Source organism: Mustela putorius, unplaced genomic scaffold, assembly GCF_011764305.1.
Source record: "Mustela putorius furo isolate JIRA1106 unplaced genomic scaffold, ASM1176430v1.1 tig00000224_pilon_pilon_pilon, whole genome shotgun sequence".
Classification (NCBI taxonomy): Eukaryota; Metazoa; Chordata; class Mammalia; order Carnivora; family Mustelidae; genus Mustela; species Mustela putorius.
The window spans coordinates 9,683,675-9,805,570 of record NW_025421321.1 but is presented as its reverse complement, the minus strand read 5'-3'; the positions used below and the strand labels follow the sequence as shown (position 1 = coordinate 9,805,570).

Below are 121,896 nucleotides of genomic sequence, written 5' to 3'. Positions count from 1 at the left end.
CGGTGGCCAAATCAATGACAGAAAAGGGAAAACAAAAGAGTGCCTTCCTTTCCTGGCCCTGTTCCCACCCAGCTGTGGGCCTCTCATATTTTCCGAAGGTTTAGGGAAAGAGGCGAAAGAACCAGCAGCGCCTTTGCTGCACGGAGAGAACTAAGGGGCTAGAAGCCGGGTGCCGAGAATGCGGCCGGAGTGCGCAGCCGCATGGCCCTGGCCCCGCCCCCGAGGTGCGCTCTCTTTTCCCCCGGCGCATGCCGCCTACGTCTCAGCGTCTTCTCCGCTTCCAAGCGCCAATACGCGACCCGGAAGCTGTACTTGTGACGCTTCTTTCCCTCTCCCACAATACCTCGCGCTCTTCCTTTCCATCCCGGGCCCGGCAGAGTAAGTATGGGTGATGCGTCCTGGCTTTAGGAATCTGGTTCCATCCTCGCTCGGGATTGTGCTGACCGGGACAGCGAGATTTCTCGTAGGCCGGCCCGGAACTCCGCGTTCCGGGGGTTCGGGAATCTGCGCTGTTGAGGGGCTCCGGTAGCCTGAGAGACTGGCCAGGCTTAGGGGAGCCGAGCCTGCAGGAGTTTCCGGGGCGGGAGCAGCTGAGGGGCGCGGGTGCTTTGGCCGGTGGGTGACCGGCTTGGCTTTTGCCCATACCTGGGGCTTCAGATGCCTGGCCGAACCCTCTGCACCTGGACGCGCCCCGAGGGTGGCAGCGTGAGGCCGGGCTCGGGAGGGAGGACTTGGCTTGTGCTGGTCCCGCTCTGCTCTGAACTTCCTTGTCGCTGGGTTTAGATGGCTCCCGCGAAGAAGGGTGGCGAGAAGAAGAAGGGCCGTTCTGCCATCAACGAGGTAGTGACCAGAGAATACACCATCAACATTCACAAGCGCATCCATGGAGTGTGAGTATCCCTGCAGTCGGGCCCGGTGCCTTGCAGGTCGGGGGACCCGAGCTCATGCGTCTGGTTGTCGCTCGGAGGTCTGTCTAGTTGTCGAAAAGCCAGATGGTGTTGAAATCGGTTATTTTTCCTTTGGAAACCCAAATCTGTATTCCATGGCCCCTGTTTAAGGTTTATAAGGTTTTAGTGTGTAATCCTCGGAGGGTAAAGGCTGGAAACACGAGATTGAATAATGGTTTCTGGGAGAGCCAGTTGAGGGGAAGTAGGTGATGGTAAAAACATTTCACTTGGTGATTTGTAAACTGAGTGAACCTGGCCGGGCTAAAGGGTAAAAGACGTGTAAAGGAAGGAAAGCAAGCTTGTGAAAATGTCTCTAGACCCAGTAAAGCTAACATATTAACTAAAAAGCTGTGTCCAGCCCAGAAAGTGAACAATTAAAGATTATTTTATATCTTAGATCCTGACCCCCACACAAATACGTTACTAGTACTGGTAGAGTGGTAATACTAGAAAAACAGAGTGTTGTTAGAGAATGTGTCAGTGGAGTTATAGGGCAATGTTTGTGCAAAGGACACATGGCTATTTTGGATTTGTGATGTACGAGAATATTGAGAATGATTTTGAGTGTTGTCATTTTGGTGTTTTTGTCTAGGGTTTGGTTTTCGGTCCTTAAGCTTAGTGAGTTGTCTCCCTTCTGCATATATGCTTACTGAATGAAGACCAAATCTTTTCTTGAATACTGTTTATTTTTTAAAGGTAGAATACTAATTTTTAAAACCTATATCCACAAGCAAGCCCATTTCCCCCCATAGCACATATGTATATTTCCTATTTGACTTCACTACATTCTTGTAAAGAAAGAGTAATCTTAAGCTAAAAAAGAATTACTTTGGTTCAGAATCTATAGCCCCAGTTTGCAAAAACTTTCTCAAGTAGTTCTGCCAAGGTTCTAACTGGATAGGATTCTCCAGTCTCAACTTGGACTTTTAAGTAATTTTTCCTTAATTCTAAAGTTCACAAAGTGTTTCCATAGATAAAAGACCCCAAAAGCAATACAGAATTGAAATGAGAAGGTGACTCGTCTAGATTCTCAGGCATTGAGGTAGTATTTTTACACTGATCTTTACATAAAAACAACATTGAAATAAGTTGGGAAGTTGTTTGGCTTTTAAGTCTCATCTGCTTTCTGTGCTGTAGTTCATTGGCAATCTTTCTCAAAGTTAAAATAAGACAACATACTAATGTGGAGCCTGTTAGTGCCTGAACACAAATTTTGGTTAGCATGTTAGCTATAGCAGTCCAGCCAAACAGCTGGTCAGGTTAAAAATAGAACTTCAGAATCAAGACCAAATTTTTTAATTGAACTGCCTGTAGACTTTCACATTGGAGCCCCTTATTTTTGTCGCTTGCCAAAAGTCCTGCTCTTAAGGACCGAGTGTCTAAAGTTAGAATTTCGATATTAAGCTCCTCACAGTAATAGAGGAAAATGTTAGTGAAATTCGTGGGCTAAATTACAGTCCACGCCTTTGGGGGGGCGGGGAATCTTTTTAACTGGTTAAAGTAAGACCCACACAAATTCTGGTCTCCTTAACAACCATTCTGTAAAATGGTAACATATGACTGACAATCTAGAAACCAGAAACCTGGAGTGAGGTTGAGATTGGTTTAACTTGGCCCCCTGAAAGTCATGTACCAGGGCTGAGGGGTGGTTCTAAGTAGATTTGCGAGTTGGTAATGAGCTTTGGGGAAGGCCTAAGTGTGTGCAGAAACAAGACAGGAACATCCCTGTGTTCTGGCTAATATTGTCTTCAAACTGTCCGTGGCTGGAAGCAAAGTCCCTAACTGGACATTTTTGTCCCCCAAACCTCTTCAGCTGGAGAATTTGGTAGTAATTGGCCCGGAGGAAAGTAATGAGACCTGGCCAATTGGTAACCCTGCTTCCCATCTCCTAATTTTGTATGCATATATCTCTGTTCAGTGAGAAGTACCGTACTCCACGGTATACCTACAGAATTCGCCTTCATCATTCCTCTTCCAGTCACATTCTTGCACACTGGAACATCAGGACCAGAATCAACAATAGAGAGGACCACCAGAGTACCACTAAGTCATTAGAAATAAGTTTCTTAGACAATTATCATATCTCCCTGATACGAGGAAGTTGAGAGGCAAAGTGGAGGGTTTGAGGGGTAGGGAAGGAAATAATGAAATAAGATGGAATCAGGAGGGAGACAAACCATAGAAGACTCTTAATCTCACAAAACAAACTGAGGGTTGCCGGGGGAGGGGGGGAGAGAGGGTAGTTGGGTTATGGACATTGGGGAAGATACATGCTATGGTGAGTGCTGTAACGCTGAACGTACAGTTTGCCAATAGTAAATACATATTCAGATAAGGGATATCATATCCCTTTTCTTTCACTGAATAGATCTTAAATAGCAGTGGACTTGAAAGGTGATGGGGAGGGACATTTGTTCTGTCTTTCTTTGAAACACTTGGAAGTCTGTCATGTTTTCTTCTGTGAGGTCTTTCTCAGAAAATGCAGGTAGTTCAGAAGTAAATGACCAAAGCCACGAATCTCTCTTTGTAGGATGCCAGCACTCCTGTGGCAAGTTTTTGTAAATGGCATCCAGTTCAAGAATCAAAGTGACTTCCCTTTCTGGTGTTCCATTCAAGGCCAGTCAGCCTCTGAATCCTCTGAGCAGGGAGATCCTGATACCTGCTGTAATGTAATTCCTGGGGGCGTGCAAATCAGTAGAGGCCCCGGGAAGGAATTTGAAGAGTCTGAGAGATTTTTGTTCTCTTTCCTTACTAGCCTGGAATTCCAAGCCATGCCTTCCAAGGCTTTTAGCTAAGGGAGATGATTTTAGTTTAGTCGAGGCAAACCAATACCTTTAAATTTTTCTTTGTTGTTTTCCTGAAGTAGACTCTTCACTAGTGATTGATGGGGTCACTTACGTTAATATTATGAATGCATGAGGGAGAATGTTTATTTAACAGATGGAATACAGAATATTTTAGTTTTTTCATTCACTCTAACTGGACTCCTGAGATAGTCACTGTTTGAGAATTAATAGTGGGAGCCACCGTAGAAAGATTGTGCATAAGGGGGGTTATTGGCAGCCCTGGATTTCTTTTGTGAACAGTGCCATTGCAGCAACTTCTTCAGTCTCATGGAAGGGTAGTGTTTTGATGTGGTTATTGGTGTTTTTAATAGCAAATGTTACACAGCAAAACAGTCTGTTGAGGCACCCAAGGGTGGAACAAAATTTCTTGCCCTATACTGGGCATTCTCTTATCTCAGGAAAAATTTTTTTTTTTTTTTTTTTGAAGATTTATTTATTTATTTGACAGACAGAGATCACAGGTAGGCAAAGAGACAGGCAGAGAGAGAGAGGAGGAAGCAGACTTCCGTCAAGCAGAGAGAGCCCTATGCAGGACTTGATCCCAGGACCCTGAGATCATGACCTGAGCTGAAGGCAGAGACTTGATCCACTGAGCTACCCAGGTGCCCTAGGAAAGCTAATTTTATGAGGGATTTAAATATGTGGTAGTACCCGCATTGGGCCTGGTACTTGACTGCATTTCCATGTGTGAGCCAAGGAACATTGTGTGCAGTGTCTCACCTGGGGTCCCTGAGGATGGCTTCTGGGCCAAAAATCCTGTGCCTTTGTGCATTAATGCTGCTAGGGAGTAACCACGTTTCCTTCCTTAGTATAGGGAACATATCAAGCACTTAATTGAGTATTAGGCACAGTCCTGGACTCTTTGCAGATTGATCAGGAAATTGAAGACCCTATCTTTCTAGTTTACTTAGTAGGAAATTTAGAAACGAAATGGTAAAAAGTGCCAGGCAGAACGTCAGTCACTGGGTGAAGTGGCGTGCTGTTTTAAAGTCCACACAGATGATGGGATGTTTGAAAAGTGTAGGTGTGAAACAAGTTTTTCAGGCACTTTGTGCTTTATTATAAAACCCCCAGGTGAAGACCTGAATCCTTTGGCCATTTCTTAGTCCTCCGTGATAGGTAACAATTGATAGTTTATTCTTTATTTTTCTGTGGAAATGTTCTATTCATTTTACTTCCAAAGAGTCCACAGTATTATGCTTTTCTTATTGCTCCTCTAGCTGCTGACTTTGTGGTTCTTCCTCATGTCCTCTTTTTAAAGATTTATTTACTTGAAAGAGAGCAAGCGGGGTGGGGGTAGGGGGAGTGCAAAGGGAGAAAGAATGATAAGCAGACTCCATCCTGAGCATGGAGCCCAGTGCGGGGCTCCATCTCATGACCTGAGCCAAAAGTAAGAATCGGATGCTTAACTGACTGTGCCACCCAGGTGCCCACCCTCACATCCTCTTGATCCTCTTTCCAACATTCTGTTAATGTTGATGAATCCTGGGACTCTTCCATCTATGCTTGGTAATAATAAGTAGTCTTAAGGCCTCAAACATAAAACTACTGTTCATTTGGGTATTTAGGCATCACACACCAAACTCCTAGCGTTCATCTTTATCCCTGACTTTCCCAACACTTGAGGCTTTCCCTGTGTTAGTCATTGTCAAGTGAGTGTGTCCTGTTGGCTCTCCCTTCCAGTTTTACCAATCGCACTGGTCCCACTACCGTTCTGTCTCACTTGAATTGTTAAGAGTTAGCAGCTCCCTGCTCCTGGTTCCCTCCTTCACCCTCAAACACCTGGTCCATTTTCAAACCCTCCCGGCTTCCCATCTTATTCAGATTCTAGAAGCCCAACTTCTTGCTCTGATTCCACAAGCTGGCTACTTACTTTGAAATCATACCAGGCATGTACCTGATTCAGGATAGCTGGTTTTATTTTTACTCTTTCCTTCTGCCTGAATGCTTTTCTCACAGATGCCTAAATGGCTGCTCTCATGATCTGCACATCTTGACTCCAGTATCATCTTGGCCATTTATTTAAACCTGCATTCCCTTTCCCTGATGCTCCCTCTCTCTCTTCCCCTGGTTTATTTTTCTCTGTAGTACTTGCTACTGTCTCATACATTCCATGTATCACCTACATGAGCTACCTGAATAATTGGATTTTGTCTGTTGGACCTACTGCTATTATTTCAGGCACCTTTTATTTCTAGATGGTCAAGTGTTTAAGTGAATGAACTGAGTTTGCTTGACAGGTTCTAGAAATAGCAAGGAGGTTGAGGGTAGAGCAAAGGGAATGGGAGGCTAAGAAGAGGTGGAGTGGGGTGGGAAGGCAGTCATCTTTCATAAACATGTGAAGTCACTGAAAGTTTTAGAGCAGATTTAACTCTAACATGCTCTGTGTGTTACTTACATTGGATTTCATAAAATTCACTCCACCTAACAAAAGTAGAGTACCTAGTATGTGCCAGGCCCCACATTGGGTTACAGAGATGAAAGGTTGACTTGGCCCCTTCTTTGACCTTCACAGTCTTAGGTGGTAGGACACCTTTTTAGACCGGGGTCTTTCCCCACATCCCAAGAAATAGCCATCACTTGTCCAAATGGTTGAAGCCTATAGTGAATTTGTTGCTTTTTCACATTGTTTAACTAAAAACATGAAATTCAAATTACTTTATGTACCCTCATGTAAAACAACAAGTACTTAAGAGTTGGAACAGACATGAATTAATGACGTGCTGACACATGCCAAGAGCTTCATTGCATTAACTCTTGTTGAGAGGAAATGTGTACAATGTTAGGCTCACCCCTATTCTTTAAGCCAAGACCAAGTTAATGATGAACCTTTGAATGAGTATTGAATGATGCTCAAAAACTTGCCATCTCTTAAGATGTAACAGTATTTTGAAGTGAAGACACTTTCATAGTATGTATGTTTTATGTTCAAGCATATCCAATCATTAGCATTTCTTAGGATCAACTACAGAGCTTCTTTCCCACATCACTAAAAGTGGATTGTGCATTTTCTATGTCCCTAGTATTAATACTGGCTGCTGGGCATTATACTGTGGTGTAAAAGGGATTATTCCTATTTAAGGTTTGGCTTAGATTTTGTTTTATGAAAATAGGACAGAGCATGTTACATATTTTATTTAATTCATTTTTTTACTTTGACTCTCAGGGGTTTCAAGAAGCGTGCCCCTCGGGCACTCAAAGAGATCCGGAAATTTGCCATGAAGGAGATGGGAACTCCAGATGTGCGCATTGACACAAGGCTCAACAAAGCTGTCTGGGCCAAAGGAATAAGGTGCTAAAGCTATATGTTACATAATTTTTTTTTATAAAACTTTTTTATAATTACACTAGCTTTTAACCAATTCTACAATCTGTGTAAGTTCAGTAATTAGCTAATGCCTATGGAAGTATTTCTTTAAAATGTGATGATGGCTTCAAAGGGTGGGGTAGCATCTGCAGGAAAGCCCTTTGACGTGGTATTGGAACGGAGACCCAGATGATGGCGGAGCCAGCAGTGTGAGTGTTGCGTAAGAACATTGCACAGAGAACAGACTTGGTGTGAGCTGGGAACATGTTGGTGAAAGTAGAGAAGGTAGAGTAGAATAACAGGTTGGTGAAAGTAGAATAAGATTTGAACAGTCAGTGAGGATAGAGTTAGGAGATAGACCATGTGGCATCTTGTAGGTCATGGCAAAGAGATTGGATTGATCTCTAGACAAAATGGGAAATCATTGGCACAGTGTTTTGTTTTGTTTTGTTTTGTTTTTTAACAGTAGGCAGTTTTGCCCACCCTCCCCTAGGGGGTGTTTTTGGTGTCATTTCTGGGGATTGCCACAGGTCAGGGGCTTTGCTATATATCCCAGCCCAGTTGTCAATAGTGTCAAGGTTGAGAAGTCCTGCTTACAAGCAGGGGTGTGGTTTTTGCTGTGGAGGATGATGTAAAGTGCTAGAGTAGACCTGGGTGATTTAGGAGGCTGGTGGAACTGTCTGCATCTGTGTAGTATTTCATCAGTAGGGTGAGAGGAGTCTGAGATTCAGCTTTACCGTGCTGGCATTGAGCATTCACACAGAGGAGTGTTTGATAAAGGAGTAGCCAACGAGGTCCCTTAAGATGATGGGGGAGGTGGGGAGTGGTGTCACAAAAGCCAAAAGGAGTCCTCTTAAGTTTTGGAACGCTTTGTGTCCTCAGACCAATATAAGAAGATAGGCCACAATAATGCCACTGTGGTTGAGTGAGAGGAGAGGCTTGTGTGTGTAAGGTAGCGTAACTGAGCAGTCTTTAGTCTTCTGTATTGAATGTAGCCTGCAGAGTGGTGTTTCTGCAAATCAGCACTGATCATAGACAAATCCCCTAACAAAAATGGGGGTACTGGTGGAAAGAGGAGAAAGACCTAGCATGTTTGGGCCCATGTTTCTTCATAGATTATCAGCGGTTGCTGTCTGCTGAGACAGGTGTACATCCTGAGATGGTAGCATTTAACATCCATCTGTGGCTCTGTATATTTTCCAGGGGACTGGACCTGTAGTGCTTGAGCAGATTCAGATTCAGGACAGAGCATTAGAAGCATGTTACAGACGGGGGGCTAGGAGCTGTCAATACTGTTGGCAGCTGTTTTCTTGATAGGAGACATTGACTTTAGTGGCACATTCATATTTTTATTAGGAACGTTCCGTACCGCATCCGTGTGCGGTTGTCCAGAAAACGTAACGAGGATGAAGATTCTCCAAACAAGCTCTACACACTGGTCACCTATGTACCTGTCACCACTTTCAAAAGTAAGTTTTACTCCATCCTGCAAAGCTGTTTGGATTAAAAAAGCCATCCTTACCCCTTTGAAAACCCAAATTATATATCCTAAATACTTAATTGTGCTTCTGTATGCCCAGCATCCTTTTAATAAGGAAATGGCTAACAGGCATAATCAATAAACCTTTGTGTCACAGCGAGGAGAAGTGGAGGAGGATACAAAACAGGTTGATATTTGGATTGTAAAAAGTTCCCAAAATACTAGCTGAAACATTTTTTGCAATGTTCAGGCATGAAGTGTGGTATGGAAGTTGACTGGCCGTCTCTTCTTTTGCAGATCTACAGACAGTTAATGTGGATGAAAACTAATCGCTGATTGTCAAATAAAGGTATAAAACTGCTTTCTGTTCTGATTTTCCTTTTATAGTCTACAGTTGACTCTTTAAGAGCTTAGAGATTAGAGGCGCGGATTCCCACATAGTCAACTACCCAAAATTTACCGGTAAAGTTAGAGAAAAAAAATATTAAATCATGAGAAAATATATTTACTCTACCCCCCCCCCAAAAATCCACATATAAGTGGACCCTCATGTAGTACAAGAGTCAACTGTAAGATCTCTGCAGTTCCCAATTACATAGGATCATTTGGAGAGCTTCTCCTAAATGGCATGCCTGTGCCCCTTCTCCCCAGCCCCTGGGGTTTCTGAGCATTTGGGTAGAGCCTAAGTAGGTTTTTGAAGGTGTTATGGAAGTGCCGCCTGGCCTGAGAAAACATTTTAGGTATCTGGGACATTGGAGGTATACTGTTAATGCTAGGGAACGTTTTTCTAGAGACTGGCATCTAGAACTCAATTAGCATTGGCCACTGTTCACATTCGAAATACTGAAGTGATGGAATTGATAGATTTAATGAAATAATATTTGGTAGTATATCCCTAAGCTGTTTGTATTAAGTATGCTTGTCTAAAGGTATAGAACAGTCTGATTTTTTGATGGGTAACCAGATTATGGCTTAGGTGTACAATTCATACTATATGTACAGCTTACCTTTTTGTAATGGCCCCTGAAGTGTTTTTAATCCCAATTTATATGGATCTGAATCACAGAGGGGGGAAAATCAGCTAAATTCAGCCTGAAAGCAAAGTGTCACAAGGATTAGATTTCTTTAGTGCTTATACCTCAATATACTGAATGCTGCTGGAGAGGTCCGTCCCTCTTTGAAGCCCCGGGGGTGAGGGTGGTACATAAGCATAGTGGGGGTTGAGGACCACCTACAGTGTATAGCACAGCTCAGGGAGAACAGACAAGGGAGTGGCAAGAGACCCTTCTAGACACAAGTATAAATTATAAGCAAGAACCAAGTCAATATAAAAATTTCTTTATTAAAAAACTTGGAGGCCAACATTGAAAGCATGGTGTTTGTACACATTTTTGGAAGGACAAAGTGAATACAACCAAATATATTAAAATGGTTTCAATTACCAGCATTGAAACAAAATTAGTGCAAAAAAGCCAAATACAATTGCACAGAGAGTGGCTCTTGGATCTTCAAAGTGAACTTGATATGTGACCTCTCCCATTATCCAAGTGAAAAATGAGAGCTTTTGTCTGGTTTAGTATACATCTGACTCTTCTATTCCATCTGAGAATGAAATCATACTAGCATCACAGCAGAAGTGCCCTGAAATCTCAGCAAATCTGATAAAAGTGAAATTTGCAAGTCACAGCATCAGGGGAATAAGGTATGGATACCCTATAGCTCTGGTAATATCCAACTAGTAATTCTCAAAAAATAAATAGAGATGCTTGAGTGTTGCATCAATTCCCCTGGCCACAGCTGTGACTGTCAGGTTGTTTATCCAGATACCCAACTTGTGTAAAATACACTCAGAATGATTTCGACTAAACTCTGGATTTTAGGGCTGACAACCCACAAAACTGTTCCGTGCTTTGGTATGGCAGACTCCCCTCCACAAACTGCTCTCTTGCTACAGGTTACCCAGCTTGAGTTCAGGTTGTGACTGGCGGCTCATTTCCAGAGTTTTGAGACTGTACTGATTGATCTTGGCATTTTCAAGTTTGGACTTAATATCCAGTGGCTTTTCAAAAAAGTTGACTAGTGACTGTTCAGTCAGAAGTGAAGCTAAAATATGTTCAAGGGACACAGTCCAGTCCCCTTCTGCCTCTTCAGGAAATGTCTGGGAGTCCTGGGTAGTTCTCCCCGGGCTGGCATCTGCAAAAACCGAGTCCTGCTCTGGAAAAAGAGCTGAAGCCTGCAGCTCCTCCCCACATTCCTGGGAGCAGCTTCCAGAGCTGCTACTTCGCTGCCCCACTTCCCCGATCTGCAGCAGCAGAGTGGTTACCGTGGCAATGGCTTGATATAAGTCATTTTCTTCTGGATCTTCATGAAACATACTGTACAGAGTCTTACAGAACTGGATAAATTCTCTCTGGAATTAAAAGTATATATAGCAGCATAACCAGGATGGAAGTAGAATGCATTTTTTTTTAGAACTCATACTAAATTCTTAGAGAAAACCACATCATACCATTAGAAGCAGATTATAAGGAAAGGTAGTTTAGCCCTTCTACTCGGAGAACAGACTACTAACAGTGACTCCGGGACTTTCACCACACACTCAGAAGTGGGCTCTTTGTCTATACAGCAACTATTCAGAAAGGTGTGCATCCTAGAGGACATGGGCACCCTTTAATCTTACAAATCAGTCTGTAGAGAGGGATCCAGAAGCTGTGGATATTTGTTTATAATGATCTTTAATCTTGGATTTACAATAGAAAAAAGTTGGAAATAGCTTAATACTGTGACTGACTAAATTAGAGCTTTTTCATCTGATAGGAATACGATGGGGTAACTAAAAACTGTAAAGTGAAATAATGAAAACAGTGGTGCCTGATGCATTTCCAAGTTGTATCCACACTGCTGCTCAATTGGAGAATTCCATATGTAATGCGATGGAAGACACTTCCAGTGGGATTTAGCTGTATATGCTGGGAATAGGGTCATGGTTGAGAACGGAGTTATAGGAGATCTCTCCATGATTTTGAAGTAAATGAAAGCAAGGTGTTAAGACAGCCTATTTTTTGTTTATAGCAAAAACTGGTATCACATATATCAAAATATTTGTACTGGTGGCTCTGGGGGATGAGATTAGATTTGACTTTTTTTTTCTTTTAATTGGGGCATAACTGACCAGCAGCTTTGAAATGTGACTATATCCAAGAGATAGCATGAAAATTTGAAACTTCCCAACACTTGAAAATTTCAGGAGGGTGTTAAGGCCACATGTACTGTGGTCAAAAAAGACCCAAGAAACACTGCATTGCTAAATTCCACTCTTGAAGGCTCACAGTACACATTAGCAGCAAACAGAATGAAATCCTTGAATAAAGGACCATTTCCAACTTGGATCCTACATTCCACAAACTTTGGGGGTAATCTTTTTCAAATAAAAACCTAGCATCAGGGGCACCTGGGTGGCTCAGTGGGTTAAAGCCTCTGCCTTTGGCTCAAGTCATGATCTCACAGTCCTGGGATACAACCCCACATCGTCAGGCTCGCTGTTCAGCAGGGAATCTTCCTCCTCTCTCTCTGCCTGCCTCTGTCTCTACCTGCCTCTCTGCCTACTTGTGATCTCTATCAAATAAATAAGTAAAATCTTTTAAAAAACAAAACAAAAACGTAGCACCATCAGGGCACTTAAATATAGTCTAGATACTGTTCAAAGGTTTCAAAGAGCTTTGCCAGTACTGTATATTATGGTACCAATGATTTTTAAGAAACTGAAGAGAGAATAGTAATCCCTTCTAAGGGAAGAATGCTGTGTCCTCAGTACCCTTCACCCCCAAAAGCTATCACCTCTAAGCAGTAAATCTTCATTGCAACCTAGGTGAATATAGGATGAGTAGGATATAAATACTTGAAAGATAGGATATGGCACAGCTGCCCTTTGTGAAGAGTTTAGAATATCTCGTGTATCTGAACGAATCACAATTCAAGTATTTCCCTTGTAATCACAACATTCAGCTCCTGGAAGTTGTACAAGATCGTTTGATTATTGCTTTAGAGGTTGAGGGGCCCAGCTTAACTTTATCAAGCTCGCCTCTGAACAAATCACTTGGCACAACAGTTATCTCTGCACCTAAGTCCATACCTGGCTCATTTTGGGCAACTCTTTCTCAGTTTTATCTTTTTCTTTGGCTAAATCCTTAATCATTTGCTTCAACTGTTTCTGGTAATCAGTTGCATCACCTGGAGACACAGGAAACACAATATATACTTTAGGCTAAAATTCAGTTAAAGCAAAAAAAGAACAACTTTAGAACTGGGTCGTATGGGAGGAATCCCACCAAATTTCATACACAAGCTGAAAATAGAGATTACATTGGTAACAATTTGTTTTACGACTGACCATGAATAGAGTGTGGTGGCTGGATGACTTCTCACTACAAGAGAATCCTTGAAACCCTAAGCAAGAGGAACAAACATGGTGGTAGGGTCAAGGGGCAGTCACCCAGTATACTATAACTTGAAAGGTTTCTAGCCTCTGAAAGCAATGGGCTGTTGACGAGGTTAAGTCTGCTTCTAAGAGCTGTGAAATTGTCAATGATTGCAATGTGTGCCTGCTGCAAGATAATGAAGAGAGGTACATACCATTTGACTTCCCAAAAACTAGGGGTCTTGACGTTGACAATAGAGGATTCTTTAATGGGGACTGGCTGTCTCGATCATTTTCAGTGAGTGCTTTAAAAAAAAAAAAAAGTTACATGGAACAAATTATTTCATCTTATTTAACCCAAACTCAGTAATTTAGTTTCTTATGTAAGAAAGGACCAAAGAAGGGCTAAGCCAGCAGCCTGTGGGTTGCAGAGACTGTGAACCCAGGCATACACCAAGCACTGTCTATACAAAGAGTAAAGAAAACATCTTATAGACCAGATAATGCCTTTTTTCCGGCTTTATGTAGGTACTGTTTTAATTAATGAAATACAGAATCATAGGACACTGCCAATAATGACCTGGATAAAGATAGTAAAATCCTTTCCTAAATCTTAAGATAAATGTATGTATATACATATAAATTCTAGAAATAAATGTACAACTAGATTCCTGGATGATGGGGTAATTTTCAATTTCATGGCATATTTTTCTACAGTGAGCACATACTGCATATTTAATAGTTTTCCAACAAAAATTGAAAAAGAATTACTGAATCCAAAGCATTGTATCGTTACAAGTTTTCTTGAAATATACAAAAACAGAGCATTATATTGCTGATAATATAAAATGGCATAGCCATTTTGAAAAAAAAGTATGGCAGTTTGTTAAAAAGTTAAGCGTAGTTATCATTTGACCCAGAATTCCACTCTAACATACTACCAAAGGGAAATGAAAACATACCCAACTCAGAAACTTGTACACAAATATTTATAGGAGCATTGTTCACAAGGGCCATGAAGTGGCAACAAACCCAAGTGTCCGACTGACTGATAGATTAGGGCATACCTATCAAATGGACTATCAAATGCAGTAATAAAAGGAATAAGCACTGGGACATGCTACAACATGGATGAGCCCTGGAGACTCGGGAGCATGACACAAAATGGCACACTGCATTATTTCATTTATAAGGAATATCCAAAAATAGGCAATTCTATAAAAAAGGAAAGCAGGGCAAAATGGGTGGATTGGGAGCAAAAGCCAAAGGGTATAGACCTTTTTAGGGTGATGAAAATGTCTAAAACTATGACGGTCATATAACTAAAGATAAAATCATTGAGTTGTGTATATTTTAAATGAATGTACTGTATGATGTGTGAATTATAGATCAAAAAGCTCTTATAAATAACAATAACAATTACAAAGTATTACGGACTCAGGATCTTCATATTTACTAATAAATCAGCTGTAATCCAACAAATATCCCCAAGATGGCACCAAAGCCTTGAGAAGCTGATCTTCATATTTGGGAGATAGGTTTCCTGCGTTCAGTGGGTAGGAGCTGTTTGTGGAATTTTGGGGTTTTTCTGTAACTGATATTAAGTCATTTTACCAACCTTGTATAAAACTTATACACATTGGCACATGTGAGCATCCACTCAAATTATAAGCCTTGTGTGGTCGTTGAGGCAGTCATGATGAAAACAGTTTTTTAGGTAATAACTGTTAGATGTCAAGAGGATACTGGGCCCCTCTGCCTCAGAAATATGAAATGTATACACAAGTCACTAACAAAATGCTCTAACAGAAGAACCAATACAACCAATTTTCTTGGGAGCATAGCGAGGAATGGTTATTTCAAGTGGAGAGCAAGTGTTGAGAAAGGCCAACCACAGAACAGCACACTTTTCAAGGAACCCTTGTGCACAGTTGGTGGGAAAGCAAATATCCAGCCACTGTGGAAAACAGTATGAAAGAATAAAAAATCTACCCTATGGTTCCAGTAACTGCACTACAGGCATTTACCCCTAAAATGCAAAAACATTAAATCAAAGGGTATATGCACCCCTATGTTTATTGCAGCATTTTTGGCTATTACAATAGCCAAACTATGGAAGCAGCCCAAATGTCCATCATCTGATGAATGGACAAAGATGATGTGGTACACACATACACGGAATATCTCTCAGCCATAAGAATGAGATCATGCCATCTAATTGTGCACAACAGCATAGGTGGAGCTAGAGAGTATATATAATGCTAAGCAAAGTCAGGCAGAGAAAGACAAATAGCATATGATTTCACTCAGATGTGAAATTTTAAGACACAAAACAAATGAACAAAGGGGTTGAAAAAGACCAAGAAAGAGACTCTTAACTATAGAAAACAAACTGGTGGTTACCAGAGGGGAGATAGGGGAATGGGTGAAGTAGGTGATGGGGATTAGGGGTACCCCCTGTCCTCATGGTGAGCACTGAGTAATGTACAGAATTGTTGAATCACTCTGTTGTACACCTGAAACTAATAAAACACTTTAGAAAGATAAATAAAAAGTTAGAATTCCATCTTTACCATCTTTGTGATTTTTCTATAAATCTAAAAGTTATCCCAAAATAAAACGCTTATTTAAAAATTGAGATGAAATAATTGAAATAAAATAATCCTGTTTAGCAATATTAGATACAGACAATGATCATGAAGAATGGCCGCGATGATAGTAGAGGAATAATTATGCATGTCTCCTATGTTAGTAGGAAAACACTTGTGAAAAATAAAGGCAAATTAAAAAACTAAACTCGGGGGCACCTGGGTGGCTCAGTGGGTTAAAGCCTCTGCCTTCAGCTCAGGTCATGATCCCAGGGTCCTGGGATCGAGCCCCACACATCGGGCTCTCTGTTCAGCGGGGAGGCTGATTCCTCCTCTCTATCTCTGCCTGCCTCTCTGCCTCCTTGTGATCTGTCAAATAAGTAAATAAAATCTTTAAAAAAATAAAAAACTAAACTCACTAACACTGGCATAAAAGGCAAAGAACTTCACTGATGCCAAACCATTTGTAATTGAGGAATAACAAGTCTGTGGGAAGGCAGAGGAAGAAAGCTGCTACAGAATGCTCCCGGGGCACACTGCAGTTGTCCAGTTGGTAATGGCTCAGTTTCAGGAAGTGGACCCAGAAAGCCACAAATGATGGTTATATGCATTTCCAACTTTTCCAGAAGTGTTGGTTGTAAAAACCACCAGGATCTCATGGCCCCCAAAACTTTCCTAGCCTCCTTCATTGGAAGTTCTGTCAGGGGCCCCATCCAACACCAGAACCATGGCCCTGGGGTCCAGAGACCATGCTGGCATTACTAACCCACCTCTGTGACTTCAAAAGATCCAAGGAATAAGGTTAAGGCCAAGTATGACATCTTAGGTTTCAAACTGTTTTCTTTGTTCCCGGTTACCTGCTGAAACTTGAGGGAAGTATGGACTTACATGCCAGAAGAATGAAATGGTCCTTCAAAAGAGGAGGCTTAAATAACCCATCTATTAAGGCAACCAGGGTCTGCTTCCTTACATACTCCACAAGCCAGCGGTTACCAAAGTGTGGTCCTCAGAACCAGGGAGCCGGAAACAGTAGAGTGGCGCCCAGGAATATGGGTTTTAACAAGCCCCCCCAGATGATTCTGATGCATGCTCAAGTTTGGCAACTGCTGTCATAGGCCATACAGCTCAGTAATGAAAATTTGTTATCAGCAACCCCAGATTAAAAACATCTGTTGACTCAAGTCTAAATGGAACTTTAAAAGAGAAGAACTTCAGAGTCACATACAAGGCTTACTTGTGTCAAAGCAGAACAGAACTTAGATTTTCTCCATAGAATTTCTTACCTGGAGGGATATGAAGTCTATATAACAGTTTGATTTTCTCATTCATTTCTCCATTATACATAACATCTTCAAAAAAAAAAAAAAAAGATGAGAGAAAATGAGGAGATGCAAATGGATAAAGTACATTTGTTGTGACACAACCTCACTGTGGGGAGAGAACTTAGTATGATCAGTACTTGTTCACTCAATACTTCGCTGTCCCTACTACCAGACATAGGGTGTTTGAAATGAAAACAAGAAAAGGTCACTCTTGAGGTGCAGGATAACCTCCTGAATTTTGTCTGGCCTCATACCTTCTGAAAGATTTTAATTTCATGGGCAGGAGTCAAGAACACAGCCCCTAACAAGCCACACCACACCCTGGGTGCCCGAGGAGAACAGGAGCAATGATCCTGTGTGTTGAGAGCTTGGGCCCTTCTCACCCTCCTTGTAAGTGTCATCATAAGAGGAGCCTGCAGAGTGGTTTCTAAAATCTCCAAATCATATCAGGCCAGTCCCAAATACATTTCACTGCGTGGGTCTGCCCGCTCCACAGTCCACCCTGTCTTGTGTTCACAGACTCCCGTCCCAGATTAACTCACTGCAGTGAAGACCCACAGGGTCCTACCGAGACAGCTCACAAATGCTTTGAATTCGATCAGGTGGTCCATGTTGTCATCCAGGAGCCTGAAAGTCCTCTCTGCGAGGATTTCCGTGTGGGCCCCACAGGTCCAGGGTGAGACAAGCTGAAACAAGTGTGCGAACTGCCGGGCATCTATGCGGTACTGCTCTGCGTAGGGCCTGCTGGGGTCGTGGCGTGGGGCCATGGGCCTGGGCTGCTCCCAGTAACAGCTCATCATGTGCTCTCTCTTCAGACAAGAGGGAGAGAGGGATCTGTGAGAGATGGGAGCACCTGTGGGGGGATGCACGCTTAAAAGCCAGGGTTAACTTGGCCTTCGCTCAGGACTCACTTGGCCTCGTAAATTATGTATTGAATAAGAACACTATAACACGAACAAATGAAAAAAGTGCTTACAATCTCATTACTCTAACCAGACAAGTAAAAGATGTCCCTTGTTACCTTGTTACCTTACACTTCATGCCCATAAGATATGTAATTTGACCTCTTTCTCTAAGGTCTTTTTTTTTTTATTATTGGAGCACATAATATCTAACAAAACTTAACCATTTTAACCATTTTTCAATGTTCAGCTGCCATAGTCTTAATTCTAGGAGACCTAATTTTTATTCTGTTTTCTCATCAAATCACATCTGAAAACAAAAAAGTGCTAGACAGATCTATAGAACATAAAAGAAACAAGTCACCCTCGTTGCCTGTGGAGAGGGGAAATAGGGGTGGGAACTCACATGTAGAACCAAGTCTCTTTTAAGATTTTACTATTTGAGAGAGAGCACCCACAAGCAGTGGGTAGTGTGGCAGGAGAGGGAGCAGCAGAGTCCCCGCAGTCCCAGATGTAGGACTCGATCACAGGACCCTGGGATCCTGACCAGGCTGACGGTAGACACTTAACCAACTGAGCCACCCAGGTGCCCCAGAACCAAGTTTTTTCACTGCATACTTTCTTATAAGTTTTTAATTTTGAGCAAGGTGAATATATTAACAATTCAAAAAACTGGAAGTAAAAAAAAAAAGTGATTCCAAGTCTTGGGAATATACTGACAACCAGAGCACTCAAAACTGATCCTTCCCTGAGGGTCCCCTCTTTAGGATGCATCTCTTACACCCATGGTAAATCACCTCTTGGGACATCTTGACTCACTGAGATAATTCCCAATGACTGCAGGCTTCTGCACAATTTTAGCGTCCTCCACCCATCACCGTGGCACGGGAACAAGTATAGAAGCTGTAATATGTGAACCCAGATCCTTGGATGAAAACCAAAATACCATTTATAGTTTTACTGTTGTATTTGTTGGCAGCCTAGTCCTTTGGGTTGCCTTCGCAGAATTGTGAAAAATACCACAAGAACTTTTCAGTGTGAAACGACAGTCCAGTGAATTTCCATTCCTAAAAATTCAAGACATACTGCAAAAGTCCATTGTATATCTGTGTATCCTGTGATACTAAAGCCCCACAGAATCCTGCCAAGAAAAGTTATAATAAATAAGCCTAGGACTTGTGCAACCAGTTTACACAGAACCCTACAGAAAAACAAACCAATTAAAAAAAAAAAAAGACCATGGATGTAAGCAGGTGATACCAAGAAGTACACAATTAGCTGTAGTCAACCCTACGAATGGATAAACAAATTAAAATTATAATAAAATGCAATTTTCTATAAGACTAGCAAAATTGCAAAAGATTCTTAATAAAAACTGGGTGTGTGTGGAATGTAGGACAGGAGCCCTCTTGGACATCATCAGTGTATTCCCATGGAAGTGAAATTTGAAAAATCAAACACAATTTAGCAATACAGCTAAATACAGTCTATGCACCCCTAGGACCCCATCCCACAGAAACTGCAGCACTGGTGTCCAGGGAAAGGCACAAAGATGCTCAGTCCAGCACAGTTTAACAAAGCAGCAAAAACCTGGAAACATAAATGTGTCTCAACAGATGAATGGTTAAGTAAATGATGGTTCAGCCCTACAATGAAACTATACAGCTATTTTTTCCATGTCATAGGTGGGAGGGAAGGTGTGTCTGAGAGAGAAAGTATAAAAGGAAAAAAAAAATCAGGAAACATATTCACCAATTTGTTAACAATAATTACCAGTACAAGGGTAAGACTGTAGGTACAGACAGGATGAGACCCTTTCATTTTTTGCTTAAAAGTTCTTCTTTTTTTTAAATGGTAAGAGTCAGTATACTTTTATTCTTTATTTTGTGATTTTTAATTAAAATTTGAAAATAAAAGTCTTCTTTTTCCCAAAGATTTTATTTATTTATTTGAAAGAGAGAGAGATCACAAATAAGCAGAGAGGCAGGCAGAAGTGGGGGAAGCAGGCCCTGCTGAGCACAGAGCCCGGTGTGGGGCTCGATCCCAGGTCCTGGGATCATGACCCGAGCTGAAGGCAGAGGCCTAACCCACTGAGCCACCCAAGTGCCCCTGAAAATAAAAGTCTTAACCAGAACATGTAAGCAAGTAAAATATTATTAAAGAGACCTAATGCTCTCTAAGGCCTGGTAATTCAATAACAGCAGGTTTATGGAAGACATAAGTAACTGTTTCAGGTCTTTGGTGTTTCCTGAAGTATTCTAGGACACTGAGTATGTATTACACTGTAAACATCTTACTTAGTTAAGATTAATGATGTTGTTTTCAATTTAAGAGAATAGAAGACAGACATCACAAATCCGAATTTACGTAATTTGAGACTGTTCAACACGGATGGACCATAAGGGCACTCCTGCTAAGTGAAAGAAATCAGACACGTACTCTATGATCTCACTTATATGTAGAATCTAAAGACAAAACAAAACCCCAAACTCAGAAAAAGAGATCAGAATTGTGGTTCCCCAAGGCCGGGGTGAGGTATGGGGGCACTGGAGGAGGTGGACAGAAGGTACAAACGTCTGGTTAGAGTAAACACTAGGGATGTGATGTACAACAGGACGAGTACAGTTAATGGCTATATGGTGTATTTGAGTTGCTAAGAGAATGGATCCTAAAGTTATCACAAGGGGAAAAAATTCTTTTTTTTTTTTAATGTCTAGAAGAGATGGAATCTAATTAAACTAATCGTACTCATCATTCAACAATATATTTAAGTCATACTATATGCTTTAAATTCACACAGTGCTGTATGTCAGTTATACACGTGAAACTGGAAGGAAAAAGTTATATTCGAGCATTAAAAAATTGCTTTAAATTATCAATAAAAATAGATTTCATTAAGTACCAAGCATATTGTTGATCTTGAAAATGAAAGAATGCGTAATGAACTTGGTCAGAGTTACTTGATCTTAACACAAAGTGATCATGCCTGTTCATTCCAGGCTTAGGGAAGGATACAATGAGGTTAAGGAACAGAATCCTTATTAATAACCTATCATGTATTTATAAAACAATGGAAGGATGTTGCTATGTGACCCCTTTCCCTGAAAAAATGAAATTCTAGTTGAAAAGACCAGAAGTAGTGGCACCTGCGTAGCTCAGTCAGTCAAACATCCAAATCTTGGTTTTGGCTCAGGTCATGATCTCAGGTCATGAGATAGAGCCCCTGGTTGGGCTCCATGCTCAGCATGGAATCTGCTTGAGATTCTTTCCACCTCTCTCCTCCCCTTTTGCTGCTCCCCCCACTTGTCTTTCTCTCTCTCTGTCTCTCAAATAAATAAAAATAAAATCTAAAAAAAAAAAAAAAAAAAAAGACAAGACCAGAAGTATATTTAAAACCCAACTAGAGGGGCACCTGGGTGGCTCAGTGGATTAAAGCTTCTGCCTTTAGCTCAGGTCATGATTCCAGAGTCATGGGATCAAGCCCCACATCAGGTTCTCTGCTCAGCAGGGAGCCTGCTCCCCCCTCTCTCTCTGTCTGCTTGCCTCTCTGCCTACTTGTGATCTCTGTCAAGGAAATAAATAAAATCTTTAAAAAACAAATACATGAAGTCAGACTATGAAAGCAAAGAAAATTCAGAGCTGACCAGGAGTATGGAGAGAGGATAGTCTGATGGGGCTCTTACATGGGACACATGCAGACTCTGGGCCTGGAAAGAAAGTACTGGAGTGAGTTACACAAATCTGTTTTACAATATATTGTATGTAACACAAATATACTATATATAACATAATACAATATATTGTATATAACACATATATTATATACCTTGGCATGTATAATGGAATCAGACACCATGATTATGAAACTGTTTTACTGGAATTTCCTTTGGAAGTGTATCTTAAAAATTATATTGTATCTAGATAGTTTCTAAGTTTTTCTTTGTAGTTAGTCCTACATAAGTGAAAGAGTTGTAAAGCTAACAACAAATAAAATTTCAATAAACACTTAACATATCATTCATAGGAAAGACAGAAATAGGAAAACAGTAGGCTCTATCTTCCTTACTCTTATTAAAGATGAGTATGGTTAGTACTTAATGAATTTTACTTTTATTAATTTAAAGCAATCGTCTAAATTATATAAATTCGGATCTGTGAAAGCTCTTATTCTCTCAAACTGAGAGCAGTTAGCCTTAAGTAGATGAAATACTTTTCATGCTGAACAACACATTTGTCTACCTGTCTTTATGTTCCTAGCATGCCCTGTTTTTCCTCCTTGAAAGTCAAGGAAAGAGGGGTGGGGACTTGGGACACTTTGACTTCTCATATTTTCTTCATGAAACAGAGGAAACTATGAAACTGAAAGACAGAGGCTGTTTACAGAAGACACAGTCCTGAGCAGTCGTCAGCACACATCCTGCTTATCAGGAACAAGGGGTGCCTGGACTCTACTAAGCCAAGGCCATTTCAGTGACTGCGGGGAAATGGGCCGTGACAGATGCACGCACAGTTCAGACAACCTCCAGTGCTCCACTTAGAAGTCCCTGAAGTGCTGCTTCTTACTCTGTCCATCAGTTTACACTCTGGGTTCAGAAGTGACAGTAGCTCAGAGTCCCCACCTGGAAGAGCCCTGGAAGCCAGACCCAGAACTTGCTTTCTCCAACTCTTCTGTCTCCCCATTCACTGCCAGGCTATCATGAGTGGAGCAGTGTGCCTGCCTGCCTTCCCTATTTTTATCCAGTATTTCAAGGAAGGAAACTTTCAGCAGGGCACCTGAAAATTTTCTTCATTGGGCAAGACCTGAGTGTTCACCTATATATCCAAATATTAGAAATATGGCTTATTTAGTATTACCAATATGATAGATTATAAGGTAATTTTAAAATGAGTAAGACTACATGGCAACATGGATAAGTGTTAATAATAGTATTAAGGGAAAATAGAAGATAAAGTGGCACCCGTAGCAGCCAAATATAAAAATTTATTTACATGTATTATGGGGGGGTATGAGTCACTACAAAGTATAGGAGGTGGGAATGTCAGTAATGTTCACTGTTCATCCACCAAGGCCTGGGAACTCTGCGTAGAACAGCATGGAACAGGTTACCAGCATCGAAGGAGGCCCTCTGCAGAGCACAGCTCCCGTGTAGGCCATAGGCAGGCGAGACCAAGATGGAGCTGGCAGGCGGGGTAAGCTCCAGCCTGTGCTGCCACTGCACAGACGCGGCAGACCCCTCCAGCAGCCGCGTACTCACCCACTCCCGCAGCCCTCCCCCTGCCGACCCCTGACCAGCTGACAACCCGTCACTCCTTCATCTTCCCAGAGTTTCCTACCTTGAATAAGTCGTAGAGTTCTTCCAGGTCTTCAGGAAGAATGGAGACTTCTGGGATAACAACTCGGAGCTTGAGGAAACAACCAACAACAGTGGGGTGAGTTCTCTGCCTGCACCCAGAACGATCAGAGGGAACAGGGGTCTCTTCTGCTCGTGGGGGACACCAGGTGTGTCCTGTCTACCAGAGCAGTCTGTTCCTTTCTGATGCCAAGATCACGTCATGGTAACTTTCTCAGGGTGTTTACCCTCAGCCTTTCCAATTCACACATCAGGGCCTCGGGACAAACGGGTAAGTTCTACACTGAGTTCTAAGGGAAGTCGAACTCTAACAAAGACGCAGCTTGGCCAGGATGTTCCTCCTGAAGAACAAGCATTGCAGGCCTCTGTGCGAGGCATTTTTCTATTTCGTACCTCATTTAGTCCCGGATGCTGAGTATTAATATCCTCTAGTATCCTCTTAGTATCGTTTGACAACTAGGGAAACTGAGGCTCATGGGGATTAAATTACTCACAGTCTGTCTGACTCTAATACCCCTGTTTCTACACCAGGTCACCCTAATTCAATGCAGGATTGGGGGAGTGGTATTCTTTTTTTTTTTTTTTAAGTTTATTTATTTTTGGTAATCTTTACACCCAACATGGGGTGTAAAGTTAGGTGTAAAAATCTTTACACCCTACATGGGGCTCAAATTTGGGACCCCAAGGATCGAGTCATATACCAACCAAGTGCCCCAAAAGCTTGGGCATTCTTAGGACCAACCACAACAGAGTCTGGGTTAGGGCCAACTGTCCTTCTGACAACCCGTGACTCACCACATTCTGCTTTGTGGTGTCTTCGTGGCCCTGGAGAACCCTGATCCTGTGCTTACATCGCAGGTGCTCAATCTGCTCCACAGACTGGTCTCCGAATTTCTGCAGAGAAACCAGGAGTTACACACTTACAGAACCCCTTTTTGTACAAAGAGGACAGCAGTATCCGCCAGGGAACCTCCCTCAAAATCCACCCCTAACCAGGTTTCCCAGAGGATGTGGGTGGGGCCAGGCCCTGTCACCTCGTAGGAGTCCCGGATCAGGTCAGCAATGTCAGTCCCAGGGTAGGGCTCCTGGTCGTCGGCGAAAAAGGCATGGTGGCTGCCGATGGGGGGTCCAGGACTGTCCTCGTTCTTAACATGATCTAGAAACCTGAGCACACAACCCACTACTGAAGTACAGTTTCCCCTCCCCTTGCACCACACCACGCACCTTCCTGGGGACCCGGGGGACATCATGTCAGAGCACTTTCAGACGCAGCTCATTCATCTCCAAACTCTGGGAGGAGGGCGAGATAGCAACTGCTGTGCTCCCTTAGAGAAAAGGAGACATGCCTATAGCCAGGCTTGTTGATCTGGGCCCATGGGTAGGTTTGCAGGGACCTGGGACTCTGCTGAAGTCCATACAAAGTTCCGTGCATATGTGCCATTGTAAGCTTCCATGTTCTGAACGGGAACCTCCCCTCAGCTCCAAGACACCCAAGTTCCGGTCCTTGGTCTCAGGGACTGTAACACACCAGCCCCTACACATCCAGGGTCTGGAATCTCCAGCTGGCTGCCTAAGACCATCATCTCCCAACGCCTGCCTGCCCCAGTCAAGGCCACCGTGAGTGCCTATCTCCTCAGAGACAAGTGAGAGTCCCTGCTCTCCTCCTGTACCCTCTCTTACTTGCTAGACAGGAGCCAGGAAAATGGCGCTCTTCACCACATGCAGGCAACAGTGCCACCTGACTGGCTGACTCTGGTGGGGGCGGTGGGGACTACTGCGTGACAAGTGGCAGAGTGGAAGCAAATATTCCACAGGGACAGCCCTGCTGGGCACCCCCTGCTGCCTCCACCTGGTCTATTTTGCAGAGCCCGCAATGGCCCTCCTTATTTCACCCCCTCCCCCACCCAGTGAGCGCACCTGCTGAGGACCATGAGGGCCTGGCCATCGTCCTTGCTGCTGCACAGGCCCTGGGCATTGGCTTCCAGCACTGCCAGCCCCAGCTGGAAAATGGCTTTGATCCCATCGTAGAAGAAGCAGTCCACAACGCTCACTGCGCTCTCCAGAGGCATAATGCTGAGGAACAGAGTCAGGAACCAGGAGAGAGAGATGGAGGCAAGGGCCGAGAGGTCGTTCATGTGCTCCGCCAGCTCAGGGAGGTGCTCCTTGATGAGCTCCTCAAAGACCGACTGGTCCACCTGGGCCCCTGGAAAAGGCAGGTCATGGAGACTTGGTTGGGGAAGGAGGCACACTTCCTAAAGTCAGCCTGAAACTGAAACTACTCTGAGATAAGCAGAATGAAACAGAATTTGAGCCCAGAAAAGGACTCGTACTGAACTGATTTTTGACACTAACTAGAGTAATTCAGTGGGGAGAGGATAGTATTTTCAAAAAATAATGCTCAATCAAGTGCATACCTGTGTGGGGGCAGAGGCGGGGGGACCTCAAATCCTACTTCACATCATACAAGAAAATATATTTGAAATGTGTCATAGACCTCAATATAAAAGCTAATAATATAAAGCTTAAGAAAAATACAGGGAAAAGGCAACATTTCTTAGAACACAAAAAGCACTAGCCACAGAAGAAAACTATAAATTGGACTTCAAGAGAATCAAAGACTGGTATTCTTCAAAAAACATTAATAAAAATCATAATGCAAACTTCACACTGAGAAAATATTTGTAATACATATACCTGACAAGGGTTTTGTGTTCAAAGTAACAACTCTTGCAACTTAGTGGTCAAAAACCTATTTTTCCTTTAAAAAGGCAAAATATGGGACCAGATACTTCAAAAGAAACAATAAACAAATGGCCACTAAGCACAGAAAATTGTGTTCAGTATCATTCATCAAAGAAATGCAAAGTTAAACCTGCATAATAGATTCCTTCTTCCCTGCTAGAAGAGCAAACTTAAAAGGCCAATTCTGAAAGCTAACAGGGATGTGAGCAACCAGAACTCACACACTGCTGATAGGGTTTCTACGGTCACAGTATATATCACTTTGAAAAACTGACAGTTACTTATAAAGCTAAAAATCCCTCTAACCTATGACCTAGCAATTCTACTCCTAGGTAAATACCAAGAAAATGGGCAATCTTGATTCACAGAGAGACTTACACTTGAATGTGTATTTCAACTTCACTTACAATAAAGCACTGGCAACAATTCAGACCTCTAACAGGTGACCAGATAAATGAATCACGGTCTGAGAGTACGGTGAAGTATGACTCAGCCAGAAGAAGGAGCAGAGTACTAATGCTCCAGCAACCTCGTGTTGTGAGCAGGAAAACAGACCCAGAAGAGTGCGTTCTCCATGATTACATTTAGATCGAGTTCAAGAACGGGTCCAACTAGCCCGTGGTGACAGACATCAGGAGCAAGAGTTGCCTGTGGCAGGGAAGGGGCAGAAGGGGACTTGGTGGGTTATGGAAATGCTCCAGGCTGTACTGCGGCGGTGCTCACATAGGGATACCCATTACCATGGAGGCTCTGCTGGTCACTGAGGAGTAGGCACTGCCCCCCAGCAGCACCATCAACCAATGGCGGCTTTGGCAGCCTGCCTACCCGTGACCCTGCCTACCCGTGGCTCCGATGACTCTGTGCTATTGTGTACAAGGTTAAGCTGCCTCCCCCAGCATCAAGTGGAAAGGGAAGGAAGCCCATCACTCAGGCACCTGGAGGGAGCCAGGGAAAACAGTCTAAGGCATCCCAAAAGGCCACCAAAGGTACCAAGTGGCACGTCCTTCCTAGAGAGCCCCCGCTTACTCCCAGGGGGTCCTCACATTCCCTCAGTTCTTGACTCCAGTCTTCGGGAGCATCTTCCTCCTGACCTGCCCCCACCTCCAGTCTTTTACCAAATTCTGTCTCAAACTGGTTCTTTCGTTTCTGTTCCCACTGCTGCTACCCAAATTTCAGGGCATCTCTAGAAAGGGTATCTGAGAGTTATCAGCAAGCTGAAGCAACGTTTCTATCACTTCGTCCACTAGGAGGTGCTAGACCACAGGGGAAATGCAGATTCCAATGGGCCACAGAAAAGGAAGACAGCAGGTGGGGTCGCAGGTCAGCCCAGAGCAGGGGGCCAACAAGGAGCCTTCTCACTTACTGTATACAAGTCGAGGGAGAGGGGCGTCCCAGGCTGCCCTTCAGGTCCAGCCTCAAGAGTCTCCACAAGGGAAAGGGGACATCTGTCTGTGTGAGCTCCTTGGGTAGGGTGGGCCAAACCACCCTCCCTTTCAGGTTGTTTCTTGAACCTCAACATTTTTCTTTTCAGGTAACTTACTCCACCCTTTCGGCAGAACGGTACAGAGATTACACCTGTCGGTTCTGCACATTCAAGAGCCAAACAGCGTTTGTACTGGGGATTTCTGGACAAGGACTGATGTGTCAACACCTCTTTGCCCCGGTTCTGGCCCTGATCCCCAAGCACAGAAGAGGAAGAGGAGGAGGAAGGAGACAGGTTACCAATGACCCGATGGTTGAAGTAGTCGGGCAGCATCCGCTCACACACGGCAACGAGCAACCAGAAGGCCTCCTCCTCCTTGGCATAGAGCAGCAAAACGGAGGTCAGGATGTTCATGGACTGCACAGGTTCACAGAGGAGGGGGTGGTTAGCATCACACCACGTTGTGCCACAGAAGACATGAAAAACCACACAAGCCCAAAGGGTCCACAGAAGTCAAGGCTGCCGATGAGACGCTCCATCTAGCCCAACCACACTGACACTTGTAAAGTGGAATGACTGAGTTTATCAATACGGTCCCCACAAGACACCCTAGGCTGAATGACCAGCCACCCTTCTGTCACTGTCCCCATCTAGGAATGCTGGGGCCAGCTGTGGTGCGGGCTTCAGGCTCAAGTCAAATCCAGCTATTCTGTGTGTATGTTCACATACACACACACACACACACACACACACAAAACATTCATGGGTTGATTTTGCTTTTCATGGGAAAGCAAAGTTTAAACTCTTCTATTTTCAGCTATCAGAAACTTCTCTAACCCCATCTAGTGCTGGGGTGGGGGCAGGGGTGTTTTATTTTACCAGGTTCTATTTTGTGCTTGTTTACCACATCCCTGAATACACTTTCCAAGTAAACTCAACAACTACTTAGAGGGCGGCTTATTTCCACTTGTGCTTCCTGAAGGAAAGGGATCGGCCACAAACATTTTTTGCTCCCCCAATAGCATGGAGATTTTAAAAATAATCCCTGTAACTTCTGCAGAGGTCTAGAAAGATAAAGCTCCAGAGAAGCGTTATCACTGCCGTCCTACAGTGGAGGCCTGGAGAGGCGGTGAAGACAAACTGTCCTGCCCTGGACAACTCATCATGTGCACTGCTCTTTTCAGGCACCAGGTAAAGTTTCTAATCTTAAGTCATCAACCTGTTTGACTATAAGGAGATGATGCCTGAGGCCTTACTTGATACATTCTTTAAGGAAAGCAAAAGCACAGAGCCTACACAGGACCGTCCTGGGTACCAGACAGCCAAGAACAACAGAACCCGAAGCCTGGGTAATCAACACAAGACACGGACTCAAAGATTTCTGCTCCTCCACTGCACACCCTACCTGGCAGTACCCAATTTTGGGGTTCCGGTGGGCATAGGCTGTCAAGACTCTCCTCAAAGCAGCAATTCCGGTTTCATTCTGGAAGGCGGGATGCTCTGGTAAGGAACGGTGCAGGTCCCGCTCTATCTCCTCAGTCACCAGGCAACATTTTCCCATGGACTCCTCCACCAGATTACCATAGTAACCCGGATGCGAGGCGAGATCGGTTACAGCATCTGATGATTTAAAAGGATTTTTTCAAGGGGGCAGGTTACCAGGACAGAGTCAAGCTGGGGAGGGGGCTTGTCCTGCTGGAAGACCTCAATAGGGTCTCATTACTTGAAGGACAGAAAATATCTTGAGACCACACACAAACCAAAAGGACTTTCATTCTGCCAAAAACGAGAAAAAAAAGAAAAAAAATGAAACAATATGGCTTTTCTAAGAATAACCTTATAGGGAGGGAAACAGCTCATACCAGAAACAGCTGTATTAATACGCTTTTCCCAAGTTGTATTCTCTAGTAATAGGAAGATTGGGTAGATGTGTGTATCTATACATACAGACATACACACAATTTTCATACATTAACTCAACATGAAATTACTGAGCACGTATGTGTGAAACACACAAGAAGGTGCACTTCTGTTTAGTAATCAATTTTCAAGGAGCCAACAAGCTGCAACAAGAAATTCAGGGGCTTTGCAACAACGTGGATGTTAACTAGAGGGTATTATGCTAAGCAAAATAAGTCAATCAGAAACAATTACCATATGATCTCTCTGATATGAGGAATTTGAGAGGCAGGGTGGGGGGTGGTGGAGGGGGTAGGAAGGGAAAAAATGAAACAAGATGGGACTGGGGAGGGAGACAACCATAAAAGACTCTTAATCTCAGGAAACAAACTGAGGGTTGCTGGGGGGTGGGGTGGGAAGGATAGGGTGGCTAGGTGACAGACATTAGGGAGAGTATGTGCTATGGTGAGTGTTGGGAATTGTGTAAACCTGATGATTCACAGACCTGTACCCCTGAAACAAATAATACATTATATGTTAATTTAAAAAAAAATTCAGAGGCTGAGCTCATGACAGGCAGGGCGACCCCGCCCAGTCCACCTACCACCAAGATCCTCCCAGGCCTCTGACAGGGAGAGGACTTCAGGGGTGAGGCGTCCACAGTGCATGAGGCTCCCATTCCCTCATCAGCCAGCACCCAAGCACCTGTGGTCCTGGCCAGTGGTCCTGCAGGGGCGCGGGTAGCAGGCGGGGTTCCAGGACAGAGGCTGGCCCCATGCAGGGAGGTCCCAGGAGAACAGGACAAGCAGAAGGGGCCCACTTCCACCATTAATCGCCAGTTTAGGTTTTTAAATTCTGATGGGGTTTAGTATACTGCCCTCCCCGACTCAACCTTCTGCGACCGTGATTCCCCATCACACCCCACAAACACTCACTACAACATTTCCCTGTACTCAACACTTAACACTAACAGCTGCCACTCAACCCATGACAGCCTAAATGCCACAGCAGTCTTTCCATCAACACTACCACTTGGAAGGAAAGACAGCTCTTGAGGAGCTAGGTTTGTTTTTTTTTATTGCAATGTGTGTGTATGTTCATTAAAGAGGCAGGCTTTATGCCCGTGGCATCAACAGGTATCACCTGTAGGTGGTTAAGCTGAATCGTGTGATTTTCTTTCATTCCTATTTTCCTTTCAACTCTGAAATTGTTTTCATTCAATATAAAAATAAAGAAGACATTTTTAATTTCAAAAAGGCCTGTCTTGATGAAGAAACCAGCCAAATGGACTCCGCAGGGGAAACAAGGTGAGCAGTGATAGACCTATCAATGAATCCCAAGTAAGCACATGCCAGCAATTGTGCTGGAAAGCAAAAAAAAAAAGCACCCTGGGCCAGAGAGGGGATGGGCTTTGCTCTTCAGGGGAGAGACTGAGAAGAGGGAAGGGAGATGAGTGGGATGAAGATCCGGGATGAAGCCACAGGAGGGAGGAACGTAAGAAGGTGCAGGGAGGGGGCACTTGGGTGGCTCAGTCGGTTAAGCATCTGACTCTTCATTTCAGCTCACGGCATGATCTCAAGGTCTTGGGATCAAGCCCCACATTGGGCTCTGCATTCAATGTGGAGTCTGCTTGTCCCTCTCCTTCCCCTTGCTTGTTCTCTCTTTCTCTCTCAAATAGATAAATAAAAACTTTTTTTAAAAATTTGAAAAATCAAAAAAAAAAAAAAAAAAAAAAAAAAAGAAGAAGAAGAAGAAGAAGGTGCAGGGAGAAGACAGGTACCCAGGCCTGGCCTCCAGGAGGCTCGTGCTGATCTGAGGACAGCAGTGTCACTGAGGAAGAGCAGACCTCCTCCCGGGGCCTCCGACTGCACCCTGACAATAGGGGCATTACCTTCCTGCCACACCACTGGACAACAGGGGCCTTCCCTTCCTGCCTACAAGGCCCCACCTCTCCTACTGAGCCAGACAAAACGGCCACCCGCAATGCAGAGACATTGCTCAGCACGTCTCGAGAGAAATCAGTCCCCATCTCTGCCCACTGGCTGGTGAGGGTCCTGAGGAGGGATTCCCAGACATCACCCAACAGCAGCAGAGGGAGAGTCTGAGGGCCTGAGGCCAGACAAGGTCATCGTGGCATGGCCCAGGCAATTCCTAGGAGGAGAAAGTAGGGCCAAAATCTCCACAATGGTGTCTCCTGGGGATGCCGTGTGTCTTCTATGGAGGAGGGACTGACAAAGTATGCTGGGAGATGTGTTTCAATGTCACTGCAAGTGAACAATGTACAGAGGGTTGGTTTGTTTAGTCTAATAATTATTTATTTCTTTGATAGAGAAATCACAAGTAAGCAGAGAGGCTGGCACAGATAGAGGGGGAAGCAGGCCCACTGCTGAGTAGAGAAGCCAATATGAGGCTTGATCCCAGGACTCTGAGATTATGACCTGAGCTGAAGGCAGAAGCTTTAACCCACTGAGCCACCCAGGCACCCTGTTTGTTTAGTCTAGTTCAGAACATATGTCCTAGAAAGACACTTCGCTTCTAGGAGGTCCTTTACAGTTCTCAAGACAATCTACAGACTCAAAAGTTATTTTTAAAGGAGAGGCAATCCCTTCAGCTAGACCTCACATTGGCCAAGGAAGACACTGCAGCCCAGAGGTCTCAGGCTAACACAGTAAGGGTGCCGAAGTTCTTGGCTGGGAACGTGGTAGGAAAAATCCAGAGACAGAGCTCCTGTCTGCACATACAGGCTATGCTGTTCAGATCTGGGCCTCTGCTCCAGAAATATCAGTTAGCCTCAACATACCAGAAACACTTACCTGAGAAAAGCAGCCAGAGTTTGCCACGTAATGACTCAGGGATCCCCATAGCTACAAGCTTCCGGATCTTCTCTGTGCGGAACATACACACGGTTCTACCGTATTCCACGAAGTGGTCGTTCCACAGGCTTATTTTTATCTGCTCCCTGGACTGGAGATGGAAATGCTGTTAATGTACAAAGAAGTCCCTCTGAGCCTTCCAGCACAGACCATCCACAACCCACCACAGAGGGAGGCTGCCACTGTTACCAGAGGGACCAAGAGTGACAGGCAACTGGTTTAGCAAATGTTTTGAAACACTTGCAGGCACAGAGGATGTAAAGATGACTAATGCAGAGAACCAGGCCTTCTGGAGCTCAGAGCCCAGCAGGAGCGCTTACACAAATAAAATGCCATTTCCTTGGCAAAGTGGATAGTAAGAGTAGGTTTGTCCAAGTACTCAAGTCTAGAGCAGCTGGGAGGGCAGGGTGGGAGTCGGGGACATTAGGGGAAGCTTCTCAGGATGTTGACACCAAGCCAGCTGTTGAAACATGGGTCAGCTCAGAGGGTGAACTAAATAAAGCAAGGGGGAAGTGCGGGGTGGGGGGATCATAACTTGCCCTGATCTCCAGGGCAGCCAGAGGAAAAACTGAAATCTGAAAAAAATCCCACTGTTCTCATTATCAGACACAAGATAGATACCATTACTCGAGGCAACTAAAAATCCTTTAAAATTATTATCCCTAGATGACAGGAGTCATTAGTACCTTTTAAGCAACTTGTTTAATATGCTTTTCATTGTCTGCATTCTCTAGTAAGGGGAGAAGCTTCCATATATATTCAATATTCTTACAGCTTTAGTCAGGAGTTCATTGAGCTGCTCTGTGTAAAGCATATCAGAAGGTTCTGGTTTGAATGAATAAAGCTAACAATTATATAGTAGCCCACTGGGCAACAAGACACAGTTTGGGGTACTAATGTCCACAGACACCCCCAGCACATGTGGTCCCAATGCAGCCTCCCTCCGGCCACGATGTCTTTTCACGGTACAATTTCTAGCCTCTTTACCCCACTGGGCATGACATTTCCCTCGGGTTCTCCCTACAAAGAGGACAAGGATAAGGAGATGTAACAGAAATATCTTTTGTCCAGTAGAACTACAGCATAACTACAGCATAGGAGACCTTTTGTTCCAGGAGAGAACCAAGCGATACTGTAAAAGAAGCCCATACAGACACCCCTGGGTAAGAGGAAAAATGCCTGTTCTGCACCTGCAAGATCCCACAAAGGACAGCACTGATGGCTCTCCAGGTCAAATGGCCAAGAGCTGTTCAAAGAGCCACTTAAGGGACAGGTAGGGAAAGCCATCGCCCTTGGTCCTCTGACCACAACCTCCGACCACATCCTCCATGCAACCGGATGTGCCCAGGCAACTGGCACAGGCTGAGCCCTTCCACTTGTCTGGGAGGGAGGGAGGGGTGCCAGCTACTGGGGCATCCAGCAACCGGCACCACACCTGCTCCCTCAAGGCCTGCAGGGCTGGGGTTGGCAGGTGCACAGCCCTCATCAGGTCGGACACCTGGGAACCCCCACTCGTGCCAGCTCCCCCGGGCCCTGCAAAGGCAGAGCCAGGTCACCCACCATTCTTGAGTCTGGGCTCTGGCTGCCCGCCTGCTGGAAGACAGAGATCAGGGCCTCGGGGTGGAGCCGTGGGCTCTTCTCTTTGTCACTTTCCTCGCTATTTTGAGAGGACACCATTTCAAGATCCCCAAACTTGTGGTCACTGCACATGCTTGTTGAATGAAATACAGGTGAAGTCTGCTGGAAAGAAGAAAAAAAAAAAGGAGGGAGCTAGAAGAAAGTCATTACTGTACTTATGGAAGAGTCTTTGTTTTGCCTTTGGAGGCATGAAGGTAACATATTTTTTTAATTAATTAATTATTTGAGAGAGAGACAGTGCATGTGAGCCAGCAGGGGAGGGGAAGAGGGAGAGAGAATCTAGAGCAGACTCCCCACTGAGTGTGGAGCCAGACAAGGGGCTCGATCCCCGGACCCTGAGATTGTGACCTGAGCTGAGATCAAGAGTCCAGCACTTAACTGACTGAGCCACCCAGGCACCCCAAAGGTAACATACTTAAACATGCCTATGCAGGTCTCAAGGGAAAGAGACTAACATTAGCCCAACAGAGTTGATCCTCAGGATAGAATATGGTCCACACTAAGCTTTCCTGGGAAGGCTGCTCACAGCATACACAGCATGGGGCCAAGAGGGGGCAGACAAGCACCATTTCTTGTATGCTTCCAGAACGGAGAATGACCACCTGCAGAAAACAGCTCTTGGGTACTGAGGGAATATCTCCTTTCCTCCCTGTCACTGTGTGGGTAAGAAGAGGTGAAGAAAGAGAGGGACGGGTGTGAAACAGCAGGAGAGGAGGTCCCAGTGGATCCACGTCTGTTTTCCAGCTGTCTGGCCTTAAGGACAATGTAACTTCTCTTTTAACAAGTTCCACCTGCCCCCAAATAACATCCCCCTCAGCCTCAGGGGTGGGGAGCACTGACCCCTCCAACCTGTGAGGAGGGTGCCCACTAACCTGCAGGTCGATAACCCATCAAACACTCTAACCTGGGAGGGGTGCCCTGTAAATCCCTCTAACTTGTGTGGATACCCCACGAACTGCTCTAATATAGGGAGGGTTGCCCATCAACTCCCCTAACCTCAAAAGGGGTGCCCTGCAGACCCCTCTAACCTGTGAACAGGGTACCCTGTTGGTCCTTCGAACCACTTGCTGCATGGGGCACCTTCTAACCTGTGCAGCACCCACTCAGGACCCTGCACGTACCAAAAGTGATACCCTGTCTGATACATAGGCCCAATCAGCCCTAACACAACGTTCACGTTCTCAAGTAGATCGTGGCCATGTGTACTCCTTTCCGAAACCACTGCCCTAGAAATGGTCAGAAAGACCTTCCCTGGATAGGATCCCGCTGTTTCTAAGCCTCATACCATGTCTTCATCTTGGGAGGTGTCGTAATGCACGGGGCGGTTGGCGTGCACCTGCTTCAGCCTCACCAGCAGGCCCTCCACCAAGCTCTCTCTGTCCTTCAGCTCGATGAACTGGAAAGCCATCTTGCTCCGGATGCTGATGATAATGGGATTAGGGAGCAGACTGGTATCCTCCATCTTCTCAATGCTCACCACCTATTGCAAAAGGTTACCCATGAAAGGTATGGCAACAGACAAAGGAGGGCAGGCATTTCGATTACCTATTTAGGTATCACCAGACAGAAAGCCAAACCAAACAACTGCCCTCAGGAATAGATGCAGAAAGTAAAAATTATCTAAGGCAGCACAGTCATGACAGCTGAAAGGGGAGTGTAACTCCAGTACCTGTTAACAGGTGAACGGAGAAACAAAAATGTGATCTATCAACACACTGAATATTATACAGCTTTAAAAAGGAGAGAAATTCTGACACATGCTACAGCATGGGCGAATCCGGAGGACATGATGCTCAGTGAAATAAGCCAGCCACACATGGGCTAATGTTATAGGATCCCACTTAGATGAGGGACCTCGAGTAATACCAGTCAGAGACAGAAAGTAGAGCAGTGGTTGCCCAGGGCTGGAGAGGAAGGATGTGGAGTGAGTGCCTAATGAGGACAGAGTTTCTGATGGCAAAGATGAAGTTCTGGTGATGGTGGGATGATACTGTGAATGTACCTAATGCCACTGAACCCTAACACCTAAAAGTGGGTCAAGTGGTAAATGTGATGCTATGTATAAGCTACAACAAGAAGACAAATAAATGTTTAAGACAACTCTTGGACTTCTTGCTTCACTCCTAAGTAAGAACATTTGGAAAATGAAAACATTTACAAAATGACATGGAAGGAGATCACATGGATAAAAAATTCTGCGTTTCCCCAAACAACTGTGCTCAGAATTTGGAGGTCCTGATGGAAACAGAGTGGTGGGTACATTCACCACAGATGTGCCCTGAAACCAAAGGACTGAGCTCTTCAGATCTGGAAGTAGCCTCAGGCTGCCCTGAATTTCCAGGAACAGACTGCAGACTGTTAAAGTACAAAGGGACCTGATCCATATTAAACGAAACATTTTTAAGTGTTTCACTCAAGTCCCAGGAGGGCATAAGAGCCAAGCAATCGGACGTTTTCAAGGTGATGTTTTTTGTCAGTTGCCTCTTCTCTTTCCCCTTTCTGTGAGTACAAGGGGTGGAATCCTACCTAAGAGCTGACAGAAAAGCTTTAACTGTGAGGCAGAGCCTTTCTCTGAACAGCGTCAACACTAATGCAGAGGTGAGGGCACGTGCTTCTCGCCAATCACTGCCAGGCAAATTTCAGGGTGTTGGAGGAATGACAGAAAAAGCAACAACCACATGGGGACTGGTCAAATGCAGGCCGTGCTTCCCTCCAGAGGCCCATCTGCAGTGGGCAAAACCCTGCTGGGTGAGCAGCCCTTCCCAGCCAGTCTCATGGCCACCACAGGCTCAAGGACAGAAGGCGGGCTCGGGAAGCGCCGGCCAGGGCTGCCCCTACCTCTCTGAGTGGGAGGATGACATTGCAGCAGCCATCCTCCTTGCTGGCGAAGCAGACGTAACGGTCGGAGGCAAACATCCGCCCCACGGTATGACAGCGGCTGAACGGTGTCCACAGAGAGCAGTCCACAACAGCGTGCAGCCTCTCCTGCCTCGGCAGCCTGAAGAACGCCCGGAAGAACTCATTCTGTGCTCTGGCTTCCAGGTCCCTGGCAGAGGAGGGAGAGAGAAGAAAAAGAGGCAGGGACGGTGAACGAACACACGGGTTTACAAAGGGAAACGCTGCGAAGCCAACTGGGGCTCCGGACATGGATGTGGATGAGACCCCACCAGGCCCCGCATGGGTCACAGCTCATGCCCCACTTTACAGCCAACCTTGAAAACGGGTCCTCAAGGCAGGAGGGGTTGCCTCTGCACAAAAGTAAAACACCAAACTCACAGTTCAAAACAGATACTCCCTTCCTGATTTGAGCAACACTGTGAGTCACCACAGTGATACTTAAACAAGTGTTTAAAAATCCAGTATCAAAAAGTCAGTAACACCAAGTGCTGGCAAGGACGTGGAAAAACAGAACCCTTCGTACCCCTTGGGCGGGAAGGCAAAATGGTGCAGCCGGTCCGGAAAACTTTCTGACTGTTTCTCCAAAAGATTCAACATGGACTTACCATACGACCCTGAAATTCCCCTCCTAGGCATAGACCCAAGCAAATCGAAAATGTACATCTGCTCCAAACCCTGGACACATCTGCTCAGAGAGGCAGAGTTGGCAACAGCCTAACGTCCATCAGCTGACAAACAATCAACAAAATGTGACAGAGCCATATAACAGAAGGTCACTCGGCCACACAGAGCAACGAAATACTGACACACACTACAACGTGGACGGACCTCGAAAACATTACACACACAAAAGACTACATATTGCCTGAGTCCCTTTAGATGAAATTTCCAGAACAGGCAAAACTCATCAAGAGAGAAAAGAGCAGGGCGCCTGGGTGGTTCAGTGGATTAGGCCTCTGCCTTCAGCTCAGGTCATGATCTCAGGGTCCTGCATCAAGCCCCGCATCGGGCTCTCTGCTCAGCGGGGAGCCTGCTTCCCCACCCCTCTCTCTCTCTCTGCCTCTCTGCCTACTTGTGATCTCTGTCTGTCAATAAATAAATAAAATCTTAAAAAAAGAAGAGAGAGAGAGAAAAGAGCTTAGTGATTCCAAAGAGGAAGGGATGGAGGAAGAAGTGGGGAGTGGCTGCTCATGAGTATGGGGTTCCTTCTTGGGGTGAAGAAGATGTTCTACAGCGAGTGTGGGGATGGCTCCACAACTCTTACTGGACTGAGAAACCACTGACTGGGAAGCCTTAACACGGTGAATTGTACAGTATCTGCTCCAAAAAGCAGTTCAGCTGAGATCTGTGCTTGACATATAGTAAGTGCCAAATAAACATTAGCTATTATTATCTTTAAAAAACAAATCCAAGCAGTGGCTGGCTGGCTCAGCCCATTAAGCATCTGACTCTTGGTTTTAGCTCAGGACATGATCTCAGGGTAATGAGATCAAGCCCCAAGTCAGGCTCTGCACAGGGCGTGGAGTCTACTTAAGATTCTCTCTCTCCCTCTCCCTCTGCCCCTCCCCCAGTTCTCTCTCTCTCAAAAATAAACAAAAAAATAAATTAATTAATAAAATAGATCCAAGTCAAAGTATCACTGGGGAGAACTCCATAAGTATGGACAGTGGACAATGGGGAAAAAAATCCTACCCCAGGGGACCCCCCCACCCCCTAGTCTTGGCTCTAATATCCAGTAAAGCAAGAAGGCAGCCAACTCACAATATCTGCAAATACTGATGAATTTATGTCCCACCCCAAAATTCTAGTAGAGGGGAAATTTCACTGTATAGAGATTAAAATTTTTCTTTGCCACATCAAATAAGAGTTCTTTAAATTCATCTGAGAGAATTTAAACTTAGCTTTCTTATCAGTTGGGTGACCTTAGGTAACAATTCTCTGTATCACATCTTGACATCTATAAAATGGAAACAAAATACGTAACCTTTCTGCTTCAAGGGATCCCCTAAAAACCTAAGAGGATGGCCACAATATTGAAAAAGCATATTAGAAATAGCATCTACAGTATGATTCCATTTATATAAATACTATAAAATTTGCAGAAAATGATGTGTAAAGACTTTGTATAAATGTTAATTGTTATTGACTCTGTGTAGTAGCATTTCCACTTTTCATTTTAATTCTGCTTAAATTTCCTACCTGATCATGTATTGTTAACTTTTTTTTGAGTAAAATATTGACATATTTTTATTGAATTTTCACCTTGTATGCTCATTAGAAAATAAGTATTTCAAAAACTCTTTGGTATAAAATACTTTTTTTTAAATTAAATTTATCTTCAGCGTAACAGTATTCATTATTTTTGCACCACACCCAGTGCTCCATGCAATCTGTGCCCTCTCTAATACCCACCCCCCTGGTTCCCCCAACCTCCCACCCCCGCCCCTTCAGACCCCTCAGATTGTTTTTCAGAGTCCATAGTCTCTCATGATTCACCTCCCCTTCCAATTTCCCTCAACTCCCTTCTCCTCTCTAATGCCCCATGTCCTCAAAAAAAATGAAGCTATTTTCTTTTAGGAAAAGATTAACTTTTAAAATGTTCCCTAGTGCAAGGTATTAAATGCCACAGCCTGAGTGATCTTTCAGACACATTCCCCCCCAGCCCACCAGGGCCAGGGCCAGGGCCAGAACTCACATCAAGAGGCCCCTCCTGGGCCAGGTCTCATTCCCAACCCTGTCCTCATTTTCACACCATCACACAACCATCTTCCCAAGAGACCCAACATGGAGATGGGAGAGTGCTTGGAATTTACTGTTTACTAATTTACTATCAAACCCTCACAAAGAGAGATTCATGCATGCCCAGAAGGTTTTCTGGGCACAGCAAGAAATTATACAAATTCTACAGATCAAGATGGTCCAGTTCCTGGGGGAAAGCTGCCGTCCCTTAACACGCAGCACCTGATACTCCATGGATGGCAATTCCAAAGGAGCCTGCACTTTGCCCCAGAGGAACTGGGAAAACATGGTAAAGCACCGTGAATGCTTTAGAAATTCACATACTATCGGGTGGAAGGCAAGACCCCTCAGTATCACCCCAGTTCTCTGAAAGCCGACCTACATTCAGCACATTTACTTTGGAAGATTTATATCTTTGTCCTCAAAGTATGCTAGCCATGCTGGTTTGGTGAAAGTGAAGCCAGTGCAAACTTCCTGTATGCACCTCACAGGTACAGGTCCAGCCACCACTAAATTCACCTGTTGTCTGCTCCTTCCTAGAAGCATGGTGGTGGGGGCTTTGAGGGGGGGTACTTTTGGTATTTTACCTTGCAGACAGCTCTTCAATTTAAGACTAAGGCATTCAGTTTTCTGATTTTTCTATTCAGTGCACCTGCTGCACCAGCCAACCGCTCAGTTCAATCCCCTTCCCCATGGCTTCTGAGCAGCCTGGGTATATGACACATCACCTCCACTCTGCTTTCTGGGCTGCTCTCTGTCACCATAGGAGTCTGTCTCTCACACATTCAGCAGCCACAGACCAGTGACCTCGCATTGTAAGAAAGAAAGGAGGGGGGCACCTGGGTGGCTCAGTCATTTTAGCTGTTGACTCTCAGTTTCAGCTCAGGCCATGATCTCAGGGTCCTGGGTTGAGCTCCTTGTCGGGGTCCACACTGAGCAGGGAGACTGCTTCAGGATTCTGTCTTCCCTCTGCCCGTCCCTCTGCATGCCTGCACCTTCTCAAATAAATATCTTAAAAAAAAAAAAAAAAAGAAAGAAGAAAGAAAAAAGAAAAAAAGAAAGCAGCAGGAAGGACTTTCCTAAATCCTCTTCCTTCCTTAGAAAGTCCTCTTCCAATTCCACCTCTAAATACACATTCTACGTATACATGTGGCATTGAACTTTCTGATAGATGGAGATGAAGATCCAGTAGCTGAAGACGAGTAGCTCAAGCCCTTTATGAAGATCAGAGTAAGACCACTTCATCCTTTTGGTCTGTTTCGAAGCAGGTGGTATTTTTGATGCTTAAAAATATCTGCTCCTCTTTCCGAAGAATACCAGAAACAAAGTCCACTGGTTAAAATTTGCCTTTGAGACCTTCCAATACCTACTAAATGTTCCCCCTCTTCCTCTGTAGAGATGCCCAACACACAAGAGTCATAACTGACCATTCAGGCCTGTAAGCCAGGGCAGAAGCACCCCTAAAAAGATGGAAACTAGCCCAGCAGACCCCACAGTATTTACCCCCAGTGTCCACCTTGCTGGTATGCACTGGCCAAAGCAATCCCTCCAAGAGAAAGCGACAGCTGAGACTAGAAGGGACGGTGCCACAGACCCTCCTGTCTGAACATATGCCCTTGCATGAGCCTATAGCCATGTGGGAAATATATGTGGGTTTATCAGAATACAGAGCAAGAACACCAAGTTTGCTCATGGAGCTACAATGAACATGACCATTCCTGCACAACAACAACACAGGCCCACACTCAAAACTCCACACTTCATTCACTAGAACTTAGACCCAAGAAATGAAAGGGTGGGTCCTTCTTTTGTTTCTCTGTGAACCTAGAATTCGATTTTTCTCCTCTTAGTTTTGGTACAAATGTACCAAAAACAGGTTCCCCTGTCTCTTTTCCCCATCAACCTGTTAGAACACTTTTGGGAAGACCTGTGTCAGGCCTCATGTGCCATGGTAACTCTCCCTCCCTCGTGTCATTCATCCCACAGACACAAACCCACACATAGTGGGTTTGTGTCTAGCAGCTCAAGGGAGCTCCAGACAGAATGCTTCCCCAAACTCAGGTTCTGTGGCAGCTGGGGCAGGGGCTCCCACGTTAGCTCCCAGTGTGAGGATGTCCCCGCTGTGCCCTTGACAGGAGACCTCAAGTACTATCCCTGGCCTTCTGGAATAACGTGGTCTTCTGTCAGCTGTTTGCCCCATAAAACATGTACAAAGATTTCTAGAGGCTCTTCGTGACACACCCACCCACAGACCCATGCCCAGCTCATTTGAAACTCTGGGCAAGAGCCAGCAATAAGGAAGCACGGCAGCACCACCACATACGCATACTTCTCCTCAAAGCCCAAGTCTGCACAGAAAACATGGCATCCCTCGAATATGTGTTGACTTGACACACCTTTCCCCTACTCTCCCCCAAGAGCACCAAGGAAAGAGAAGGACAACCTTGCCGTGATGTACCTTACATAGCCGCCTGGGTCTCCTGGGCTCGGAGGGGGCATGAGGGAAACCCAGGCCTCGGAAAACAGGGAAGAGGGTGCACATCGACTCAGCTAGGGCTTGCAGTGCCCCATGTCTTTGAAAGTACATCCTCGGAGCTCCAGCAGACCAAGACCTCGACAACACTGGCATCTAGAAGACTTTTTCATACTCAAGGCTCCTGCCTTTGCCCCCTGCCCTCCACCGTGCCCCAGAACAGCCTGGAGAAGTACAAAGCAGCTAGGGCTCTGCAGGGTGGGGACTCGCAGGCCTTCCCCAGTGAGGCAGGAGCTGTTCGGGGCTGCACAAGGAGCCCCTAAGAGATGTCGACGCCAAACCAGAATGACAAGGACAGAAAGCCCAATAAATTACACAGCTAGGATGGGCATTCTTAGTAGGGTGCAAGAACAGCAGGAAAGGGAGTAAATGTGGGCAGAAAAGGCCAAAGAAGTTCTGAAAAGTCAGACCAGGGAGCCAGGCAATCAGCCTGACAACAGGGGATGAGGGCTTATTACTGAAGACGTCAGCCCCCTCCCGACCCCTACACCCACCCCCTCACCCCAGGCATCCCCCGCTGACCTTTAGATACCAGAAAGATCTTCCACTGGGGTAAACAGCCTCCATTCACTGCACTGCAATAACTACGTTTTCCTCCAGCACTTTCCAATCAGTCAATATAGATTTTAATGGTGATATTAAATTTGATTTAGTGAAACACATCACCTTCCCAATCTCCCACCCCCCAAAAGCTGGCTACACCGCTTTCAACCAAATCACTCACAGCTTCATAAATGTTACTGTGTTGGTAAATTTCAGGACCGATCCATTTCTTTGCTCCCCACGCCAGGCCCCAAAGTCCCTTCCCCAGTCTCCGTTTTCCCGCCCTTCTGGATTCTGCTGCTATGCCCCAGAATCCCTGCTCCAGGCCGTCCTCTGCAAAGTGTGAGGGCTGGGCCAGAGGACTCCTGGGTCCAGCTGGCTCCAACCTGTCTGACGGGGTCCTGTTGTGCGATGCACCAGCCCATCCTCCCAGCTCCTGCTGGAGGCCCAGCTCCTCTGGGCACTTTCCCAAAGTCCCATGGGAGTGAGAGTGAGCAGCAATCGTGACTAATCCGCAATCAGATGGCTCACCACACTAGTGACCTCAAAGGCACCTTTCTAAAGCTGTTATCTGGGAAGGGAAGTGAAAATACATCAACAAAAGGGAGCCTGAGGAGCATTCCAGCACTTCTGATTGTGCCCTTTGCATCAAGAGACTATTTTCCTCAACTTGAAAACCTGGGCTCTCTTGGCAGGATGTCAAGTAGACTGAGTCATTACCTGTTTATGTCCACAGGCCTATGTCTCCATGACAGAAAGCTACACGTGAGACCCAGCGAGGAACTGGTAGGCAAGGACATGCCTTTCACTTTTGGAAGAAGTCTCTCAAAGTGCAGTGACCAGCAAAACATACTAGGAACGAGAATCTTGCCACCCATCTCAGGCCAATCCGAGGCACCTGCAGGGCCTTGTTTTGTCCTTTTCTCTCTCTTCCGCTCCCCGATCATTATTGGTATAGAAAGTAGAGGAGAGGGAGCCTCATATAATTCAACTGAATTCTGGAATGTACACGAAGAATGCTTCTACTGATGAATTTTCTTCCAAAATGAATGATTTTGGGTGCCTGAGTGGCTCAGTTGGTTAAGTGACTGCCTTTGGCTCAGGTCATGATCCCGGAGTCCTGAGATCAAGTCTCGCATCTGGCTCCCAGCTCCATGGGGAGTCTGCTTCTCCCTCTGACCTTCTCCCCTCTCATGCTCTCTCTCACTCTCTCTCTCTCAAATAAATAAAATAAAATCTTTAAAAAAATGAATGATTTTACCACAGGGTCTTAAATGTGACAAACCAGCCATCTGCCTCTTCTTACCCAGTTTCCACCCAAAACCACAATGCTGCATCTAGAAGTGGAGCCGTGAGGGACTATCAGGAGATCTATGAGGAAATCACCTGAAACCCTAGTGCCCACAGAGCTGACCAGAGTATGCAGGCCATCAGCCGGCCTCCTAGTGCTCAAACCCAGTGGAGAGGGGGGCGGCAGGGAGGCAGTTCACACACGTACACATCAATGCAAAACCTATAGAACAGATAGACACTTCACTGGGTGATTATAGAAGCCCTTTAACAACTCCTCCAACCGAGACTCGTTTCTTCATTTTTAACCAATCTTTGTAAGCTGGACTAAAAGGACTCTGACACCAAATGACTATAGAGATATTTGGAGATACATGAGAGAGAGCTGGGCTGTCTTCTTTGGACCTAAGACAGAGCCGGAGATGGTAATGGGAAACCCGAGGTCAGGAAGCCCAGGGAGCAGCTCAGGAAGGGGAGTCAGAAGACCCAAGGACAGCACCCCAAGGATCTCCTTTCATAAGGGAGTGACAAGCAGCAGCACTCTTTTCACAAAGGAAATGTCAGATGCTGAGGACACGAAACCAAGTGAAATCCATTAGAGTTTCACCAAAAAAGTTCACTTTTTGATTCCTGCCTTACTTGTGACAATACATGACCAATATATAACGCATGCACACAGCAGGGGCTCTAAATACGTCCTGAATACAGGCCAACTACAAACACACTGCCATTTAGAGACCACTGATTAAACACATGTTCTCCCAGATGTTCCAAAAAAATACCAAATGTGTGTAAGGAATTACAGGAAATGTTATAAGAGATTTAAAAATTCTTTTTAATGATGGGACACAGAATGACACAGAACTACCATGTGATCCCACAATTCCACTTCTGGGTATACGCCCAAAACATGTAAAAACAGGCATATGCTCACGGCAGCATCAACGTACAACAGCAAGGGTAGAAATGGCTTTGTGTCCATTGATGCATGAACAGAGAAAGAAAATGTGGCATATCCACACAATGGACTACTACCTAGCCTTAAAGAGGAAGGAAGTTCTGGCACCTGCTGCGACACGGATGAACCATAAGGACATGACACTAAGTGAAATATGCCAGCCACAAAAGACAAATACTGTATGATTCCACCTACATGAGGGACCTCGAGTAGTCAAACTCAGACAGAAAGTAGAGTGGCAGTTGTCGGAGGCTGGGGGAGGAGGGGAATAAGAGTTATTGCTTAATGTGGACAGAGTTTCAGTTTTGCAAGATGAACTGTCCCAGGACTGGATGGAGGGGAGGGTTGCACAATATGAATTTATCCATTTTCAACTGCATGGTTCAGTTCAGCGGTATTAAGGTAGCAAATATTATATTGTGTGTATTTTCCCACATTAAAACTTTTTTTCATGTCTAGTAGTACTAAATAGTAGTGGGATTCTCTAATGATATCAAATCTATCTAGCCACAATAGCACTTGTTAGATGACTTGTTTCTCTAAGGGTATCTTTGTATAAACTCTACAGTTACCTGGTCTAAACCACCAAGTCAGGAATCACAGTCAAGCTTAGCTGAACGCCACCATTTAAATTTTAGATAATGAAGCCGAACTTCTTTAAAATGACTAATAATTCAAGCAACTGCTCCAGATATCTCCACACATAGCATCAGTAGGGGCAAACCAATCATAAAGAATGTGAACTTAGAGTATTACTGAGGCACATTTCTAATGACTAACTGGTAGCAAAAATAAATTCATTGTCCTGAAAACCTTTTCTACAAAGCACTTTCAGGGATACCTGAGTGGCTCAGTCAGTTAAGTGCCTGTCTTTGGCTCAGGTCATGATCTCAGGGAATCTCTTAATGTTCGCTAATAAAGCACAGTGCTGAATGGAATTCTATCATGAAGCTATCCATATTATATTTACTTAGAAGTATTTTTTATAAAAATCAATTTCCAAATATCTGGAAAAAAAGCAGAATTGGATCCAGAAATCAAAGTCAACTGCCAAAAAAAAAAAAAAAAAGGAAGAAAGAAAGAAAGAAAAAAAGAAACAAACAGGGTGCCTGGATGGCTCTGTTAGCTGAGCACATGACTCTTGGTTTCAGCTCGGGTCATGTCAGGGTCATGGGATCTAGCCCCCATGCTGTGCTCACGCTCAGTGCAGAGTCTGCTAGAGATTCTCTTCCTCTCTGCCTCCCCCTACTCCCCCAGCTTGCTCACTCTCTCTAAAATAAATGAAATCTTAAAAGAAAAAAAAAAAAAACCTTCCTTATTAAAAAAATAATCAACTATTGCTGCCAATTACTATGTCACAATCATGATCAACACCACAGGAAAATCTGCAACGAGCCACAAGGGACATTTAAACCGGTACAACTAAGACTAACAAAGCACATGTAAATGAATGCGGTGGCGCACGGCCACAGTCCCGTGGGTGAGGAACCGAAAACGGAAGCGCCTTACCGCTTGGTGATCTGGCTCGGCTCCTGCAGGTCTGGGTCCAGGTCAAAGACCTCGTTATCCAGCAGCCTCCGGAGTGTCACGTCGGCCAGCTGCTCCATGATCTTGAACACCTCATCGAGGTTCAGGAACATGGAGAAGTCACGCTCCTTATTCTGCGTCGTGATTCGGATGGTGTCCGTCAGAAAGACGTTGGACGTTCTTTCCAACTTCTGGATATCGACCCATGGGACTACAAGTTTAACTAGAAGAGGGAAAAAAAGGCAAATGCGTAGGTTACCCTAACATGTGAGCCAAACTTGAGTGTACCAGCAAACAAGAGTCCAAGGATTTCCTTAAGCTGAAACGCAAAACCAGAGCAGGAAAGGGGAAGCACAAAACTGCTTGACAGCTGTGTGTTAGAACCCAACTCATGTTTCGTGATTTTTCTTAAAAAAGATTTAAGTAAAATTTTCCAAGTTGTTGGCTACTGCACACAAACAGGGGACAGTGTTCTGAAATACCAAGTTAACAACAGGAAAAGAAAACTTCAAGAATATTTAAACCTAAATATTTGCAAAATATCCAAAAACTTCTCCATTTACATAATTTCTCGTTTCAAAAGCAGCATTCATGGAGTAAGCTATGAAAAAAAGTGCAAAAGAGGATTATTCATGATCTCCTTTAGAGAAACAGACTTCACATTTAGACTGTGTCAAATGACAGTCTTAGAAGACACAGTACAATTTCTATGGAATTCTTTAAAGTAATACAGTACAAACAGTACATTTTATAAACAAGTGTTCTATTCTGGGAAATGTTTCCAATACAGTGATGGCAAGGCTAGCTAGAGCTTACTAATGCAAATAGAAAAAAGAGACACTGTAACAACTTAAAGTGATTTTAAATGTTATCAAATATTAGAAATCTTTTTTTTTTTTTTTTCAAAACTTAGCATCCTAACAAAATTTGGCTTAGTCACCATGAATGATAGGTGTCAGAAACTAATTCATTTTCTTTTTCAAATCAAGGAGAACTTCAAGTGTTTCTCTTTCTACTGTTTCTTTCCACTTCTCGCAATAACGTTTTCGGGGCTTCCATGACTTAGAAAGCCACACATCGACTTCAGGCTTGAGATGAAGCTTCTTCAGCTACTTCTAAGTGCTTTCACCTAAGTCTTTCATACAAATACATACAATCGATAACATCAACTTTCATTTCATGAAGCATCTACTTTGTGAAAAGCCCTGCACTTAAGGAGTTTGTTCAAACAGGGAAAGCAGACATGTAAAATAAGCAACCACTAACTTGACAGAATCTAAAGCAGAAACACAAATGTGGTGCAAATTGTAAGGGGACCAGGGAAAGTTCCTGGAGGTGATAAAATTCTGAACTGAACTTGAAGGGTGAAAGAGGCACAAGACTAGGGAAGGGAAAGACCAGCATGAATTTTGAGAAGCACTGCACAAAGTACAAGAATAAGGATGGTCAAGATCAGGTCAGAGCACAGACCAAGGGTGGGGAAAGGTCACACACATGTGGCGTTATGTACTGAAGGATCAGACCTGAAGCTGGCAGCGTGAGAAAGAGAGCGATGACCCTGGGCAGGAAGCTGTGTCAGCACAATTTCAGAGAAGCCCCTCCCACTGGTTCAACTTGAGATATAAACTTAAATGCAGAAGAAGAAAAAATGACATATATAAACATACATACGCATATACTTGTTTTATATACACACACAGCTGCCATCCTGCCTGGGTGCTTGAAACAGCATGTAGTTCCAAAAGAAGTTTCCGTGGGAATGACTTTTTAAAAATTCAATATACAACCAACACTCATGACTTTTCTTTCTTATCTTGGAATTCTATCACCTCGCATGGTAATGGTCAGTGCATCAAAGTGTGAAAAGTTCATCATTGCCTGAATCTCAAGTGGACCCAGGTGAAGAATTCCCTCCCATTCCAAGGAACAGCTGTACATCCTGCTTCTTTTCCAGGAGCAGTCGTGACCTTCGGGGCTGGGAACTTTTTAAATGCCCTCCTCCCCCAATCAAGCACATTTAAGAAGCAACAATATGTTCCATTCCTTTAGAAGCATTGGGCTGTCAGTTTTGACAATGCGTTTTCAGAGCAACGTCAAGTAAAAAACCTTCAGTAGCTCTACAAAGAGAGCTTCACTGAAATGTTTAAGGCAATGGAAAAAATGAACTCTCACAAAACCAAAGCCCGTTAGTGGTGGTTGCATATGGAAATAAAATTGTCTGCACACACCATTTGAAGTTAATCAAGTATTGCTCATTATCATCTCAACTACTCATTTAAAAATCCTTCATGCTCTAGCTCTTCCTCTCATCTCAGACCAGCACTGAGCTTCCCGAGGGTCCGCTTCCCCTGCAAACAGCAGCACGAGCCTCACTTACGTTCCTTGCCCAGGAAGAAGGAGTAGAAGCAGAGGTGATTGATGCTGAGGTAGAGCCAGCCTTGGCGGGGGACCCTGCCCTTCCAGCAGCAGCAGGAGTAATAGGTGACCAGCTTCTCTGCCTCTGGGAAGTTGAACCTGGCCTCGAACTTCACCAAGGCCTCTCGGAACTTCTCAGGCTCCTCTTCCTGCTCAGCAAGCCTGCTGCTCGTCTCCTCCGCAATCAGAGCCTGACACACAGAAAGGTAAGGGACCCCTCGTCAGGGAAAGGAACAAAGGGAGAGGCAGGCAGAGGCGGGAAGGGACAGCCAAGCATAGGCCCCTGAGGAGTCTACACTGCCACCAAAACACACACACACACACACACACACACACCACCACCACCACCACCACCACCACCACCACCACCAGGGGTGGAGGAAAGTGGCACGCCACTCCGTCTACCACCCAGAATCAGGACCACAGTTGGCGGACTGATGAGCTGGGGGTGGGGGGCAGAGAACCCAAGATAAGTCTCTCACTTGGCCACTAACCAGGCAAGAGGCTTTGGGCAAATCACCAACTTCTAGGCCTGAGTTTCCTAACAAGTTACTATTGTGTGATACCTCCCGGCACTCCCTACAGGGACAGGATAATTCAATTACTGGCTCAAAAGTGGATCTGATGCATCAGCCCTGAAGAACTATCCAAATTTGAGTTACAAGTTAGTCTGGTTTTTTTTTTTTTTAAGATCCTATTTATTGGGCATGTGGGTGGCTCAGGTCATGATCAAGGCTCAGGTCCTGAGATCAAGTCCCGCATTGGGCTCTCTGCTTGGCAGGGAGCCTGCTTCCTCCTCTCTCTCTCTCTGCCTACTTGTGATGTCTCTCTGTCACATAAATACATATAATCTTTAAAAAAAAAAAAAAAGAGAGGGAGGAAAAGAGAGAGAGAGAAAACAAGAGCACAAGATGGGAGCGAGGCCTAAGGAGTGTGGCAGAGAGAGAAGATTCCTTGCTAAGCAGGAAGCCTGACAATGTGGGGCTCGATCCCAGGACCCCAGGATTGTGACCTGAGCCAGAGGCAGATGCTTAACCAAGTGAGCCACCCAGGCACCCCAAAATAAGATTTACGAAATGAATCTGAAGTCTGGTAAAATTTCAAGTGCTTCTAATTTCTTTCATTATGTTTTTCTTCTTTTCCAAGTTTTATTTAACCAGACATCATTAAATAGAAAAATTATAAGAAAACAAATAACTTTAAAAGCATGTCTAACATATAAAGTTCCAGACCACGAGGCATGAAGGGGATTTTAGGAAGCAGAACGGGAGGCATGGGCTCCAGATACAGCCACGACAATGGTGACCATACAGACCTTTGACTTCCGTGGACTGCAGGGCCTAGTGACAAGCACAACTCTAAGCACAGGGGTTTCTTTAAAGCTTGACAGAGCGGCCAGCTGCTCAAGATACGAGTAGGAAAGCCCCAATTTTTGATTCCTTTGGATCTTCCCAGAGGAAAGGAAGAACCAACACCACACAGTGGCCCACAGATATAACCCCATCTCAGACCACAAGAACCCCTCCACCCTCAGCCCCTGCTCCAGGCGAGCAGCCTCCCTACAACTGTTGTCTTTCTTTCTTTCTTTTTCTTTCTTTCTTTCTTTTTATTTCTTTCTCTCTTTCTTTCTTTCTTCCTTTTTTTTTTAAAAGGCATTTCAGTTTTGATGTGCAGGAGATTGGAATATGACATCTCAAACTGTGCCACTATGGCATAAGGATTATTCTGAGCTGAAGGCAACTGAGAAACGGCAGACACCAAAAAGGCTCTCCGCCTTCCCCCACTACTTGCCTAAAACAAGGACACCAAGACCCATTTGTGAAGGTGCCTCTCTCTTCTGTGCCAGGAAGAGGAGGGTAACTCTAGACTCTGACCAGCACTGAGAGGAATGTGCACAGCCAACCTCACAAAAACAGCCCTTCTTCTCTTCCCTTCATTTCTCCCCATCTTTACCTTCCCACAGCTGGCTACCCCTGAAAGCCTGAACACCTCTCTCTTTGTCTTGTCCCTTCCCTATAAACATACTGTTCTTTGTTGAGGTGCTGCATAAGCCCCACATTCTAACCACTCCTCTGAGTTACTCATCACTGAGTTTTCCTCATGTGTACACACATCGCACACGGTGATCAACTGTTTTTCTCATCAGTTTGACTTTTGCCAGTTCAATCTCCAGGCCTTAGGAGGAGAACCTAGGAGGCTAGAGGAAAAGCTGCTTCCTCCTCTGCAGAAGCTTTCCTAAAGACACTACAGCAGAAATGAATTTCCTTCCTCCATATTAAAAGGAGAAACTCTAAATCAAAAAACCACCACAGCATACATTAGACAAAGGAGAAGGGAGGCACATGAGAAAAATAGCCATGGAAGAGGCATTTCTGTAGCTAAGCCCCAGTGGGATCTGACCTAGGGAACCAAGCTAGTCAGTCAGACCAGGCAGAGATGGTAACTGACAGACTGAACGAGTCCCCACCACAGCCTGGGTCTACCTGCCAACCCCTGAGGCTAGAGGGGACACCAAGAGGCCACCAGCCAACAAAGCCACACTGCCTGACTCAGGAGACCTTTGGTTCCTACCTGGGGACATCGGAGTCCCGGATACCCAAAGGAATATTTCCACTTTGTCCTTTTAAAACCGAGAATTCATTTTGACACCCTTTACTAAAAGCTGAGGCACTTTTAAGGCAAACGTTTGAGGAAAAAAATAAACAAAATCAATGGTCTGGGGGATTTTACTGAAAGGGAGGAAAACTAGGCTAATGTGTTAAAAGTGTTTAATGAAGGTAAAAATCGGAATGAGAAATAGTCTCTCTCTGCCTGACGGGGCATATAAAGCACCGGGTACCAATTATGTTGTTGAAATGACAGAGAAGATGGAACTCACAAGATATTCACAGATACCCTCCAAAATAGTCCTGTCTTGCCCTCTCAAAACCTAATTGATTTTAATTCCATTTAATTAACATAGCTGAAGAATAAACAGCCACTTTGGGGAAGAGGAAAGTGCCAGGTCCAACAAAATAGAATGAAAAGATGTCACAACTGCAAAAAGGTGGGAATAACGAGTTTAAGGAGTCAAGTAACATTTCTGCTCTGCAAAAACATAAATGTTGGCATTTTTTTCTCCCTGAGACAAGAGAGAACCTTCCCTTCCATAAAGGAAAACAAACACTTGGGCCTGAGAGCGTGGATTTTCCAGTTTCATGTGTATTTTGCCAGATTGACCATGAAGTTTGACAAGTGACCAGTCCAGCTCCTCTGACTGTGTATAAAGCCAAGATATTCAGTCATGGTGGAGAAAACTGTTCGAATCTGATAAAAAATGCTACAGTGTTCAAAATGTCATACAAAAGTTCTAAGATGGGGAATTGGGAAGAAGCATTTCAGTCAAACCACCTACCTTTACCTTCCCCTTGACAAAGCTGGCAATGTCATCCTTATTATCAAAGACAGACAAAGTATGCAGGAGATTCTGCTCCAGCCAGTCCCAATGCTGGTTTATTTCCTCTAATGTCGCACCTGGGTTAGAACATAAAAAGATACCGAAATTAAAAGTAATTCCTAGATCATGAACTCCTTTTCCAAATATTCTGAAACCTCTGTTTGTGATTAAAACATCCTGGCTTCTCACATCCTGGGCCATAGCAGACAAGGAAGACACCCTCCTTTGAAGCCACGGAGTCCTTCGCCACAGCACTGGGATTTGCAAACACCCATCCACTGCTACATGGGTAGGCCAAGAACTGCATGTGGACATCCTGTCGCCCTTGCTGAGGCCTGGACTTCCCACCACATCCACTCAAGTGACAGAAACATTCATAATTACGCAGCTGTTCCAAGGGAAACAAGCCCCCCAAAGTGGGCCAATTCCAAACAGTCTCACATAGTTTACCCTGTGAGGACAGGGATCCCTCAAGAGGGACCTCAACCCAGGGTCACAGAGGAGAGAGCCTTCTGAGAAAGCTCTACTGCTGGCCCAAGGGTGTGGCCACTCGCAACAGGCATCATTAAATACAACAGCAACAACCTAGGGAACTTCCAGGTTTACCAAGCTGTACTTCATATCATTTATAATAATATCCCTTAAGAACATATATGAGAGATTATATACTAAATGTTTGAAATGTACATTAAATCATATCTAGTAAGTTAATTTCCTTCCAAGGCAATTAAAAAGAAATCACCCCATTACTGAAGCATTAAGCAACACTGTTACCAAAAAGCTTAGTTATTTTAGTATTTCCCCTCGAGGAGACTCCTGCTACTCTCCATTAGACAATGGGCACCTTGGCACAGGGACTGTGCCAGCTCCTAGTGAAGGACCCAGCATATAGCAAGTGCTCAATAAAGTCCCCTGCCTTGAAGCAAGCCCGGGATGGACAGGAAAAGGGACGTGTGCATCAGGTGTGCATAGTACAGGAACAGATAAACGCCCAGCTAGGAGGACAAGATTTCCAAAATGGGAAGCAGGAGATAATCTAACCTCTAAGAGGTCAAGGGCTACCCAACACCAATGCAGAATAAGCTCGCCAATGTGAGAGTCACAGTGGTCAACAGAACGACATACCAAACACACAAAAGTCAGACATGCATTTTTTTTTAACAGCAAACTTTTTGTATGCTATTTGCAGATTTCCTCCCTGCAGAGCATAGATGCATGGAGGGATATTTTAAAAAGCCTAGGGATAAAAATGCCAGAGTTCTTAGAACTTACTGCAGACTTGTGCTTTTAGGATCAGTGAGTATGAGTATAAAGAACATCTGTGTGGGGACCGATTTTTCTGAACGGACAATTTAGGAAGGAGTCATCAGAGCAATCCAAGAGAATTCTTCATAAGGAAAAGCAAGAGAGAGATCTGGTCTCTCTTCCTCTTCTTATAAGGAAACCCATCATGGGGCCCCACCCTCATGACTTTCTGTAAACCTAATTATATCCCCAGGCCCTACCTCTAAATACTACCACACTAGGGGCTAAGGCTTCAAGATATGAACATGGGGGAGGAAGATACCATTTAGTCCACACCAATCTACGCAGCTGTCCATCAAGCCATCCCTCCCCCCAACTCTTGCTCTTTAAGGACCAACAGACTGGACATGCAGCCACGTGCAGTTTAGGAGAGCAAGCTGGGGGGCGGGGCATGGTCAGGATCATCTCACTCTCCTCCCCCTCCCACCCAGGAGGCCCTTGTGGTTGCTGGAAACGCCTGGCCCTTCAGAATCCCCATTCCTCTTACAAGGGGGAAAGATCCTTTCAAAACACAAGTCAAACCCAGTTCTGTCAGGCTTCACAGCAGGATTCTCATGAAGTTTCTAAGTGTCATCTACCTGAACTCGAGCCCCTCATAGTCTGCTTGGTGCCTTACACTCAGTGTTCAGGTCTGCCCACCTCTGGCTTAAGACTCTGCTGTTCAGTGTCTTCCAATGGCAACCATGTAGGTGTCAGTCACAAAAACACTTCCTATAATTGCGGGTGGGGGGGGAGTCAGCAATGGGGTCTTCCTAGCGGGGGGACAGCAGATCACACCATTGCAAGAGAGTCCTTGGGTCTTCACTAAAGCCAATAAACTTGCAAGGAGACTTAGGGATGCCTGGACCTCTGCCCTTTTCTTTAAGGTTTACTCTTTCTAGATGTTTGTAATTTATTATCTATCGTAATAAAACCAACTGGCCAGACTATTTAAGGCAAAGAATAAATGGGAAAAAAATTTGAGTATTTTTTTGAGTACGGGGTCATCAATCTTTGAGTATTTTTTTTTTAATTTATTTATTTGAGAGAGAGAAAGCATGTGAGCAGGGGATGGGGAGCAGCAGAGAGAGGGAGAGGGAGAACCAGAAGCAAACTTCCCGCTGAGCATAGAGCCTCCAGAGGGCTCAATCCCAAGACCCCACAACCAAGACCATGACCTGAGCCAGAATCAAGAGTTGAATGCTCAAGTGACTGAGCCACCCAAGCGTTCCTTGAGTATGTTTTCATGACCTCCTAATTCATTTAAAAAACAAAACAAAACAAAACAAACAACCTTGGCAGAATGAGGAAGAACAAGAGAAGGGAGAAGACTCACCTTTGTGACTTTTCTATTCCAAGGGCTAGCTCACTACTGTGTAAGGAAGACTTCTGAATGAGGAAATGGAGACTCAAACACTTCTCCAAGGTCATATGTATTGAAGGAAAGGCAAAAGCAGGGTATGAACTCATTCTCTACAACCCTGAAGTACCCTGGTGTCCTCCCATTAATAAGCGGCATTTCAATTTCAAAATAACATTTACATAATCCTTACATCCATTACTCCTATGGTTTGACACTAAAAAAAAAAAAAGTTATTTTGTGTTTGTACTTAGAGCAATTCCAATTTCCTGAGTGCATCTTTCTGGATGACATGAAACAGGTTTTCATCTATCCTATTAAGCTCAAAGGGACAGCACAGTTCATTCCAAGCAGGTCATCCTCAGCTGATAACCACAGACACCATGATAAACACTATGAACAAGCTCCAACACAGTCTATCACATGGAATGAAGACTTGAAACAAAGCCATCAAAATTTTAGGCTTCTATCCTTTAAAAGATTCTTCTACTTATGGGGAGGAGTTTATGTCAGGGAAAGGTAAATTCTAAAACAAAACCACGCCTACACCTTGAGAGAGAAAACAGGCACACAAATAAAAATCTGTCACTGGGCCACAGTTAGATTTCATCACAATCTATGCTGTTCCTGAATACAAGACATCGCTGTATGTCTCTCCCAGCCAAGACAATCAAGATGATGAAACTTTTCCAGCCTACTATCTTCCATTTCCTACAAAAGTTGCCAAATGGCAGGGAAATTTTCCAAACTATAATTTCCTCTGCAGGGAAGTCTTATGATAGGCTTCCAAAATACCGTAAATCAGTACAAACCAACTGCATGTCCTCGGCCCCAAAGGACTAAAAAGGAAAGCCACTCAACAGGTCTCACACACCAAAGTTCTAACCCTAAGCTGTAACCAAGTTTCCCAAATTACATGAAGTATCCCATCAGGAGACAGCTTTTTAACAAACAAAGTAGAAAAGAGAATACATGGCACTTTATAAGGCCAATCACTGACTTAAAAATTTGTTAGAGTGAAGCATACACACATAAATATTTTCTGTCTGTGGGTCATGCTCAAAAAATATCAGAAAGCCACCATATTACAGACGTACAAGTGGTGAGAAATGTAAAGAGAAAATAAGAACATGAGAACATGTCACCCATTGAAGCAGTGGAATGATAAAAAGGCTACAAATACCCAGCATAGCAATATTCTCAGTGTTTCTGCTGTGGCCTTCCAGAATGAGACAGAGGGCAGCTACTGCATATGCTAAAGCTCTAACCCCCGATATGACCATATTTGGAGACAGGGCCTTGAACAAGTAATTAAGGTTAAGCGAGGTCATAAAGGTGGCATCTGGATCTGAGAGGACTAGTGCCCTCTTAAGAGGAAATGGGCACCTGGGTGGCATAGTTGGTTAAGTATCTGACTCTTGGTTTTCTTGGCTTCAGCTCAGGTCATGGTCTCTGGGTGGTGAGATCAAGTCCCGAGCTGGGGACTGTGCTCAGCATGGAGTCTGCTTAGAGTTTCTTTCCCTCTCCCTCTCCCTCTGCTCCTACCCCCAGTGCATGCTCTAAAAAATAAACTGAAGAAGAGAAGAGGAGGAAGAGGAAGAGACACCAGGAAGGCCCCATGTGAGGATACAGGGAGAAGACAACCACCTGCGAGACAAGGAGAGGGGCTTAAGGAGAAACCACCCTTGCCGGCACCCGGATCGCACACTTCCAGCCTCCAGAACAGGGAGCATATCAGTGTTGACTTAAGCCACTCCAACTGTGGTATTTTTGTTATGGCAGCTCTAGAAGGCCAATAGAGCCGTAAAACCAAAATTTATAGGAACACTGTGGATTTTAACAGAAATCCAACTGGCAAAATTATACCCTGTTTTATTAAGGCAAAACAAGATTTCTATTGCTTCAGAAAAAGGCTTCTATTTCCTAAGAAAATCAAAGTTCAGAGGATCTTAAACATTACCCATACAAAAAGTCAAATCAGACTTGCAAATGCCTATGCAAAACTAAAACACAGTCCTAGAAACCCCAATTAACCACACAACTACCAGGAGTGGTAATTTCTAAATTACTAACTCTAAGGCAGAACAGGCAGAGGTAGTAGACACAGGCCGTTTTTTGAATTCTTGGCATGTGTCCAGGCATTTTGTTAGATAGGCCATACACTTGATATTGTTTATCTTAATAAAAATAGCACAAGGTAGGTGGTATTGTTTTCTGGGTATGAAAACTTAGGGCAGAGAAGAGCCAAGCCCCAGGCCAGTTCTCCTGGCTGCTAAGGCCTTACTCTATCCTAACTCACAGTGGAGATGGGAACCTGGGGAGCTGGGCAGGCAGCTCCCAAGAGCTAAGTCACTTTCAAGCTCACACACACAGCATGTACTTGCCAAGGTTTCCCCCAGAGGTATTTTTAGGAAATAAAACAGGCAGCTCGTTGTCTATACCTACAGCTTCTGCAAGAACACTGCCATAAATAACTTGATCCAAGCTTCAGTTTTCAAAAGCAACTTTTCTCTCTGCTTAAAAACTATTCAACTGAATTAAGGGCCTTCTCTAGCTAACCTAAATCCTAATTTACAATGAATGGACATTCCATGTGTGTAGTTAGGATCTGTTTCTTTGACAAAGCACATTTCTCCTACGTCCAAACACTCATGTCAACCACCAAATGCCTGGCCTGAAAGCCATACAGACCACAAAGGGACTCATTAAAAGCAACACTGCCAAAAAAAAAAAAAAAAGCAACACTGCCAAGGCAGTGTCATTTCTAAATTTCACACAACACTCATCCTAGACAGAATAACTCAGAAGCAAAGAATTTGAGCAAAAAGTCACAGATGAGCAGGCGAGAGGGCTGAACCAGAGCCTTTCATTTTCAGACACCATACACTCTTCACGTGGATACGCTAACATCAGACCCATGCCTAGAGCAGTATCCCCACACGAACCAATATCACATCATCACAACTGACCGTATTTTTAACCCACAGACATCTCACTATATTGTTTAAGAAATTAAATGTTATACCTTTTTTCCCTAATTTCCTTGGCATTTTCTGAATTCAAATTAAGATACTGAGTCCCTAAAAGTACTTGCCGTAAGTGAAAAAAATCAACCTTCCTGACACTGAAAGTAAAATGGATTTTCAATTTATAATTATAACAGTCATTAAAATGTCCTTGTCTTAGTGCTATTAGAAACTCTGCTCAGAATTAGAAACAAAGGTGTAGGAAAATTTGACTTAACCAAAAGGAAAAAAATAATCAATAGAAACAGAACCAGAAAGGACACAGATAAAATAATCAGCAGACAAGGACATAAAACAGCTATCATAAACATACTCCAAAGTGTTCAAAAAGTAGAGGAAAGCATGAGGATGGTGAGAGAACCAAACTGAAGATACAGAAAAAGATCCAAACCAAACTTGTAGGGATGGAGAAATAGTGTCTGAACTCAGAAATAGACGGGATGGGATTAAAACTAGGGAATCTGGACACAGTGATTAAAAACTAAAATGAAAAGCAGAAGACAAAGGATTAACAACAAGATAAATAACAGAACATCAGTGAGCCCTGGAAACAGCAAGCAGACTACTAATTGGAGTCCTGGGATAAAGGGGAGGGGTGCCGGGCAAGAAACAGAGAACAGAAAAAATATGCATATATTTGAAGAAATAGCTAAATTTTTTTCATGTTTGATGAACACTATAAACGCACAGGTCCAAGAATCTCAACAAACTCCAAGCAGAAAAAGCATCAAGAGAAATCACATCTAATCAAACTGCTGAAAGCCAGTGATGAAGGGAAAAGACGATAATTATAGAGCAACAAAGAATGAGAGATTTGTCAGAAGCAATGCAAGGCAGAAGACAAAGAACAGTTTTAAAAGTATTAATAGAAAAAGGCTAATTTACAAGTACTTGAAGAAAAGGAGTGAATTCCTGTATAACTTGGGAATAATAAAACCTTCCTAAGCATGCCTCAAAACCATCAAGTATAAAAGAAAGGCATTCTGAATCCCACTACATTAAAAAGCCTTTGCAAGGTAAGCACACTGAAAGCAAAGCCACTAAAGGGCATGATAAACTGGAAAAAGATTTTTTTAATTTCATTTCTCAGACAAAGGCCTAATATTCTTAATGCTTAGATAGTGTCTAAAAACGGAGGGGAAGAAAAGAATCGCCCAATTAAAATAAAGAAGCAAAGGGTAAGAACGAGGAGTTTCTGAAAACAGCCCTAAACATGAAAGATGCTTGACTTCCTCATAATACAAGGACAGCAAACAAGAACCATTGCAGAAACACCTATGACATTGGTGGAAATGCCCAAGTTTGACAACAGATCCAGTGACGAATCTGGGAAAGCAGGTACTTTCATCCACTGCTGATGTCAATTTTGTCCAACAGTACAAACCCAGTGGAGGAAGGGACATTTAGTGGTATCTAACAAAGGTTCATATTCATTTACGAGAGATGGGATTGCAGGATGGAAAGGGTAACCTACCCCAATGATTCTGCAGCATACGCACAAAATTATTTAACCACCAGGTTATTCACTGAGCCATGGCCAGGGATGAAGACGCCACAAACGTCCATCAGTAGAGAACAGGATGAATCAACTATGGTACTCAGTTCTATGTAATGAAAGACAAAACAAAACAAAGAAGATAATCTCAACTCTGATGCGGAATGATTTCTAGACTGTGGTCTACGTGAACTAAGGCAAGGCATAGAATAGAATATATGTGACCTTTATAAAAGGAGGGTGTGAGAGTGTAGAGGATATTTGTAAAAACAGAACAGTAGAAAGCTCAGCTAACAGCTCAGCTAAAGCTCAGCTGTGGCAGAGGGAAGGGACAGGGAGGGGATAGCAATCAAAGGCTTCTCTCCACAGACCTTGTCTATAGATTGTATAGGTCTGATTCAGGCATTACAAAAGAGTTTTCCTTTTTTTAAAAAAGTTAAATCAATAAGGGGGAAAAAAGTAATACTTGAGTAAATGGATAGACTTTTCAGGTTACAAAATGATTACACATAGAAAACAGCTATTTTAAACAATGTTGACTATACATCCATAGTTAAATATATTCTAAGGCTAAACAAAGCTGCCAAAACTTAAATTTCACTCGGTACTCTTATTATTAATATTGACAACATTTAGATATAATATGTATGTGGATGTGTGAGATAGTTAATTATGTGAATATTGTTAGAAACCAAGATTCAGTGTTCAAGAGAAAAACATAAAATCAAAGCTAAGTTATAACTATATAGTTTTACAGTTGAATTAGAAAGTTCATGTGTGACTCACTAAATTCTACCCCTGAAATGAATATTACACTATGGTTACTAGCTAGCATTTACACTAAAATCTTGAAGCATAACAAGAAAGTTAATATGAACTCGTGACTTACTTTTCTTTTTTGTGACACATACTCCTTAGCTCATACTTCCTGAGAAGCCTTACAAGCAGTGAAAACCCAGTAACAATGACTGTGCCCTTACACGCCATTCTCCACTAAAAGGAACCAGTGCTACTGGAGAAATGGTGGATGCAGACAGGAGGTAGGAAAGGCACAAAGTGAACGTTCCACATCTCACTGGCCAGAGAGCAGGGAAGCACTCAAAGGTGACTGGAAGCAGGACCAAGTGCCAGAAGCCAGAGGAAAGTGCTGAGGGGCAGAGGACAGCACAAGCCCAGTAACATAAAGGACCACAATTAACAGACACACAATATATCTATAACAACTGGCTCACCGTACAATACTTCCAACTTCCTATACTTGGAAAAACTTCATGATAAAATATTGGGAGCAGTACTTGAAATTTTAAGACAATGCTAAAAAGGGACAGGGAGGGAAGAAAGAAAAGAAAACAAAACAAAACAATTCACTTGTCACCACTGCCGATCACCAGGGCACCAACTCCTCACACTAACAAGAGGCAATGAAAGGATCAACATCAGCATTCCCCTCCTCCCTTTTCTAAACATTCCATGTCTCAAGGTCACCAAGTAGTCCCAGTTAAGTTCAAGTTCTCCTATACAGTCAAGCCCAAGCTCACAGCTATAAAACAACACATCAAATTGGGGTGGGAGAGTGGTGGGAAATCACAACCTTGTGATATGTAGAGGAAAAAGTTAATAGGGCAACAATAGGGCAGGGTTTAAAATGGGCCAAACCACTAGAGGAAAGGTTGATGGGGAAGAAGGCAATTAAAAACAGCCACCCACGGGACGCCTGGGTGGCTCAGTTGGTTAAGCTGCTGCCTTCGGCTCAGGTCATGATTCCAAGGTCCTGGGATCGAGTCCCACATCGGGCTCCTTGCTCGGCGGGGAGCCTGCTTCTCTCATCGCTGCCCCTGCCTGCCTCTCTGCCTGCTTGTGTGTACTCTCTCTCTCTATCTCTGGAAAATAAGTTAAATCTTAAAAAAAAAAAAAAAAAACCAGCCACCTGAACTCATTAACTAACCCAAGCATCACTAAGACTAGGACACCCAGGGGAACCGGGCCTGCTGAGAAGACATGGTATAAAAGACATGGACTGTCCCCATCAAGTATTTTTTTAAGAAAACATTAAACCTGAATTTAACTGACCATTTGTAAGTATCTTCCAGCTTGGGGGACAAACGAAGAACTAAGAAAGGAGCTGAGCCATACTTTGAGGAAAGAAACAGAAACATAATGCACAGGACATTCTATGTTAAAAAAAAAAAAAAAAAAAACTGGCCGAATTTCTTCACCAAGTCAATCACTTGGGGGGGGGGGGACACAAAGTTAGGTGGGAGAGGGGGAATGGAGGATTTCCTGACTAAAGGAGACAAAAGAGACATAGTCACCAAATGAGGTATGTGGCCCTTGTTGAATGTGGATTAGAACCACCCAGATCAGGCCCCTGGGTGGCTCAGTCCTTTAGTGTCTGCTTTAGGCTGGGGTCATGATCTCAGGGTCCTAGGATGGCATCCCACTTTAAGCTCCTTACTCAGCATGCAGCCTGCTTCTCCCTCTGCCTGCCACTCTCCTTGCTTCTCCTCTCTGGCTCTGACAGAGAAATACATAAAATCCTTAAAAAAATAAATAAATCAGTGGGTGAGAAGAAGGCACAGAGAGTAAGAGATAACGCAAAGTAAGCAAAACCATGATCCAAAGGCATCTGCTTCCTGATCCCAACACGTGGGCCTGGAAGACGCAATTACACTGTCCTCACTACTTTGGGGTAGGTCTGAAAATCTTCCTAACAAAAAACAGACTTTAAGAGCCCTTGTTAACAAAAAAGTCATCAACTTGGATAAACTGACCTCCACACCTAGGAAGAATACTCTGTAAAAGACTTCGGAAAAATTTACGAAAGCAGAGCAAGAAACGAGGGTGAAGGACTTCACGTTCCCTGAATTTTCCTTATTATTTTTTTGATCAGGAGGACTCCCAGTCCCAGGCAGCTCAGACGCGTCAGGTTCTAGCAGAGGTCCCAGAAGCCTGGGCAGCAGCAAGCCCTGAAGTGAGCCTCCTGGGCCACAGACAGCTTCAGTGGCCTGAAAGCCACATGAAGGGAGCAGGACAACAGACACAGGCTGGCAAGGCCTGCAGGAGAAGGGCTCCCAGCACCAGAGTGAGTCCAGAGCCTGCTGCTCTCACAGTCTGCCTTTGCTTTTGATCAGTAAGGAACCATGAATTAAAAGTCATTTGCCAAAGTCATCTTAGTTGGAAACCCATGCCTCAGTCAGTCTCCCCACATCAACTAAAACAGAAAAGATAAAACCAGACACCTGACAAGATCCCCTCCGGCTGGTTTCTTCTTTCCAACAGGTCGCGCTCTGTGCAGATGTTAGGCAACATGAAGGAAGCCAGAGAAACGTCAGATTCCCAGCTTCAAGCCTTTAGATTTTATCCAGGTCACACTTACTCCAAAGTAGGTCAAATAACAAATCAGGATTTAGGTAAGGAAAGACTTCATGTGGAAGAACTGTCTCAAGAGGGAGACATGCGGCCTGTTGCAACAGAGGGAGGGGACTTTGGCAACCTGGAGAACACAGACCCTGCGGCCTGCAAGTATCTAACCCGGTTCAAAAGTGTCTTTTAAACAGCACTTTGACCTTCAAATTTAAAAGTTACATGCAGGCGTTGCCTGCTTTTTAAAATAATTAGAAGCAACATCCCTAATGGATGAACATCTTCCGGGAGTTGAATTCTTTGAGCATAAGAAAAATGGTCTAAAACAGTAGGAGCCTGCTGACACATACTCGCTGATTGAAAAGAAGCATTAGCCACGGCATGCCTCAGCCATTTCCAAGTGAAAAATCCCACACAGAAAATGCCAGCTAGTGCTGTTCAAGGAAATCCCAAGCAACTAAAGACAAACCTGCCAACTCACATTGAGTGGTCTCAGAGCGTGCACCCAGAAACAATTCTAACTTTCCTCCCGCAGGGCTGCCTCCCAGTCTTTCCTTGAAGTGCACAGTGAGTTCTGTTCTGGAAAAAAGATCTGGCTGGCACTGGCACAAAGTTCACCAAGACACTAATCTGGAACATTTCCTCCCATAATAAAATTCTGTCTCCAAAGACAAAGCGAACAGTGGTGCAGAACAGGAGAAACTAAAAATGCCAGCCGTGGTCAAGGGCAGAGATAAGAAAGAAATCAAAGAACACTCTGAGAACATTCTAGAAGGACCTGTGCCTGAGCCACTAGTGAGGCACTCCTGACGCAAGATGTGGCCCTGGCAAGTTACAAAGCAACTTATGCCTTGCTTCCTCCCTCTCCAAAGTCAGTTAACTGTGCCTACCTATACATTGTTGAAGGGAACAAATGAGGAAAGTTTGGGCAAAAAGAAAGTAATTTTTAAGCTGGAAAGCCTAACTCCTGTGAGTCTCAATTTTTAAAAAATATACACTGCACATTTTCATTAGCAGAACTACTACAGTTTCCTATAATGACCTTGGAAATTTCAAAACCGTGTATTTTTTTCATTTTCCAAATTGAAAATACTAAGTTTTTTTTTTCAAACTACATATTTACCTCCTCCTGAGATGCAGGTATGCCTCTGCCCATCCAGGCAGGTATCTCCCTCAGATCTGCTTGAAATTCTCTGCACTCTGCTGGTCTAAAGTGGTATCATGGCATCGTCCTGCTCACCTATTTACTATCTCCTGGTTTTCCTGCTCTCCCTCATTTCACTCAAAACCATGGGACAAGACCTCGCTAAGAAGGTGAATATTTTGAAATTATCTTGTCACAAAAGTAGTAGGGCACTCTGGAGTTCAAATTCAGATCTGTGAAGACATGAGCATTATTAAAAGGTGGTCTGTACAAAGGTTTGACGAGTTTCTTGGAAAGTTCCTACTCTCCTGGCCATGTTCCATCCTATCACTAAGCAAGGCAATCAAGTCCTTTTTCAGTAACCAGAAAAGACAATGCACCCCATAGCTCAATTAATCAATGTTAGAAGGAGTCTAATTCTTACATCATCAGTTTAACTCCTGGAACAAGTGACACAAATAATCCAGAGTTTCCTGGGTTTCCTCTACTTCCCAGAAACAAGGCAAAGACAATAACTAATTCAGTGTTCAGGGTCATGGTAAAGAATACCATATGTCAGCAACACAGCAACAACACAGAGAGTCACCTACCAAGAGGAACATGCAACAACAGATCAGTAACTCATAGCCTGGGCTTTTCAACTGCGGAACAAAGCACAGGCTGAGACATCAGAAGAGAAACCCCAGCAAAGTCTCCTTGCTCCTCCTGGGCCCCCAAATGCCCCTCATGACTAGGTGTCAATGCCATCAGAAGCTGACCTACCCCAGGCTGGAGCCCGGGACTACTCCTCTCCTCACTCTGCTCTTCCCTCCTCTCCCGACCCAGACCAGGAACTGGCTCCTGGGATGTGACTCTCCAGATCCCAAACACCATGGCCTTGATTTCTCCTCTGTGCTGATCATTATATCCGATTTCAAAGGGAAAGTCCCCATGCAATAGGTTAACGCAGCCTTAAAAAGTCAGATCCATAGAGACAGGAAGCAGAATGGGGGCTGCCAGGAGCCGGGGAGGAAGGAATGGGGACATTGGGCGCAGAACTTCAGTTTGTGCAAGTGAAAAACCCCTGGAGTGGGTTGTGGTGATGGTTGCACAACAGTGTGAATGTACTTAATGCCACTGAACTATACACTTAAAAATGGGGAAGATGGCGAATTTTAGGTTATATATATTTTACCTCAATGAAAAATGGTTTAGGTTTTTTTTATTTGTTTTTTAAAGAAAGCAAGACCCCTGTTTTGCACGAGGGTCCTGGCCCCTCGTTACAGAGCTCCTGACCCAGGGCCTCGCCCAGCATGGAATATCCCTGCCCTGGCTTCTCAGAAAGTGTCCAGAGGTCTTATTGGCGATTGCATGCCCCACCTCCCATGCCTTATGGACAGGAGACTTAAGTGCTAAGCCCGTTACCTTCTTTGACTAGCAGACCACTTACTCATCCCCAAAGCAGGAGTCCATACTTGACTGCTCTGGCTTATTTGCAGGCCTACTATTTGTGAATACCATACTCTGTCCTGGATCCGGGAGGGTTAGCGGTGGGCAGGACCCTGAGAGAACTTTTTATCTTCATTAGAGGGCAGACTCAAAAGAAAAAAAAAATGTCAAGTGACAGCAGTGTAACTGCTGAAAAGGCTCCACCAGCAGAGTGGGGGAAGCAGTTGGAGGGGTGTGTAGGCAGGGGTGGGGTCTCTTGGAGGGGGCATCTGAGCGCCAACTGAAAAGTAGGGCACAGCCCTCCACACCCTTCTCTTACACAAGTCCTCACCACACTCACCATGCATCTTTTATACACTGAGAACAGTGAGGTTTATAAAGCTTTTAGATTCCTTCGTCCATGTAAGTCAAAAAATAATAGCAACTTATCCTTATCCCCTTCTGACCACAATCATCCACAGATCTGCTACTAAGTAATAGTACTCACCCAGGGGATTATCCTCCTAGCTCTTCCACCTCTGCTTAAAAACAAGCAGAGAAAAAAAAAGGGGGGAAGAAGAAAAAAAAATTCTTCTCAAAAGCTCTCCTATAGTCCCCGTGCAGTGCCGTGCAAAAATCAAATGAAGATATAAATCATTCTTGCATGCCACTCTTCCTGTTCCTGCCCACGTCCTGGTGCCGCCCAGGCCCTTCCTACAGTTCTTGTTTTTGCTTTATCAGAGACTTAAAACCCTGGGCAGGGATCCTTTCTCAATGCTCAAGACACAATAAAATATTAAATATGGTGAGTCAATATCACAGTGCGGGAGGCCCAAGTAACTCCCAGGAGAGGCCTAAGTATCTCCATCAGTACCACAAGCCCAGGATACAAATACCCTTCCTGTCCTCTCTTCCCCAACCCAAGAGAAGCAGCACTGGAAAGAACCACCGCTCACACAGAGGACTTCCGTGGCTAATACAGCAGAACATGAAGCATCCTAGACCTGCCACAGATCGGGTCCAAGGCAAACCTTCAGCCAAGCAGAAACTAAAGGAAGCAGATCCTGGCTCAAGAGAAAGAACATTCGAGGAATTCAACCTGCTCAGGACTGCCAGGGTGGGGCGGGGCAGGAGGCAAAGGGGGTCGGGAGAGTGTAAGCTGCTGCAACCTTTGTGCACGCAGCTTGGCGATACATGGACAGATGGCCTTAGAAAGTACATCCCCAGCTGCTGCAGAAATTCCTTACTACATGCTGGTGAAGGGTCTTGCCACCCCTACTTTCCTAATCCTCATTCCAGCTCTACCTGCCACTTGCAGGTTGCTCTCTGGATTCCCCAGGGCCCTGTGAAGCCAAGTGGAGGGAGACCATCCTTCACACGCTCACTCACAAACCCCCGACACCCAGCATGGCAGGCACCTAACATTTCACATGAATGGACTTTGGGAATTGAGAAGTATCCTGAAATATTTAAGTGTATGACTGTTCATTTAGGTTTTTAAAAATACTGAAAAATCAGAACTAATCAAGCATCTAATAAGGGACTGGAAGAGTAAATTAGACTACATCCATAAGGTTGAGGGCCATGCAGCCATAAATTCGCTGTGGTCTGAGATGCTCCATGAACCATGGTGGCTACTCTAGATGCTCCTCCTGCCCAAGCCACACAGATTCAGGAACTGAGCAGGGTCCCCCACTCTGCAGACTCCCCAGAAACCAAGGAGGAGACAAAACTCTTGATGTTCACATCAAAAGGCCCAAAGCCAGAGCAAGACCCACTGTCTGGCCTGGGGCAAAGTGACAGGAGAGAAATCAGAGAGAAACTGGAGAAAGGAACAGGGGCTTGCTGTCTCATACCCCATATCCAACCCAGCAGCATACCTGTCCTCTCCACTCTGTCCCCAAAATACTAACCCAACAGTCCTATGTTGGTGCAAATGCCACAGGGTCAGTCTTAGAGGACCATGTCCAAGCATGGGGTGCAGAGGAAGAGCACAGCAACCAAACCAACACCTGGCAGCAAAAAATGAGAAACAAAGGAGCACAAGGTGTTCCGAAGACAGGGACTGTGTCCTAGAAGGAAAATGGAAGCCTCAAGGAGGAAAGGGAAATTCTCATAAATGCTTCATGCGGTAAGACAGCAAGAATGTGAACTCAGGAAAATAAGAGTGCCAAGATGAGAAAACAAAAAAAAACAGAGAAAAGGGAGAGGAGACACCCAAGAAAATGAAGGAAACACAGCCAAATGAGGGACGCATGGGTGGCTCAGTCAGTTGAGGATCCGACTCTTGATTTCAGCTCAGGTCATGACCTCGGGGTCCTGAGATCAAGCCCCACATTAGGCTCCACGCTTAGCATGGAATCTGCTTGAGATGCTCTCTCTCCTTCTGCCCCTGCTCACATGCTCTCTCCCTCTCTAAATAAATTAATTAAGTTAAAACATAGCTGAATGAGTAAGTTAAAGCAATTAAGTATGGGATACATGGCTGAAAACAGAACTATTCACTCGGAAAAGGACTACGAATAGCATGCAGGATGCTAGTTGAAGAGACAGATAAAAACAAGAATGAAGGGGCACCTGAGTGGCTCAGTGGGTTAAGCCTCTGCCTTCAGCTCAGGTCATGATCTCAGGGTCCTTGGATCGAGCCCCGCATCAGGCTTTCTGCTCGGCAGGGACCCTGCTTCCTCCTCTCTCTGCCTGCCTCTCTGCCTACTTGTGATCTGTCAAATAAATAAATAAGATCTTTAAAGAAAAAAAAAAACAAGAATGAAAAGACAAGTTATCCAACAGAAAGAATCTGAGGTAGGGATTCCAATAAACGGAACATTAAACACATTTAAAAAAAAAATACACATAGAGAACAAGAAAATTTCCTGAAGTGATTAAAGAAATCAATCTGTATACTGAAAGAGCACACTGAATTCCAGAAAAATTTAACACAATGTGCTCAAAGCAGTAACAGATCACAACCAAGTTACTAAACTACTTAACCTCAAAGATACAAATAGTTATAGGCACGAAGAGCACATCACTCATAAGAGGTTAAAAAGGAAGAGAGAGAGAAAATAAAAAAAAAAAGACCAGCCTGAGATTTCTCCCATTGCCTTGTTAAATACAGGAAGACCCTAGAGGCTACTATGCTCTAGAAGGCCAGAGACTATCACACCCAGCCAAGGTGTTACTCAAGTCCAAAAGCAAGGGACACATCCTTGTAAACGTGAGACATTACTGGGAGAAGAAAACAGGAATCTAGGCAATCAAGACATTAGCCAAAATTGGGTGCCTGTGTGGCTCAGTTGGTTGGGCATCGACCCATACGACTCTTGATCTCAGCTCAGGTCTTGATCTCAGGGTTTTAAGTTCCATGTTGGGCTCCACATTGGGCATGGAGTCTACTTAAAGAGAGAGAGAGAGAGAGGCCAAAATTAAAGATTCCATATTAGGAAAACCATACCTGAGTAAAAGCATTAGATCCATTTAAATAGAGGACAGAGCCAAAGAATGATGGATAGCATGGAGACAGACAGAATGGAAAGTACAACATTAAGTTAATAACACATTTTTAAATGAGAAACTGGAGAGGAAGGGGGGAGAATAAGAATGCTGGCATCCTTGTCCTCTCAACTGGGGAGTGAAAGCAAATGGTCAGAACTGCGACACTGCTTTAAAAAGCCACAATCTTAACCCTGTGATGCTTTCACAAATCTCTTCCCTTAACCTCCCATGAACCTTTTAGAAAATAAGCTCTTGTGTTAAGGAAACATTTATTTTTGAACTTTAACATTTCTCTGGTTTTACTTCAGCTTCTGGTATACTGAGATCAAGTAAAAATGTAATACTTTTGTTACAAAATAGCACTGCCAATTATTAGCACTGTAATTATTTTATTACAAAATAGCAGGCTGCATTTTTACAAAGCTACTTCTGTCTTCAAAACAATCATCATCCCTGCCCTAAAAGCAGTATAAAGTGTGCAATGAGGTGAACCCAGGGTGACCAGAGGTTAACTGTGGGTGACTAGGATGTGGGGTGAGACACATTCTCTTCTTTGTACTTGTCAAGTGTTGATGGATCATATTGAATGTGTGCTGTTTTTATGATTTTATACAAATACAGAAGGATTCATTTTAACTAGAACAAAACACAACAGACTGGGGGAAAAATACCAAGATGTTAGCAGTGCTTAGAATTGGATGGTGGATATGCTAAAAATTTTCTTCTCTGTCTTTATATTTTTCCAGGAAAAAAAAATTGATGTTAAAGAATGTGCAATAATGGAAATATATGGTACCTAGTAAAGTGTTAAGAGAAAAAACACAATTAGAAGTCCCTATGTATATTAGCCCATGTACACAGAAGAATGATCAGCACTGGTAGAGGGGTCTGGAAGATTTCCTTGTCCTCCTCTCTTACCAGCTTAGCTTCTGGAAGGTGAACATTTATGACTTGAGTAGTTAAAAAAATGCGTCTTATTTTTGTTTTTGAATAGAAGGGGGTCCTCAGATGCAACGATTCCCAGCCCCCGAGACGCTGGTGTAGCAGGTAGACCATTAGATCGTGTAGGAGGACTGAAACCCCAGATGAAGAGGGTGAGGGGATTTTGAAATTCCCATGGGGCACAGCAGTCCAGTGATGCAGCATAAATGTGGGAGAAGAAGTGTGAAGACTGCCCTGAGTCAGACACAGCCCTCAGATGCTTCCCCTGTCCCATTACCATAGGTGCACACACCCAGGAAGACATTTGTTAGGTCAGAAACAAAATTAAGGAGAAAAGGGCTCCGTTCATACTCAAGGAGATCGAGCACCCGGGAATAACACACCACGCAGAAGCCTGGCATGCCCAAGTTAAGGTGCCCAAGCATGTAGTCTTTATGTGCTTTTGATGGCTGGAAAAAAAAAAAAAAAAAAAAAAAAAAAAAAAGAGCTCATAAAAGCAGATGAGTTACTAAAAGGAGTTACCTTCAAGCTTCACCAACATGCAGATACTCAGCATGCTTAGACCATAAGGTTTGGAATATTCCAACCGGAACAAAACTCACCAGTGGCTATGGCCCAGTAAACGTCTGATCCACTCAGTAACTCACCACATGCTATGGGAGAATAAACCTGGGACCCAGGCACCTGAAGCAGAATTCGAAATGGAGCGACCCGTGCATTGGAGTCCAGCACTGCATCCAGAGCACCTACCAGGCGACCTTCAAAAGAAAAAAGAAAGGGCACCTCTGAGCACGGGGACCAACTAGCTGCCTACTTCCTGCAAACAGTTCAGTTGGCATCTAGACTCGACACCGGAAGGCAGCAGGCTTGGGTCAAGTTCTTCAATTCAGCTCTTGAGGAACCCGAGCTCCATGAGGCCCAAGGCTCGGGCTGCCTAGTACCAGTCACCCAATATCTGAAACAGGGCCTGACATTAACAGGCCCTCAGTACAGATTTGCATAATCCAATGACCAGAGGGAACAAGGGGCCCTAGACAAGTCATCTAACCTGCCTGCTTTCCTCAGCATCTCCATTACAGAGGCAACATGTCTCGGTATGGAAGAGCTGGGATCTGTAGTCAGAATGCCTGACTCAAGTCCCAGCTCTCCAGTTTTCAAGTTGTGTGACCTTGGGCAAGTTACTTAACCTCTCCGTGCCTTGGTCTCCTTTGTAAAAGGGAATAATCACAGTATACCTACCTCTAGGGTAATTGTGAGGAATTAATACATGAACATTTAAAAGGTCTTAGACTATTTATTGCCTGGGTGTAAGAAGTACCATTATTATTATATCATCATCTCAAAGGTAGATGAATAATCCTTGCCTACTCCAGAAGGGGGCTGTGAGAAGCAAATAATAAACTGAGTCCTTCACAGACCATAAAGCATACAAGGTAAAGGTTTATCATTCTGCTGTAATGAATATCATCAAGAATCCACAGCAAACACAGAAACACACACCCCCACACACCAGGTGGCAGACAATTTTATATTGTCCCACTGCTGTTAGGAGTGTTTGCCAAGCTTCTGCACTGTAAAGTTACTCCTTTTTCCCTTTGTAATTAACAAGTATTCTGTGAAGTACTTTGAAACCATGTTCCTCATTACATTTTCAACTCATTTGTTTCTATCAGTATGGTTTCGTGTTTTTCTACTTTATCCCGTCTAGTATTACGATTATTTTGACATTCGCACGGTCTCTGACTTGGCCAGGGGAAGCCCCTTCAAGCTGGTTTCTGTGTCCTTTGGACATGTCCCCATTACTCCTTCTACTCTCTGGCATGGTCAAATAATCCCAGTTCATCCTGTTTTTTTTTTCCTGCTCTAGCCCTGGAAGCAGTCATTTCTCCAAGAAGCCCTGCTTCATTCAGTGAAGAATAGTATTTAAAAGCCAAGATCTGGGAGCCACGTACATTTACTGCTCTGAGTGTGTATGCTCCCAGAACCCTCAGTGGACAGAGATGCATGGATATGCATATATGTATGGGGATATGTGTGTTTACATATGTATACACAAGTACACGTTAACAATTTTATTCTGATTTTATACTTAAAAACAGAGTTCACGCCAGTACCTCCAATGGCGATTGCATACCACGTTATTCCAGTTTCTTTCCACATTTGCAACTCTCTTCTCTAACACTGGGGAACCCGGCTTCCATTATTCTTAATGTATTTACTTATCTGAACCATCCTCCTGTTGCTCCAACCTCCCCTTTCTGACAGATGCCCTCTTCACCCTATTGAGGCTCTGACTGTCCACCCACCCCATCCATACAATCCCCTTGGCCTGTCCTAATTAATGGCTTGAGGGAAAGAAGGAAAGGTACATGAGTTTTTTATAGCAATTATTCCTTACGCTGCTCAGAATTTTTGCCCCCTTACTGGTTTGCACTTGACTTACAGATAATTGAGAGGGGCTGAAAGCTGTCAGGTGGATTAAGGGGCTGTTACTTTAACTCAGAACCAGCACAGCTGCTTAGGGAAGCTCTGTGATTAAAAGCAGGGGGTGGCGGGCGGGGGTATACAGTTAAAGATGCATTCATACACACTGATAGAACATGTTTGTCTGTCAAAGCCTGGAGGGGGGCGTGAGTGATAGGGAAGTGGAGGGACACTAGAAAGGTGCTAAAAACCCCACCCATCCCACATGCAGACTGAGCACTTCCCAGTTTCAGAGATCAGTTGTAAAATCCGCATCTAGTTTGCTAATAAGACAAACCTGAGCAACAAAAGAAGGAAGTGAGAAGGGTGGGAAATAACAGCATGAACACAGCACCAAAGCAATCTTCTTGATCTGAAAGAGTGATTTTTTTCTCTTCAAGACCCAGGAGTTTTTGCAGTGATCAGGATGTCTTATACCAACACAACCAACTTGGTACCGTACCGAACTTCAGGGATGGGAAGGTGGGGAGGACAGCAATGAAGCATAAAAGAGACATCTAGTTTCAGCTCTACCCCGTCAAGAATTTGAAGTCCTCACTCCCGTCATAACAACAAGAAGTGAGCGAACTAGCAATCAGAGGCCTTTCTGGGACCCATCAGAGAACTAAGGTCACAGGTCAAAATCATAGCCCAGAAATCTGGAGAGAAGGGACAGTCCAAAGTCACAGCCAAGATCTGCTCACCTGAAGCAGAAGCTGCTGGGGCCATAAGTGGTAGGAACACTTCAGGGGTGGTTCTGACAAATTGCTGGAGGCTGAATATGGACTAGCAGGACGGTCAGAAACTCCTGATGGCCACGGCCGTAGGGGGCCCCAAACCCACAGAGTTTTACCACTAGGTCCTCATTATGAAGAGCCAGGAAAAACCCCCACATGCGCGCCCAGGGAACCAAGAGTCCTCACAGTGCAGTGATCTCAGAGCATTTTCCATAACACAGGCCTGCTCTCCACGGGAAAGACTTTTCCAGAACCTCACCCCAGCTGGGCAAAGGGTGTTTCTCTGACTCCAACCTGCTCCAGTCTTCCAGTCTCATCTAAGTGGAGGGTGGGGGAGGGAGGCATCCAAGAAACACTAGTAAGGACACATCCCAGGAACACAGACCCACTGAAAGACCGAGATTCTCTAAGATTTACAGGGCACTTCTCTTCCCTGTACTTTACCACCTTATCAATAGACTCCGGCCTGATAGCTGGGAAGAGCTGAAAGACAGAGTCCATGTGAGGAGTTTGGGTTTTTCGGGGTTTTTTTTTAAGTAAGCTCTATGCCCAATGTGAGGCTTGAACTCATGACTCTGAGATCAAGAGTCCTACATTCTGAGGACTCCCGGTGGTTCAGCCAGTTAAGTGTAGACTCCTAGTTTCCATTGAGGTCATGATCTTGGGGTCATGAGATGGAGCGCCCCCTTAAGCTCCACGCTCAGTGTGGAGTCCGCTGAAGAGGTTCTCTCTCTCCCCGCTGGAACACATACATGCACTCTCTCCTGCCCCCCGCCAATAAATTAATTAAATCTTTTTAAAAAAGTCACATGCTCTACTGAGAGAGCTAGCCAGGCACCCTGCAGTTTATTCTTAAAGAAGCCCAAAGACAGAGAGACTAAAGCAAGGACACCTCAGGAATCAGAGAACTTCAGGCACCTGTTGCTGCCACCACCACCCCCCGGCCCCCGCCCAAACACAGCCCAAGTCCAGATCAGTAGTCAAAAAAACTCACACTAAAGCACCATTTCTTCAGTTCTTAGCAATCCACACATCCTGTCCAGAAACAACTACAAAGCATGCCCAGACACCAGAAAACACTGTCTGAAGAGACGAAGCCAACACAAGTGAACAAGCCTCAAGCACGATGCAGAAGAGATGCCTGGCTGGTACTCCCAGAACCAGCCAAGTCATTAAAAACACGCCTGAGAAACGGTCACAGCCAAGATGACAGCTACAAGGGAAATGGTATCTTGAGAGGGACCCTGGAGCAGAAGAAGGCTGGAGAAACCTGAATAGAACACGGACTTCGGTGAGCCATCGCTGTGCTGGTTTTCTACAGCTGCTCCAACAATAACACAAGAGCTTGAAACAGAACAAATTTATTACCTCACTGTTCTGTAGGTCGGAGGTGTGATAGATCTCACTGAGCTAGAAACATGGTGTCAAAAGGTACATTCCTTTCTGGAGGATCGAGGTAAGAATCGCTTTGCTTCCCTTTTCCAGCTCCAAGTGGCCCCTTCCTCCATCTTCAAAGCCGCCAACACCAGGATGAGTTCCTCTTCCAGTTTTAAAAACACTTATGATCATATTGAGCCGACCACCTGGATAATTCAAGCTCATCTCCCTATATTAAGATCTGCTGATTAGTAACCCAACTAATTCCACCTACACCCTTAATTCCCCTTTGCCATGGAGCCTAACACAGGCTTGAATCCATTCTGCCTACCACGATAACCCATCAATATCAGTTCATTCATTATATCAAATACACCTCACTAATACGTCAATAACAGGAGAAACTGGGTGTGGGGTATAAGAGAACTCCCTAGACTACCTTCACAATGTTTCTGTAAATCTTAAAACTGTTCTAAAAAACAGAGTTTAGTGGGGCGCCTGGATGGCCCAGTCAGTTAAGCATCTGCCTTCGGCTCAGGTCATGATCTCAGGGTCCTAGGATCGAGCCCCACTTTAGACTCCCTGCTCAGAGGATAGTCTCCTCCTTCTCCCTCTGTGCATGTGTGCTCTCTCTCTCTCGCTCAAATAAATAAACCAACCATTTTTAAAATAGTTTAGTTTAAAAAAAAAAAAAAAAGCAACAAGGAGAGTCAGGCCAGTCAGCAACCCCCTGCAGACAAAGGCTCTCCACATCTGTGCAAACTGCCCCTTCAGGAACTGCAGGAACAGACGGGCTCTGAATCTGAGGTCACCTAGAGCACCCAGGGAGGGAGGAGCCAACCACAGCCCAAGCACAAGAGAAGTAGCAGACAGGGGCCAAGATGGCAGAGAAGACGCACAAGCAGGAGGCAGGTCAGTGAGAGCTCTCAGCAGGAAAACCAAAATGAGAAATGAAAAAGCAGGAAGAAAAAAGTACCTTTAAATTTCTGCTGAATGGTGAAGGAGAAAGGTTAGTATGGCAAAGAAATCATTCAAAATCAGGAGAAAATAGGGTAAGATGTCCATAAATTTCAAATGGGACAGAAAGAAAAAAAATATATATATATATATACACACACCCATAAAGCAAATATATGGCAAAATGTTTACACATAGCTCCTACACATAGCTCCTAGTGTACACAGCCCTACTACTTGTCCATGTGAAGCTAACTCACATGGATGCCTTTGAGGCAATATAGATTCACCAACCTCAGGCTCATTAAAAAGAACAACTACTGAAGTTGTACATAATGTCCACTTTCTCTTAATACTTTAGCCACCTTTGGAGTGAGGGATGGAGCCGCTAAGGCTCTGAGCCATAGGAACCCCTGGCCCTGGCCAGCTCCAGCCCCAAAGCAGACCTCCTCTCCCCATCTAGGGCTGTGTAAGACAGAGTAACAGTGATTTTCTACGAACCCACACTTGGAACTCCATTCAGACTAACTTGGCTCTCCCAAGCCCCGACTGGTGAAGTCTTCACTCTGTCTCTGCGGATGAATCCCCCCCAAATGCAGGGCAGCCCCCATGGAGCACTCTGGTCTGTCTTCTGCGGCAGCTCCATATGGTTTGTCTGGCTCTGGAGGAAAACCCTCCTGGAGGCTTGCAAGTGCAACTCTCCTATTTTTAGGCTATTAGAATAACAACTCTGGCTGAGATAGATGTCGAGTGACAAGTTTCATAATTAGGGCCCAAAAGGGGCCTATGAATAATTTGCTTCTAAGTGATAATGCTGCGGTCGTTCATTCTGGCTGCACCTCGTGCACCACCAAACTTGGGTGGTACCAAGTTTAAGACGAAAGGGCAGCTACTGACATGGGACACACAGCAACACTTGGAGAAGCCTGCCCACTGCCTGCTGATCTGTACAATCTCTGTGCTGGGCCTGGGCCTTAACCACAGGCGGCAGGGACAAAGTGCCCTGCTCCTACCAGCAAGAGCACCCTTGCATAGTAAAACTCATTTAAAACACAGCAACACCCAAGCCTCCATGGAAAGCATCTTAAGGAAAGTCAAAAAACAGAAAACGGTCTATTTTTGCCCCCTGTACTGAAAAAAAGCAGGTCCTCCTAATGGTGCTGGGCTTGGAACAGACCTCAGCCCCACGACAAAAGAATTCTTTTACTCCAGGAAAGAGCTTCTCCTCATGACACAGAAGCCATCGATGTGACAGCACCACCACCGCCTGTGGCTCAGCACCATAATCCAGGTGGGAAACTAATCTGGCTTCACGTTCAGTTTGGCTGCTATCGCTGCTTTGGAGACTTAGAGAAAAAAGCAAAGAAAGACTCAGAATAAAGGGAAAAACTTTTATTTGTGAAAAGTAATAAATAACCTAAAAGATCCCATGAAATTCTCTCTACTATCTTCAAAAAAAGAAGATAAATGTTGGGGATATTTGCATTCTCAACAAGAGAGCTCTACCTAAGTAAAATTCATAATCCAAATTACTAGACTCCGAGTGTTTGTTTTTCTTTTTACAAAGCGTTTTATATAATTCAATATACCTCTTACTGTGTGTTCTGTATGATTCCCGCTATTTTCAGAATTTGGTTGACCGGTGGGCCAACCCACAGGGTGAGTCATGCGGGAAGCTCTAGCATCAGACCCCGGATGAGCTTGTCTTTGTAACTAAGTGGCTAACGCAGCAGCCATGTGCCCATCCCAGCGACCGGGTGAGCCGGTCAAATCCACATGAGTCTGGGAAAGGTCAGGTCCAGAGAGGAGAGCGTCAAGGGCACCACGAGGGAGGGATTCTGGCCCTGGCTCTCGAGAACAGAATGGGCAGCCACCAAGCCCCACCTGTATATTGCATCCCAGATACACAATGACCCTTTGCCTTCTCAGGAAAACAAGAGAGGATGGCGGTATGGTGGCAACCTCTCATCAGCCAGAAGGAATTACAATGCAGACTGACTTTCCTGTTCATGCTGGACTCAAGGGAGAGAGAATTCTTTTTGCCTTCATGCAAGGACTGTGAAACTTCTTCACTGGGAACAGAGTTTCAGTTTTTCAAGATGAAAAGAGCTCTGGAGACAGACAGTGGCCACAGTTACATAACAATGTGAGCTGTACACTTAATACCACTGGACTGTCACTTAAAACACAGTTGAGGGACACCTGGGTGGCTCAGTCAGTTAAGCATCTGACTCTGGATTTCAGCTCAGGTCATGATCTCAGGGTTGTGAGATCGAGCTCTACACAGAGTCTACTTAAGATTCTGTTTCCCTCTGCCCCTCCCCCCATTTTCTCTCTCTCACTCTCTCAAATAAATAAAAATCTTAAAAAAAAAAAAAGACAGTTGAGATGACTAGTGTTTTGTGTATTTTACCACAGTTTTTTTTTTTTTTTTAAGCTTGATAATTCCAATGGTCAAATGTCCACAGCTGGGCTCCTAAAATAAATACAGAAACAACTTATCCTAACTCCATTCCCCAAGTGATGAATCATAAATGCATTTGAACATAAATGTGCTATGGGTCGACACTCCTGAACCCTGACAAGTTCTTCTAGTGGCTCCATAAATAATCCTTGGATGGGGACCAAGCTGCCTGCTTTGGCTCAGACCAAACATAAGGATCCTGTCATAGTGAACCTCCGAGAGGGGTGACGTAATGCTCAAAGTGCATGACAACAGGAATCCTGCACAAAACACCATCATGACAGCCAGTTCCAAACACAGGGACTGCCCTGCCTTAACGGACACATGTTGCTATGGATATAATGAACACTATCTTGAAAATTCCCCAGCATTTCCATCCACTTGACCCACATTTATCTGGTCTTCCGGCATGATGGTTATGTAAAGCAATTAGGATCAAATTCTTATGGTTCAGGAATGATTCAAGGCTATAAAATGAAAGGTAAGAGGCAAAAAAATAATAATCAACAAAGAGGTGGACATTAAGACCTGATACCATCTCCAAATGAAATGCTGGCCGCCAGGAGCATCTGGGAAGAAAATGAAAGGTCAGAGGCAAAAAACAAAAAACAAAACAAAAAACAAACAAGAATCAACAAAGAGGTTGACTTTAAGACCTGATACCATCTCCAAAGGAAATGTTGGCCACCAGAGGCATCTGGGAAGAATGAATGCCTGCTCTACCTCTATACTTCCAAGCCCACCACAATTCAGGGTCGCCCAGATCTCTTCCCTCGACATTGACATGTCATTTTTGGCCCTTCCCAAAGGCTGTAGAACCATCCTGAAGGTTCTAGCCCAATGCTAACCTGCCCTTCCCATTCTGTTCAGCTCTTTTCAGATAACTGTCACCTTTTCTTTTTGACATACAAAAAGGTAAACATAATTAATATATGAGTTTGAAGATAAGTACACACCCATGAAACCATCACCACAGTCTATGCCATAAACATGTCCATCATCTCCAAAAGCTTCCTCCCACCGTCTTATTAATATATAACATTGTGATAAGAACATTTAACACAAGATCTACCCTCTTAGCAAACATTTAAGTATAAAAGATTGTTAACGACAGGCATTATGCTGTAAAGTGGATCCCTAGGACAGGCTTATCTTGTATAACTGAAACTTAGTACCACCTGACTCATTCCTCCCCATTCTCTGCTTCCCCCAGCCCCTGGCAACCACCATTCCATTCTCTGCTTCCACAGGTCTCACTATTTGAGATTCGTCATGACATAAGGGTATTATGTAGCATTTATCCTTCTGTGACTGGCTTATTTTGCTTAACGTAAGTCCTCGAGGTTTACCCACATTGTTGAAAATGCCAGGATTTCCTTCCCTTTTAAGGTACTGACACTCATTTTAATCCTGTACCTTCCTCACTTAGAGTTCAGGAACTTCCAACATGAAGACTAGAACCATCCCCTAATTCATGAAGCCTAGAAAAACAAGCCAAAAAATCATGTTATACTGACCCTGAGCCAATCAAACGTAACAGCAGCAGCTACACTCCCTTGCCAGTTTCTGCTACTTCAAAACAATCAAAATCCTTTGGCAAAACATCTCTGAACTCTCAATTTTGTTGAGAAACTGTCTGTTTAGGTCAAGTCTTTAAATGGGCTGGTGTACTCTGGTACCTATGGACTTCTACAGCAGACTTCCTGTTTGAGAAGTAATAATTTATCACCTTTGACAATGCGGGTTTAATAAGCCCAGCAGGCATTATTACCTATACTCCCAAAATCACATTAAGAGAACCAGTTGTAAAGAATATCTTTTCCAGGGGAACCTGGGTAGCTCAGTTAAGCATCTGCCTTCAGCTCAGGTCATGTTACCAGAGTACACCAGGCTGTTTAAAGACTTGACCTAAACAGACAGTTTCTCAACAAAATTGAGAGTTCAGAGATGTTTTGCCAAAGGATTTTGATTGTTTTGAAGTAGCAGAAACTGGCAAGGAAGTGTAGCTGCTGCTGTTACGTTTGATTGGCTCAGGGTCAGTATAACATGATTTTTTGGCTTGTTTTTCTAGGCTTCATGGATTAGGGGATGGTCCTAGTCTTCATGTTGGAAGTTCCTGAACTCTAAGTGAGGAAGGTACAGGATTAAAATGAGTGTCAGTACCTTAAAAGGGAAGGAAATCCTGGCATTTTCAACAATGTGGGTAAACCTCGAGGACTTACGTTAAGCAAAATAAGCCAGTCACAGAAGGATAAATGCTACATAATACCCTTATGTCGTGACGAATCTCAAATAGTGAGACCTGTGGAAGCAGAGAATGGAATAGTGGTTTCTTCTATTTCTCCCTTCGCTCATTCTCTCTCTCCCTCTCTCTAATAAATAAATAAAATCTTTAAAAAAGTATCTTTTCCAAAAATCTTCCCTAAAATAATGAAGTTTTGGGCGCCTGGGTGGCTCAGTGGTTAAGCCGCTGCCTTCGGCTCAGGTCATGATCTCGGGGTCCTGGGATCGAGTCCCGCATCGGGCTCTCTGCTCAGCAGGGAGCCTGCTTCCTCCTCTCTCTCTCTGCCTGCCTCTCTGCCTACTTGTGATTTCTCTCTGTCAAATAAATAAATAAAATCTTTAAAAAAAAAAATAAATAAATAAATAAAATAAAAAAATTTAATAAATAAATAAATAAATAGAATAATGAAGTTTAGTCTCAATGTCCCTTTCTAAAGCAATCTGGGTTTTTTTTTTCCTTTATTACCAAAAAAAACACACATTTTGAACTATATAAAACCACTATAAAACCATTTTGAACTATATAAAACCACAAAAAAGAATATTTGTCTCCCATCTTGCTACCTGACAATAACCCTTGACATACGCCCTTTTGGCCTTATTTCTAATTAGTCACAGATAAAGACTATTCAGTTCCCACACTGGGCATATTAAAGATATTGAAAACAAGGCTGAGCATGAAGTCCAAAAATTTGTCCCCTTCCTGCTCAGAAACAGTTAGAGGAAGGTTGTCAAACTTGTTCGACAAGACTCGTAAGTGGTGCACAGACCAGTTTCCCAGCCAAATTTCATTAAACGCAGCCTGCTGCCCGATAGCACCTTCTGCTGTTACAGTCACAATTCCGCCCCCACCTCCCCAACCACACTGATGTTTAATGGCCCTGTACATACTTAAAGGCAGGAAATGGACCTTAGAGGCGTTCAAGGATTGCAGAAAAATAAATAAGGGAGGGCAACAGTACCTCCTTTGCAAAATGGAAATCAATATGAGAGTCAAAAGGGTCACTGAAGCAAGACATTTCCATAGACTCAAGTTCAAAATGAAAGATAGTACTTTGCTGGATTCCAGATCCTGGAATGGAAAGAGCTCTCTGGGGAGCCTTAAAACTGCAAACAAGTCTTAAAAGGGATGAGTCTGCCTGTTTCATCAGGCTTACCAGGCTACATGCATTTCACTACAGCAACTCAGAGGCAATTAAGACACTTTTAGTGAGCACCTACTAGGTGCCAGGCACACTGTAATTTGATTAACCCTTCCCCAAAAGTAAAGTCTTATCGTTGTTTCTAAACTGTAGCCAGTGAGGCCATTCATCTTGAGAGTATGCAGGTGTACCAAAAGAGGTCAAGTGTAGCACACCACAATTTGACACAATTGTTTACAATACCCTTTACTACCTTGCCATAAAGCCCATACTTCTGACTTTGGTTTCAACGTTTCTGTCCTTGATAACAAGTCTTTTTAGGCATCAAGCTATACCTAAATTGCTATTACTCAATGTTAGATGTTTATAACCTACACAAGTTTCTTTTTTTTTTTTTAAGGATTTTATTTATTTATTTGTAAGAGATCACAAGTAGGCAGAGAGGCAGGCAGAGAGCCTGATGCGGGGCTTGATCCCAGGACTCTGGGATCATGACATGAGCTGAAGGCAGAGGCTCACCCACTGAGCCACCCAGGTGTCCCCCTACACAAGTTTCTTATTTTTTTTTTAAAGACTTTATTTATTTGACAGAGAGAGAGATCACAAGTAAGCAGAGAGGCAGGCAAAGAGAGAGAAGCAGGCTCCCCGCTGAGCAGAGAGCCCAATGTGGGACTCTATCCCAGGCCCCTGAGATCATGACCTGAGCAGAAGGCAGAGGCTTAACCCACTGAGCCACCCAGGCACCCCACAAGTTTCTTACTTTAAATGCACATACCAGAGGGGAAAGGCAAGGGATCGTTTATCAGTCCCGACACCGGCCATCCCTGGCTCCTGGTGTGACTTTAATAAGTATTTGCTTAATAAATCCTCTGAGTAAAATAAAATCAAAGAACACGGCTCTTTAAGTTCACTTGAAGAAATTATTTTTTCATATGCTGCAAGTAACTGGAGTTTTGTTTGCTGTGGATTCTGATCCTGAAATTCGATTACTCAGAGTCTGCCATCTGTCACCCTTTCAGAGACTTGCAACAAATCGACAATTGCACGGTTCTGTTACAGAACTCCACTAATCTTGTCTTACACCAGGCAGGAGGTAAATGTTTCAGTAACTAAATTTATCTCAGGGATGAAGCAGATTTTCTTATTTTGTTTTGCTGTTAGAAGAAAGCACACAGCATGGGAGTCTCAGCCTGTCCTAAATACTACTCTGAAATGCTGAGTCCCCTCCCCCTTTCTAGAGGATCAGACACATGGTAATTTAACCATTAATTCAGGAAAGACAGAAAAGGACAACAAGGCAAGCTAGAGAAGAAGGAGAACATTCTATCTTCCCCAAGAACAGGTGTTCTAATCCCATGGAAATAAGGAAGTGGACTTACTCCTATGGCCGATGGTCTGTTTTCCCCATCCGGTGACACTACTGTAGAACCGGTTTGTAACAGGCCACCAGTCCACACATCTCACAGAATCTGTTGCCATCTTCAGGTCCTAAGAAAGCCTTGGTACAGGGCTTAGGCATGTGCGGGTCATGATAAGGTCCAAGGCAGAATTGGGGAAGAAAGGGACAGAAGATAAAATGACAGCTTGCCTCTGTCTATACAGCCATCACACACCATGGGAACAGTGGCCACCTAGCTCTTTAGAAAACACTTCTTTCTGAATCCAAGATGCCCATCTACCAATGCCCATGGGCCGAAAGCTGATGGGGAAAAGCAAACATGGAGCCAGTAAGTAGGGAAAAAAATCAAATAAAATTAAAATTTAATAAGATCAAAAGAAGAAGCCCTAGCAGCTGTAATTTACTTTCTCAGAATCATGGATGGCTCTTTATTACAGGCGTTTTCTATGGGGAATTCTGATCTTGAAATCTGACTGTTCAACGCCTTTCTCACTTAGGAAAAGCTGCTGCAGCCTTCAAGACTCTGAATCCCTGCAACACACCAATGAAGGGTTGGCCAAATGCTCTGACATTTATTCTGTAGACATCCACCCCACGGTAATGGTGGAACCGGGATATCTCTGGCCCCAGTGCTTCTGTTCAGAGCACTTTTGCACTTGAGAGGCTGGCCGCCAGGAGAAACCAGGTGAAGTCCTTATCATATAAGGCTGAGGGAATAGGAGGATCCCAAGAGACCAGCTAACTTTCAGCAGGATGTTGGTTAGCCAAGACCTAAAAGGCTTCTCTTTATATCATTTAAGAGGATTTTAAGTTGTTAGAGCGGTGAGAGTAGGAGTAAAAATAAATACAAGAAAAATCCCCATTCAATCCCACCAGATCAACAAATCAAACTAACTTCATGTTTCTGTCCTGGCAAATGGGTGGTATTTATTTCACTGAGAAAGGTGAAGTGGGTCACAAAGTAATATCTTAGTACTCAGCTGGTCTCCCAGAGCTGAGTAATGTCTCCAACACCCTGAGAAGACCCAGAAGACTCATGGACTCCATTCCAAAGGAAGCGCCAAAGAACCCTCAGTTGATCTAAACTAGGGAAGTCATATATCTAGGAGTCACAAAGTCCTGGGTTCAAATCTCGCCTCTGTACCTCATTAGCTGTGTGGCTTAGATAAATGTCCTCACCTCCACTACTCTCTCTTTCCTCCTATGTCTGGTGAGGTCTGCAAGGATCTTGAAACATGTTCAGAGTCCCTGGGCCACATACCTGGTACATACTGAGTTGTGCCCTCCCCCCAAAAAATGCCGAAATCCTAACCCCCAGGTCCTCACGATATGACCTGACTTGGAAATCAGGTATCTGCAGATGTCATTAGTTAAAATGAGGTCATACTGGGATAATCTAACTAGTGTCCACATGAGAAGACAGCCATGTGAAGACAGACACTCAGGGAGAATTCCATGTGCCACTGAAGGCAGAAATTGAAGCTGTACAGCTGCAAGGACTCTCAAAGACTTCCAGCTATCACCAGAAGCAAGGAAGAGGCAAGAAGGGATTCAACTACAGGTGTCAGGGAGCATGGCTTGCTAACTTCCTGATTTGGAACTGACAGACCCCAGAACTATTGTTTCCTTGTTTTATGCAATAAGTTTGTGGTTCTTTGTTACGACAGCCCTAGAAATCTAATGCATGGCTCCACTCAGGGAGAGCTAATGGTCTACGTACATGCACACAAAGAGGGAGAGAGCTTCCAACATATAAGATACAACTGTCTTTCTGGACCCAAAGTGGATTGCATAACCAAGCCCTATTTATTAATTGTTAACATTATTTTACCTATTTCCCTGGCTTGTCAATAATCTAAGTATAGGAAAAGACAAATTCAGGGAAGAGGCACCCATTCATTCGAAGTCAACGGCAGTTGCTTAGAGGAAAAAACATTTCTTAAGCCTTTAGAAGAGTGAACACCTTGGAGTTTGCCTGTATGGGGAGGTAGGGGAGAGAGCCCCCTGCACAGAAGCTGGAGAATGTGCTCCTGATAACTTCCTCATGATCAACATGAACAAAATGCTTATTTAAAGAAGTTCCTGAAATAGCCAAAGTTACAGTTAATTTGGTTCCCATTGGTCACAGAGTCATGCTTAGATGAGGACTGGGCCTGCTTCGGTGTGGTGGGGCAGAGGGGTTTCATAGCTCCTGGCAGATGGCCAGGCCCCCTCGCCCCGCCCAGAGACTCCAGTCCTATGAGCCTGGTTGGGGCCTGGCCTTGGCATTTCTAAGTGCCCTTAGGAGGTCTCATATGCAGAGGGGTGGAGGGCTGCTGGCCATGCATCTTCCAGCAGGTGGTCCAAACCTTTTCTACTCCACAGAAAACTGCGGGACCCTCTCACATGAAGACCCCTCCAGCCAATTGGCCTGAAGGAACAGGGAGGCAAGGAAGGTGGGTACAAACCACGCTACTCATATATTCCTTCACACCAGTCCCTAGTCCCTACCTTCCTACAGACTGAGGAGCCCACATGTCCTTTCCACCCATTGGGTCCCATCTCCATCTGCCATGTTGCTCCCTTCCAGCTGACCTCAGAAGAGACACAAGCCCCCCCATTCATATTCCTGACTCCTTCCCTACTGGACCCAGTTGCATTAATGACCCCTTTGAATCTCTGAAACAGGCATTCCCAGGGTACCTGGGGCTCAGTCAGTTAAGCAACCAACTCTTGGTTTCAACTCAGGTCATGATCTCAGCATCATGAGCTCAGGCTCCGTGTCAGGTTCCACACTCAGCATGGAGTCGGCTTGAGATACTCTCCCCCCTTCTGCCCCTCCCTCACTTGCTCTCTTAAATAATATATAAAAATCAATCAATCAGTCATGTGTTCCCTCCAATCTTTGGCTTCTGTGCACAGTAGCCTGGGGAGCTTCCAAAATACCGAAGCCTGGGCTAGGCCCCGGAGTCTGATGCAATTGGTCTGGGGTACTGCCTAGGCACTAGCACTCTTCATAGGCTCCTCTGTGATTCAGCTATGCAGGCTGACTGAGAACCATTACCCCAGGATCTTTCTCCAAATTCCATAGGGCTCATGACCCTGCTATTTTGCCCTTGAGCTGGTGGTTCTGTTCACTACTCTCCCCTTGAAAGTTGCAGAAAAGCGAAACACACTTGCCAACCCCTTTATTCTTTTTTCTATTCCATTTAGCCTCCACACAGACAATTCTTCTGCAGGGTCCCTGAAAGGACAACAACCATGTTTTGACACACCACTCATCCCATTCAAGCCTTGTTTTCTTATCTATAAAATGAGGTAATAATCCCCCTCACTGGTCATGGTGTAAGGACCAGATAAAACAAGACAATGTATTTGAAAATGTCTCTCTCCACAAAGCAGGCAAAATAACCCAAGTAAGCAAAGGACTGGTGTGGAATCCTGGTCTCCTGTCCTCCTGGCTGTTCCTGGCCTCCCTTGTGCCTTTGTTCGGGAGCTTGTCCCCACAGTTCAGGGAGAGTCCCTCATGCCTGCAATAGCCAACACTAAGGGGAGGGAAGGGCAAGAGGCATCAAAAAGCCAGCTCCTCAGACCAGACAGGGCTGACATGAAAACCCACACATGCTGAGGGCCACCTTGACCCTTCTCAACCACTGTTCCTAATGCAAACCATCTCTCATACACCCTCAGGAATAGGCCTTCCTGGGCTCTGATCTGCATCTGTCCACTTGTCCTGCACATCTCAACATCAGCTGTGGGTAACTCCACGGGTTCTCAATCCTGATTGAGCAATGGAACCACCTGGAGAGAGTTCAAATCCTAACCCAGAAATGTAAGAGGTATGTGGTGTGGCCTGAGGTGGGGGTAACTAAAAACTCTCCAGGATCCTGAATCACTGGTTCTGGTCTATTATTTGCACAATAAGCAGGTCCCTTCATTATCTGATGAAGCTGCTAAAGAGACTAGAAAGTGAAGGTAAGAATAAACCAATCCACAATAGCCAAGACATGGAAAAAACCCAAGTGACCATCAACAGATGAATAGATAAAAGACACGGAATAACACACACACACACAGAGGAATATTATTCAGCCAAGAGAAAGAAGGAAATCCTACCATTTGTAACATGGATGAAACCTGAGGGCATTTTGCTAACAGAGAGAAGGCACAGAAAGAAAAACACTATATGATATCACTTACATATAGAATCTTAAGGAATGAACCCATAAAAACAGAGTAAATTGGTGGTTATCACAGGCTGGAAGGTGGGGAAACTGTGGAGCTGTTTAAGGATACACACGTGCAACTAACAATTTCTGAAGAGCTAATGCACAGCATAGTGATTAGAGTCGACAATACTGTATTATAAACTCCAAAGTTGCTAAGAGACTAGATCTTAAGAGTTCCCACCACAAAAAAGAAATAATAATTATGTGACAGGATAGAGGAGTTAGCTAACACTCAGTGGTAATCATATTGCAATCTACAAACGTATCATTTCAGCACACTGAACACCTTCTACAGTGTTATATATCAATTATACCTCAATTAAAAAAAAAAAACATAAACCAATCCACCTGTAGGATGAAACCACCTGTCACTCTCCTTAGTAAAATAACTAAATGCCAAAGCACAGAAGGCCCATGCAAGAAATGCCAATCTCAGCAGAAACACTGGATAAGAAACAAAGTCCCAGGAAAGCTCTAGACAGACTCAAGGACACAGTGGACAGCTGATGTATGTGTGACCCCAATACAAGCCTGCCCTCTACCAGGGTATAGGCTAAGGGCATAAGGCCTTTGGAAATAAGGCATTCAGAGAGGATGTGCACATACGCCCACAATCATATACACGGAAGAACATCTAAACGAGGTAGTTATGTCTTACAGCTCAGAAGCTGATACCTATTATAATTTAAATATTTTATTTATTTATTTCAGAGAGAGAGGGAGCAAATGTATGTGCTTGAGCAGGGGGGAGGGACAGAGGAGAGGGAGAGAAAATCTCAAGCAGACTCCACACAGCGCGGAGCCCCACACAGGGCTCAACCTTCATGACCCTGAGCCGAAATCAAGAGTCAGAAGCTCAATTGACTTTGCCACCTAGGTGGCCCCCGATCCCTATTATTACAGAGAAATGCTAGCAATCCATTAAAGGGCTTTTCGTTTTTTTTAACTTCTTAGCCTTTCTGAAATTTAGCAGCCCAGAAATACTGAACTTAGAAGTCACACGACAATACTGACCAGCCTCAACTAACAGAGTCTATGACAGAGCAAACCTCCATCTCTCCTGACGGAAAACAGCAAAGCATCTCAAATCACCAAGGGGCTCTTTGGAGAGGAAAAACAAATAAAGTCAGAGAAAAACACTTCCAAAGAGTGTTACTGAAAAAGTACAAAGCAATACCACGGTCTATCCTTCATAACATTGTTATCAGCCATGCCTAGGTGTACACAAGCCATTTCAGTCCCCCCACCCTCCTTCCCCACCCCCACACTGTGGATATTGTTCCTACCGTCATCAGCTAACACCTATCGCACAGACAGCACATGCCAGGGACTGCAACAAGCTCTTCCCACGCCTCACATCTGTTTAAGACTCTATGCTGGGGTGCCTGGGTGGCTCGGTGAAGCACGGGCTCTTGATTTTGGCTCAGGTCACGATCTCAGGGTGGTGAGATCAAGCCCCACATGGAGCCAGCTTAAGACTCTCCCTGTCTCTCTGCCTTTCCCCTTCCCAATACATGTGTGCACACGCTCTCTCTCTAAAAATATAAACAGGGGCACCTGGGTGGCTCAGTGGGGTAAACCTCTGCCTTTGGCTCAGGTCATAATCTCAGAGTCCTGGATTCCAGCCCTGCATTGGGCTCTCTGCTCAGCAGGGAGTCGGCTTCCTCCTCTCTCTCTGCCAGCCCACTTGTGATCTCTCTCTGTGTGTCAAATAAATAAATAAATCTTTAAAAAAATTAAAAATATAAAAATATAAAAAAATAAAACATTAAGAAAAAAACGACTATGCTAAAGGTGAGCATGGTCTTACCCCTTGAGGCTCAGAGGGATTATGTCGCTGGTACAAGGTCACACAGCAAAGTAACTGGGGGAGGAGTCAGGACTCACATACAGGGAAGTTGTCCCCAAACTAGCATCTCTTACCTCCAACACTTAGACTAACAGCCTGTGCTTTTTTTTTTTTTTAAGATTTTATTTATTCATTTGTAAGGGAGACCATGCACTCTTAAGTGGGGGAGGGGTGGGAGAAGCAGACAACCTGCTGAGTGGGGAGCCCAATGATGGGGCTCAATTCCCGGACCCCAAGATCATGACCAGAGCCGAAGTCAGATGCTTAACCGACTGAGCCACCCAGGCATCACTAACGGCCTGTGCTTCTGAGCAGACCAACTCAGCAGGGAGAACAGAATGGCAACACAGGCCTGTGGCACTAGCAGGCTACTTGCTAAATGAGGAATCCTTGGAAGTCGGGCAGGCATAGCCCTGGGGCAGTTACTTCACTGGTGGGAAAAGGTGGTTTCCTCGGGAAACATCTACATACCTATACCCCATGCCATCACAGAGACCCCTGAACTTAGGAAGAGCCCCTAGGGAGCCAACACCTACACTCCCAGGTCCTTAGGGAGAGAAGGGTCTGAAAGGAGTCCCTACCTGGCACTTACTGCCAACATGTCCCCTACACTGTGGAGCCAACAGAAGCCAGGCTAAATTTCTGCAATTACTGGACTCTTTCATTCAACCAAGCAAAATATAGGCTGTCTGTTCAGGAGTGAAACCCATATCCCACAAGAAAAGCTAGGGAGAAAATATGGAGTAAGTAAGTATGAATACTGTCCTGGCATGGCATAATGTCTCTGGCAGGACTACTCACAGAATCCAGTCACTGGTAGCAATGTGAGCTCTCCATGGCATCCAGGACTGTCACCACCAAGGACATGATAAACATGAATGATTACAAGACAATGATTACAAGACAATCACATCGTAAAGGATGGGGAAAACAATCCTAGTGACAGGTAGGATGTGTGCTAAGGACCACCCAACTAGAACAGGGGCCCAATTCATCAATACCTACGTGTTTTTTAAGCACCCACCCTTGGGAAGAATCCACACAGACCTCCTAACCATCCCCTGTGAGAGGGCCATGAGGTGGAAGAAAAGAGTGTTATTTATTCACTAATCAAGCGACCTGAGCAAGGCATTGTTTTCACAGCTTGGCACAGTGTAGTATTGAGTGTCAGTAAAAGTTAAAACATGAGCAGTGACACAGGCCACCTCTCCAGTCTTCAGTTCCTCATCCCAAACACGAGGGTCCCATTCACAGACAGCCCTGAACTAAGGAACCAAGAATGAACACATGCCTCAAAATGACGAGGCTGGTGCGAACCCACGGCAGTTACGTCCCGCAGACAGCCTGGAGGGAATGGCGTGTCAGGGGCAAGCGCAGGAAGTAGGTGTCAGTGCACAACTCTGGAAGGAGGCTGACTAAATCCATACAAATACAGAAAATATGTTGTGACACATTTTCTAGTGCTATTATTCTGTGAAGTAAAAAACGAGATACAGGGCGCCTGGGTGGCTCAGTCAGTTAAGCATCTGCCTTCGGCTCAGGACATGGTCCCAGGGTCCTGGGATCAAGACCCCGCATAAGGCTTCCTGCTCAGCCGGGAGCCTGAGTCTCCCTTCCCCAACCACACCACTTGTGTTCTCTCTCTCTCTCCCAAAATAAATAAAGTCTTTAAAAAAAAAAAAAAGATACAAGACTGCATATCCCTATGAGTGTAATTATATGAACAAAATTCATGGATAAAGCTAGAAAATCAATTCAAAAAAGTTAACTGGGATTTTGGGTTTTTCTTTTTTTTCCCTATTTATTTTCCAATTTTCTACAATTAGCATTTATTTATGAGATCGTGGGAGAAAGCATCACTACAAAATATTTTTAATGTTTTCTTTTTTAATTTAAAGAATGAAATTAAGACCAGAAATCTTTCTTATACTATATTGACTAAGTTTTGTTAAGTCTACGCACACACGCTCTCTAAAAATAAAATAAAACATTAAGAAAAATGACTCCCTGTGTAGAGGTGGACATGGTCTTACCCCGAGGCTCAGAGAGATTAGAGGATAGCCGGCTCTTGTGATTGCACATTACATAAAACTGTACATGGAGCCAAGATGCACTTCCAGACTAGTCAGGAGCCCAACTGTTAAAGGCTTTATTTATTTGTTTAAAGATTTCATTCATTTGCCAGAGAGAGTGAAAGAGCACAAGCAGGGGAAGCAGCAGGGAAAAGTAGAAAGAGAAGCAGACTCCACACTGAGTGGGGACCCCAATTTAAGACTCCATCCCAGGACCTTGGGATCATGACCTGAGCTGAAGGCTGAAACTGAACTGACTGAGCCACCCAGGAATCCCTGTTAAAGATCTTAAAATAACTTTTTTAGGGGCGCCTGGATGGCTCAGTCAGTCAACCCTCTGCCTTCAGTTCAGGTCATGATCCCACGGTCCTAGGATGGAGCCCTGCATCGGGCTCCCTGCTCAGCAGAGAGTCTGCATCTCCCTGTCCCTGCTCTCTCTCTTTAATAAATAAATCTTTAAAAAATAAAATAACTTTTTAAAACAAAACAGTATGCCCAAATTTGGAAGCTCGGCCCAGCAGTGTTCTCACCAGCGCACAGCTCACATCACCACACTGCAAGCCCTTCACGGTGGTGCCAAATGTTGGTCAGAGTGTAAAATGTGTTTTGCCACAGCCAGAAATATAGACTTGCACTGTGGTGTGTGTTGGACAAAATATCAGGCCCAGCAGCAGTGTAATGTGGGTATGTGAGCTACAGCAAATGAAAAGTGAGAGGCACAGCAGAATGTCAAGGCAGCACCTATGTTCACCGGAACACTGAAGGTCAAGGCCTTGAAAACACATGAAAAAGAGCAGGAGACTCAGAGATTGACAGATGCACAAAGGGCACACCAGCCGGCGTGACAGCCAAGAGATGGTGTGACACCACAGCGCTGATCGGCTGGAACTGTTGCTAAGAAGCTGAGCTACAATTCAGCGGGATTCAAAGTAGGCACGATTCTGAGCCACACTGGGACCCACTGCTCTAGATGCAGGAAGCATCTCAAGCATGCTCCAAAACCAGTGCACAAGACCGGGGGAAAGGTACATACCTTGTTCTCAAACTTGTCCCTTCACAAGCTATGAAAGCTTTGTGTTTGTGAGTTGTTTTGTTTTGTTTTTTCCCCAACGCTGTCATTCTAACCATTTCTCCTAAAAGAGACCATTCTGCCCTTCCTGTCTGGAGTTACAGTGTCACTGCTACAAGTCTACCTTATAAATGAGAGGAGGACTCATTACTTTAATAGACAATTAGTGGTGAAGTGTTCATGGACTCCTCCGCAGGCCTGAGAACACATTTCTCCCACAGCCACTGGCCACATCTCCACACAGCACCTTACAAACATACAGTCAGAGGCTGCCAGAAACAGCAAGAGAGAAGAGGCAGAGGATTCCCTCTAAAGTAATCTCCAGCAATAGAATAACTCAAATCTTTTTCCCTTTCTTTACATACATTTAAGAAAGCACTTTCATCATTATATAATATTAAGTGCAGGTGGGTCCAAGAAAAGTTTGTTTGATATTCCAAGGCTCTATGAGAAATGCTTTCAAATTCCCTAAAAAATAGCTATAGGGGCCCAAAAGGGTTGTCTGCAGGCTAACCAAGATTTAAAAACTACCACATTCCCATCCCCCAAATCCAGAAGTCTCATGCTAACACACAACTCTTCTAATTTAAGGGAAAACGTCATGATAATTTAATATACATTCAGTTGGCTCAAGGGGAAAGAACAGATTTGGCAAGGGTTTTAAGTAAACTCTCAGCTGACAGAAGGTGAGCAAGGGTTAGTCCCCAAGAGAATTCACTAAAAGCAAGACTGAATTTGAGGATGTGGTCTTTTTTTTTTTTTTTTTTTTTGGTACACAGCCCAGGTCTACCAGCTGCCAGCAGTAGTTGCAGATTATTACTTAGGAAGCTGGGGGAAAAAAAAAAAGGAAAAGAAAATCCTACAATCAGAAAGTCACGAAAGGCAAAAGGCCAAGCAGGCAAAATTCTTCTTCAAAGCGCTTAGAGACATGGCAGGACTTCCCCCACAGCAGAACAGGACAAGTACTCCCCTAAATGGGCTTGGGAGCAGAGATTCAGAGCCCACACGTCGCCAACTGAGCCAAGCTCTTTAGTACACAAACCATCTCACAGATATACAATACAGATCACCAAGGAATGCATTCATGACATTTGTGCGTGAATTAATTTCCTCTGAGCAAATGATATTTTTATGCTTGTTTAAAAAACAAGTGGTCTCCCATGACAGATGCATTCACCATCCAAACAATCGAGCGGCCTTCCGGTCACTTCTCTGTCCAACAGCCAACAAGCGTAGTCGGCAACCCAGCACCTCCGGAGCCCACGGGCGCCCGGGGCCAGGGTTCAGATTCTGAAAACAGACTCCCACATTCCTGAACCTGCTATTCACAGCCACTCCCTCTCAAGAGGAGACAAAATGAGCAGTTAAAAAAAAATTGTAGGAAATATCCCATTTTCCATGTCTTACGTATCCAGATCTGAGTAACAGCATTTTTACGTATTTATGAATCTCCTGCTAAGTCGGAAACCTGAGAAAATAGATTAAAAAAAAAATTATTCGCAGAAGTTTTATTTTCACATAGCAAGGCAGATTCTAATCTATTAGAATTTCATTTATTTTTAAATTCCTTATTTCTGTTTCAAAAACGTCCTGCCTTTACTTCCAGTAATCCTCTGAAAAAAAGCAACCAAAACCACAAGCCCCCAAGATCAGAAATAAATCATGTCAGGCAATGTTTCCTATCTTTTTACACCTAATAATTGTGTGAACTAGCTTGCAGAATCGGTACAGCAACTTTTATGGTATAACACTGATATGGAGCTCAGAGGCTTAGGGATATCTAAAGGCATTGTTTAGAAACTGTCACCTAAATTTTTTTTTTCCTTAGGGCAACTGGGTGGCTCAAGCAGTTCAGCATCTGCCTTTGGCTCAGGCCATGATCCCAGAGTCCCAGGATATAGTCCTGCATCCGGCTCCCTTCTCAGCAGGGAGAATGCTTTTTCCTCTCCCTACCACTCTCCTACTTGTGTTCCTGCTCACTCGCTCTCTCTGTCAAATAAATATATAAAATTTTTATTTTATTTTTTTTAAAGATTTTATTTATTTTATTTGACAGAGAGAGAGATCACAAGTAGGCAGAGAGGCAGGCAGAGACAGAGGGGGAAGCAGGCTCCCTGCTGAGCAGAGAGCCCGATGCGGGGCTCGATCCCAGGACCCTGAGATCATGACCTGAGCCAAAGGCAGCGGCTTAATCCACTGAGCCACCCAGGCACCCCATATATAAAATTTTTTAAATTTTCCTTTTAGTAAAATAAAAACTGTCACCTTCCCCTAATACCAAAGTTAGGCAGAGTAACCAAAATACATATGTTAAATTCAGAGATATCCCAAAACCTCATTTGAGTTTGCAACTCTTCCTTCATCCATCAGACATTTTAATTGTTGGCATTAATTAATTACAGTAGTTCATTAATTAGAACTAAAAATTAATTAGAACTAGAAATTTGAACCCCCTCCTCTTCCCCTTTAGACTCTATTAGGTTATAATGTCTTGAATGTAAGAATTGTCTACCACAAGCATCTCTGCTGTACACATACAGACTTTCCATGACTACTTGTTGAGTGTTACTGACTTATCAGCTTTATAGAAAGAAAAAGCACCAGGGCTCTGTTATCAATAGTCTGACAAATCAGATGGATATACTAACCTCAGTTTGCCAAATGAGACAAGTGGCCTAGACAAATCTTCACATACAGATTAAATGAGATAAAGTAGATGAAAACACTATAAAAAGTACAATACAATATGCAAAAATGTTGCATTATTATTGCAGAGTAATAAGCAGTAACTTTTTTTAAAAAATAGGAAGTCTGGAAGAAAAAGGCATTACAACTTGCCTGTTCTTTCCTGGAGAAAATGAAGACTGACAACTGTAAGTAATAAAGACAAAGTCAGTTGTAGACAATGACCAAGTCTTGAGGCAGGCAGGGCAAGAGAGATTTCCTATTTAATTCTCTGGAGACAGCTTCAATATTTCTTGAGCAGCTTCACTATTTCTCCTCCTCCCCTTTGCTTCCTCTCCCCTCTAAGATTAGAAGGACTCTCCCTATTCATTGATTAGATGTGACTAACCCCAGAGACACAGGAACTTGAGGGTTTATTCCTCAGAGGTACTTGGAATTCTGGGCAAGAGCCAGAGACTTGGCACCCAAGCTGAGAATAGTAAGTCTTAGACCCAACCTGCCCCTAAATAAGCAGATCTTGAAATGCCAGAAATTCTCATCTCACTTCACACACCACAGAAGGGATATGTCCACCAGCTATGGATGAGGCTTAACTATGAAGAAAAGAAAGAACTCTGCAGTCAGAAGAAGACTCAGCAGGAGATGGGGAGTAGGGGTGTCAAATGGGTGACGGGGGCCAAAACGCACAACCTCCAGTTATAAAATAAGTAAGTCCTAGGGATGTACTGTACAGCATGATACCTATAGTGTATGATTACTATATTGTAGTGGCATTTGGGTGGCTCAATCAGTTAAGTGTCTGACTTTTGATTTCAGCTCAGGTCATGACCTCAGGATCGTGAGATCAAGCCCTGTGTCAGGGTATGCACTAAAGGTGGAGTCTGCTTAAGATTCTCTCTCTCCCTCTGTCCTTTCCTGCTCACACACTCTATCAAAAAAAAAAAAAAAAAAAAGAAAGTTGGGGCGCCTGGGTGGCTCAGTGGGTTAAGCCACTGCCTTCGGCTCAGGTCGTGATCTCAGGGTCCTGGGATCGCATCCTGCATGGGGCTCTCTGCTCAGTGGGGAGCCTGCTTCCTCCTCTCTCTCTCTGCTTGCCTCTCCGCCTACTTGTAATCTCTCTCTGTCAAATAAATAAATAAAATCTTTAAAAAAAAAAAAGAAAGAAAAAAGAAAAGAAAAATTGTACAAATAATAATACTGTACTATACTATACATTTGAAAGTTGAAAAGAGTAAATTGTAAAAGTTCTGTCACAAGAAAAATGAATTTGTAACTATGTACAGTGATGGATGTTAACTAGACTTATTGTGGTGATCATTTCACGATATATACATAAATTAAGCCATTAGGTTGTATACCTGAAACTAGTATCATATGTCAATTCTATCTCAATTTTAAAGATGATGACAACGACTAAACACAAACAGAATGCTTTGAAGTCACTGACCTTTTAGAGCCACAAGGAACTACAGAGATAAGAGGGACCAACCTGCTCAATGGACAAGTGAGGAATCTGAGCCTCAAGGAGGTTGGGTAGATGTCTCAGGGGTCACACACCATTGGGAATTAACTGCATATGAGAGACTACATAGTCTGGCTCCTGAATCCTACTCCAGGCTCTTCCCCCTGATGCTGTTTCATCCTTCAAAAGTGAGGACAACCATACACCCTCACCTACAACTCCCAATTATTCCAGGATAACAAGGGAGGATAAACTAATATCAGCTAAGCACTGTGACTACCAAGCAACATCCTAGTACTGTAGGTCCTTTTTTGTTGTTTGTTTTTGCTAATTACTATCATAATTACAAAAATTATATTAGTAGTATTAGCTTCCTTTTACAGAAGAGCAAACTAAGGTCCACAGTCATACAAGTAAGAAAAAGATCTCTCTCCTTTTCTACCTCCTAATAGTCCTATCCTTCCCCAACAACACTTAAAGAAAATTTGATAAAAATGCAATTGATAAGGAGCACCTGGGTGGCTCAGTGGGTTAAGCCTCTGCCTTCCACTCAGGTCATGACCTCAAGGTCCTGGGATGGAGCCCCACATCATGCTCTCTGCTTGGCAGGGAGCCTGCTTCCCCCTCTCTGCCTGCCTGCCTCTGCCTACTTGTGATCTCTCTCTCTCTGTCAAATAAATAAATAAAATCTTTAAAAAAAAATGTAATTGATAATATGGTAGAAAAATCTACCAAAACTAAATTCACCTTAAGCATTCCACTCCATATTTTAACTCTGAAAAACAAACATATGAAATCCAAAATTCAGGTTTACAACAGTAAACCTGAAAATGCCCAACTCTAATTTTAGTTCTTGGTTTTTGTTTTTGTTTTTATGAATTGCAATGTACCTCTAAACAAACTTCAGTTCTCTTCAATTCTCCACGCAACCCTAATGGGAAGAGAAAAAGGTCACAACCCTAATGGAAAGAGTTAGGCTGAGAGTATTCAGGAAGCTGGGGACCCAGGACCAGGGCCACAGCCCCATGTGGCCCCAGCAAACTGAGTACAGTCCTAGCCATCAGTCAAGTCCACAGAGGCCAGAAGAAACTGAGAATCAAGAGTCTCCTCGAAAATTAAATATAGAATTCCTGCACGATCCCACAATGCCACTTCCAGGTATAGATCCAAAAGAACTGAAGGCAGAGACTTGAATAGATATTTGCACATCTGTGTTCGTAGCCGCATTATTCACAATAGAAAAAAGGCAGAAGCAATTCAGCGTCTATGAATCAATGACTGGTCAAGCCAAATGCAATATATACATACAATGGGATTTTATTCAGCCTTCAAAGAGTAGGAAGTTCTGACACAGGATACAACACAGATGAACCCCAATGCTTAGATAAGCCAGGCACGAAAAGACAAATACTGGGGGTGCCTGGGTGGCTCAGTGGGTTAAGGCCTCTGCCTTCGGCTCAGGTCATGATCCCAGGATCAAGTCCCACATTAGGGCTCTCTGCTCAGCAGGGAGCCTGCTTCCTCCTCTCTCTCTGCCTGCCTCTCTGCCTACTTGTGATCTTTGTCAAATAAATAAATAAGTAATCTTAAAAAAAAAAAAAAGACAAATACTGTATGATTCCACTTCTATGCAGGACCTAGAGTAGTGAGACTCATGGAGACAGAAAGTAGAATTGGGGTTGTCAGGAGGAGGGGAGAGTGGGGAGGTTGTGAGACAGAGTTCCCATTTGGGAAGATGAGAAAGTTCTGGAGATGGATGGTGGTGATGGTTATATAATGATGTAGATGTACTTAATGCCACTTAACTACACACTTAAAAATGGTTTAAATTAAGTTAAGCAACCAACTCTTGATTTCCTTCAGTTCAGGTCATGATCTCAGGATCCTAAGACAGAGCCCTGCGTTGGACTCCACGCTCAACAGAGGGGCGACTTATCCTCTCCCTCTGCCCCTCCCACTGCACTTACGTGCATGAGCTTGCTTGATCCCTCTCAAATAAATAAATGAATAAAATCTTCTTTTAAAAAGAGTTAAAATGGGAGGCATCTGGGTGGCTCAGTTGGTTGGGCTTCCAACTCTGGATTTCTGCTGAGGTCATGAGATCAAACCCAAGGTTAGCCTCTGCCCTCAGCAGGGAGTTTGCTTGAGAGTCTCTCTCTCTCTCCCCCTCTCCCAACTCCCCCACACATGTGTGCATGTGTGTACGGGTGTACTCATGTGCTCTCTCTCTCTCTAAAAAATAATGGGTAAATCTCTTTTTTAAATACTTAAAATAGTAAATTTTATGCTCTGCATTTTTAGAAATTTGCTACTTAATGTCTTTTAAAAACAAAACAAAACAGGGGTCTCAACAGACACCAGCCCAGCACAAGATGAGGGGTAGCAGGTCTGGGGGAACTAAACTTGGCTGCAGGATGAAGCCATAGGAATGCCTGTTTCAGAAGTCCCTTCACCTTTCTGTAAAGGGCTAAACTCAATCAAGTGAGAACAGAGTAAGAACATCACTGCCTCAGATCAGTCAGGCCCATCTGTAAAAAACGGAATATGGCTGGTGGCCTCCAGAACCCCAGCTCCAACATTCACCCTGCTGTCACCCTCAGGGCATGACAACTGGAAGTCCCAGCAGTGGCACAGAGGTCATCCCCATGACTGGGAGACTTGAACCCACAGCTGCTGAGGTTATTTTTAAATAGAAAAATGAGCCCACTTCATTCCAGTCACCTACGGAGGGCTGCTGAGTGGCTTCACAAAAAGGGAAAGGGAGCAGGGGCGCCCAGAAGCACCAGAGGAGCTGAAGATGCCAACACTTCCAGAGCACAGGCAGGCTGAGCCTAGGGACAATGTCCATACCCCAAGACAGAGCCCGGAAAGGCCCTGAGCCAGGCTGCACTGCCTTAGCCCCTGATGAAGAAAAGGCATCAGAAGGACTTCAGGGGGCCAGAAGCTACTTCAATTCATCTGGCGCTGCCACAGGGCTCAAAGACAATGTCCCTAAGGCCAGCAAGAACCCAAAATACAGGGGTCAGGAGCCCTAACTCACTTGATTCAACAGTTCAGTTTTTAAGGACAAGGACTACAAAAACCAACCTCTTCTAGTGTGGTAAAGGCAACACAGAATATTTTAATGAAGGAAGTTTAAAATGAGGCTGACATATTTAAGGGGACTTCAGGGCACACTTGAGAATTTGAGTCTGAGGTTAATTACTAGAGAAGTAATTACTAGAATAGAGAGACTAGAGTCACTCTAGATTAATTATTGTAGTGGAGTTAAGTTCCCTGAGGGCCGGACTTTGTTTTGTTCACTGCCTGGAAAAGAGGTGGGCACACGGAAGCACACAGTAAATACTTGCTGAATCCATTTGTTTTCCTAGCTTTTCCTTCTTTTAAAATTCAACTGCTTGTTGACCACAATAAAGGTCTAACCAAACACTGTAATATATAACACATGATATATGAAAGTCACTTACAATTTGGGGCAGGTGGTGAATATCTATACACACCATCTGCCCTGCTGCACGTGGCATCTGGGCCCACAAGAAACCTCAACTCTTTAAAAAGCAGGTTACATGGGGCATCTGGGTAGCTCAGTTGGTTAGGCGTCTTGACTCTTGATTTTGGCTCAGGTCATGATCTTGGCATCATGGGATCAAACCCTACCTTCAGCTCCTCACTAAACTTGGAGCCTGCTTAAAGTTCGCTCCCTCCTTCTTTCTGTCCCTCCACCCTGACCCTGCCACACCCCCACTCTGTACTCTCTGTATGGGGGGGCAGGTTACAACAATGTTTGTTCCAATAAGAAAAGCAGAGGGTGCGTAGTTCAGATTCACAATGAATCTAATTTTTCCAGCAGAAATTTCCCGAAGGGTTATTTTTTGTAAGTTACAGTTATATTTTATATTTTGGTATTATAGGCTAAAAATACCTCTATCAAGGTGGACAACTGTTTCAAGTTCACATTTAAAGTTATTTATCTTTTTATTTGGAAATAATTTCAAGTTCGTAGAATAGCTTTGGGAATTAAAACAGGACAAAGAACACTCAAACACCTTTTGCTATGAAACAGATCTGTCTACTGTTAACAGCATATTCCACTTGCTGTATTTGTTCTCTTTCTCTTGATACATGATATAATATGATATAATTAAGCACAGACATTTTTTCTGAATTGTTTGAAGGGAGACCTATTCCTATGAATAAGGAGAGGTATCCTCTTATACAACAATAGCATCATTATCAACCTCACGAAGTATAACACACATGGTACTTTTATCTACCATTTGTATTCCAGTTTCATCATTGACCCAACAACAGCATGTTGATAGCATCTTTCTCCTTCCTGTTCAGGACCCATTTTAGAGTTCGGCATTACACTCAACCATGTCTCTAATTTCCTTTAATCCTCAGCCTTTACTGCCTTTTACCACTGATATTCTGAAGACAAAGGTCCCCATCCCCCTTTGTTTTTGACAGTTTTGATCAACCAAGTTATTCTTAGTTTAATTTTTAAAAAGCTTACATCTGAAATATTCATATTTATAGATTTTTCAATTTATAGATTTCTCCACACATTTTTAATCATTTGCTCTGTACTTAAAATGTACATCTCTCTGAAACTATGATGGGAAAACTGTCCAATGTATAAAATTCTGATTCTAAATACAACTTTTCAGGAATGTGTATGTCAATATTATTCATACAGCAGATTAAAACATGTGTTTTCAAAGCTTCTGCGATTATGATCTCTTTTGGTGTGAGTATATCTGCCATTCAAGTCTCTCTCTTAGAGTCTCCCTGCCTCTCCCCCTTCTCTCTTTTTTTTCCCTCGTTTCCCCACACCCCCTCCCTCCCACACACACAGAGAGACCTTCTAATGATCCTTCTGGTATAAATGTATGCTCACCTGTGGAGATTCTGGTCGTGAACCTTACCAAGATTTCAAGTACCATCAACACATTTCTGGTTTTGCCTATAGTTAGGGTTTCTGCAAACCTTAATTCAAAGAAAGTAAGTGTACTATGATATGCTTCTAAATTAACTTTTCGCTATGAAATATAGAATACTCAAATCCGGCTCTCCAGGTCATATAGGAAGTTAAAAATCACACAAGAAAAGCAGCTTTTGCAGTGGGAGACAAATCCTATTGAAGAGAACTTTCCAATTCCTAAAGAGGCTCTCCAAACCTCTCTCCTCAAACCTGAATGTTTTATTTGGATAAATGAGGACAAGCAAAGGACTGCAAGACGAAACAACATCCACTTTACACAGACCTTTTCACTGCGAGTATCAGAGCAACAGACATCAGACCTGTAGATCCAGTAAATGCCACCATCAACCTCACCTAATAGCAATTCCCAAGTCATTGCGCCCAAGTGTAGTGTCATCACTCTTAGCCTCAGCTGGCCATGAAGCTAGCTCAGGGACTTCACTTCAACCAGCAAGCAGCCACAAGCAGACACACATTTCATGTTAACTCATCTACTTCAACATCATGCACCAGCCAAAGGCCAAACAACTGCTATATGGACCGCCTCTCAATCCAGGAGCAGGGGCCCTGATGTGAGCTCCCTGGGGGCTAGAGGCCCCGGCTCCACAGAGGCCCCCACTTTCCAGGAACTCCTAGTCACATGAACACAAGAAGAGGGCCCTGCTGATTTTAAGGGTTATTTTTCAAGCAATTTTTGTCCTTCATCTTGATTTTGGAACCTAATCCCCACCTTAAGAGGCAGGTCCATTATACTGAGATTAAACACTATCCACTTTGAAACCTGAATGAGGGGCCACATTCTCCTTTATCTCAAAAACATACGGGAAACTATAGGCTAAAACAAAAACACACACAAATGCGCATGCATGCACACACAGTTTTGAGACTGGTTTTACTAAAACCTAATCTCTCCAGCCAAATTCTTGCCGTGATTGAATCCTTGATAGATGGAAGATTGTGACCTATACATTCCTAAAGAAATGTTAATGCCTGGCTTACATTTTACATGTCATTGCAATAGCAATATAACAGAAACTCAAAATCTAACTTTAGCTCACTATGCTCCCAGCATAGGTGTTAATAACCAAATCTCTCTACCTGAGGTTGAACTTAGTTTCTTTTAAAATTGTGTCTGTCATGCAAATACTGCTTCGCAAGGTTCCTTCCAAACCTTCATCACTAGACCAATCCCGTTTTTTTAAAGAGAGAGAGAGCACAAGCCCAGGGGTGGGGGTGGTGGGGGTACGGAGGGACACAGAGAGAGAAGTAGACCCCGAACTTGACCCACAGCTCAATCCCAGGACCCTGACATCATGACCTGAGCCAAAAGGCAAATGCTTAACCACTGAATCACCCAGGTGCCCCTAGAACAATCCATTTTAAGAATGCTAACACATTAAAAAAAAAAAAGAATGCTAACACATTTTCTTATTAAAACATCCCTATATCCCAAACATTGGGCCATGTATTTACTTAAAACATTGTTGAATGGACTCAATAATTCAGGATAGTCAAACTTCCTGGTCAATCTTTATAATTTACTGAAATGATATTTAATCTGTATTTTCCTTCTAGAAATAAATTCTATCATTGAATGCTAATAACATTATTGACAACAAAAGACTATTTACATAGTCAAAACCCCAGACAAGATGGTTCAAGGGGCATCTCACACACAGGCACCTCAACATGGCACCAAATGCCAAGCAAGTAACAACCAATTTTTAAGTTGCCATGGTTTCCTCAAAGAATTTCTTTTGGCAATTGATACAACCACTGTCCAGTCTGAGCCAACATCCCTGGGATCCATTTAAATTAGTTCATCCTTTTGGTGGTCAGTTACAGATTCTTTGAGGTAATTTTTTCCCCCAGTACTGAGTACTTAACCTTATTTCCAAACCAAACTTCCTTGGGAATTGTCTCTTGAGATCCTGCTAACCTGGATGCCTTACCTACGTTGCTGACCTATTCGAATCTTAGCCATTGCCCACTTCAAGGCCCAGCAGCCCCTCCCCAACTTCACACCTACAGATGCAGCTTTCAACAGACGCTCTATCATTTGCTGACAAAAAATAAGTTTGAAATAATAACCAAAAACCCACCAAATCCCACCTTGATAAAGCTGCCTCCACATGCAAGCCCACTTCCTCCCCAGCCTTCCACGCCCACATCCCACCTACCTGCACCCAAAGTGCTCCCACTGAGGGTGCCAATGTCCCATGAGCCTTTTCCATACCATACTGCAGAGTCATCTGGCTTCCCTCCCTCCTTCTTGAATAAACTTTTCTCTTGACGGTGGTAAATACACTCTGCTCATTTCCTTCCATTCTCCTGACCATTCCCCGTCCCCTCTGTTTTCCTCCCCTACAAGCCTTTCTAGGTGGCTCATAAGCACATCAAACTGAACTTGCCCAGAGAGCTTCTCAGAGGCCACAGAGCTCTTACGTAGGCTGTTTCCTCTGCCTCCTTCCTCCAGGTTTTACCCACCTAACATCATCCTACATACCCTGCGGGTCTTAGCTAAGATCACAGGTCCTCAGAGAAATGCTCCCTGACACTCCACTCTATATTAGCTCCCCTGTTATTCCCTCTCATTGCCACTGCACCCCCAGCAATTACCATCATTTATAATTCTGTATTTCATGGCTTAATAATCACTTTACCACCACCACTAGCTTTCCCCATTCCCCTAGGTGATAAGCTTCATGAGAACACAAGGCCTGGCATTATTGAATGAAATGTTCTGTTGGCTTTTTCCTTCTTCTCTAAATACAAATAATTAAATGGATTTTGCAAACATATCTAGAAACTACGCCAGTTTGAAGTATGAAATCTCCCATTGCTATTATTATAAAACTCTTATAACAATAATAATGATACTAGTGATTGTTTTGCAGGCAAAGAAACTGAGACCTCAGAAGAAATGGGTTAGTCACAGAACCACATCTCTGAGGCTAGGTCAGAGATGAAAACATAACTCTAAACTGATTTCCTCTCTAGAGAGAAAAAAAATCCAGAATAGCTATCTTTTAATTTCAAATAAAGGTACCTGACTAGATTAGATGCGTTTCTGAAATTAGATCCTAAGCCTCTGTGAAACTGACACACCCCACACATGCTAGACATTTTGAAGGCTAAATATAGTTTACTGAGAGGACAGATATCTGAGGCCTGGGCAATCCAAGAGTAATCATGGTCCATAGGGCAAGAATGCAACAATGCTTCAAAGCCTCTCTTTAGCCCCATTACTCATACAGAGCTGGTAACCAGAAAAAATGCCAAGCTCTCCCAAATTTTAGATTCAGTCCACATTTTACCCAATTTACATGTGCCTATAAAGGAACCTATAATTCTACAAGGTTTGGTGAGAAACACAACAGCCCCCTCACCCCTCCCTACTCCCACTTCCCACCTCCCCAAAAGCAACCACTTCCAATTCTTAACTGATTCTTTTTGCATTTACCCTTGCAACTCTGAAGAACACGTTTATATTACCATTTCTTGAATTTTTAGTTGAGCCATTCACTAAAAGCTTTCAGAAGTAGAGGGTTTAGTTCCTTTTCACTGACCACCACCACCTAGCACTCATACCTCTCTTAGGCTTGGTTGGATCACTAGTCAATATTTACATTATTATAACTATGTGAACATTATTGAGAGCTAAGCTTTGTAGTAAAACTATGAAGCCATTCCTAACTATACAACTTTTCATTTTCCCTGGAGTTCACAACTGCCCCAGAATTTTTGGTTGACTTAGCTCTTTATGTATCAATAATTTACCCATGGGATGCCTGGGTGGCTCAGTCAGTTAAGCGTCCCACTCTTGATTTCAGCTAAGGTCATGATCTCAGAGTTGTGAGCCTGAGCCCGGAATCTGGTTCCACACTGAGTGTGGAACCGGCTTGGCCTCCTCCTTGGCCCCTCCCCCCACCTCATGCAAACACACTCTAAGAGAATAAATAACAATTTACCCATAATTCCTCTCTAGCGCACAGACCTCCCTTCAGCACATGCAAGAACATTAGGTGCTTATTGATTTTCCTTCTCCTCGGAGCTGTCCTATAGCCTTCTGACCCACTCTAAGCTGGACCTAGAGCTGGACCTAGGAGGTCTCTCAGCCATCACCTCAGGATTACCCTTCATCATCATCCTAAAGATTCACTTTTAAGGATTTCTTTTTAAACAAGTAACAGAAAGTATAAACTCTTGCACGAAAAGATTGTACACTTGGCTACATGGAAATTAAGAATATTGGTTCTTCAAAATACCCAAACAAAAACAAAAAGTCATAGGGTCACCCGGGTGGCTCAGTCATAAAGCATCTGCCTTCCACTCAGGTCATGAGCCCAAGGATCCTGGGATGGAGCCCCACATCAGGCTCCCTGCTCAGTGGGAAGTCTGCTTCTCCCTCTCCCATTTCCCCTGCTTGTGGTCCCTCTCTCGGTCTGTTTCTGTCAAATAAATACATAAAATCTTAAAAAAAAAAAAAAGAAAGAAAGAAAGTCCACTCATAGAGTGAGAAACATTTTTAATATTTCAAAAAGAATACAGAACAGACACATGTGCATGTACACACACAAACACACACATAGCTCCTAAATTAAGAAAAAGGCACTTCCCCATGCCCTTGAGGTTACAGAGCCATGTGACTTGCTTTGGCCAATATAAAGTGAATAGGGGTGCCTGGCTGGCTCAGTTGGTAGCGCATGCGACGCTTGAGCTCAGGGTCATGAGTTCAAGCCCAACACTGGGCATAGAGCTTACCAAAAAAAGGAAAATAAATAAATTAAATAAATAAATAAATAAAATTAATAGAAGGGATGGGCGTCAATGCCAGGTGCAAGCTCTAAAAACTAGCATGAGATTCATCAAAGTGTCACCCCCTACACCCCACCCCTCCATAACTATGCAACCATGGAAACATTAGGAATGGAGCCTCCAGTCAGGCCATCTTGGAGGGGCCTACATGAGAAAAGAACCCTGGGGGCCCACACTGGATATATACCATGAGGGAGAAATAAACTAATGTGGGTGCACAGAGATGTTTGGGGTGTTTGTTATCATAACATAACGTAGCCCATTTTGGCTGATACATCTGACAGGGTCACTAACAGGTATAGTCTCTGGAGAAACTTCCATTCATATGAACACTACACAAGAATGTTCATAGCAGGGGCACCTTGGTGGCTCAGTCGGGTAAGCGCCTGCCTTCTGCTCAGGTCATGATCCCATAGGCCTGGGATTGAGCCCTTTAGCGGGCTCCTTGCTCAGCATTTCTCCTCCTCTCTGCCTGCCACTCCCCCTGTTTGTGCGTGCTCTCTCTCTCTTTAAAATCTTAAAAAAAAAAGAATGTCCACAGCAGCATTATTTGTAATTTAAAAAAACAACTAGAAACCCAAATATCAACTGACAAGAGAATGAATAATGGATTACTACCTATCAGCAAAAATGAATGAACATGGCTACACACATCAACATCGTTCAACAGTAGAGAAGCACAACTGTATGTATATATGTATATGTATATATAAAACTATAAATATAACTAGAATGTGGAAAAACAAGCTTCAGGAAAAATAAATATTATTCCTTTTGTATAAAAGTTATAAAAGCACAGAAAACTCAACAATGTATTAAGGAGGGGAATGTAATCAGAAAAACTTAGGAGAGCTCTTAAACATTGCAAATATTCTATTTTTTAGTGACAGGTGATAGGTATTATATTACTTATACTTTATATTTACATTATATCCTCTTATGCACATAGATTTCCCATCTTAAAGCTTCAGGCAAACTACAATCTTATTTATTATTTTTGAATATTTTGAATATCCATTCTCTATCAGTAACTACTTGTTCAGAAGAAAATCAACCACAGCATATAGTACCCTTTCCTCAGGAGAGTTTCTTTGGGGCTGTTTATTTTGTTGTTGATTTTTCCTTCCTTTTTTAAAGTGAAAAGCAGGAAGCAGAAAAATAAAATCTGGTGGAACAACAGACCCACCAAATGTTCAGGAATATTAATGACTCAACTCCGCAGAGCTGTGTCAGTTGGCTGGTGATGTACTAGGGAAATCATTCTGGGTCTGTATAGGGTCATTTACATAAAGGTTACCAACGGGCAGTTCTAACAGCTGGGCTGGCACAGCTGACAAACCACCACTAGTCCTTACAGGCATGCAGGGCAGGCCTGAGAAACTGCAATGACAACGTTATTATTTATTCCTGTTTTTTGCATAATTCCCATTTTTAGGATGATATGAAACATTTCTCAGCCTCAAAGGCTCACACCTATCATTTCTACCTCAACAGCCATGGATTTGCTAGGTATTTATTGAGTGCTCTAGTGCCAGAAACTGTTCAGTGCTGGAGGCATAACGGTGAGGGACACAGATCTGGGAGCTCTGTCCTGAAGCTCAGGATCGGGTTCCCCAGAAAGTGATAAAGCCACAAAAGGCCACATCACAGCACAGGGTAAGCACTATAAAGGAAAAAGCAGAGGCAGGAGAAGAAGATCAGAGGAGCGAGGGGCCCAGGACACCATCACCAGGCAGTGGACCCAGACTGAGATCTGAAGGGTGGGAGAGGGAGAAAAGAATTAGCCAGGCAGAGGGGGAGGTGAGGGCACCTCCCACAGAAGGGAGGACCTGGGAAGTACCTAACAAGCTGGAGTGTCTGTGCTTATGAGGAGAAAGGGAAGGAGAAAGACGTGGTACAGGATAGCTCATCCAACACCCAAGCAGCTGTTAAAATTTGTTTGGGGCTGGTTTCAGTACAAATGATTAAAGTTATTAAAATTAGGGGGGAAATCTGTCCTGGAAATATGATCAGATTTACTACTTTCATTTAAAATAAATTCCTCCTCTAACCAATGCTACCAGAATATAGTCAAGATCATAAAATCCTATCCCTTCACGGCTAATAAATGAATTCTTTAAAAGCTACAAGCCTCTCAATCATTTTCAGCTCTTCCTAAAGAGTTCCAATTAGGCTGAGATGGCTGGCTCTAGCCTCTGCTACTGCGCCACCCACACATTTGTACCTCACATTATTCCTCGAGGGACACAGTCCCTGCCTTGTTTGATTACCTAATTACAGTGCCCTTCTTATGCTTTCATTAAATGCAACTGTTGGAAACCCCCAAGCTTTTACTAATAGCTTATCAGCCCTTAAAAATAAATCAGTCATTTTACCTGTATATCTGTATTAGAAGATATCTTCCAATTTATGCTCCTAAAATCAAAATACTTCTTTTATTTGTGTTTCTTCCTTATTGTGCTTTTGGAAAACAAGACCAAAGCACATAAAACTCTCCAGCCATTATCTGGGAAATCTACACAATGCAAAGACTGCCCCATTAAACCGAAAGAGTTTTGTCGGTGGTGAAGATTAAAACCACCAGCAAATTCAGGGGCACCTGGCTGGCTCAGTCAGTCAAGCATGTGACTCTTCATTTCAGGGTGGTGAGTTCAAGCCCCACATTGGATGTGGAGCCTACTTTATTTATTTATTTTTTTTAAGATTTTATTTATTTATTTTACAGAGAGAGATCACAAGCAGGCAGAGAGGTAGGCAGAGAGAGAGGAGGAAGCAGGCTCCCTGCTGAGCAGAGAGCCCGATGCGGGGCTCGATCCCAGGACCCTGAGATCATGACCTGAACCGAAGGCAGCGGCTTAACACACTGAGCCACCCAGGCGCCCCTGGAGCCTACTTTAAATGAATGAATGAATGCAGGCAAAAAAAACACCAACAAGTTCAGCTACCTGAGCAAGACTACAATCAATGTCGAATGGACTCGCCAAGAAAGGCAACACCTAGGCTTCACCAGTTTCCAACCTTTCAACAGAGTCATTCTAAGCAGGACTAATGACCCCACATGAATCTCTGGTGTCAGTTTCACATCCCCCAGACTTTGGGACACTCTTCCAGTCACAGCAGACAATTCACTCTGGGCACGGTCACTCACACTCAATGCCTGGAACACCAAGGTGAAGTTCCCTCTATTTACTAAGATTTAACAAAAGATTTCAAAGAAGCTCTGTGAGCAAATCCTGTTAGCACAAACTGCTATTTAAATATTTAACTTTCCAATTATACTTATTAAATACTGCAATAATAGGTGTGCCTTAGTGGCTCAATCAGTTAAATGTCAGACTTTAGCTCGTCAGGATCCCAGGGTCCTGGGACTGAGTCCCTGTGTGGGCTCCCTGCTCGGCAGGGCATCTGCTTCTTCCTCTTCCTCTGCCCCTCCTCCCACTCACCGCTCTCACTTGCTCATTCTCTAATAAAAATCTTTAAATACATAACACATACATACATACATACTTTGGTAATAAGTGTTTTCTATATCCACTAGAATGCAAACTTCTTTATAACACGTTTATTCTAAGAAGCCCTTTCGTTAGTCAATTCTTTAAGTATGACTTTTTTTTTCCAAACCTGAAGGTGGCAAGTGCAGCTAGCTGAGCCCCTCATATAGTTTTAATTCTAAGCCTTGTTTTAATTAGAATTTAATTGCTGGTAAGAATGTAAAATGCTGTAGCTACAGTGGAAAGTAGTTTGTAACCCTCTAAAGTAAGTTTCATTATTGTTCCTGTCTTGAAGCTGTTAAACTAAGGCTCAAAGAATCGAAATAAACTAGCACAAGGCCTCTCTGCCCTGGATTTGTAACCAAGAGGCTTATCTTGACTCAAAGCCCCTATTTTCCACTACACCCTGCTTCCTCCTGTGAACATAGCTATTGAGGAAACTGTTAGCCCCTATTATAAATGCAGTGACAGGAACAGGGACTGAAAGTAAACATTCTGGAAAGTAGAAGACATCAAAATTTTCTTCAAATTACAATTTTTTAACTGCCAGCTTCTTTGGGGAAAGAAGTACAAGATTATACAGGAACACACATAATAAACACTGAAAAATAAAAACGTTCAGAGCAGCCATCTGGGTGACGGACATTCAGTCTTTAAAGCTATGTTTGGGGCTCCTGGGTGGCTCAATCTGTTAAGCATCAGCCTTCGGCTCAGGTGGTGATCTCAGGGTCCTGGGATTGAGCCCCACATTGAGCTTTCTGCTCAGCAGGCAGTCTGCTTCCCCCTCTCTCTCTGCCTGCTTCTCTACTTATAATCTCTCTGCCAAATAAATAAATATTTAAAATAAATAAGTAAATAAAGTCACATTTGTGCTGCTCATTTTAAGTGCTTCAGGGAACGCTGGGGGAGAGGACAGTAAGGGTGTGTTCTGTCGGCCCCTCCCAAATGCTAATTTCTCCCACTCAGTTCTCCCAGAGCTGACTAAACTTAAGAAATATTCCCATACACCTGAAACTAATGTAACATTGTGTGTCAACTACGTTTAAATTAAAAAGTTAAAAATAATTTTAAAATATTCCCAAGGGCTAGAGACTATATCCAAGTGAATACTTGCATACCTTAACTTCCTCCCTTCCAGAGCAGCAAAATCACTTCTATCCCAGGAGCTCTGGAAACATTTTATGATGCTATATTCAGCCACACCATGTTCTAACTGGAGGAAAAGGTCTCTGACTCCCACTACTATCTCAAGCCCAGGATGTCCTTCCCCAGATAGATCCTAGGGGGTGGTAACAGGCCACCTGAAAAGCTGAGGCCCTAATCCTTCCCCCTAAAAGTCGGGTGCTACAAAAAAAAGACAAAAGGAAGAGGTCTTTGTTTCCCACCCACTACCTCCAGCTTTCCACAGTGATCATACTGCCAGGTAAACAGGAAACCCAGAAGAGAAAGGGGATGTTCCTATCTCATGTGATCAGCTCAGCCTCACTCAGAAAAGCTGGACCTCTCCCTCCACCCAGCCTTTAAGAAAAAAATAGATTCCATCATTCATGCATATATTCATTCACATATTCATCCTACAAACGTTTAATGAGCATGTACTATGTGCTAGGCACTTTCATATGTAAAATACCTGCCTTCCTAAAACAGACAATTCAGCATGGGGAAACAATGACAAAATGAAGGAGTATATTGTATGTTAGAAAGTGAGAGAGAGCTATAGAGAAAATAAAACTGGAAATGGATACAGGGAATGTATATAGGTGTGAGTGTATTTATATTAATAGGAAGATTAATTATAATCTTCAATGAAACAAAACCTTTTATTTCTGTGGGTGGGCAATTTTTAAACATGTCAGATTAAATGCCAAGGGAGATCTCATATGTTTAAGCTCCTACTGATAACAAATTCAGCATCACAATAAAAAAAAAGACACTTCATTACCACTCCCTTACATTTTATTTCCAACTCCTCTCAAACCATTTCTACTTGCTTCTCTCCAAAAAAATATGCAGAATATGCATGTTAGCCCTCATTATTTTCATTAACTCAGTCTGAAGTCTTAAACCTTTAAAATAAATTGCTAAATTAGAATTCTACATATTCTGAAAACCACCACCAACATGAAGCTGCCTTCTGTGTCACATAATCTTGACTTTACAACATATATAAGTAGTTGGGTTAGGACCAGCTCATCGGTGGATGTGGTAACTCTGGGTTGCTCAATCAGCATGGCTCTGGTTAGTTGCTTCCCAGCTAAAAGCCTGAAGGTAAAGTATCTAGCAGCCAAAGAGATGTCACACTTCTAACATCAAGAAGAGGTTCTGAGTCCCCAAGAAATAAAGCAAAGTGTCATCTGCCTTTTTATGGGGTTTTTTGTTTTCTCAATTGTATTGTCTTTAACAAGAAAATGGTGCATACTCAACGTAAACCCAAACCCAAAGTATATGCCAAGTAAGGTCAAAGCCACAGGTATGATGACATGAGACCTGTTTGATTTTGGAATGCAACAAGGAGGGGGGCTGCATCATTTTGCATTCATTGCAGTAGGCTCTAGACAATAAAGCCAGGTTCTCCAGAAGGGAGGTTGACCTCAGTCTCTATCAGGCATCGTATCTGAGGCTTTGGCCCGCTTGCCTGGACCTGTCTCCCTTGCTAGAAGCTGAATACCCTGAAGTCTTTCTCAAGGCAGTCACAAAAACACCCCACAATATCAGCAAGCAATGGATTAATGATAAAAAACACTTGCTGGGCAGATGTTCCACACGTTCAAACCCTGTCCTCACCCTCCACTAAAAGAGACCATTTACAGGCCAGGTACTGTATTTAACACATCAAAAATTAAGACACACTGCCCTGGAAGGACTGGGGGGACAAACCACATCTCTGGCCTCTTTGTCTCTGATGGGCCTCACAGGGCACCACCAACCTCCATTTCCCAAGAGCTCTGGGACTCACCAAGGCCTCTTATGGCCTCCCGCCTCCTCCACTAACTCCCTCCCTCAGAGCTTAAAGCAGCTCTCAGAGCAGGCCCACCTGCTGCCCAATCTGTCCCCACTACAAGTCACCCCACTACTACACCCTTCATCCAGATTCCTCAACTACCCAACCACCCTTCCATTCAGAATGCCACCTAATCATACCCACTCCTTGACACTCAGTGAAATCCACCCTCTCATGGCATCCAACTGCCAGGTTGCTCACCTTCCGAGTCTAAAGTACAGGAAGGGTAATTCCCACTGCAGTTAGTTCTATTTCAGGGACTATTGATCACATCTCCCCATTCGACTTTACTCCAGGAGAACCTTCCCCCAGAATAAGCAAACACTGGAATCACCAGCAGTGAGCCTAGAGACTCAGTCTCTTGACCTCTCTTTCCAGCCTTGGTCTCATACTCATTCTCGGTATAAGCAGGGATGTAATAGGGGGAAAATCTAAGGTCTCTTTTATTTCAGATTCCAAAATTTAAAAATTCCATATAGATTCCCTAAACACAAGTGAAAAAGGCTAATAAACTGTTCCCCCACTGACCCCTTTAAACAGGTGGCCCAGCTATGCCAACTGGCCTCAATTTTTCCAAACGCTTGATCTTCACAGAGCTCTGGAGAGTAACTTTTAGGAAAAAAATGATCTGTTTTCTACAAATTTTACAAGCCTGAGGTTTTTTCCTATCATTGCTTGTGAGAAACAAATGGGGGCGGGGGGTGGAAATGACCTGCTCAATTTTGCTACTAAGATCAAAAGCTTGGGATTCGCCCTGCCTCAGTTTCTCCTCGCGGTGAGCAGATGGTCTCCCGCCCGCCCTGCCCACAGACCCGACAATCCCAGCTTGCCAGGGTCTCCGGGGCAGCGCCGGGCCGTGGGCCGGCCGTTCGTCCCCAGCCGAGACACCACCTGGAGACTCGGGCGCTTCCAGATGGCCGAGTCCGGGCCGGCTGGGGCGCGCCCCGCTGTCACCTGGCCCTGCACCGCGGCCTGCGCTCCTCCCGGGCCGGCCCTTGCCCCCTAGGCTCGCGCTCCAGTCGGCGTTTCTCCTTCGATTCCTGAGCCAAGTCTGGCCTCCATGCGGTCACTGGGCCAGGCAGCGAAGGCACCTGGCTCGCCCGCAAAAACGCACGAGCCCACAAGTCCCTTTTGCTACAACCTCGACGGGGGCTCGCAAGAGAAATGCAGAAGAAAGGAAAACAAGCCCGAGGCCGCGCCGTCCCGGCCGGGCGTCTCCCACGAAATCGCCCCCTGCGCAGCACCTCGGGCTGGGGCCCGCGGGCCCGGCGGGGAGCGAGGTCCGGGGCCCGGGCCGCTGCGCCGGCCAGCCCCGGCGCGCCCCTTACCCGTGAGGCGGCCGCCCCCCTCGCCGTGCCCGCGGCGCCGCTGCAGGATGAAGTAGCAGCTGCTCTTCTGAGTCACCCAGAGCTTCAGGGCGTTCTTCAGCAGCACCTCCTCGGGCTTGAGCCACATCGCAGCGGTCCGACCGCGCCCGCGGGCCCCGGCTCACATCGCCCCGGCTGCCTGCTGCGCCGGGCCGAGCCCGCTCGGGAGGAAGCGGCGGCCGCAAAGACCACAGCCGGCCGGCGTCCTGCGCTCCGAGAGTCCCGGGAGCGCAGCCGGCGCAGCTCGCAGCTCGCAGCCCGCGCAGTCGCGCAGGCCCCGCCCCCACCCCGGCTCCGCCCATAGACCCGCCCCGAGTCCGCCCACCGACCACCCCCACTCCTCCAGCTCCAGTGGCGCCGCCTGGGTTTCCGAGTCCCGGCCACTCCAGCGCACAGTTCCGGAGTGGAGGGAGGAAGTCCCATCACGGCTACCAGGTACCCCCTCCTCTCTCCGCTGCGCTTGCGGGGAGCGCCTCGACTCTTGTCTTTCCTCCGCCGGTACTGGGAGACAGCTCGGGACCGCAGGACTGGTCTCCCCGCCCCTCACTTTGAGAGGAGGAGGGGCGAGGGAAAAGGACATCTTGTTCTCACAGAGGCAGGTTGCCCAGCTGAGGGCATTTGTTTTGAGGGGCAGCAGGATGCACTACGGAAAACCCAGGTGTGTTTGGCATAACTAGCATTTAACATAACAGGAACATTTTTACAGACAATCAAAAAATAGTATTAAAATTTTAAAATAATTGTTTTCTAATTTTTAAAAACGCTTGGCCCACGTTTTCCATGCTCTCGTGAGGGATCTGACAGAACGGCTGAAGAGGTAGCGATGCTGTAGGACCCTGAAGCAAGGCGTCAGACCAAACTCAAACTGGATGCCCTCGTGTGTATATTAGGGCCCCCCTGCGAGTCCCCTAGCCCGCAATGAAACCAGTCGCATTTGTTCTAAGAGAACTGAAAGGCTGGGAAATACGGAGTAGGTGATATTAAAGAAAAGCTACAGGGAAGGTGGAGGTAGGATTTTTAAAATGAGTATTTCCTCAAAGCTCTTGTAGAAATAGACAAATGGAGCTGACCTTGAACGGCCTGGTTGTCCTCCTCCTAGCTGTGTCCTTGGAAAGGCAGAGAATCCCAACACCGCTAGCAAAAGAGAAGTAAAGAAAAACACCCACCAAAACGGCCCTCAGGTTTTGACAAAGAGGTCCCTGACAAAATGTGACTTAATTAGGACAGAACCGAAAAGTTGAAGTAAATCCCCCACCCAACACGTGAGAACTGAGTGACACATCTCTCTGGCAACCAGGGAGTCTGTCTGCAGAGGATCAGAAGGGGTCATCGCAAAGCCTAGACCTGACCAGGTGGCTGGAAGTCCCATGAAGAACACTGTGCAAGGGGCAAACAGAAATACCCACCCAGGGGGCAGGGACATCTGTGGTCCAGCACTGAAGATCACTGACAAATACCCTCTGAGTAAAACTGAGGAAAGAAGTCAGCTGTGATCAGGGGGACTTGGGCACACTGGAGCGTATGGCCAGGGATGGCAAGAAAATATTGCTTCCAGAAACATTCACGGGAAACTCCATCTCTCAAACATGCTGCCAGGTCTTGGAATTGCAGAGACTAGGAAATGGGCCCTGCCCTGATGGACTCACAGGTAAGCTAATGAGCACAAAGCATAGTGGAAGTCATGGTGGGAACAGTGGGGATGCAGAGAATGAAGAGTCCGTTCCTCAGGGAGGGGACTGAAAAAGCCCCCTCAGAACAGCTTTTGTCTGACTGGGTCTTGGGAAATGAATATATATTTGCCACCAGGTCCAGCAGAAAGGACATGTCTGGTAAATGGATCAGTATATATGACCTTGTGGTTTAGGGCACAGGGAATGCATCCTACAGAAGTCAGCCTCCTGGGCGCAGAGCAAGGTGAAGAAGGTTGGGGAGAGGCCAATGGAGAATATCCGGCACGGCGGTAACAACATCCTCCTCTTGCTCACGTCTGGGTGTTCACCACCTCTTCTTGGTGTTATGGTTTGAATTATGTCTCCCAGATTTCTTAGGTTGAAGTTCTAATTTCTGGTACCTCAGAATGTGACTTTATTTGGAAATAGAGTCACTGCAGATGTGATTAGTTAAGTTACAATAAGGTCGTTAGGGTGGGCCTCAGTGCAAAATGACTGGTGTCCTTACAAAAGGGAAATTGAGACGCAGACTTGCACACAGAACACCTTGAGAATTTGGGAGTTGTGTTGCCACAAGCCAAAGTACTACTGGGAGCCAGTAGAAAGTCCTGGAACAGATCTTTTCCAAGTGCTCTCAGAAGGAACCAACCCTACCAACACCCAGATCTCAGACTTCTAGCCTCTGGAACAGTGAGACAATTTCTGTTGTTTGAAACCATAGGGTTGGTGGTGCTTTGTTATGGCAATTCCAACAAACAAATACAGCTGGCTCCCTAAGCCTGTCCACACCTGTTGAGTAGCAAGTTTCTTAAACCATTCTGAGTTGGATTCCGTTTCCTGCCAGGACCCTGATTGCTGCCTGGAGTGGCCCCGGGGTAAGTTCCTCAATGTGGAATTCTGGCTGTGTTACTCACCTATCTGTGCGTGCAGAGGGAGCAAAAGAGATGTAGTCATCTGTGGCCCACAGATGCAGCAAGATACTCCAATTAGCACTGTGGTAGTGTGAGGGGCAGACGGGGGACAAGGCTTTGGGGGTTCTTGCTGTTGCACTTGATTGCAATAATGATAACTACAAAGGTTGGAGAGCAAGATGGCTGTTTCTAATTGCTCTGGAGAGTTTGCTTACTTGTTTGTTTATTTGTTTAAAGATAAGCGGAAGTATTATGTTCCCATCTCAAGGTATAGATGTGGTGAAATCCAAAGAATCCTTTATCAGGTAGAGCCATAGGACAGACAGGGGTCATCTTCAGATCTCAAATACTGTAGTTCAGATTACAGAATTATTGGGAAGGATAAATGCTCCATCTCAGCAAGTTCTCTTGCTACAATTAGGATGCTGATAGGGAAGTAGAAGTTGCGATGGGAATATTTGGTTGGATGCAGACAGTGATAATTACATGGTACAATGGAGGTGTTAGCTAAAGCTACAGTGGCAATCATACTGCAGTATAAATGTATCAAATCAATACGGTAGTCTTCTCTTACCCTCGGTTTCAGTTATGTGCTGTCGGCCACTGTCTGGGAAAAGATGATCTTCCTCTGATCTATCGACAGAAGGTCAACGGTAGCCTGACGCTAAATACAATGCCAATGTCATTCACCTCACTCCATCTCATCACATGAGCATTTTTTAAAAGATTTTATTTATTTATTTATGTATATGAGAGTGAGGGAGCTTGATCAGGAGGAGGGGCAGAAGGAGAGGGAGAAGCAGGCTCCCACTGAGCAGGGAGCCTGTCACAGGGCATGCTCCCAGGACCCTGAGACCATGACCCGAGCCAAAGTCAGATGCTTAACTGACTGATCTGCCCAGGTGCACCTCATCACATGAGCATTTTATCATCTTACACCATCACAAGAGAAAGAAGGGTGAGTACAGACAAAAAGATATTTTGAGAGAGACCACATTATTTACATAACTTTTATAGCAGTATATTGTTGTAATTGTTCTATTTCATTATTATTGTAGTTAATCTCTGTGCCTAATCTATAAATTAACCTTTATAATAGGTACATATTCATATAGGAAAAACAGTATGTATATAGTATTCGGTACTGTCCATGGTTTTAGGCACACACTGGGGGGCTTGGAACATATCCCCTGCAGATAAATGGGGACTACCATGTGTTGTACCCCTTAAATTTACACAATGTTATATGTCAATTATATCTCAGTTATAAAAAAGAAAGTTGGATGCAGAAACTTGAAAAAACAGGAGACAGAGATTAGCACAATTAGAATAGAAATTGATAAAATTATTCCAAAAAACTATCAAAAAAGTTATTAAGACAAATGTATAAAAGCGGATAAATCCAAAAGATATTGAAAAATTAATACAGTCTTTACAAAAATTGATCAATAGAAAGAAAAACGATTCAAAATAGAGCTTCATAAATGCAAAAAAATAGACCCCATTGCAGATTCTAGAGTTACTGAACAAATAATGCTAATATATTATTAATAATAATTTAAAAAGCTGAGTTCCCAAATCCCAAACCTCCCTTGCCAATAGAAGCAGCATTTCCCTCTATGAGGAAACTAGCATTCACTAATGTGAAGAGGTTTGAAGACTTCACCTGAGGTGTGTGCCTCCCATGTAAATGCCTGTTCTCCTCAAAACCTGTCCACATGGCACCTCACTGGCTCCAGGCCCACAACAAGAGTAAACTCCCAGCATAGCCCAGAAAGATCATTTCAGGGTCTGTTGGGGTGGGGGTAGAAATAGATTCATACAGCAAGGGAGTTAGAATATCCTGCCAATATACATGAAGGGAAAGCTGACAGTCATATATAGGCATGGAATCTAAAGTGTTAAACCAAGGAGGATGAAACATAAGGTTGGATTCAGCAAAATGTATGAATAAATATGTACTCACTCAGGACTCCTGATGTAATGTGTTATATTCAGCACCTGTGGGTGGCTCTAACGTTTAATTCCTTCGTTTATTGAACCCTGGATTTAACAATGGCCTATAGTCAATGAGGCTGAGAAGCCAAAATTTCCCTGGCATACTCTAGACAAAGAAAAGAGTCTGAAGATTCAGGGGGTAAGAATGTTTGAGTGGGTATATTTTTTCAACCAACTCAGCCACCAACCCCTGACCACAACATGCATCTTCATTAAGACATTAAAGATGTAGGGAATTTCTTTTTCTAGTAAAGTCAGTTGAAGACCACCCTTCTACTGCAAACAATCACAGAAGCTGGACAAAGTATAAAAGCAAATCTCTTTCAAGTCATGAAAGAACTACTGTGGCAGCACAGACATGTCTCTGGGGAGGTGAAACTGACGTACAATCAGGTTCTTCCCTTCAAAGTCTGTGATGATTCCTAAGTTGCAGCTAGGAGACTAAGAAGCCAAGCTCACCTTCTGGAAGTTTACAGGCCCAGAGAGACAAAACTTGGAGTTAGGATCCCCGAAGTGTGACATCCCCAGAGTAGGGGGAAACCAGGAGAAGACAAGACTTCACAAAGAGGAAACCCATAAGCTTCTCAGTGCCTAATTAAAATAAAATCTCCCCCAGCCATAATTACCTCGCAGGAGCAAAAGTGTACACTCCAACAGTTGATAACACCATCCAAGAACCTCAATTTTTTTTCTGTGATCTTTCATACACCATATTCAGCATCAGTACATTACCACGTATAATAGGAAACAAGACCACATGATTAAGAATCAAGAGAAAAAAGAATAAGATCTATTAGTAACAAGTTCACAGAATAGCCAGATATTGGAGTTTCCAGACACAGAATAGGATTTTATATGTATATAAATAATAAGTTCAAGAACTGAGATAAAAGTAGAATTTCACTGCTTTGGCTCGGGTCATGATTCCAGAGTCCCAGGATCAGTTCTGCCTGGGGCTCCCAGCTCCACAGGGAGTCTGCTTCTCCCTCTGACCTTCTCCCCTCTCATGCTCTCTCTCATTCTCTCTCAAATAAATAAATACAATCTTAAAAAAATAGTATTTCAGCAAAGAACTAGAAAAAAATGTATACATTTTTGAAAGATCAAAAGGAAATCTTAGAATCAAAAAAACACAACACTTGAAATTAAGACTTCCATAGATGAGTATAAAAGGAGACTACACAAAGTTGGAACATTAGTGATCCAGAGGATTAATCAAAAAAGATAGCCGATATTTCTCCCAAGAAGATATGCAAAGACCAATAAGCACATGAAAAAATACTCAACATCATTAGCCATCAGGGAAATGCAAATCAAAACTATAATGAGAAGCACCTGGATGGCTCAGCCAGTTGAACTTCTGCCTTTGGCTCAGATCATGATCCCAGGGTCCTGGGATCAAGCCCTGCATTGAGTTCCCTACCTGGAGAGCCTGCTTCTCCCTCTCCCTCTGCCCCCTCCTCTGCTCGTGCTCTCAATCTTTCTCTCTCAAAATAAATAGATAAAATCTTAAAAAAAAACTATAATGAGATACCACATTGCACTCACTAGGATGGCTGTAGTTACAAGACAAAAAACAGACAATAACAAGCGTTGGTGAAATCAGAACTGTCAGACATCACTGGTGAGAATTTGTGTGTGTGTGTGTGTGTGTTTAAGATTTTATTTATTTATTTGTCAGGAGGAGAGAGAGAACACAAGCAGGGGGACCGGGAGGCAGAGGGAGAAGCAGGCTCTCCGCCGAGCAAGGAGCCCAATGCGGGACTCGATCCCAGGACCCTGGGATCATGACCTGAGCCAAAGGCAAACACTTAACCTACTGAGCCACCCAGGCATCCCTTCTGGTGAAAATTTAAATGGTGTAGTTTCTTTTGAAAACAGTTCTCAAAAAGTGAAAGTTACTATATGACCCAGCAATTCTCTTCCTAGGTATGCACCCAAGAAAAATGAAAATCCACATTCACATAAAAAATTTTACATGAATGTTCAGAGCAGCATTATTCATAATAGTTAAAAAGTGGGAACAACACAAATGTCCATCATCTGATGAATGGGTAAATAAAATGTGTTATAGCCATACAATGGAAGATTAAAGCCATAAAAAGGAATTAAGTACTGGTTCAAGCCATACTACAACATGGTTGAATCTTGAAAGCCACTATGCTAAATGAAAGAAACTAGACACAAAGATCCATGTATTCTATGATTCCGTTTATATGCAATGTCCAGAATAAGCAAATCTACAGACATGGATAATGGGCTAGTGGTTGTCATGGGCTGGGGGGAGTGGGGAGGGGGAAAAATGAAGAGTAACTGCTTAATGGATATGGGGTTTCCTTTGGAGAGATAAAAAATGTTTTGGAAAATACGATGATGCTTGCACAACATTGTGAGTATACTGAAAACCACTGTACACTTTGAAAAGCAACTTGTAGAAAATGGATAGTAATGGAAATGATTCTTGTCCAAAGCAATGCAAGTAAACTTTGGTCCATAGGGATGCCCCCCATGAGATTTTTTTTTAAGATTTTATTTATTTATTTGACAGAGAGAGAGATCACAAGTAGGTAGAGAGGCAGGTAGAGAGAGAGAGGAGGAAGCAGGATCCCTGCTGAGCAGAGAGCTCGATGTGGGGCTCGATCCCAGGACCCTGAGATCGTGACCTGAACTGAAGTCCGAGGCTTTAACCCACTGAGCCACCCAGGTGTCCCAAGATTTTAATCCATTTTATATCTATTAGCAAATTCACTTCAACATTCCTGGCTAATACCTATATCTGTACCTATTTATCTGTTCTTCACATTCTCCTTTGAGCTAGTCTTAACATCTTACTGTTTCCCTCATTAATTACAGAGTTGAATGAAACTGTTACTCCGTGTTCATTTGATGCCTACAATGAGAGTCATGCTTTTAGTGTTTCGAAGATTATACTTTGGCAGTAAGAAAAAGAGAAACAGGCAGTAAGAAAAAGAGAAACACCGGCAGGATAGAAATTACTTGACTGTGGTAGAAAGATGGGGAATGGAAAGAGAAGTTAACCTTTGCTCCCCTACAGAGAATACAAACTCCCCCACTAAATATAGCCCCTGGCTCCTCGCAAAAAGATGCTACTTTTCCAAAACCCTTGGCAAAGCACGTCTGGAGAAATAGGCCGGTCTGCAGGACTTGTCTTTCTGAGAGCACCCAAATCTCAGTGGCCCACCTCCTCCTCACTCTGACTAGTGGTTTGAGAAAGAACATAGGGACATAGACACAGATGTGTCCCCTGCCTTGGGATGGTAACCACTCAGTGATGAAAGTAGGCCTTCATTCACCTACTTAAAACTTGAGTGACACTATCTGCCTGGGAGTTGGGATTAGGTTAGAATGATAGTTAGGGCTCAGGTTAGGTTGGGGTTATGGTCAAGGTTAGGTAAGTGTTAGGTTAGGGTGAGGATTAAGGTTAGGTTAGGGTATAGGTTAGGTTTATGGTGAGATTTAAGGACTTAGCTATCAGGTGATTGGCCATTGTGGCCATGGGTTTAATAAGAAACACCAGAAGTCTTTTCTTTAGAAGTGGGAAATGGCTCATATGAGTCTGTCCTTGTCTACAGTGCTCTACCTTTGGGTGGCAGTGATCCACGACCCTGGGCCTCGACTCACCCAATTTCATGTCTGTTCTACACCAGCACCTCTTGTCAGTATCAGTCCCTTCCTGACATTATTTCTTCCTCTTGAGCTTTTTTTTTTTTTTCAAACATACAAAAGAGGAATAATGAAAAGGAGAGCAAAATGGGAAAGAAAAACGGAGTATTCTCAGACTTATACCTGAAATCAGAAAGAAGTTCTAACAGAACCCATTTGGTTTCCATTCACAATTAATCCTCTTTAATTCCTAATACAATTGTTATTTGTGTTTTC

At 44.0% G+C, this 121,896-nt stretch overlaps 2 protein-coding genes across 14 annotated transcripts; one reads left to right on the top strand and one right to left on the bottom strand.

Moving 5' to 3' along the window:
- Positions 1–231: 231 nt before the first annotated feature.
- RPL31 (ribosomal protein L31) lies at positions 232–8,941 on the top strand. The gene is made up of 5 exons (XM_004753039.3): positions 232–378; positions 784–890; positions 6,960–7,085; positions 8,457–8,569; positions 8,878–8,941. Exons 2-5 carry the CDS (start codon positions 784–786, stop codon positions 8,907–8,909), a joined length of 378 nt encoding a protein of 125 aa, XP_004753096.1. The 5' UTR covers positions 232–378; the 3' UTR covers positions 8,910–8,941.
- A 961-nt stretch (positions 8,942–9,902) lies between these two features.
- TBC1D8 (TBC1 domain family member 8) lies at positions 9,903–113,669 on the bottom strand. Of its 13 annotated transcripts, none has more exons than XM_045077690.1 (21): positions 113,379–113,665; positions 70,193–70,348; positions 52,033–52,151; positions 48,601–48,829; positions 46,206–46,446; positions 36,574–36,781; positions 35,021–35,215; positions 33,658–33,837; positions 32,038–32,203; positions 28,731–28,945; positions 27,625–27,742; positions 25,078–25,363; positions 24,195–24,324; positions 23,956–24,054; positions 23,144–23,212; positions 21,493–21,516; positions 17,476–17,716; positions 16,869–16,934; positions 13,213–13,302; positions 12,713–12,810; positions 9,903–10,990 (listed from the first exon to the last, which is right to left on the bottom strand). In XM_045077690.1, exons 1-21 carry the CDS (start codon positions 113,503–113,505, stop codon positions 10,529–10,531), a joined length of 3,519 nt encoding a protein of 1,172 aa, XP_044933625.1. In that variant the 5' UTR covers positions 113,506–113,665; the 3' UTR covers positions 9,903–10,528. The 13 variants fall into 13 exon arrangements, with proteins under 13 accessions (XP_044933625.1, XP_044933626.1, XP_044933627.1 ...); XM_045077691.1 differs by having other exon boundaries at positions 33,658–33,834; XM_045077692.1 differs by having other exon boundaries at positions 32,038–32,188; positions 113,379–113,664.
- Positions 113,670–121,896: the final 8,227 nt, after the last annotated feature.

Bases quoted from the DNA above. Each gene is read 5' to 3' on its own strand.
- RPL31 (XM_004753039.3), top strand. From the start codon at position 784: ATGGCTCCCGCGAAGAAGGGTGGCGAGAAGAAGAAGGGCCGTTCTGCC. The intron at 7,086-8,456 runs GTGCTAAAGCTA...TATTTTTATTAG, and splicing joins GTCTGGGCCAAAGGAATAAG to GAACGTTCCGTACCGCATCC. The intron at 8,570-8,877 runs GTAAGTTTTACT...CTTCTTTTGCAG, and splicing joins ACCTGTCACCACTTTCAAAA to ATCTACAGACAGTTAATGTG.
- TBC1D8 (XM_045077690.1), bottom strand. From the start codon at position 113,505: ATGTGGCTCAAGCCCGAGGAGGTGCTGCTGAAGAACGCCCTGAAGCTC. The intron at 23,213-23,955 runs GTGAGTCACGGG...TGTTTCCTCAAG, and splicing joins ACACCACAAAGCAGAATGTG to CTCCGAGTTGTTATCCCAGA. The intron at 10,991-12,712 runs GTATGGACTTAG...TTTTAATTCCAG, and splicing joins AGTTGCCCAAAATGAGCCAG to AGAGAATTTATCCAGTTCTG.